Source organism: Malaya genurostris, chromosome 2 (genome assembly GCF_030247185.1).
Source record: "Malaya genurostris strain Urasoe2022 chromosome 2, Malgen_1.1, whole genome shotgun sequence".
In the NCBI taxonomy this organism is placed as follows: Eukaryota; Metazoa; Arthropoda; class Insecta; order Diptera; family Culicidae; genus Malaya; species Malaya genurostris.
In genome coordinates, this window is record NC_080571.1 from 156,494,740 (window position 1) to 156,620,869 (window position 126,130).

General features: G+C 36.7%; 4 protein-coding genes, 3 long non-coding RNA genes and 1 pseudogene across 8 annotated transcripts; 7 read left to right on the top strand and 1 right to left on the bottom strand.

The window, feature by feature from the left end:
• Positions 1-15,591: 15,591 nt before the first annotated feature.
• LOC131428920 (uncharacterized) lies at positions 15,592-17,371 on the top strand. Its single transcript, XM_058592979.1, has 3 exons — positions 15,592-16,519; positions 16,699-17,203; positions 17,263-17,371. Exons 1-3 carry the CDS (start codon positions 15,592-15,594, stop codon positions 17,369-17,371), a joined length of 1,542 nt encoding a protein of 513 aa, XP_058448962.1.
• Positions 17,372-50,582: 33,211 nt separating this feature from the next.
• LOC131428921 (uncharacterized) lies at positions 50,583-52,949 on the top strand. The gene has a single exon (XM_058592981.1). It carries the CDS (start codon positions 50,583-50,585, stop codon positions 52,947-52,949), a length of 2,367 nt encoding a protein of 788 aa, XP_058448964.1.
• Positions 52,950-53,474: 525 nt separating this feature from the next.
• Positions 53,475-55,988, top strand: LOC131428922 (uncharacterized). The gene has a single exon (XM_058592982.1). It carries the CDS (start codon positions 53,475-53,477, stop codon positions 55,986-55,988), a length of 2,514 nt encoding a protein of 837 aa, XP_058448965.1.
• A 7,164-nt stretch (positions 55,989-63,152) lies between these two features.
• On the top strand, positions 63,153-63,860 carry LOC131430414 (uncharacterized). Its single transcript, XR_009229525.1, has 2 exons — positions 63,153-63,273; positions 63,322-63,860. It is a non-coding gene; the product is annotated as an uncharacterized LOC131430414 (long non-coding RNA).
• Positions 63,861-67,572: 3,712 nt separating this feature from the next.
• LOC131431642 (uncharacterized) lies at positions 67,573-72,523 on the top strand. Its single transcript, XR_009229705.1, has 3 exons — positions 67,573-67,805; positions 67,939-68,084; positions 71,992-72,523. It is a non-coding gene; the product is annotated as an uncharacterized LOC131431642 (long non-coding RNA).
• Positions 72,524-75,998: 3,475 nt separating this feature from the next.
• LOC131430218 (uncharacterized) lies at positions 75,999-77,095 on the bottom strand. Of its 2 annotated transcripts, none has more exons than XR_009229500.1 (3): positions 76,933-77,095; positions 76,515-76,872; positions 75,999-76,462 (listed from the first exon to the last, which is right to left on the bottom strand). It is a non-coding gene; the product is annotated as an uncharacterized LOC131430218 (long non-coding RNA). The 2 variants fall into 2 exon arrangements; XR_009229499.1 differs by having other exon boundaries at positions 76,515-76,881; positions 76,933-77,094.
• A 13,494-nt stretch (positions 77,096-90,589) lies between these two features.
• On the top strand, positions 90,590-91,764 carry LOC131428923 (putative nuclease HARBI1; annotated as a pseudogene).
• Positions 91,765-107,413: 15,649 nt separating this feature from the next.
• On the top strand, positions 107,414-109,365 carry LOC131428924 (zinc finger BED domain-containing protein 4-like). The gene is made up of 4 exons (XM_058592983.1): positions 107,414-107,611; positions 107,697-107,844; positions 107,905-108,788; positions 108,931-109,365. The coding sequence occupies exons 1-4, from the start codon at positions 107,414-107,416 to the stop codon at positions 109,363-109,365; spliced, it is 1,665 nt and encodes a 554-aa protein (XP_058448966.1).
• The last annotated feature ends 16,765 nt before the right edge of the window (positions 109,366-126,130 follow it).

Here is a 126,130-nt window from a genome sequence, read left to right on the forward strand (position 1 = left end):
TACCCAAAATTGTGAGAAAACGGTAAAGAAAACGGAAATTCCAAGAACATACGATTCTAGATAATTAATTTTTCTATCGATTCGTATATAAACTGTACCTGATAAACGTTTTTATTGAAAGATTTCGTGCGAGTTTTAAAAATAAATGAGTTTTTCCTTATTCTTTCGCACGCACACAATGTCAACGCATGCATTGGGGTGTGAAAAATGCCACATGCGGTAGACGCTAACAACATTTCTTTTGTTTTCGTTGTCCGTTCTCTCTGTGTAAACGTTGAATAAAGATGAGTAGAAAATGTAAGTAAGTGTTACTACTTTGTAAAATAATTTCTATTCATGTTTCAGTAGAACCAGAAATCAGTAATGATTTTCATCGCTACTAGCTTTGAAGCTTTGTTGAAAACGTAGCACATCCCTACATATGCGAGTTGTTTATAGCGAGAAATGGAAAAAAGAAAACAAAAGGTTTAACAAAACTCGCACGAAATCTCGCGAAAGAAAAGCTTTCTAACTAATATTTTTCGCCAAATGCATAGTAAAATCATTTACCTACAATCGTATGTTTTTGATTTTTCGTGAATCGGGTTAGTATTGGAGAAATTTGCAATTTAGAGTGAAATTTCGGCGACAAAGCAAGAGGAAGCAGTGAGTTGTCTCGCTTCGACTTGACCACCGCGAAGCGCTACCTTAATGCGACCACAGTGTGGAACACAACAGTTCATTCTTCTCGTGAAACTATACACAGTTTCGAGTTTACACCAATTTAAAAAATCTTTTTTGGTTACACTTTAATTTACTAAAAATAAAAACGGCTTGATGCCTATTTTGATTACACAGTTCTGCCACTATCAACATTTATTACCAATGAGATTAAAAAAAAAGTGAAACTTTCTCCGAAAATTTTCATTATCATTGGTGAGCTAAAATTATACATTTTAATAAATTTGTTTTCTGATTTTCTTTATACTTGGCATCATTGCTCGCGTACCCTGCAAAAGTTTTTCCTTTTCACAATGTGCAGGTGGCAACATCAAAATCAGCCAATCAGAAACTGGTCCATTTTGGAACAAAAGCAGCCCCCCAGATGTCAGGTCTTGTCTTACACTGAAATGAAAATCTTATTTATATTCATTAGATTTGTCATATGAATCATATGCAGAATATACTTCATAGAAATTATATGGAAACTTATAATCTTTATTTAATGTGTACGTCAAATCTATATGGACGTTATCATAATGAACGTTATAAAAATATCCCATATAATTTATATGGAAATCCGATGAAAGTCGTGAATCGTACTGCTTGAAGCTGAAGAAATAGTTGTGTTTTCGATATTCATCAACTGCTCCAGACCATTTTTTTTCAGAAAGTTCCGCATCTCAATGTAATTTTAAATCGCTGACAAGACAGCTTATTCAACTTCGTTCAAGGATATGCGTTAACGGACCATGAAATATATATCGGGTACATTTCATTACTCTATCTGTTTAGTAAGATTCATTTTTATTTTCAGTCTCGGGATCTCACTTCACTTTCGCAAATATCATGAGGTGCTCCCTTACCGAACGGAATACTAGTAAAGCTTGAATCCTCAAAGAAAAGTAGTAGTTGGCGATTATCTACTATTCGTATGAGCTCCATTGAAAGTTATATATATATATATATATATATATATATATATATATATATATATATATATATATATATATATATATATATATATATATATATATATATATATATATATATATATAAATTTTATAAAACTAGTCATATGGTATATATGAACCTATCTAAATAAAATCGAAGTGAATATAATATGCGCTTCATAAATTGTTCCAATGTATGTTGTGCGGATATCTAGTAATGGTTATAAGACGCGCCAATAAATTTGACTCAGACTGGAAATTTCATTCGTTATATGGAAATCCTGTAAAAATAACGTTAAGAAGAGTTTTATGTTTCATATATTTGACATGATGTTGAACACATCTTGTAACTATTATTGGAAATACTAATAGTGCAAAATCATTAGAACATCATATAATGTGAAAAAGAAAATTTAGCTCAGTGTAGCTCTAATCCCATTCTAATCCAGCGAGATCCCTGCTAAACTTTTTTACTCCCGGTAAAACTTGTTTGAGTTCAGACAAAGTTTAGAGTTATTTGCCCCTTGTATAAAACCATACTTAAGAGTCTGAAGAGCTACAGGCAGATATTGTTTGATCGATTAGGGACTGTAAAACCAAGATGTATTCATTATCGGTTAACCGATTGGCGCATTGGCGCAAAGCTGATTTACCGGTAGCGACACCTGCCAATGAAAAATGGAACCAAGATAAGGAGGATTCTTTCGAAAATTTTCATATCGGAAATAGTGATTTTCAACATTTTTATCGTTTATTTAAGAGTACAAATAGATATTAGCAATAAAAGTACACTCGGAGTAGAAAAAAACTATTTCAAAATGATTACTACTACATTTTTTAGTGTAAAATATGATTAAACATGGAAAATCTACAGAAATGTGTGAAATTGGGTAAGGCTAGGTTTTTTCGGATCAATATTTTTTAAACAGATTTCTCGAGTACTAGAATGTATAGCGATCTAGTGCTATTTATTTTGGATACTTTATTTGTTATTTCCAGTCATTCGAAAAATGGTATCAAACCAAGTTTAATGCTCTATTCTGAATAAATGGTAGATTTCGCACAATGAACTAAGATCAACATTACCACCTCAGAGTAAAAACTTTTTCTTCAACTTCTACTATGGTTTTTCAAATGAATTTGCCCGTTTTCATAAGAAATCGTTGTTTTCTTACTGATTTGACAGCTCTTGCTGAAAGTATCATCTCTAAACAAGCAGCGCCTCTAAATTTAAGTTTTGCGACAATCTGTATTTCGACAACATTTCATTAGGCGCTAAGAACAATTATACACATTTGAGAAAATCAATTATGAATAATGAATTAGCGTTTTCAATTCCTATTTTACTATATATAAACAATTTGTGTTTTGTCGTGAATACGACTTACTTTACTATGGGGCGCCTTTTCAAAATTAGCCATATGGAAGAATGGGCAGAACTTAATCGTGAATATATCGACTTGTATTAATGGCAGCAACATAATTCTTTCACTACTTCATCATAAATATGATCAGGAATTTAGGATAAGATTTTGAACAGTGTGAGATAACCACAAACAACTCAAAAATTAAATTTTCTGAAAATTTGAAAACAACGCGGAAAACTCTTTACTTTCGCTTGGGTTTTTCACACAAGGACGACGATTTTGAGGTAGTCAGGCACATATCTTCAACTGACTGCGTATAAAAGGTGAACCGTGGTAAAAAATCGATCATTTCTTCTTGTGTGTTGAAAGGAAGCGGACGTCGTGGGAATGATTTAGTCAACCAGAAGCTTCGGAGAGTGCACTTTCTGCGTGATTAAAAACCTCAAACGCCCAAGTCGCAACTCTCATTTGGACTTCAGTCGTCCGGTGGAGCAGTTGGCAATGAAAGCAGGCCTTTTGCGTGTTATAAGGCCTCAAACGCTTAGGTCGTGCTTTCATTTGGACTTCAATCGTCGGGAGCAGCAGTCGTCAATGCTCTAATTTGGACTTCGGTCGTCAGGTGGAGCAGTCGCTAGTAATAAGAACAGACCTTTAGCGTTGTACAAAACCTCAAACGCTCAGGTCGCAGAGTCACCTGTTGGTGGTCGTTTGCATTGGAGCAAAATACAACGGAAAATGGACAACAATGTGGAATATTCTGCAAAATCAGCCCTTCTAATGGCTCTAACTGTTACCTAAAGAACTATAAAGATTGCTTCTTTGTAAATCGTAAATTAAAATTATCAGTGTAGTGCAAATCTAAGATAATTGACCAGTTTTTTGCAATTTTCACAGTTCTAAAACAGTGTTTAAAATTGTTTATATCGAATCAATGTTCAATATCTTAGAAAATTATACAATTTGCTCTTCTGGGATGCCGAAAATTAATCCCGTACAGCATTTTGATAGTAACTTTTACTAAAATATTGAAATCCGAAATGTAATAATCGACATCAAAATTCTCTAAGGTGCCATTTAGAACCATAAGTTTATACCCAAAGAATTATGCGAAATTTTACTGCACTATATTGTATACGGCCCATTTTTCAATCAGTTGTAGTTTGTAGTAAACTTTTTGCAGATTTGCTATATAAAATGCGTAGCACCGACTCAGAAGCCATTCATTTCGAATTTGGCTGTCGTTTTCATCGTGTTAATTATGGTGCGATCGAGGAATCTCCAAGCAAAATACAAAGATTTTTACCGCAAGCGGAAGAAGCATTCGTGATCTTTGTGTGTCAGAATGTTTAATGTAACTAATCTGTACTGTAGTTTAGGTGTATCGTTACAAATTCTAGTAGTGTAAAAGAGCAAAACTTGCACAATTCACACTATCGATCAACTAATTTATATTCGGAAGTATAAAGTAAGAGTGTCAGTTTTATTCGTATTCACGACATCCAGTTATGTCTCTGACATTACACACCTGTACTTTTTTCTCATTGGAAACTGTTGTAATAATAAACTAAGTACCCAAAGACTCATTGTTTTAATTTATGTATAATGTTATGCAAGCAATTTTAACAATATATGTTTTGCTCCCTTCCAAAAAGTTATCTTGTTCTTGTGTCATTCACTAAAACACCTTTTCGTCAAAATATTGTTTATACACCCATCGATTAGGCCTTTTCCTTACATCAAAACAACTTGTGACGTTTGTTTTTGTAACCATTTCATTTTATTACTTGTTTTTAGTCCCTTTTTATTTCAACATTGGTATGGATTCATGTATTGTTGTTATTTTTTTGATTGCAAGTAATTGTAGTGATATCCGAAAATGTATGGGCATGGTGAAACTCATCTCATCAAAAGTTGACACGAATGTAGAAAAGCAATGAATATAATAATTATTATTTGCCATCCGCCGTGGTCAGTGGGTGAGGATCCATTGATCCGGTGTTGGGATATTCTGGCAATTCCAAAAAAAACGAACTAAGTTGCTATCGTGATTTATTATGACTCATTCGGTAGTGTGAATATTTTTATATAAATAATTGCTAGAACAACATGAAAGAATATATGATAAGCAGAAATAAATGTAGGCGTAGAAAATGATATAAAATGTTAGTTATAAAACACTTCTATAGACCAATCAGCAGAAATGTAATAAAATCGCTAAAGGAAAAAAAAAACTTATGAAACGTATATAGGTATTTTATTCATACATTGTTGAAACATAGTTAATTTATGATGTTTATTATAAAAAGTGTGAATTCATATTTTCTTATTAATTTATTTCCTGCCTATGTACCAATTCAAAGCAACGCTGTTTGTTACTGATGGAAATAAATTTTGCTTTTAGTTTTTGCGATGTCCTTCCGTTTCATCTTATACATGTTATTTGATACCTCTTGATGTTTTTCTTGAGCCCGCTGAATATCCTGTATTACGTTAGGATCTGATGCTACCTTTATTGCATTTTTGAATTTATCACAGTCGTTACAGCAGTCCTTCTGCTCAAATTGAACGAACAAAATATTATGCGATAAGTATTATTATGCACGATTTCCTTATCTTCAGCTTTACATTTTTCTACGTATAAATTAAACATTTTACTGATATTCAACTCTGAAGATAAATACAATCGAGAGCTCGATTCCCGACAGTAGCGGGATCGATACGAAGGAAACGACTTAATGTGATTCTCAATATACGTTCGAGTTTCCTGAGTAATTGATATTCGGCTTGGAAACATCATTCTTTTATCCTCGCTGCAAATGCCTGAACAACGCAGGAGCTTTTCAGAAAGAACTCTAGCTTTTTTGTTTCCAATGTCGAATGTGGCTAGGAACATTTTTTACATACTTCTATTTTTCCCCCTACACCGGGTAAAAAATACTGAAACGTGAACTGCCTCTTGGAATTCTAAACCTAGTAAACGAACGAAAAGTGATATTATACTACATGAATGCAAAATTTCCAAAAACCTACTCGATGCGTGGCTGCATATTTTACATGAATATGCGAACTCAGGAACTGATTTTGTCCGGAAGATTTGAGTCGTAGTAAATTGTATAATAGTTTTTCTTGTATTTCCTTTGTGTACTTAGAACTACAATTCAATCTAGCACATCTGCATGACTCTTTGGTTGTTCGAGCAGGTACTTTTCTGCCGCTGCAATTTGTGTATTCCATTCCCCGTTCCCTCAGTTCTTTCCTGGTTAAATTGTCGTCTTTTGGTTCCCGGTTTGTCGAAGCTATCAACATCCGATTCGTCTGGAAATTATAAAAAAAAACATATTAATATATATATATATATATATATATATATATATATATATATATATATATATATATATATATATATATATATATATATATATATATATATATATATATATATATATATATATATATATATATATATATATATATATATATATATATATGTATATATAGGTTCGAAATATTCAAAAATAGAAAAATTATTTAACATTTCAGCATTTCCCGTATCGACACCGCCTTCACTACCATCAGAATCAGAGTGAGAACTATGATTGCAGCATTGAAATTGGTCTTCTTCAATGATTGAAGCACATGACGAATGACCTGATGATTATAGATTAATTAAATAATTGACCTAACAAATAATTTAATGATTACCGTTATATATCACCGGTGTTTTTCTATTGGATGTGTGTGATGTTTTCATAACGGTAGAACGTATTTTTTCATTACTACGTTGTTTAAAAAAATGGCGCTCACAAGAATTTCTCAATGCCCGATGTTTCAAAATACGGTTTGATGGATCATCAAGAGTGCGATCGTTTCTTGCCGTACGTACTGAATCGTTCCGAAAAACGCGGTGTTTCCTTAATCCAGTACGGTTGCCACATGATGATGATCTTAAGCTATCGTAGAAATGTGATGCATTCTGTTTTTGTTTTGTTGTGGATTGAGTAGAAAAATTTGTACTATTCCAAATATCACGGGAAAAATGCTGGAATGTGGGTGTCGTCTTCGCTCTGATAGTACGAATGTATTCCTCGTCGGCAGTCCGAACAAGTAGACTAGAGCAACATTCGCTGCGAGAAGTACGAAGTAATATATTATCTGTGGTTTGAACCATCAGTGACATATTGTTAGGTTTACTACTTTCAAGCTTCGGTTGAATTATAGATCTGTTATGTAACGGGGTAGCGAAATAATATCCATTAAAGATGGATTCTCCGTTACAGAGCAATTTTCGATCTCCTCATATAGCGCCACTGACGGATTACTGAAATCCGCGACTACTTGCTCTCCCTTAAGCATTTCTGCCGCTTCTGAAAAAAACCTGATTAGTTATATTTTATGTCTGTTTTGAATATACGTACCAAGCAGTAAATGGAACCCATTGGTGGTATCCATCGTAGCAATATACGATAGCCAAAGCGCTTCATCAATGTACAGAAAAAAATTGTCTAGGTCGCTAGTACACACGAAAACGAAAAAATGTTTTAAAACCCTTTTCCAATAGCATAACATAAAACCTTTTCTACACTGAAAAGTTTATAGCACCATTCGATTTTTTTGACAAGCAGAAAATAATTATTTTTTTATATTTATATAAATTTGGCTTCGAAAGTTTATTGTTTGATATAAAACAGTCAACACTAATTACAACGAGCTGTATTATATAAATTATAATCAATGTTAGAAATAAACTTGAATTGAAACGGCTTATGTACATTGCACGTTTGCATTGATTTTTGATGTTCATATTCCCTTTTTTATCATATGCATTTGAAAGGTAACATAAACAAAATTGTTTTGTTGATGTGTCATTTTAAAAATGTCAATTTCAGAGGAACTTCTCAAACAAACATTAGCTCATATTTGGTGTATTAATATTTCATTTAATGATATGAAAATGCACACTGAAATGAAAATCTTATTTATATTCATTAGATTTGTCATATGAATCATATGCCGAATATAATTCATAGAAATTATATAGAAACTTATAATTTTTATTTAATGTGTACGTCAAATCTAAATGGACGTTATCATAATGAAAGTTATAAAAATATCCCATATAATTTATATGGAAATCCGATGAAAGTCGTGAATCGTACTGCTTGAAGCTGAAGGAATAGTTTTGTCCTCGATATTCGTCAACTTCTTCAGACCATTTTTTTTCAGGAAGTTCCGCATCTCAATGTAATTTAAAATCGCTGAAAAAACAGCTCATCCAACTTCGTTCAAGGATATGCGTTAACGGACCATGAAATATATATCCGGTACGTTTCATTACTCTATCTGTATAGTAAGATTCATTTTTTTATTTTCAGTCTCGGGATCTCATTTCTCTTTCGCAAATATCATGAGGTGCTCCCTTACCGAACGTATAGCGTATACAAGTATAGCTTGAATCCTCAAAGAAAAGTAGTAGTTTGCAATTATCTACTATTTGTATGACCTCCATTGAAAGTTATATATATATATATATATATATATATATATATATATATATATATATATATATTTATATATATTATACTTAACTAGTCATATGGTATATATAAATAAATTCGAAGTGAATATAATATGCGCTTCATAAATTGTTCCAATGTATGTTGTGCGGATATCTAGTAATGGTTATAAGACGCGCCAATAAATTTGACTCAGACTGGAAATTTCATTCGTTATATGGAAATCCTGTAAAAATAATGTTAAGAAGAGTTTTATGTTTCATAAGATTATCTCATATATTTGACACGATGTTGAACACATCTTGTAACTATTATTGGAAATGCTAATAGTGCAAAATCATTAGAATATCATATAATGTGAAAATGAAAATTTAGCTCAGTGTATGCATTAATTCGATTTGTTTACATTTGGTATATGTGCCCTTATGAAAAATGATCGTCGATTTTACAATAAATCTGTATAAATGGCATCACTGCTCAACAGCGGCTCTTACACGATCATTAAAAGTGTCATTACTAAAATGTAATGGCACTTTTAATGATCGTGTAAGGGCCGCTGACGAGTTGCAGTGTAATCAGCGTTGCCAGGTTTCCAGATTTATCTGACGAATACAGAGTTGCCAGGTTATTTTTTCAAAAATCTGCTTCTGACTCAAAAATTTATTTGGGTCTATTACATATAGGAAATTTAGATTACATCAAGGAAATTTAGACCGGGCGTCATTTTCAGTCAGCAAAAATAAAAGATCTCACCACCTATCGCATAGAGGCCGAAACCCGTAAAGAACTGGGAAATCTGACGAAATCTGGGAAAATTCGTAAAAAATTTATCTGGATTTGTCTGGGTTTTTCAAGGAAATTTTTGACGGGCTTCATTTTCAGTGAGCAAAATAGGTCTCCATACTAATCGTTTATAGGCCAAAACTGTAAAGATCTAGCAAGATCTGTCAAAATCTAGGAAAATTTGGAAAATCTGAGAAAATTTGGAAAATCGGGCAAAAGATCTGGTTAGTTTTTGTGTCGCGAGAAAAATCTAGCATTTGCCAGACAAATCTGGCAACTTGGCAAAGCTGCGTGTAACCAAATCACAGTTCCAAGGATGCACGTTTGCACGTTTCCGATTATTATGTATAATTGCCACAATGACGCCAAAATGAAATGTCGAGGCGCTGCTTGTTAATCATGGCAAAGATGAGACCAAGATGACAGACTCACTTCCCGGGTTATACAGTGTGTACCGAAAGACCGAATACCGGTGGACAATTCGGATAAACGTGATCGCGGAACGTGAACGAAAATGTGAGAATATATACTTGTACAAACACGTCTGTATTTAACCGATATCGTTACAGGAATAATCAAAAGGAAATAGAATCTTTTTTGTTTTATCTCTACCTTACACAGTGCAGTGCTGACAACCGATGTGGGTTGTCATTCTTGTCCAGTGGCGCAGGGGAAAAATTGTTCATGCCCACATCACAGACTAACAGACAGGACACTCAAATTTGATTCTTCAATCATTTTAACGGTCATTTCGAATATTCCATTATTTGGGACAGTACTCACATGTGTCATGATGGCGCCACGTTACCCTATCAAAAACATCATGTCTGTCATCTAGACTGTCTTTATTTTTTTCATTTACCAACAGAGTTGCCATTCATACAGAATTACCTGTAATGTATTGATTTGTATACGTCCATGCGAATTTCATGCAGGATACAGATTTAATACATATTGCCAAAGATAAACTGAAGATTACAATGTTCCATACGTTTCATTGAAAAATGTTGGGTCAGTAATCGTGAACCAGTTGGTTCAGTAATAATGTAATTTTATTGACCCTCCGTTAACAAGCGTCGACTAGTTCCGACAAAATGCATGGAAACAATACAAGTTAGAAAGGAAGCACACATATGTTTACATTCAGCATATAATGATTTCTTGCCACAACTGATGCTTCATGGGATGAGGCTATAACAAACTAAATAAATTCTAGACAATGGTTCTAAGAAGTTTTCACTTTCTTATTCTAAGAATCACTGATATAAAGCGAAATTTCTCAATATCGTTCATACTGTAACTTGATATTTTTACAAACATAAACAATCATTGTCATAGTTACGACGCATCTAGTGATCAGACACTTGTTTTTTTGCTTCAAAATACTCAAATTGACAGTGAACCGAGCTCATCGAGGGGTCCTATTCAAATGATACCTAAGAAATCGCAGACTACTCTATCACAGACTAACAGACAGGACACTCAAATTAGATTCTTCAATCATTTTAACGGTCATTTCGAATATTCCTTTATTTGGGACAGTACTCACATGTGTCATGATGGCGCCACGTTACCCTATCAAAAACATCCTGTCTGTCGTCTAGACTGTGTTTATTTTTTTCATTTACCAACAAAGTTGCCAATTATACAGAATTACCTGTAATGTATTGTTTTGTATACGTCCATGCGAATTTCATGCAGGATACAGATTGAATACATATTGCCAAAACTACACTCAGAAAAATATTATGGTAACAGTTACTATATAGAGGGCCAACCTGACCATGCGAGTATAGTGGTTTTCAGCCGACTATTAAATCAGATGATTTCAACAATAGTCAAGTTCATGTTTACTATAAATGGTATCGGCTCTAGAATAGTAATATTGAACAGTATATTGTATGAATAACTAATACGATTGAGATGGGTATGCTAACCATGACCGAATCTTTATTTACATGGTAGTTTTCGCTATAACCAGAGCCATGGTATTTTTAACATTTCACTTCTAGTTATTTCGAAACTAAAGGCAGTGGTTGATTCAACAATGCTGAAGATCAGCAAAACATGAGCTAATGTTAAAAAGTTTTATGAATTTGATTTCTAGAACAAGAACAACAAAATAGTTTCATGGAATTTTATTTTATTTTCACATCATATTAAATGATGACATGCCTAGTGAAATGTTGAATAGCAACGTAGACACTGAGGAGCATTGTTTGGTAGCAGCAGTTGATCAAAGGCTCTGATGTCCGGTGGAGTTTTCCTGAAGCAGGAATGAGCAGCATGAAAGAAATTAATAGCCAAGTCCAGATGTAAACCTCGTTACCCACCTGCGATATGTTGGATGTTGTTTCTACAGCGACCGATAATGAATAATAAATCGTATACGAGACGTTAATTTCACTGGAAAACGTAGCCGGTGCCAGAAAAATGGTTGAAAAACTGAATTTCAATGACGGAAACTAGTAAGGCTACAAACTTTACTCACCTGCAAGACCTACCAAATTACACAAAGTCATCATATAAAATAATTTTTTTCATATCAATCACTGATGTGTTACCCCCGTACGAAATTTGCTCTTATATTGTAACTTTATGTGACAATAACATAGAACATTCGTTTATTGACAATTTGTATAGTCAGTACAAATGAAATACATAGTCGGTTAAAAAACAAAAAATACATGATAATGTGATTACTACATAAATTCTGTTGATATGGACTACATGAATAGTGTTTTAAAACTTCATAATCGTCTATCAAACCATGTATCTATTTATGGTAACATTATTATACTGTCAACATATTCACATGGTAGCAATAACTAATTCGCTTCTTATATATCAAGGCTCAAGAGCAATTTCACCTTACTAGGAATTGTGAGTTTAACTATTTGTTCTTATATTTGAGATGACTACCATTGTCAGTATGACCAGGCCAGAAAAGTCATAAATACAAATAGTTTAGTCAAGTCGTAGTCTTTGTTGTCTAGTAATTTATACAATACAGATGGTGAATAGTCATATATCATGATTGTTGCTACTATTTAAGCGTATAGTTGAAATGACAATGGAAAACAGGTTACTATGGTATTTTGCTCAGTGTATATACAAATTGTGCCTATTTCTCATCCTCCAACGCAATACAAAATCGAACACGTTTTGTTACAATATTTACTCGCTTCTGGTCTGCCGCCACTTAATTTCGGGTGAAAACTACCAACACAATAAAAAAATAGTCTAGATGAACAACGCTGAATCAAATAAATGGTTACCTTCCAACATCGCGAAAAAGTTGAATATATTATCAACGTAATCCAATAATTTATTGTGACTATTCATTTTCAAATATTTGGATGAAATCAGGCATCCCTGCAAGCAGCTGATCGGAGTTGACAAACGAGGGGAAACCAACTAGTAAAAAAAAATTACATAACACAAGGGGTGTACCGATAGGAAATAGTTCGCGCAGTACAATATAGGTGGAACTAGTGCATCACGAAAAATTATTTTTATAGGAATTTACTCATACTGTCATGTCTGTTAGTCTGTGACTCTATCTTGAGTTTATCTTTGATATTGCCTAAACTATATACATAATTGCGCCTACTTCTCATCCTCCAACTCAATAAAAAATCAAACCCGTTTTGTTACAATATTTACTTGCTTCTGGTCTGCCGCCACTTAATTTCGGGTGAAAACTACCAACACAATAAAAAATAGTCTAGATGAACAAATTTGAGTCTAATAAATGGTTACCCTCCAACATCAAGAAAAAGTTAAATATATTATCAACGTAATCCAATAAATCATTGTGACGATTCATTTTCAAATATTTTGATGAAATCAGGCATCCCTGCAAGCAGCTGATCGGTGTTGACAAACGAGGGGAAACCAACTAGTAAAAAAACTTTTACATAACACAAGGGGTGTACAGATAGTAAATAGTTCGCGCAGTACAATATAGGTGGAACTAGTGCATCACGAAAAATAATTTTTATTAGAATTTACTCATACTGTCATGTCTGTTAGTCTGTGCCCACATCACCGACACTCCTCCTCAATAATTTTACTGCGGTTCTGCTACCTTGCCGACTAAACCCATTGCGCCGACAATCTTTTCTGCTTGATGCTTCCCACTGGCTTCGTCAACAAATCCGCTGTCATATCTTCCGATGAACAATATTACAAGATAACTGTCCCGTTTTCAACCAGATCAGGCGCAAAGTGCATTCGTGTGTCAATGTGTTTTGAGCGACGTGACTGACGCTGCACTTCTACGAAATTTATGCAGCTGATGTTATCTTCAACCATTACTGTCGCTCCTACTTGTGTGCATTTCAAATCGTTCAGTAGACGACATATCCAGATCAACTCTTTGCACGCTCCAGATAGTGCAGTATATTCTGCCTCCATACTTGAAAGTGAGACACACGCCTGCTTTCGACTTGCCCAAGATATAGCGGCTTCTCCCAGTTTGAAAATGTACCCAGTGTTTGACTTTCTGTCGGAGACATCACCGCTCCAATCAGCATCGCTGAATCTGTGCAGTACTAACGAGCTTTTCCGGTCAGTTCGCAACACCAACTTGTACTTAATTGTTTTCAACAGGTATCTGACCACTCTCTTTAGTTCCAACCAATGTACTTCAGAAGGATTGATTACATTTCTGCTCAGAATTGATACACTCGAAATCACGTCCGGACGTGTATTCACTCCCACGTACAGAAGTGCTCCAATTAGACTGTGGTAATCTTTATTATCCGGTAATTTGTTACTACCTATACGGTTTTTGTAGTAGCCAGGATCTAAAGGAATATTTGATCCTTTAGCACTCGCAAGACCAAATCTGTTGGCGATCTTCCGAATAAAGATTTCTTGGTCCAATGCAAAGTATCCTTTTCTGTCTTTCGTTACTCGAATTCCCTGGAACTGATTTACCGCTCCTAATGATGATAATTTGATCTTCTTCAGTAGTTCCTGTTCTATCTTGATGATAGCCGTTTCGTTAAGACTCGCGATGATCATTGTGGTGAATAGGACGATACAAAAATGTATAAATAATAATTAAAAAAAACTGAACTAAGCATGGGGAATTAAAATATTTTATAAATGTTTTGCAACAACTAAAGTGACTGTTTATGTTGATGAAACTAGTAACACTGATAATCAAACGGAGCGTAATCGTGGAAACTGATAAATAATTGCGCTTCGTTGATATGGTTATGAACATGTTGAGGATTTGTTGATACGATGAAAATAATAATTCTATTTATTCTACGAACAAAGCTTACTTCGAACAGACGTGTCTTCTCTAGAATGTCATGTCACCCACATATATTAGAAGAAATATCTCTTCGCCTTTCGCAACAGTCTTTATATACAGACAAGGATCGGCTTCCGCTTGGATGAATCCCATCTCCGACAAAACATCATTAATCGTGTCATGCCAGACTTTGGCCACCTGTTTCAGGCCGTATAAGCTGCGTTGCAACTTGCAGAATAACCTCTCATTTCCACGAGCTACAGATCCTTTAGGCTGTTGCATGAATATCTCTTCGTTTGACTTTCCGTGCAGGTACGCACACTTCACGTCAATGTGACGCACATTCATTTGCTTTTGTACAGCTATCGTTAGTAAAGTCCTCAATGTTGTCTGCGTAGCCACAGGTGCAAATACAGCATCATAATCAACACCGTACCGTTGCGAAAAACCCTGAGCAACTAAACGTGCTTTAAAACGAGCTACGTTGCCATCCGCATCCTCCTTTCGTTTGTAAACCCATTTACATCCGATGGGCGAACGAACAGCAGGCAACTCTACCAACGACCATGTATTGTTCTTCATCAATGAGTCGTACTCATCTTGCATGGCGGATTGCCACAACGATCGCTCCGGGCTGTTCAATGCTTCGGTGTAACTAGTCGGATCAAGTCGTGCAATCATTGCCACGTCCACTTCGTAATCTCTCAAGCGTTGCCGAAGAACACCTCTAGTACTCCGATTCGGTAAACTACCGCCGTCTGAATGACCAACATTTACACCATCTTCGTTACAACCGAAAAATTCTTCTTCTGAATCAGTAGACTCCTCCTGAATCCGCCGCTGTTCTCTAGGTGGCTTTCGTTGTGTCGCGCCGTTTTGCGCTCTTGTGGTCGGTAGAACACTGGACGACTCGTTTGGACATTCAGTTCTACTCTTAGATGAAACATCAATCAGCAATCATTGCTTACTGCTTATCAGCATTACTTAAAGAAGGAATCACCGGCAACATGGGTGCATTTCTCAGCAACTATCTTCAAAATCGTCAATTCCAGGTTACCATAGGAGGAAACCGATCATCAACCTTCACCGAAACCAACGGGGTACCCCAAGGCTCCGCACTAGCCGTCACACTCTTTTTAATTGCAATGAACCCTGTATTCCGAAACATAACAAGCAAACTCCACATACTGGTCTATGCCGACGACATAATCCTCGTCTCAACAGGAAAAAACCTCAAATTCATTCGCAGGAAGATCCAAACCGCGGTTAAGAAAATCGGCCAATGGGCGAACGCTGTCAGATTTTTCATAGCACCCCACAAATGCGCCATTGCACATTGTTGCAACTCTCACCATGTCGTTGCAGGAAATCCAATTAAACTGGATAACATTAACATACCCTTTCAACGCCTGCCCAAGATACTCGGCATCACGATCGACCGAAAGCTCACTTTCAACAACCACTTCAAGAACATTAAAAAAGACTGCGAAAGTCGGCTGCGATTTATCAAAACAATAAGCTCCTGCCACCCCCGATGGAACCGACGAACAGCTCTCAACATCAGCAAGGCCTTAAACAACAGCCGGATCTTCTATGGAATTGAAATCACTTGCCTAAACCGGGAAGGCATGCAGAAGACATTAGCTCCTCTCTACAACCGCTCAATCCGTCTGGCAAGCAACCTTTTACCTAGCACCCCGGTGTTCGCTGCCTGCGTTCAATCCGGAGTCTTACCCTTCCAATGGTACGCCAATATCACCATTTTCAAAAGGACTCTCGGCTTCCTACAAAGAACAAGAGGCAACAATCGAATATTACTCAGTATTGCCAAAAACCTGTACCTAATGTACAATAATACCAGAATGCCCAAACTTGCCAGGATACAGCAGATCCGCCGGCGGAATTGGTTTACAAAAATTCCACGCATCGACACCAGTTTAACCCACACTCTCCGGGCAGGAACACAATCAAACGTAGTCCGAACCCACTTGCACCGACTAATAGAAGAGAACTACCCCTATCATCATCAAATTTTTACCGACGGATCCAAACTGAACGAACAAGTATCTACAGCACATAAAATCACAACTTTCGGCTACACTCAACATGCTCAGTATTCTCGGCTGAAGCCTCAGCAATCCTCTACGCAATCAAATCCAAACCTCCCAACACTCCAACGATAATTCCATCCGACTCCTTGGCAGTCCTCGCCGCCCTCGAAGCAGGCAACTCCCTACACCCCTTCATCCAAGCAATAGAAGAACAGTTCAACAACCAGACGGTCTTCTGTTGGATACCCGGACACTCTGGCATCCCCGGCAACGAAGAAGCAGACGCACTCGCAGCTTTAGGCAGGTCCAACAACCACTACTTTACCAGAACGGTCCCAGCTATGGACCTCATCATTTCGTCAATACAAAAGCCCTACACCACTTCATCAGAACCTGGAGAGCATCCTCTGGGCACACCCAAAAAGTTAAAGGTGAACCCGATAAATGGATCGATAGAAGCAGCCGGATGGAGCAACGGGCCCTATCCAGACTGCGAACCGGCCACACCAGAAGCACCCATGCACACATCATTTCAAATTGTCAACCACCATCCTGCCCCATATGCAACGTCAGGCTCTCAGTTGAACACATTCTCATCAACTGCCCCAAATTTCACGGTCTTCGCAGACATCACAGTCTGCCCAGCTCTATCCGTGAGGTACTCAACAACAACCCGGACAACGAACATGCACTCCTTAAACTACTCCGAGATGCCAACCTACTCGAATGTCTTTGAGTGCCCAAACCAAAATACTAAACACCAAGGGGCAAATCACTCTAAACTTTGTCTGAACTCAAACAAGTTTTACCGGGAGTAAAAAAGTTTAGCAGGGATCTCGTTGGATTAGAATGGGATTAGAGAAGTTTTGCCGAGATCTGGAAAAGCATTATTTTGACATAAGAAGCTGGAAACGTGGGAGCAGAGATGCCAGATATTTTTATAGAAAATCAGTATTGCTTTGTATAAAAATCTGAATTTATCTGTATTCACTAATGAATGGAAATTTCGGAAATAAAATTATGTTTAAAGATGTTATTCCATTAGATTATTGTTATAAAATGGCAGATGTAAGGAGCATTCCTTTATATCGTAAGTCCTTGCCACACTGACAAGAACATTCAACGTCGAAATTTAATTGTTTTTGTCATACAACTTTTCAGTCTGACAATAAAGTTTCATGACGCCATGACTTCCTTGAACATCAGTTTAAATTGGTTTCAAATTATGATATAAATGTATTTCAGCGTTCATCATTAAACAGCTGCACGAAAAAAATTTCATTTTAATATGGGCAATCAAACACGCTCAGATGGAAAAGTTTCATTATTTCTTTCTTACTTTTTGTGGTATCTGTATAAATCTGTATTTAATTTGAAAAATCTGTATAAAATCTGTACTCCGTATTAAATCTGTATGCGCATGTAAAAATCTGTATAAATGGCATCACTGCGTGGGAGTTCGAATGACAGATACACTTCAAACAAGATTAGGCAAAATTAGGTTGGATTAGTTTTAAATTACCCAAACTTATCTAGACTAGTTGGAATTAAATGAGATTAGAGAAAATTATTTTGGAATGACATGAGTTTATTAGTATGAGATTGTCTAGAGTTTAGAGTGATTTGCCCCTTGCTAAACACCGTGGAAGTTACGACCGAAAGTCTTCAAAAACGCAAGAGGAACCTAAAACAAAATCGAAATTAACTTCATTTGCCAACTAGATAAAAAATTATACCTACCGGCAGCGTAAACAAACAGCTAAGCGTTTATCCAATAGCACCGATAGCAGCTGACAATCACTCGGACACCTAAAATAAAGACCCACGTACCGCAAACCGATCAATTTCCGATACCGAATGGCAAAGCATCCAGTTCAACATCGCCAAGAGTATAAGTCAGCCAAATTCAGCTGAAAAATACTGATACCACCAAACATAAAACTGCTGATCACGCGAATCGAGTCAACGACCAACATGAAGCAGCCCGAAGTTAAAAAGAAAACACACAGCATAGTCCAATCCACGTGCGAATGTGTTGGTGTGGCTATTCTCAGCAGTTGAAAGCTTAATGCAAGTGTGAGTGTGTCGAAATAACCCAGTGAATTTTGTCGAGCCGCATCGTGCCAATTATTGAAGACATATATGCAATAAAAAACACTGCAATGCCAAGAGAACAGTTGAGAAAGACACAAAATCGTTCATGAAACTCTATATCACGTAATGGAACTGTCTTCTACTTGGTTCATGAGTACATAGCTTTCGAAATTCTGTATGCATTTTTCGCAGTGTATGATTATGAGTCAAAAATGTTTTACCTCAGTGTAAAATTGAACCCACAACAAACTTTGACTTCGGCTCGCACACATTCTAATTTCGTATATGAATAGATCTGCGCACTCTGCATCGGTGTGAGTAAATGAGACGTCAAATTGCTCAATTGCAACCAAGCAAATCGCACACAACTAGGTCGACACCGCCCAGCTCGAAGCAAAACTAAGCAGCTATAGTGAAAAAATTCTCTCCCTAAAGAGGTGCTGGACAACGGCACCTATGAGTCAGAATAACAACCAAGCAGCATGGGGGAACCCTATCTCCACAGCGAACGGTCCTAGGACAACGACACCTGCAGGTCACTTACTTAACAGAGTCGACCCCCGGACGTAAAATTTTGAGGATCATCCACAGGAAATACAATGAAAGGCAAACGAAACTAAAATATTTTCCAAAACAATGTAACTATGTCAAATGAAATGTAATTATAAATCCCACCCACCCCACTTATCCCCAAACTCCCCTCCCAACACTATATCACCTCGGCGAATGACCAAACGGTTAAAGCCGAGGTCCTAAATAAACGAACAATAATAATAATAATCAATCAGCAACTCTTCATTCTGTATACACCTTCGATCGAACATCAGCGAACCATTCTGCAATTCGAGGAACCGTGCATCCCGACTGATAGTAATTCTGTTAGATGCCGGATCCAGGAATCTATAACCTTTACGATCTTCACAATAGCCTACAAAAACTAGCTTTTGTGCTTTACTGTTTAGTTTCACCCGCTTCACATCAGGAATGTGTACATAAGCGGCGATCCCGAAAATCCGAAAATGTTTAAATGAAGGTTTCTTCATATGTCATTTTCATAGGATGTCGTATTCACTGACCGCGAGGCAATCTATTTTGAACGTATGATGCAGTTATAACCGCCTCGCCCCAATACTTTTTCGGAAGCCCTGCATTCAGCAGCATACGTGTGGCCATCTCCTGCAGGGTACGGTTTTTACGCTCAGCCACGCCATTCTGCTGAGGTGAATATGCAGTAGTGAACTGAGACTTGATTCCTTCCAACTCATAAAATTCCTTCAGCTCTTGATTCGTGTACTCGTCATCCCCATCAGATCAAATGATGCATGGCGCTCTACCGAATAGATTCTTTACGTGAGCCACATACCTCTTGATGCACCGTGCTGCATCGGATTTCTGCCGCAAAAGACAAACAACAGTATACCGACTAAAATCGTCAATAAGAGTCATCAGGAAACGACATCCACCTGGAGTAACGTCAGCTATCGGACCACATACGTCCGTATGGATCAAATCCAAAACCCACTTGGTTCTACTTTGAGTCACTTTTGGAAAGGGAATTCTTGATTGCTTACCTTGAAGACAATGTTCGCATACCATCTTTATTCCGCAATCTTGGATGGTAAATTCATCGCCGAGATTCTCTTTGACGATCCGCTTTAGTACCGCTGGGTCGCGATGCCCGAAGCGCCGGTGCCAGGTGTTTTGGCAATTTTGCAGATGCTGCTTCTCGCTACAAATATTTGCTTCTTCGGCCAATCGTAAAACATACAGGTTGCCGCACAAGTCCGCTACAGCCGCTAGCTTGCCATCACCATTAACGATTTCACATTTCGAGGCACCAAACTTCACAGCAAACCCTTTTTGAGTCAACTTCCGTACAGAAAGCAAGCCGCTGTCAAGATCCGAAATATACAAAACCTCCTTCATTAGGATTTGTCGTGCCTTACCGTCGACACCAAGACACTTCACAAAACCTTCACCGATTCCAGCGGATTTGGTTGTAGATCCATTCGTCAGCACAACCTCTATCTTGACACTGTCATTAAATTTGTCGAAGAACGACCTATCGTTGGTCACATGGCTGTAGCATCCACTATCCACATACCAATAACCATTTCGCCGAATGCTACTGGAGACAAAACACATCGGGTTGTCTGTTTCAGCAATTTGTTTTGCTTTAGTTCCGTTCTGCTTACATCCGCTTGACTCACCGTTCTTTTGCTGCTGCTTTAGCAGCCGACAGTCGCGCCGGAAGTGTCCGGTTTTCCGACAATGAAAACTGACTTTCTCCTTTTTTGAATTGCTTTACCCTTTACTTTGCGATTTCATTGCTTTCTCGCTTTTATCACCAAAACGTTCGACGCGACTTTTGAGCACTTTCAGCCATGTTCAGGCTACAAATTTTTCGTAATAAGGACACTCGCGATGTCATTGTCGTCTTCTCGTGATATGTTTTCAACTGATTCCACGCTTCGCGAGACGTTTTCGCTGTTTTAACCAGATTTAATTGTCCATCTTCCACAAATAGCACAATCGTCGCCAAAGCCTTTTCATCGCATTTTGTCCAAGCTAATTTCTGCGCTTCAGTTGCATCTGCCGCTGGTTGGTCAACTGTACTCCACAACTCCTCGCATTTGAGCACCATCTCCATTATCCATCCCGGGTTATACAGTGTATACCGAAAGACCGAATACCGGTGGACAATTCGGATAAACGTGATCGCGGAACGTACCTTAGTCAGCATCATCCATTCCTCTAGCTGGAGTGTAATGAAATGGCTTAAGTCGCCTAAATTTTACACTAACACATTCATAAAATGAGCGAATATTCAATGACATTTATAATGTCACTGTCAATCAGGTTGATCGAGCAGCCAACTCAGGCGAAAATTCTAGCACTGAACCGATCGAGCACTGAAAAATCATGCAGTCGAGTAAGAATTCATTACGCATTCCGTCATTTCGATAATGTGGGTACCACCTCAGAGTAAAAACTTTTTCTTCAACTTCTACTATGGTTTTTTAAATGAATTTGCCCGTTTTCATAAGAAATCGTTGTTTTCTTACCGATTTGACAGCTCATGCGCCTCTAAATTTAAGTTTTGCGACAATTTTTATTCTACAGATAAATCTGTATAAATGGCATCTCTGCTCGACGAGTTGCAGTGTAACCAGCGTTGCCAGGTTTCCAGATTTATCTGACGAATACAGAGTTGCCAGGTTATTTTTTCAAAAATCTGCCTCTGACTCAAAAATTTATTTGGGTCTACTATATATAGGAAATTTGGATTACATCAAGGAAATTTAGACCGGGCGTCATTTTCAGTCAGCAAAAATAAAAGATCTCACCACCTATCGCATAGAGGCCGAAACTCGTAAAGAACTGGGAAATCTGACGAAATCTGGGAAAATTCGTAAAAAATTTATCTGGATTTGTCTGGGTTTACTATATACAAGGAAATTTTTGACGGGCTCCATTTTCAGTGAGCAAAAAAGGTCTCCATACCAATCGTTTAGAGGCCAAAACTGTGAAGATCTAGCAAGATCTGTCAAAATTTAGGAAAATTTGGAAAATCTCATAAAATTTGGAAAATCGGGCAAAAGATCTGGTTCGTTTGGGTGTCGCGAGTAAAATCTAGCATTTGCCAGACAAATCTGTCAATTTGGCAATGCTGCGTGTAACCAAACCACAGTTCCAAGGATGCCAGGCATTATTTTTCATAAATCTGAAAAAACAATCTGTGCAAAATTTTTGCACGTTTCCCATTATTATGTATAATTGTCACAATGACGCCAAAATGAAATGTCGAGGCGCTGCTTGTTAAGAGATGATACTTTCACTAAAAGCTCTCAAATCGCTAGGAAATATTTTAATTACTTTACAATTTTAATGATTTTTCTTATAAAAATGGGTAAATTCATTTGAAAAATCATATGTTAACTCTGCGATGGTAACGTTTATCTTAATTTTTTTGTGCGAAAACTAACAAAAGCTAATGAATGGAGCATTCAACTTAGTTCAATACCATTTTTCGAATGCCGGAAATAACAAATAAAGTACAAAAAATAAACGGTACTCGATCGCTATATACTAGTACTCAAGAAATCAAGATTACACTGGCCTCTGATTACATAAAATGTTGATCCGATAAAATCTAACCTTACTCAATTTCACACATTTCTGAAGATTTTTCATATTTAATCGTAGTTTACGCTAAAAAATTACTTTTTTAGTATAAAATTTGAAATTGAGTTTCTCCTACTCCGAGTTTAATTTTATTGCTGATATCTATTTGCACTATTGAATGAACAAAAAAAAAGTTGCAAATCATTGCAGCCGATATAAACATGTTTAGAATAATCCTCCATTTCTTGTTTCCATTTTTTGTTTGCAGGTGTCGCTACCGCGCAATACCGCCGTGAAACGGCCCACATGCTGGTTGAACCACCAGTCCGAGACAAGAACCTTTTCAGAAGAATACCTGCTAAACAGCTACCGAAGCGCCACCTACCTCTGATAAATAAATGCTGGGATTTATTTATCGTTGTCAATTCGCCACCTAACTTTGAAAATTAAAAGCTGGGAATTCCCTCACCAGAAAGAAGTGGATGACGCGAATTTGACGGAACAAATTTAAATAAATTACTTCCACGAAGAAATGGTCCTTTTAATAAATTTTATCAGTATGTTGTACAATTATGAAAACCAGAAAATAAATTCTCGAATAAATAAACATAACTACAAGCGTGTTTATATTTAATAACTTTATAAATCTACCATATGTACGAACATACTTCGATTCGCAGTTTGACTGTGCCGTATAATAGAAAGATCAATCACATTTAATCAATATTGTATGACACCTACTCGTTATTTTCATTTCGCATATGTTGCAAATTTATCGGTAAGTATGCAAACAAATATATTAATCCTAACAAAAAGAGGTTAATGTGACAAAATACGCCCGCTATCATTAAAAAATTATTTTCTACACAAAAATATTCCTATTCTATAATACTTAATCAACATTATGACCAATTCTGAGCTCCCAGAAATGAGTCAGACGGGAGATATTCAATGATCAATATGAAATCAGTGGAGGTGGTCATGGGAGAGTATAAGTGGATGGAAAAAAGTTGTTCGGGACTACAAAAAAACACATTCTCCATACATCAAAATTCTTATTTTGTAATACTTGATCTACATTCTGTCCAATTTTGAGCTCCCAGATATGGGTCAGACGGAGGATATTCAATGATCAATATGAAATCAGTGGAGGTGGTATAAGTGGATGGAAAAAAGTTGTTCGGGACTACAAAAAACACATTCTCCACATATCAAAATTCTTATTCTGTAATACATGATCTACATTCTGTCCAATTTTGAGCTCCCATATATGGGTCAGACGGAAGATATTCAATGATCAATATGAAATCAGTGGAGGTGGTAATGGGAAAGTATAAGTGGATGGAAAAAAGTTGCTCGGGACTACAAAAAACACATTTTCCACATATCAAAATTCTTATTCTGTAATACTTGATCTACATTCTGCCCAATTTTGAGTTTCCAGATATGGGTCAGACAGAAGATATTCAATGATCAATATGAAATCAGTGAAGGTGGTCATGGGAAAGTATAAGTGGATGGAAAAAAGTTGTTCGTGACTACAAAAAACACATTCTCCACATATCAAAATCCTTATTCTGTTATACTTGATCTACATTCTGTCCAATTTTGAGTTTCCAGATATGGGTCAGACAGAAGATATTCGATGATCAATATGAAATCAGTGGAGGTGGTCATGGGAAAGTATAAGTGGATGGAAAAAAGTTGCTCGGAACTACAAAAAACACATTCTCCACATATCGAAATTCTTATTCTGTAATACTTGATCTACATTCTGTCCAATTTTGAGCTTCTAGATATGGGTCAGACGGAAGATATTCAATGAACTATATGAAATCAGTGAAGGTGGTCATGGGAAAGTATAAGTGGATGGAAAAAAGTTGTTTGGGACTACAAAAAACACACTCTCCACCTATCGAAATTCTTATTCTGTAATACTTGATCTACATTCTGTCCAATTTTGAGCTTCCAGATATGGGTCAGACGGAAGATATTCATTGAACAATATGAAATCAGTGAAGGTGGTCATGGGAAAGAATAAGTGGATGGAAAAAAGTTGCTCGGAACTACAAAAAACACATTCTCCACATATCGAAATTCTTATTCTGTAATACTTGATCTACATTCTGTCCAATTTTGAGCTTCCAGATATGGATCAGACGGAAGATATTCGATGATCAATATGAAATCAGTGGAGGTGGTAATGGGAAAGTATAAGTGGATGGAAAAAAGTTGCTCGGAACTACAAAAAACACATTCTCCACATATCGAAATTCTTATTCTGTAATACTTGATCTACATTCTGTCCAATTTTGAGCTTCCAGATATGGATCAGACGGAAGATATTCGATGATCAATATGAAATCAGTGGAGGTGGTCATGGGAAAGTATAAGTGGATGGAAAAAAGTTGTTCGGGACTACAAAAAACACATTCTCCACATATCGAAATTCTTATTCTGTAATACTTGATCTACATTCTGTCCAATTGTGAGGTCGCAGATATGGGTCAGACGGAAGATATTCGATGATCAGTATGAAATCAGTGGAGGTGGTCATGGGAAAGTATAAGTGGATGGAAAATAGTTGTTTGGGACTACAAAAAACTCATTCTCCACATATCGAAATTCTTATTCTGTAATACTTGAGTTACAGTCTGTCCAATTTTGAGCTCCCAGATATGGGTCAGACGGAAGATATTCGATGATCAATATGAAATCAGTGGAGGTGGTCATTGGAAAGTATAAGTGAATGGAAAAAAGTTGTTCGGGACTACAAAAAACACATTCTCCATATATCGAAATTCTTATTCTGTAAAATTCTTATTGTGCATATCAAAATTCATATTCTGTAATACTTGATTTACATTCTGTCCAATTTTGAGCTCCCAGATATGGGTCAGACGGAAGATATTCGATGATCAATATGAAATCAGTGGAGGTGGTCATGGGAAAGTATAAGTGGATGGAAAAAAGTTGCTCGGGACTACAAAAAACACATTTTCCACATACCGAAATTCTTATTCTGTAATACTTGATCTACATTCTGTCCAATTTTGAGCTCCCAAATATGGGTCAGACGGAAGATATTCGATGATCAATATGAAATCAGTGGAGGTGGTCATGGGAAAGTATAAGTGGATGGAAAAAAGTTGTTCGGGACTACAAAAAACACATTCTCCACATATCAAAATTCTTATTCTGTAATACTTGATCTACATTCTCTCCAATTTTGAGCTTCCAGATATGGGTCAGACGGAAGATATTCGTTGAACAATATGAAATCAGTGGAGGTGGTCATGGGAAAGAATAAGTGGATGGAAAAAAGTTGCTCGAGACTACAAAAAACACATTTTCCACATACCGAAATTCTTATTTTGTAATACTTGATCTACATTCTCTCCAATTTTGAGCTTCCAGATATGGGTCAGACGGAAGATATTCATTGAACAATATGAAATCAGTGAAGGTGGTCATGGGAAAGAATAAGTGGATGGAAAAAAGTTGTTTGGGACTACAAAAAACACATTCTCCACATATCAAAATTCTTATTCTGTAATACTTCATCTACATTTTGTCCAATTTTGAGCTCCCAGACATGGGTCAGACGGAAGATATTCGATGATCAATATGAAATCAGAGAAGGTGGTCATGGGAAAGAATAAGTGGGTGGAAAAAAGTTATTCGGGACTACAAAAAACACATTCTTCACATATCAAAATTCTTATTGTGTAATACTTGATCTACATTCCGTCCATTTTTGAGCTCCCAGATATGGATCAGACGGAAGATATTCAATGATCAATATGAAATCAGTGAAGGTGGTCATGGGAAAGTATAAGTAGATGGAAAAACGTTTTTTGGGACTACAAAAAACACACTCTCCACATATCGAAATTCTTATTCTGTAATACTTGATCTACATTCTCTCCAATTTTGAGCTTCCAGATATGGGTCAGACGGAAGATATTCATTGAACAATATGAAATCAGTGAAGGTGGTCATGGGAAAGAATAAGTGGATGGAACAAAGTTGTGAGGGACTACAAAAAACACATTCTCCACATATCGAAATTCTTATTCTGTAATACTTGATCTATATTCTGTCCAATTTTGAGCTCCCAGACATGGGTCAGACGGAAGATATTCGATTATCAATATGAAATCAGTGGAGGTGGTCATGGGAAAGTATAAGTGGATGGAAAATAGTTGTTCGGGACTACAAAAAACACATTCTCCACATATCGAAATTCTTATTCTGTAATACTTGAGTTACAGTCTTTACAATTTTGAGCTCCCAGATATTGGTCAGACGGAAGATATTCCATGATCAATATGAAATCAGTGGAGGTGGTCATTGGAAAGTATAAGTGGATGGAAAAAAGTTGTTCGGGACTACAAAAAACACATTTTCCACATATCGAAATTCTTATTCTGTAAAATTCTTATTATGCATATCAAAATTCATATTCTGTAATACTTGATTTACATTCTGTCCAATTTTGAGCTCCCAGATATGGGTCAGACGGAAGATATTCGATGATCAATATGAAATCAGTGGAGGTGGTCATGGGAAAGTATAAGTGGATGGAAAAAAGTTGCTCGGGACTACAAAAAACACATTTTCCACATACCGAAATTCTTATTCTGTAATACTTGATCTACATTCTGTCCAATTTTGAGCTCCCAGATATGGGTCAGACGGAAGATATTCGATGATCAATATGAAATCAGTGGAGGTGGTCATGAGAAAGTATAAGTGGATGGAAAAAAGTTGTTCGGGACTACAAAAAACACATTCTCCACATATCGAAATTCTTATTCTGTAATACTTGATCTACATTCTGTCCAATTTTGAGCTCCCATATATGGGTCAGACGGAAGATATTCATTGAACAATATGAAATCAGTGAAGGTGGTCATGGGAAAGAATAAGTGGATGGAAAAAAGTTGCTCGGAACTACAAAAAACACATTCTCCACATATCGAAATTCTTATTCTGTAATACTTGATCTACATTCTGTCCAATTTTGAGCTTCCAGATATGGATCAGACGGAAGATATTCGATGATCAATATGAAATCAGTGGAGGTGGTAATGGGAAAGTATAAGTGGATGGAAAAAAGTTGCTCGGAACTACAAAAAACACATTCTCCACATATCGAAATTCTTATTCTGTAATACTTGATCTACATTCTGTCCAATTTTGAGCTTCCAGATATGGATCAGACGGAAGATATTCGATGATCAATATGAAATCAGTGGAGGTGGTCATGGGAAAGTATAAGTGGATGGAAAAAAGTTGTTCGGGACTACAAAAAACACATTCTCCACATATCGAAATTCTTATTCTGTAATACTTGATCTACATTCTGTCCAATTGTGAGGTCGCAGATATGGGTCAGACGGAAGATATTCGATGATCAGTATGAAATCAGTGGAGGTGGTCATGGGAAAGTATAAGTGGATGGAAAATAGTTGTTTGGGACTACAAAAAACTCATTCTCCACATATCGAAATTCTTATTCTGTAATACTTGAGTTACAGTCTGTCCAATTTTGAGCTCCCAGATATGGGTCAGACGGAAGATATTCGATGATCAATATGAAATCAGTGGAGGTGGTCATTGGAAAGTATAAGTGAATGGAAAAAAGTTGTTCGGGACTACAAAAAACACATTCTCCATATATCGAAATTCTTATTCTGTAAAATTCTTATTGTGCATATCAAAATTCATATTCTGTAATACTTGATTTACATTCTGTCCAATTTTGAGCTCCCAGATATGGGTCAGACGGAAGATATTCGATGATCAATATGAAATCAGTGGAGGTGGTCATGGGAAAGTATAAGTGGATGGAAAAAAGTTGCTCGGGACTACAAAAAACACATTTTCCACATACCGAAATTCTTATTCTGTAATACTTGATCTACATTCTGTCCAATTTTGAGCTCCCAAATATGGGTCAGACGGAAGATATTCGATGATCAATATGAAATCAGTGGAGGTGGTCATGGGAAAGTATAAGTGGATGGAAAAAAGTTGTTCGGGACTACAAAAAACACATTCTCCACATATCAAAATTCTTATTCTGTAATACTTGATCTACATTCTCTCCAATTTTGAGCTTCCAGATATGGGTCAGACGGAAGATATTCGTTGAACAATATGAAATCAGTGGAGGTGGTCATGGGAAAGAATAAGTGGATGGAAAAAAGTTGCTCGGGACTACAAAAAACACATTTTCCACATACCGAAATTCTTATTTTGTAATACTTGATCTACATTCTCTCCAATTTTGAGCTTCCAGATATGGGTCAGACGGAAGATATTCATTGAACAATATGAAATCAGTGAAGGTGGTCATGGGAAAGAATAAGTGGATGGAAAAAAGTTGTTTGGGACTACAAAAAACACATTCTCCACATATCAAAATTCTTATTCTGTAATACTTCATCTACATTTTGTCCAATTTTGAGCTCCCAGACATGGGTCAGACGGAAGATATTCGATGATCAATATGAAATCAGAGAAGGTGGTCATGGGAAAGAATAAGTGGGTGGAAAAAAGTTATTCGGGACTACAAAAAACACATTCTTCACATATCAAAATTCTTATTGTGTAATACTTGATCTACATTCCGTCCATTTTTGAGCTCCCAGATATGGATCAGACGGAAGATATTCAATGATCAATATGAAATCAGTGAAGGTGGTCATGGGAAAGTATAAGTAGATGGAAAAACGTTTTTTGGGACTACAAAAAACACACTCTCCACATATCGAAATTCTTATTCTGTAATACTTGATCTACATTCTCTCCAATTTTGAGCTTCCAGATATGGGTCAGACGGAAGATATTCATTGAACAATATGAAATCAGTGAAGGTGGTCATGGGAAAGAATAAGTGGATGGAACAAAGTTGTGAGGGACTACAAAAAACACATTCTCCACATATCGAAATTCTTATTCTGTAATACTTGATCTATATTCTGTCCAATTTTGAGCTCCCAGACATGGGTCAGACGGAAGATATTCGATTATCAATATGAAATCAGTGGAGGTGGTCATGGGAAAGTATAAGTGGATGGAAAATAGTTGTTCGGGACTACAAAAAACACATTCTCCACATATCGAAATTCTTATTCTGTAATACTTGAGTTACAGTCTTTACAATTTTGAGCTCCCAGATATTGGTCAGACGGAAGATATTCCATGATCAATATGAAATCAGTGGAGGTGGTCATTGGAAAGTATAAGTGGATGGAAAAAAGTTGTTCGGGACTACAAAAAACACATTTTCCACATATCGAAATTCTTATTCTGTAAAATTCTTATTATGCATATCAAAATTCATATTCTGTAATACTTGATTTACATTCTGTCCAATTTTGAGCTCCCAGATATGGGTCAGACGGAAGATATTCGATGATCAATATGAAATCAGTGGAGGTGGTCATGGGAAAGTATAAGTGGATGGAAAAAAGTTGCTCGGGACTACAAAAAACACATTTTCCACATACCGAAATTCTTATTCTGTAATACTTGATCTACATTCTGTCCAATTTTGAGCTCCCAGATATGGGTCAGACGGAAGATATTCGATGATCAATATGAAATCAGTGGAGGTGGTCATGGGAAAGTATAAGTGGATGGAAAAAAGTTGTTCGGGACTACAAAAAACACATTCTCCACATATCGAAATTCTTATTCTGTAATACTTGATCTACATTCTGTCCAATTTTGAGCTCCCATATATGGGTCAGACGGAAGATATTCATTGAACAATATGAAATCAGTGAAGGTGGTCATGGGAAAGAATAAGTGGATGGAAAAAAGTTGTTTGGGACTACAAAAAAACACATTCTCCACATATCAAAATTCTTATTCTGTAATACTTGATCTACATTCTGTCCAATTTTGAGCTCCCAGACATGGGTCAGACGGAAGATATTCGATGATCAATATGAAATCAGGGAAGGTGGTCATGGGAAAGAATAAGTGGGTGGAAAAAAGTTATTCGGGACTACAAAAAACACATTCTTCACATATCAAAATTCTTATTGTGTAATACTTGATCTACATTCCGTCCATTTTTGAGCTCCCAGATATGGATCAGACGGAAGATATTCAATGATCAATATGAAATCAGTGAAGGTGGTCATGGGAAAGTATAAGTAGATGGAAAAAAGTTGTTTGGGACTACAAAAAACACCAATCCAATTTTGTGCTTCCAAATATGGGTCAGATGGAAGATATTCATTGAACAATATGAAATCAGTGAAGGTGGTCATGGGAATGAATAAGTGGATGGAACAAAGTTGTTAGGGACTACAAAAAACACATTCTCCACATATCGAAATTCTTATTCTGTAATACTTGATCTACATTCTGTCCAATTTTGAGCTTCCAGATATGGGTCAGTCGGAAGATATTCGATGATCAATATGAAATCAGTGGAGGTGGTCATGGGAAAGTATAAGTGGATGGAAAAATGTTGCTCGGAACTACAAAAAACACATTCTCCACATATCAAAATTCTTATTCTGTAATACTTGATCTACATTCTGTCCAATTCTGAGCTCCCAGATATGGGTCAGACGGAAGATATTCGATTATCAATATGAAATCAGTGGAGGTGGTCATGGGAAAGTATAAGTGGATGGAAAAATTACAGGTGTGTAATGTCAGAGGCATAACTGGATGTCGTGAATACGAATAAAATTGACACGATTTCTTTACACTTTCGAATTCGAATTGTTAGTTGATCGATTGTGTGAATTACGAAAGTTTCCTTCTTTTTACTACAAAAATTTTAAACGATTTTTAACGTCGATTATCTCATTTCGGATTTGCATATTTCATTGAAAGAAACTATCAAGATGCTGTACAGGATTCATTTCTGCCTTTTAGAAGGACCAAATTGTGGAATTCTCTACGATATTTAGCACAGTTCGGAACATTTATCTCGAACGATTTTCGCACAGCGAAAAGTAAACGAAGCAAATCAAATTATTTTGGATTTTCACTAAACTGATTATTTCTACCTTCGATTTGCAAAAAGGTAATCTTAATAGTTCTTTAGATAACATTTAGAGCCATTAGAACGGCTGATTTTATATAATGCTGGCAACTTTTCGTTTCTTGTTTTCTTTCTCTTCAATGCAAACCATCTGCAGCTGACGCAATCGTTCTTGCTTGAATTGAAACTAGCTTTGCGAACAAACCGACACGTTCGCTCGCAGTGCCAAATGATGCGAAACTGATTTAATGCGTCTTCTCGCCTTGACGACCGGAAGGCAAATGAGAACTACGACCTGAGCGTTTGAGGTTTTTAACCACGCAGAAGGTGCATTTTCCATCGCTGCTGTTTGAATGCGTCCTCTCGGCTTGAAAACCGGAAAGAGAATGAGAGTTGCTACCTGAGCGTTTGAGGTTTTTAACCACGCACAAGGTGCGCTCTCCGATGCCGCTGTTTGAATGCGTCTTCTCGCCCCGACGTCTGCTGTCATCCAGCGCACAAGAAGAAATGATCGATTTTCGACCACGGTACCCATTTTATAACGTTCAGTTGAAGATATGTGCCTGACTACATCAAAATCGTCGTCCTTGCGCGAAAAACCCAAGCAAAAGTAAAGAATTTTCCCCGTTGTTTTAGAATTTTCAGAAAACTTAACATTTGAGTTTCTTGTGGTTATCTCACACTGTTCAAAATATTATCCTAAATTCCTGATAATATTTTTGATGAAATAGTGAAAGAATTATGTTGCTGCCATTAATACAAGTCGAGATATTCACGATTAAGTTCTGCCCATTCTTCCATATGGCTAATTTTGAAAAGGCGCCCCATAGTAAAGTAAGTCGTATTCACGACAAAAAACACAATCTGCACATATCAAAATTCTTATTCTGTAATACTTAAACTACATTCTGTCCAATTTTGAGCTCCCAGGTATGGGTCAAACGGAAGATATTCAATGATCAATATGAAATCAGTGAAGGTGGTCATGGGAAAGAATAAGTGGGAGGAAAAAAGTTGTTCGGGACTACAAAAAACACATTCTCTGTTGAAATATACATTTCATCCGTGGTAGCGGTCAATTTGTCATTCTTGGCAATATGTGCTTGTGAATCGCTATCAGCACAAACAAAATACGGCGAGAGGATATCTCACCACAAGAAGTAAGAAGTGACGCAGAAAGCAAGCGGGGAACGCAAGCTTTCTGCGCACAATAAACGACAAGACAATAGTAGCTATCTCTCTTTGTGTGGATACGATACGCACTGCTGCTGAACAATACCATATGATCGACAGTGGCCGATCATTGTAGTATAGTTAAACATCGCTTGAGTAATATGTATTATATTAAGAACTAGGCTAAGCTTGTAAATAAAGTTACCTCAATTTAACCTGAAGTGAAGTACTCTGCTTTATATTGTTCTATTCACTTCAACAAGGTTATGGGCCCAGGATTATAAGGTTCGAAGGTTATTCGGTTCCTTACATCTTGACAACCAAAATCGAAAGTTATTCGATTATTCGATCAAAGGTTATTTGATCATTTCTAGTAGGTGGTTAACCTACGGGACAGTACAATCGTAGAGATCGATTGAAGCAAACGGACAGTTTGTTTTGCAAACGGACAGTTTGCATAATCCAGCGCGGAGGCTACACTGGTGGCAAGGACAACCTGATTCGTCAACCATGACTGACAACCGCAGCGAAGCAGGAGAAGGTGGATCGCGAAGAACTGGTGCCTACGAGAGGGGAACTCTCGAGCGCACTATACCATTCCATGCAGTATTCTCCTCGCAGAGGCATTTAAACGTCTTTGATGGTGACGAAGCCAATTTCACAGCCTGGAAATGGCGTGTAGAGCATCATCTGGCAAAGATGAAGCTCTCACACACACTTCTTCGTACACCGGAGGAGGAAGATTACGCGAAGGAAGTCCCTGGGGAAACTGCAGCCGAAGCCGAACAACGAAAATTGAAGCTAAAGCACAGAATAGATGAAGACGTCGACGCCATCGATGCCATTGTAATGATGGTAGACAACACTGTGCTGAACAAACTGATCGGACTGCAATACGCGAAGGAGGCGATGGACACACTAGTGAGGACGTACCAAAAAGTACCGGCTGTCCGCGATGGTGAACATGCGGGATCGTTTGTATTCCATCAAACAGCGAAATCTTGGCAGCTTGTCAAGAATATTTGATGAATACGATCTCATCATTCGTGAACTAGAACGCATGGGATCGACACTAACAGTGGCAGAAAAGGTTCATGCATTGCTGATTGCCATACCGGAAAGGTATAGGCATGTGAAAGGTGCTCTGATGGTGTTATCCAATGAGGAGTTATGTGCGAAGCCGATATTGGAAATTAAACGGATGTTCTATGATGCTGCTGCTGGGGAAGCTGAAAGGAAAGAGATTAAAAATGTAGCATTAGCTAGCAGGAAAAAGGACGTTAGATGTTTCGAGTGTAACGAAACCGGTCACTATAAAAACAAGTGTCCGTTAATGAAGAAGTTCATTGCTGCAGAGAAGGAGAAATCAATGATACCGCAGAAGAAAAGAGTACACGCTATGATGGCTGGGTTTCCGAAAAACAAGAAGGTGAGATTCGTGGTTGATTCCGGCGCTTCTGATCACATGGTGAATGATGAATCCTTGCTGGAGGATGTGGAAACATTAAATGTAACCGTTACCACCGCAAAGTCTGGCCAAACTCTTCGGGCTACGAAGAAAGAAAACATGAAACTCTGTTCAGTTATTGGTAAAAATAAAGTAAATTATTTAGAATTGTACAACGTTCTTTTCGTTCCAAATTTGGAAGAAAACTTATTTTCGGTTAGAAAAGCAAGTCATTGTGGAAAAAGGGTTACTTTTATGGATAAAGAGGTCATCTTTGAATCTAATGAAGAAATCATTGCAGTCGGAAGTCTCATTGAGAACTTATACTACCTTGATTTGATTGGCGATGAGTCGTCATTGGTGGATAAGAATCCAGCAGCGTATGTCGGGAAACAAGTCAGTCTTAAAACATGGCATGAAAGACTTGGACATTTGAGTTGGTCAAGAATCGAAATGCTTTTTAAAAAGCAAATGGTTGAGGGTATCAATGTGAGCCCTAGAGATTTTCACGAACGGGAAGTTTGTGATGGATGTTTAGCTGGGAAACAGCAAACGATAAAGTTTATTAACATGGAACTACCAAGGTCTAGAAGACCGTTAGAGATAGTTCATACGGATGTTTGTGGAAGTATGGAAAAGGATACATATGATGGTTTTCGCTACTTTGTAACATTTACCGATGATTTCACGCATTTTTCGGTAGTTTACCTCATGAAAAATAAATCAGAAGTCCTCGAGAAAATGAAAGAATATGAAGCAATGGCAACGGCATATTTTGATCAAAAAATGACGATGCTACGTTGTGATAATGGCGGCGAATATACGAGTACTGAGTTTCAGAATTTCTGTAAAGAAAAGGGAATTCGAATAATGTACACAGTACCATACACGCCACAGCAAAACGGTGTAAGCGAAAGATTAAACAGATCTTTGATGGAAAAGGTTAGAGCAATGTTGTATGCTAGTGGTTTATCTAAAGATATGTGGGGTGAAGCATTGTATGCTGCAACATATCTATTAAATCGTTCACCTACGAGTGCTCTAACAGAAGCTAAGACACCATTTCAAATGTGGTTTGGAAAGAAGCCAAAAGTTAACCACCTTAAAATATTTGGTTGTAAAGCTTACAGACAAATATTCAAAGAAAAACGTCATAAACTGGACTCAAGAACACAACCGTTAATTTTTGTGGGATACGCAAATAATGGTTATAGATTGTGGAGCATAGAAACACGTTCAATTGTAATTGCCAGAAACGTCACATTTGATGAGAAATTGATGGGTAATCATAAAGAAACATCAAATGACGAAGGACAGGTTACAATGTGCCCCATTGATGTTGTAATCCAATTCGAGGGAAGCCAGACAGGGGTATCTACGAAGAACTGGAATCGGAAAATGGAAATGATACAACTATAGTAGAAAATCTACACAATGATGATTCGACAGATGAAACTGACTACGAAAGTACGTATGAGGACAATATAGATTATGAAACAACAGAAGAAGGCACTGCTGGGGAACAGCAGGAATTGCGAAGAAGCGCTAGAAACAGAAGAAAGCCTGAAAGATTTTCAGAATACGTTGCTAAATTGACATTAGCCTATGATGATGAAATTCCACAAAACATTGAACATTTGAAAAAGCGGGATGATTGGCTAAATTGGAAAGCAGCAATCAAAGAAGAGCTCAAATCTTTGCATCAAAACAAGGCATGGACAGTGGTTAACTGTGTGCCAGAAGGTTTTAGAGCAATTCATTCAAAGTGGATTTTCTCAATTAAGGAAGACGGCAGATATAAAGCACGATTAGTCGCCAAAGGGTGTTCGCAACGTCCAGGATTTGATTTCAGTGAAACATTTGCACCTGTGGCCAAATTGGAAAGTGTTCGTGTAATCCTAGCACTTGCCAACGAACATAAAATGCATGTTCATCAGATGGATGTAAAAACAGCATTTCTCAATGGAGAATTGGAAGAGGAAATTTACATGAAATTACCTGCGAATGAAATCGAAAAATTATTCCTGTCCGTCTACACAGAAGTATATATGGATTGAAGCAAGCAAGCAGATCATGGAATAAACGGTTTGACGATGAAATTAAGCAACTTTGATTCATCACATTAAAAAGTGACTGCTGCATCTACATGGAAAAATCAAAAGAAATATTTCTGATTTTATATGTAGATGACATACTGTTGATTTCCAAGGATATTGGTAAAATTGACTGGATAAAAATCGAGCTTGGAAGGATATTCCAAATGAAAGATTTAAAAGAAGTGAAACATTTCCTTGGTATGGAAATAATTCGCGATATTGAAAAACAAACGTTGAAAATTTCACAAGCAGAATATGTGAAAAAGGTCCTGAAAAAGTTTGGAATGATTGACTGTAAACCAGTGGGGACACCGCTGGATGCAAATGCAAAATGGTCAAATAATGGTGGCAAGCCAACTGAGCATCCTTACAGAGAACTAGTAGGGTGTTTACAATATCTCTCTTTAACTTCAAGGCCGGATATATGCACTGCAGTTAGCAAACTTAGCAGGTATAACAACTGTGCAACAGACGAGCACTGGTCAGGATTGAAACGTATATTAAGATACTTGCACGGAACCATGCATACCAAAATAGTGTATACACATGGAAATGATCAATCACCGTTAGTAGGATATGCTGACGCTGATTTTGCAAATGATACTGATGATAGAAAATCTGTATCAGGTTTTGTTTTCCTGTTATATGGAAACTTGGTTTCGTGGTCAACGAAACGGCAAGCAACGATTAGCTTATCAACGACAAAAGCTGAATTAATTGCATTATGCTCAGCGGCAACAGAAGGAATGTGGTTAACAAAGCTTCTGAACGAATTGAGCATAGTGGTAACATTTGTCATCATGGACGACATGGTAACATTTGTCATCATGGACATGCATATTGCAACGGAACCAAGGTCACATCAGAGAATGAAACATTTAGACATCAAATATCTTTTCATCAGGGAGCTGATCAATGAAGGAAGAGTTCATCTTCAATACATCCCAAGCGCTGATCAACCAGCCGATGCATTCACCAAGGGGTTACCAAAAAGTACGCACAGAAGGTTATTCAAAGTGCTGAATGTACAAATTGTGGGGAATTGTTGAAATATACATTTCATCCGTGGTAGTATTCAATGATCAATATGAAATCAGTGAAGGTGGTCAAGGGAAAGAATGAATGGATGGAACAAAGTTGTTAGGGACTACAAAAAACACATTATTCTCATATCAAAATTCTTATTCTGTAATACTTGATCTACGTTCTGTCCAATTTTGAGCTCCCAGATATGGGTCAGACGGAAGATATTTAATGATCAATATGAAATCAGTGAAGGTGGTCAAGGGAAAGAATAAGGGGATGGAAAAAAGTTGTTCGGGACTACAAAAAAACACATTCTTCACATATCAAAATTCTTATTCTGTAGTACTTGATCTACATTCTGTCCAATTTTGAGCTCCCAGATATGGGTCAGACGGAAGATATTCAATGATCAATATGAAATCAGTGAAGGTGGTCAAGTGAAAGAATAAGTGGATGGAAAAAAGTTGTTCGGGACTACAAAAAACACATTCTCCACATATCAAAATTCTTATTCTGTAATACCTGATCTACATTCTGTCCAATTATGAGCTCCCAGATATGGGTCAGACGAAAGATATTCGATGATCAATATGAAATCAGTGGAGGTGGTCATGGGAGAGTATAAGTGGATGGAAAAAAGTTGTTCGGGACTACAAAAAACACATTCTCCACATATCAAAATTCTTATTCTGTAATACTTGATCTACATTCTGTCCAATTTTGAGCTTCCAGGTATGGGTCATGTCGTGAATCGCCGTGCCCTCGCTGTCCAGATGCTGCTGTTGGATGGTTTGGTCCCTCTTTGTTTCCGTCGGCCGTTTCCTTTTTGGTTGCTTTCCCGTATCGTCGCATTTCCGTGAATCACAACCGCTGTCTTCGTAGCTCGCCATAATGCTGCCGTGTAGCTGATCCCAAGTGTTGCTGATGTCCTCTCAGGTCCAATAGATGGTTTCCAGTTAGATGCTGCTGCTTCAAAATTATCCGCAAGAATGCCCGTTCCAGTTGAAACACACATTTTTTTATAGGCAAGCTGCCCTATCGGCATAATAGTTGTTCCTCGTTCAATTCAGGTAGAAACTAGTTCACTGCTACAAGGAAGAGAGAGAAACTAGATCTCGCTCTGTCAATTTAGTGCACGGAAAAGATTTGTATCGTTTTGTTTTCGGATGAGGATAAGACATTGTTTTGTTTTAGTTATTTTATTTCTTTAACCGGTCTACTCTTCTACATCTCATTCCTCCCCTACTCTACTCAAAAATATGATATAATAACATGTTATCGAATTTTTTTGGTTTTCGGTGCTGTCTTTGTGGTCTCAGTTCTTGGACATCATTTCGTTCACAAACTGTTTGTGCATTACTCATCATAACACTATTTTCGGAAGAACTGCTACCTGTTTCATCAAGAGTCATTGTGTTGTTTGACTCCGTAATTTTTTTTGCATCTGACACATTCCGTGAGTATAGAACGCCGCGATCGCTACGAACTACCAGTTTAGCTCCATCCCGAGCTACAACAGTGTATTTTTCAGAACCGTATGTGGGGTCTGACTTAAACCGTTTCGACTGCGTCAAGAATACTCTGTCTCCAACTTTCAAATCTGAATATTTTGCTCCTCGTCTTGTATCCGCGTATTGTTTGCTTTCAAGTTTGGAAAATGCGTCTCTTTCTTTTACATCTTCATGATCGATATTTGAATTGGCCGTCCAGAGACAAGGGAAGGTTCCTCTAAATTTCCATCCCACTAATAACTCGAAAGGCGTAACTCCAAGTCTCGACAGAGGCCTAACTTTGTTGTGAATGTGAACGTATTGCTCCAGGGCATACTTCCAATTGACTTTATCCAATTTAGATGCTGCGAGAGCTTTTTTGATACCTTCGTTTTGTCTTTCCACTGCCCCATTTGATTGCGGGCTTAATGGAATCGATTTCCGGATTTTTATACCCTTATCCTCCCAAAATTGCACAAAGCTGTTGCTTTGAAAAGGTGGACCATTGTCGGTTTGAATGATCATGGGGTTGCCCCACAAGGAAAACACTCTACCTAGGGCTTTATTTGTTGCTTCTGAATCCATACTATGCATTTCGACAACATGTAGAAAACGAGAGTATACATCAACGATAACCAAGAATTCTCCATGACCAAATGTATTGTCTGTAAAAAAATCAACTTGAAGAATTTCCCATGGTCCGTTGGGTAATTCACGGCTGCTTAGTGGAATTGGTGGATTTTTTCTAGATAGCCGTATACAAGTTTCGCAATTATTTATAAGGGTTTCAACATCTTTCGACATTCCTGGCCACCAAAAATATTCTCGCAAAATTTTTTTTGTGGATGCTATTCCCACATGACCTTGATGAGCTGAACTAATAGCCTTCTGGCGCAAAGAGACAGGGAGAATAATTTGATTATTTTTTAATACTAGCTCTCCAAATACGTAGAGCTCTTTCGCTAAACATTCATAACGTCGTAATCCACTATCCCATTTACCAGTTTCAACTGATAACCTTACTTTGTTTAATTCCCCGTCGCCCTGAGAATGTTCTTCAATATCATTTAATGAGATTTGCAATGCGCCTCCATCCAAAAAATATAGCAAATGCTTTTCGTTTGTTTCATCATACGATTCTGCTGATTGAGATTGTTTCATAAGTCTAGAAAGCGCATCCGCAATATTAGTTTCGCTGGATACCCGCTTTATGTCGAACCGGTAGGGTTGCAAACGGAGTGCCCAAGCCTCTGCTCTAGACACCGCTCTCTTTCCAATCCTGTGAAGTCCTCCGAAGATGAATTCATTCGACTCAGCATCGGTGCGTATCGTAAAATCTAAGCTCATTAAATACATCGTGAAGCGTTCGACTCCCCATACCATTGCTAAAGCCTCTCTTTGGGTTTGTGGGTACTTTTGTTCCGTAAGCGAAAGAGTTTTTGAAGCACAACCGATTACTCTAGGTTTCATATTAGTGTCATATTGTACTAATACCGCACCCAATCCATAAGGTGAAGCATCAACGTACAATTCTGTTTTATCTTCTCTGTTGAAATATCCCAATGTTGTGATCACTCTCCATCCTTCGTTCTTGAGATACTCAAATTCTTCTTCTAAATCATTGCTCCAATAAAATCGTTCCGCTTTGGCTAATTCTCGAAGTCTACGCGTTCTATCCGCACGATGATGAATGAAACGCTCCACAAAGTTGATCAATCCCAAAAAACTTTTCACTTCAGCGATTGTTTCTGGGCTTCTAAAATTCTTAATTGCTGTAATCTTATCATCTGCAATTTTCCATCCTTCTGAAGATATAGTGAACCCTAAGAAAACAGCAGATTGTTTCCCGAACGAACATTTTTCCATATTGATTTTAACATTGTGATTTTCCAAACAGCTCATAACTTTGGCCAGATTTTCATCGTGTTCAATTTTAGTTCTACCTGTGACTAAAATATCGTCTAGATAATTCACAGCGCCTTCACATCCAGTAAGAACTACTGTTTGTAATATCTCTTGGAAAATATCTGGGGCATTACACAGACCAAATGGAAGTCGTGTATACCGATAAATTGCGTCTCCAGCAAAAAAGTTTGTTAAGTGTCGAGAACTTTCACTCAACTCTACATGGAAGAATGCATTGGATAGATCGATGGTAGAAAACCACTGTGCCCCATGAAGTTCCATTAATATGGACTCAAACGTCGGCATTTTAAATGGATTTCGATATATACAACGATTCGGACCTCTTAGATCTATAACAAGGCGTATGTCATTCTTCCCCTTAGGAACGACGAGCAAGGAAGAACAAAACGACCTGTCCATGTCGATTGTCACACTTTCGATTATACCGGCTGATTTCAATTCATCTAACTTCTGCTTTGTAAGTTCCTTGAACGCTGTTGGAATGTGTGTATATACATTGCGTGATGGAGGCATATTCTCATCGTATCTTAATAGTACTGGTGGCACATTGAATTTCGGAAACTCATGCGTCATGGTGAGCTTGCTTTGAGAAAAACGGGCAATACTCAATTCACATGGCCATGATGGGTTCGGGTACGTTTGACTTATTGGAACATCGAGCCCCACTGCTAAAATACTATATCTTATAGCCGTACTGAATCCCAATAGTGCACATGATTCGTTAACTACATAGAATTCTTCGATCATTACCGGTCTGTCGTCTGTTATAAACAACTCTGCCGAAAAGTTTGAGATTATTTCTATTTCGCCGTCAGAGGCATAAGCCTTCAGTTGCTTGTCAGACGTGTATCGTAGAGTATGAATGCCTTTACCTTCTGATAAAAGCTTCTCGAATGAATTCTTGGTTATTGTATTTACTTGAGCTCCAGAATCTACAAGAAATTTTATTTGTATACCGGCGACCCAAGCTATAACAAAAGCACTATTTTGATAAATGGCTGTCTTTTGATTTATGTTAGTATGTTCAAAGCTTGCTACATCAAAACTTCCAACTTCATCTGGACACGACATTTGTACCTGTAATCAATACAACGATTTTTTTAAATATCTCTATATGTGTATTTATTTCAAATTCAGTGTAACAATCAAATTAAATGAAACTTTAACGAAACTTGAATTAATTTGTTCAAATAATAATTTTAAAGGAAACAAATTTATGTAGAAGAAACATTTTGTTCTTGTACCTCAATTGAAGGTTCGAGGTTGTCTTGTTGTTCAATTTTGTTGTCAGTCGTTTCATCATCGAAGTCATATTTCCGTTTCAATGACGCTACGTGTGACGGCTGATTTTTCATAGAAGAACAAACACGAGCGATGTGGCCTACTTTGCCACAGATTCTACATACTTTCTGCATCACAGGACACTGATTCGGATAATGGTATACACTTCCGCACCGCCAACAATTATTAGCCGAAGCTAATCCATGACTGCGTGAGAATGGTCGGCCTATTTTACCTCGAGCTCTTCCTGCCCCTCGAGCACCTCTGATTCCACCTGAATTCCAGTGTCCCGCGGTTTTTGAACGAAAACTATCATACCCCTGCGAAATTGCTGCCACATGCTTTACTTCCTGATGCCCGTTATTTCGTCGGAATTCTTCCTCATTTGCCTTTTCTAATTCTCGATCTTGAACTAAGTCGATAAGATCTTTCATGGATCCTTGTTTTACCCAATTGCGATGAGCCAGGACTCGTACTCGACTATCAAGTGCTCCTTTCGTTACAACTCTCACTACCGCCTCCATTTCCTCATCGTTAGTGTAATTACATAATTTTGCTGCACTACCAACTCGTCGAACAAACTGGATACTGTTTTCTGATGATGTCTGACACATGTTCATCAATTTGCCTCTTTGAGCGAGAATATACGATCGAGATCCGAAATACTCATTAAGCCGATCCATTGCATTAGAAAATGGTGCTGTTGCCTCATCCGACATTAGCGGTGTTGAAGAGGTTGTATTATAAATTTCTCTCAGCTTCGTTCCCGCTTTAATTTTAAACAGACCGTATTTAGTATGTTCATCGGGAGCATTTATAAGTTGCAAGGATGACACGAAAATATCTTTCCAGTATTCGAAAGCACGTTTGTCAACCTCTGTCTCTCCTTCCGACGGTACACACTCTGGTATATTTAATGTTCCCAAAGTCCAACTACTCATTGTAGAGAGTAATAGAGAATCATCTCTTGTGTTATGCATATCTTCGCGAACCGTACTGGAACCGGAGGATTCAATATTGTCATTCAAAATCGGGTCTGTAGATAGCTGTTCAAGCCTCTCCCGGAGAGAGTTATTTTTATCAAGAGCTGACTTCAGTTCTCGTAGTAATCGCTTTTTCGAGTGTTGTCTAGAAAAAAATAAAAATAACTCATCAGATTCCAATATTTTGGGACGCATACCCGATAAATTTTTTTTTAAATTTATATTGTATTTTCTCAAGAGCTGAAAATTACATGCGGAACTTCGTCTTTTCCACCGAAGCACTTGCATTTCATCTTTTCATCCAGAATTGCCAAAAGTGCAAACTGAGATCCTAATATTTCAAACCACAAATGCTCACAATCTGATCAATATATTCCTATTGCATCATAAGCAAGAAAATATTGGAACTTCGTCTATTTCCACCGAAGCCAATGCATTCCTACTCTTCATTAGGAAATTTCGAAACATTTTTAATTGCATCTTATGTCGATACTTCGCCTTTATCCATCGAAGTTCGATAAGATTTTTTTTTCATCACAATATTTTAAGCAAATTTCAAGCTTCGTCTGTAGCCACCGAAGCTCCATATAAGCAAATTCCAATAGTTCTTTTTTTTTTTAATAGTTCCGATACACGAAAAGCATTGTTTCATCCATTACTTACTTTCTGGGAATCACTACTGCGCCATTGTCGTGAATCGCCGTGCCCTCTCTGTCCAGATGCTGCTGTTGGATGGTTTGGTCCCTCTTTGTTTCCGTCGGCCGTTTCCTTTTTGGTTGCTTTCCCGTATCGTCGCATTTCCGTGAATCACAACCGCTGTCTTCGTAGCTCGCCATAATGCTGCCGTGTAGCTGATCCCAAGTGTTGCTGATGTCCTCTCAGGTCCAATAGATGGTTTCCAGTTAGATGCTGCTGCTTCAAAATTATCCGCAAGAATGCCCGTTCCAGTTGAAACACACATTTTTTTATAGGCAAGCTGCCCTATCGGCATAATAGTTGTTCCTCGTTCAATTCAGGTAGAAACTAGTTCACTGCTACAAGGAAGAGAGAGAAACTAGATCTCGCTCTGTCAATTTAGTGCACGGAAAAGATTTGTATCGTTTTGTTTTCGGATGAGGATAAGACATTGTTTTGTTTTAGTTATTTTATTTCTTTAACCGGTCTACTCTTCTACAGGTCAGACGAAAGATATTCGATGATCAATATGAAATCAGTGGAGGTGGTCATGGGAAAGAATAAGTGGATGGAAAAAAGTTGTTCGGGACTACAAAAAACACATTCACCACATATCAAAATTCTTATTCTGTAGTACTTGATCTACATTCTGTCCAATTTTGAGGTCCCAGATATGGGTCAGACGGAAGATATTCGATGATCAATATGAAATCAGTGGAGGTGGTCATGGGAAAAAATAAGTGGATGGAAAAAAGTTGTTCGGGACTACAAAAAACACATTCTCCACGTATCAAAATTCTTATTCTGTAATACTTGATCTACATTCTGTCCAATTTCAAGCTCCCAGATATGGGTCAGACGAAAGATATTCGATGATCAATATGAAATCAGTGGAGGTGGTCATGGGAAAGAATAAGTGGATGGAAAAAAGTTGTTCGGGACTACAAAAAACACATTCTCCACATAAGGGCGCACTAGGAATGATTCTAGGGCGCAAAATCACGGTAAGAGAATTGAAAAAGGCGCCCATATAGGTAATTCCAGGGCGCAGGATGAAAGTAGTTTAAATACATTAAATAATCGTAAGAGGGGCACAAATTATTACTTATTTTCCAGCTAAAAAATAACATATCGAAGGATAATTTGGAAGATTGCCTTAGTAATAGTTCCAGGGCGCAGGAAATGGGAAAAGGGCGACCTATACAATAGAATACAGGGCGCAGAATGAAAGTATTTTTGAAAACATTAATTGATCCAACTGAGGGCGCAACTTATTACTTATTTTCAAGCTTAATACATAACATCTTGTAAAGATAATTTGGAAGGGCACCGCAGGAATTATTCCAAGGCGCAGAATCACGATAGGGAAATGAAGAAGTGAAGGATGAAAGTATTTTTAAATATATTAAATAATCCTAGTGAGGGCGCAAGTTTTTATTTGTTTCACGCTAAATAAATAACATCTTGTAAAGATAATTTGGAAGGACGCTTTAGGAATGATTCCAGGGTGCAGGGTGGAAGTATTTTAAAATACATCAAATGATCCAACTGAGGGCGCAAATCACTATATATTTTCAAGCAAAAAAAAATCTTGTGCGCCTAATTTGGAAGGATGCCTTAGGAATGTTTTAAGGGCGCAGAATCACGGTAGGAGAATTAAAAAGGGTGCTCTTAAAACTTATTCCGGGCGTATGGTGGAAATCCTTTTAAATACTGTATATAATTCTACTGAGGCGCAAATCATTATATATTTTCAAGCTAAATATATAGCATAAGTAAGGAGTGCCTCAGGATTGACATCAGGGTGCAGAACGAATTTTTTTTACCTAATACTACAAAGCTTTCGAAAGCATAAATGGAGCGCAAATTATTTCTTTGTTTGTGAGTTCTATAAATAGAATCTCGGGAGGAAGCAATGCACAAGTCAGCTTTGAGCAGTGCGGCCTTAACAACAATTTTTCTAACAGTTATTATATTCAAACATAAAACATACTAGCATTTATAACTGTTTGTAATCTTCATTAACAGCTTTTAATAGTTTTAAGTTGACTTTATTGAAAAATTTGACAATAATGAAGTTTTGAATAAGAAATGATGAATTTCAATAATTTCGAGATGAATTAATATAAATACTGGCATCTTTTCTTAAAACTCAGCCTTGTATAGTGGAAGGTCGGTATAGTAACATTAATTACCACATGAATTCAACTGATGGGGGTTTCATTAGTATTTTCCAATTTCTTATATGCTTCTGAGATGAGACTTTATGAAATTTTATCATTTTGATTAAAGACCTACTCAATAAATAGTGAGGTAGTTCACCATTCGATAACATGAACAAAAACATTAAATTCAGCAAATAATAGCAGACTTCTTAGACATTTTCATCATGAGGAAGACGGAAAACTTATTCTTTTTGATATATAGAAAGCTAACTAATACGGAAAGTATTATACGTTATACTTCTAATTTTTCTCATCAGCATAAAATGGCAGCTTTTCACCATGATTCATTGAATGCATAACCTAGATCATGGAGCAAATGCGGTAAGAAACGAAAAAAAAATACATTCTCGATATTGGAAAGCTCAATTAATATTCGAAGCAATTAATTCAAAAAAAATTTGATAAAAAGAAATACTGTTGAAAAACAATCACTTCCTACTTCAACCCAACCATCAGAAAAATTAAAAATAGTTTTAATAGATTTCAGCCATGATATTACACATCTGCCCAAAACAAAACTAAAAAGTTTTGGTCTGGATTTGGTATTCCGTAAGAATAATACTAGGATCTACATAAGACCATAGAGATACTTTGAAAAAATCCGGATCATATAAACAAAGTGCACTTCGGCGAAATTAGATAAAGTTATCATTCCATTAAAATTATATGTTAAACATCTAACCGATGGAAACTAAACGTAGCTGAAAGTTTAAGAATATATGTAAATATAAACATTCCAATCTACCATTTATTTAAATGTAACTTATCAAAATGAGTTATCTGTAAGATGTAAAATGATACACCTGTACTAATACAACAGAGATAGCACCGCACTTTCCTCCCACTATTAGTATCTGTGTCTGTTACTATTTCGTGACATTAGTAGGAAATAGTTAGGAAATTTTTAATATTGTAGAAATAAATCAATAAAATACAATCATCTCATCCGGGAATTTACATTTTAGTGATTTTATTCGCAACAACGTAAAAGAATTCCGTGATGGATTCATAACTGGTTTCGAACTTCGGATCTCCCGATTTCAGAATATCTAACTCATTTAACGCTATAGACTATGATAGCCACTTGAAGACATCATGATTTTTTTCAATGATATGACAAGCTGTATTAATTCGAAAAGCTGCTCGTATTTTCTGTCAATGTATACTCGTTTGTGTACAAGACGCGTAGTACTAAATTGCATACATTTAGGCAATTTGACTAAAATGGAAAATAATCAATCGCCAAAATATTGATAATCAACTAGAGTAGACTGGATTATAATATTGTGCCGCGTATACGTTAGCCACAGACTAACAGACAGGACACTCAAATTAGATTCTTCAATCATTTTAACGGTCATTCCGAATATTCCTTTATTTGGGACAGTACTCACATGTGTCATGATGGCGCCACGTTACCCTATCAAAAACATCCTGTCTGTCATCTAGACTGTGTTTATTTTTTTCATTTACCGACAGAGTTGCCATTCATACAGAATTACCTATAATGTATTGATTTGTATACGTCCATGCGAATTTCATGCAGGATACAGATTTAATACATATTGCCAAAACTATATACATAATTGTGCCTACTTCTCATCCTCCAACGCAAGACAAAATCGAACCTGTTTTGTTACACTATTTACTTGCTTCTGGTCTGCCGCCACTTAATTTCGGGTGATAACTACCAACACAATAAACAATAGTCTGGATGAACAACGTTGAGTCAAATAAATGGTTACCTTCCAACATCGCGAAAAAGTTAAATATATTATCAACGTAATCCAATAATTTATTGTGACGATTCATTTTCAAATATTTTGATGATATCAGGCATCTCTGCAAGCAGCTGATCGGTGTTGACAAACGAGGGGAAACCAACTAGTAAAAAAACTTTTACATAACACAAGGGGTGTACAAATAGTAAATAGTTCGCGCAGTACAATATAGGTGGAGCTAGTGCATAACGAAAATTTTTTTCATAAGAATTTACTCATACTGTCATGTCTGTTAGTCTGTGCGTTAGCTGTACCCAGCAATCAAATAAACATAGATTCCCCAGTGTAATACTAATGTAGTTGAGCAACCCGTGACAGCAAAAGCACCGTCTGGTGAAGAATGGGTGCGTAAATGCTCCTAAAATGCATGCATAAAGTTGTCTGAGCATTTAACAAAACCACAGCAGCTAATGGAAAAAAGTACACCCGTTTCTCACTAGAGGTGCTGTTAGTGTCACCGTACAGTCGGAAATCTATGTTTATTTGATTTATGCCAGCATGTATTAAATGACATTTTTATGAATAAAGTTGTCAGTAGATAGATTCTACCGGCATGAGCTCCATTCGTCGTTGCCATTAGGGTATGAATAGATACTGTATTTCATGGATAGTGAGACGTGCTTTTTGTTTTTCTCATTTTGAAAACTATGCAATAATTGCATCAACCATCTTTTAAAACGAGGTTGAGTTTCATAGGGTATCTGTACCCTAAATCATCTCAGGTTTTCACTAATTTAACATTTTAGGATCATTACTAATAATGATATCTGCTGTCTTTGATTAATACATTGCACTGTGGGGAAAAAGGATGAAAAACGCGACTTTACTCAATAATTTCATAGAAATCTTTGAAAATATTTTCAAAGTAGGTTTATCTTATGTAGAATTGACCGTAGAATCGATTGATGACAATTAGAATAGCCACAAAATTCACTATCATGGCCGTTTTGCCCCAATTTTTTCTTTTTTCCTACCTCACTAACTGTAAAACCCTGAAAAATGTAATCATTTTTATTAGTTTTATAAATAGATTGCTGTTTGTCAGAACGATTGCAAAAAACTGTTTTCTGTCTTACTCCAAATCATTTTCTTCAATCAATTATGTTAAACCAAGATAGTTCGATGTTACGCACATAGCCCTACAAATTAATTAACAGGTAGTTTCCATGATCCCATGAATCGTGCAACATCGCTCTACCCCAATTTTAATATATAAATATAGGGTAAAGTGGGTTAAAAATTTTATACCATCACTGAAAAAAGGGCGAAAATTTTCTAATTCCACCTCAAATTTTCTCCAATTGATAGTTTTTATCAGTAGACGGTTAAACAAACCGATTTCGGTTATTCTTTCAAGAATCGAAGAAAATTATTTTGAAGAATACTACAGTATTTTATATGATAGTATGATTGATATAAGAAAGGCATAATTACACCAGTAGGTGGATTAAAACAGGTTTTTGGTATCGCCATCACCGCAATCACTTTTTCAGAGATGGCCGAACCGATTTTCACTAACTTAGATTCAAATGAAAGGTCTTATGGTCCCATAGCTTGTTATTTAATTTCATCAGGAACCGAATTTCGGAGTTACAAGGTGTTACGGCGCAACGATCCAACAGATTAATAGCTGCCGCGCTGCAAGTGAGTTAGACATTGCCAGCCATCAGCTGCGCATGTGCGAAGCGGCTCAGTGATCAGCTGGGCACGTGGAAGAAAAAGAGATAGTAGCGCAAGCACGTGCTGGTCGATAGCGACGCACGCGCAAGAATACTTGAAATAACGCGCATGCGCGTGCAGCATATTTTAGAAAGATCTCTGCGAGAGGTCCAGATTTTGTAGACTAGGAATTAGTATATAAGACCTAAAATTTGTAAATAAAATCAGAAGTTTTCGGAAAGTCAAATCGAATAGATGTTTCAGGCCGAAATTTCTCATCTCCTTGTCAAAAGTCTTTTCGCTAACACAATCGGTAATCCTCCGATTTAGAAGCATAGGTCTCCGCACAGAAGAGACAACTAGCCTTTTTCCGAGATTTAAGGTTGTGCTTAGTGCTAAAAAGACTGCTTTCAGCTGGTCAAAAACTATTCCACCACAGAAGCATAGGCTCTCATTACGCAAGAGCAACTAGCCTGCGGTTTTGAAGACGTTATTTCCCAGCTGAGAGCTTGTACGCTCGAAAGAAATCAAGGTCCCTGAACACAAGTTCTGAATCTCGTTTTCGTTTCCTTCGCACGAAAACATTGGTGGCTCCAGAGAGGAAATTGACCTCTCTTGGAATAAATATCGGTGTGCTCGGCGCCTTTGAGATCGAGCGTAAAGATCTAGTGTACTCGCACCATTAAGAAAGAATTGGAAAAGTTTGGTGTACTCGGCACCGTTAAGATCGAGTAAGTGAAGTTCGGTGTGCTCGGCACCATTAAGATCGAGTAAGCTAATAAAGTAATTCTGAAGAACGGTGCGGACGGCATCGAAGTATTAACTCCAAAGAGAGTTTCGATAAGTGAATTATAAACGGTGCGGACGGCATCGAAGTGTTAACTCCAAAGAGAGTTTTGATAAGTGAATTATAAACGGTGCGAACGGCATCACGACATATAAGTAAAATGTCTCATTTCGTGAAAAATAAGAATGGACATTGTCGTCTGTGCACAGAACCAGATGACAAGCAGGACATGGTCGCATGTGACGAATGTGACCGATGGTTCCACCACGGATGCGCAGGGTTGGGAAGATTACCAACCAAAGGAGAGCGATGGATTTGTATCAAATGTGCTGCCACAGAAGAACAAATCCATTCATTGGAGAAGGCCATGAAGGTCAAAAGAGACTCCAGTCAAAAGGAATCCAAAATGGAGGCAGTATTCGGCGAAATGCTAGAAGCACTAAGAAGCCTCAATGAAAATAACACAGCCGGTACAAGTCGGCAAGTTAATGATGATTGGACTGTATATTTAAAGCGTCAAGCTTTAATACAGCTTCCTAAATTCAATGGATCGCCACGAGAATGGCCTACCTTTAAAAAAATATATGCAGATACCTCGAAAGAGGGCAGGTTTTCACCGTTGGAAAACTTGAATAGACTGCAGGTAGTGCTAGGAGGATATGCTGCAAAATGTGTGCAGCCACTGATGATGGATCCCGAGAATGTTCCTAAAATCATAGAAAGATTGGAACAGAATTTCGGTAGACCTGAGACGGTCTACAAAGAATTGTTGCATGAGCTGACAAAAATAAGAAAAGAAAATAAAAACTCCGTAGCCGAAATTGCTGACGCGTTAGAAAATTTGATCAGTAACATGATTGTCCTGGACAGAGAAGATTACCTGCAGGATATGAGATTAGTGGAGGAAACGGTAAATAAATTACCCTTCAACCTACAAATAAAATGGGCAGAGAAGCTACAACTAAATAATATAGCGCCCACACTGATAGAACTAAGTGAATGGTTGAAACCTCACGCACGCACTTGTAGGTTAATGACCTCAATGTCCCAAAATAAAGAAAAAAGGGACAGAATAAACCTACACGATGAAAAACGACCGTCTTGCCCAGCCTGTAAGGAGTCACACAAGCTGATACAGTGCAATAAATTTAGGGCAATGAACCTAGAAAGACGGTGGGAAGTTGTAACAAAAAATAAGTTATGCATGAACTGTTTGGCAAGCAGCAAACATAGAGCCATAGATTGTTGGACCAAAAGGAAGTGCAACGAAAATGGATGTAAAGGAAACCACAATAGATTGCTGCACAAACCCACAGTACAGATAAAACCTAAAAAGGTCGAGGACCCGGTGGCTGGAGAAGACACATCTAACGTGCATCAGACTAAACGGACAAGTGTTTTTTACCAGATCATTCCGGTAACATTGTGGAACGGGAATCGCAAGACCCAGACGTTTGCCTTTTTAGATCCAGGCTCATCACTTACTTTACTTGATGAGCAAGTAGCAGAAGAACTACAACTAAAGGGTAAGGTCGACCCTTTAAAATTAAAGTGGACTCAAAATTTCTCAAGAGAAGAAACAGAAAGCAAAAGAGTTAATCTACAAATAAGTGGCAAAACCACTACGAAGTACGCCTTGAAGGACGTAAGAACCGTTAAGGACATAAATTTACCTTTGCAGTCAATAGATTATGAGCAGTTGGCCGCAAAATATAAACATTTAAATGGATTGCCAATCTCCAGTTATTGTTACGCAAGGCCAAAGGTTCTGATCGGATTAAATTATAGTCATTTGTTACTTCCACTGGATAGAAGAACAGGAGGACATGAAAAACCAATTGCTATAAAAACCAAACTCGGGTGGATGATATTTGGAACTATATCTGGATCTGTAACCGGTGAACATTTGATGATAATTCAGGAGGAAGACCGGCTAATGAGAGATATGATGAAAAGGTATTTTTCTATTGAAGATTTTGGTGTAAAGATTTCGGCAAATCCATTGGAATCAAAGCAACTTACTAGAGCCAGAGAAATTATCGATAAAACACTAAAGTACACCGGCAAACGATATGAAATTGGACTGCTTTGGAGAGAGGAAAATTTTAAATTTCCGGACAGCTACAACATGGCACTAAAAAGGTTAATCGCACTGGAACAAAAGGTTCAGAAGAATGAAACATTGAAGACATGGGCAACTGAAACTATAAATGACTATGTGTCGAAAGGATATGCCAAAAAGTTAACACCTGAAGAGGTTTGTGAGTGGTCTGGCGATATGTTTTACTTGCCTCAGTTCATCGTCATCAATAAAAACAAAAATCCACCGAAACCTCGCTTAGTTTTTGATGCCGCAGCCAAAGTGAAAGGTGTTTCACTTAACTCAGCACTATTATCCGGACCGGATGCAACCACCTCGTCATTTGGAGTTATAATAAGATTTAGAGAGGGCCCAGTCGCTGTAGCTGGAGATATTAAGGAAATGTTTAGTCAAGTGGGTATAAATAAGAATGATCAAAGAAAATAATGCTTCTTATGGCGGAATTTCGATGGAAAACGACAACCTGATGTGTATGTTATGCAAGTGATGATATTCGGATCCACTTGTTCGCCAGCGTGCGCTCAAATAGTTTAAAATCACAATGCTGAGCTGTTCAAAAGGGAAAAACCAAAGGCAGTTGAAGCTATAGTGAAACAACATTACGTCGACGACTACGTAGACAGCTTCTACACTGTAGATGAGGCCAATAAGACAGTAAAGGATATTATGGAAATACATAATAATGCAGGATTCTTCATTAGAAACTTTGTTTCAAATAACAAGACGTTATTGACATCCTTACCAAAAGACAGGATCCAAGAAGCAAGGATTAAGGTGTTGGAGGACAAGGATTCCCAAATTGAAAAAATACTTGGACTTTATTGGAATACTCTGTTTGATTTCTTCAGCTACAAGATAAACTTCAATAAATGGAAAACAGAGGTAACAAACACAACGAGGAAACCAACGATGAGAGAAATATTATCTTTCATCATGAGTATTTACGACCCAATGGGGCTAATATCCCATTTGACGATCCATGGCAAAATTATCATGCAAGAGCTACACAAGGAACTAACTGATTGGGACGAGGAAATACCTCGTCATCTCGAAGATAGATGGAAGCAGTGGTTGCAATTAATGGAGGGAGCTGAAAAATTGAAAATTCCTAGATGGATCATCAACAAACAAACTAAGCAAATTGAATTACACACATTTGTTGACGCATCAGAAGACGCATATGCTGCGGCCAGTTATATTCGAGGAATAGATGATTTCGGGCAAACAACATGTGTTAGGCTGATAGCTGGAAAGGCACGAGTTGCTCCAATACGGAAACTATCGATACCAAAATTGGAGCTGCAAGCAGCGTTGTTGGGTACCAGACTAATGGAAACAATACTCAAGGAATTGCGCATCAAGCCGACCAAAAGTTTAATGTGGTGTGATTCACAAGTCGTATTATCATGGATAAATTCTGACCATAGAAAATATAACACATTTGTGGCAAACAGAGTTGGAGAAATTTTAGAGATCACCTCCATGGACCAATGGCGTCACGTTCCAACAAAGATGAACCCTGCGGACGCAGGCACAAAACTTAGTCCAAATATTTCAATTTGGATAAGTGGCCCTGAATTTCTGAAGCAACCTGAAGGTCAGTGGCCAAAAACCAACCTTCCACATGGTACCACGGAAGAAATAAAAAACACGGTACTTGTTCATTATTACGAAGATGCAGAACTCGACTTCATACAAGAAAATCGATATTCTAATTGGGAAGCCCTTCTTTACCACACCTGCATACTTAAAAAATTTGCGGATTGGACAAGAGACAGAAAGGGATTTGTGAGAAATGTTTCGCTAAAAGATCGACAAGTGGCAGAAAGCGCCATCATACGAAAGGCGCAATGGGATATATTTACCAGTGAAATGGAAGAACTCTCAAGATACGGAGTTCTAAATAAGCCCAGCAAATTGACAAGTCTAAATCCCTATTTAGACGAGTATGGAGTAATGAGAGCAAACGGACGACTTGACAAGGCAAACTTTCTCCCAATCTATACTAGACGCCCGATAGTACTACCACCAAAGCATCATGTAACCCGGTTAATTATAAAAATGTACCACGAAAAATATCTGCATCAAGCAGATAATACAGTAGTAGCAGCCATTCACCAAAAATATTTTATACAGTTTGGTAGAGCTATGCTAAAGAGAATTAAAATCAACTGCCAAAAATGTAAAAACATAAGGGCAAAACCGACACCACCTCAGATGGCCAACCTACCAAAGGGGCGGTTAGACATCTATGCACATCCTTTCACACACACTGGAGTAGACTACTTCGGACCATTTGAAGTAGCAGTAAAACGTTCAATCGAGAAAAGGTGGGGAGTAATTTTCACATGTTTATCAACTCGAGCCTCTCATATTGAGTTAGCAGAGAAACTAGATACGGATGCTTTCTTAGTATGTCTAAGAAACTTCCAACATAGACGCGGCAAAATTAAACACTTATACAGCGATAATGGAACAAATTTTGTCGGAGCAGAGAAGGAAATGCATTCTTTATTGAAGGAAATAAATATCACAATGGATAAAAAGGAAGCTGCAAAATTGGAAATTGGGTGGTCATTCAATCCACCTTCAGCGCCACACTTTGGAGGTGTTTGGGAAAGATTAATACGAATAATTAAAAATTGCATCTACGAAGTTTTAAATACATGTGGCGAACGACGACCTCAAGTGGAAACCTTACGCTCTGCCTTAATACAGGCTGAATTTATGCTTAATTCCAGACCTCTCACGGATATCGCCATCGACGGAATAGATGATGAAGTATTAACACCTTTCCACTTCCTAATCGGTCGTGCAGGCGAATACGTTCCACCATTTGACCCAGCTCAACAGGAGTTGACAACAAAGCAATGGAAAATGGTACAACACTACTCTCGACACTTTTGGAATAAGTGGAAAAAGGAGTACATCCCAACGCTGTTAAAAAGGAACAAATGGACAGGGAAAATAGTACCGATTAAGGTAAATGACATCGTAGTAATCGCCGATGATAACATTCCCCATGGGAAATGGCTGAAGGGCAGAGTGATTGAAACTCATGTAGCAGCAGACGGTCAAGTACGTTCAGTTATGATACAAACCGTAAAGGGAATATATAAAAGACCAGCAGTAAATGTAGCTATTTTAGATGTACGTAGAGACGAAGAAGAACAGAATAATGAAACCAGCACAGTTATTATGAATTATCACCAAGAAATACTGCCTGAAACCAACAAAAGAAAATTTGAAAAGATAAGACAATTTGATCCCCACGCCATCGAACCAATACAGGCGCCAGGAAAGATCTTGATAGATGAATCAGACCCGTCGATAATGGAAAAGGCTGCAATTAATTTCGCATCGTGGGGAAAACGCCAAAAAATTGATATAGATGCCGTCAAGGGTATGAGAGACAAAGCTATGAAACATAAAAACGGCCATCTTAAGAAAAAGAGTCTGGTTTGACCACCTTTCTGGTGCGCAACCGTGTTAATGTTTTTATATTTTCTGGCATCAGCTTTCGGGGAAACAATGCAAGGATTGATAGCTTACGACTGTGCAAACCCGGAAGTCAATATGACAAGCTACTCATTAATGGACGTTTCATCATGTCTTCCGTCAATCAAAAATTTAACTATCACTGAAGTACCGATTCAAGTACTTCAACGCAGTACAAAAGGATTTGTTATGGTTTATCAATGCAAGGTGATCATAAAACGATCTATAAGACACTGTGGGATGCATTCTCACACATCAGATTACGAAAGAGGCTATTCATACATCGTAAAGGAATTTACAGCAGAAGAATGTAGGAACACTCACCTGATAGGGGCGGTAACATTAACCCACAACAGTAGAATTCGAGAAATTAGGAGAAACAGCACAACCAGAGGGGAAACATTGATAGTGGGCCATGTTTCCGGAAGTAATTGCAATGGAGGCGTTTATAGAACCCCTGAGTATACATGGACCAGCGCATTAGTTTACTATGAATACGAGATTTCATTATACAACTATCTCGCTGCAGTTGACAATGAAAATGATCAAATCATATTACGACATGGAGTGATCTGTCCGTATTCACACGGAAAATGTTTAGATTCAGAGGATGGTTACACAACTTGGGATATTAGCCTCAATCAACGATGTGAAGATTCAGAGTTCGAAGTATTATACGAAGGATTTGTAAACAAAACCATGAACTTGGATGGCAGCCAAACCCAACAAATTCAGCAAGCAGTATACACATCTATATCAGATACACATCTATTTTCAATAAGAACCAAAGGCACATCGAAAATTTGCGGTTATAATGGATACAGAACCGACCATCCAAGAATATTTATTTTGGAAGCGGCAGAATTTAAATCACCATTTCATCGAAAGCCTGATAGTGCTAAGAACCACGACATATTTACTTATTTCAACTCAAAGATAACCATGGTTGAGAACTATATCGGCCAAAGACTGGACGAAGTTTATAATGCAGTAATGACAGAGATGTGTAAAATAGATAAAGCTCTACTTGAGACAAAGTTGACACTTGCACGTTTAAACCCAACGGAATTCGTTACCAGTATAATGAAGAGATCAGGATTTTCTGCTGTCGTAACTGGAGAAGTTCTACACGTTTTGGAATGTAAGGCTGTATACGTAAAGCCATTTGCAACAGAGCGGTGTTATCAAGAATTACCTGTAAAATATGGCAATGAAACAATGTTTTTAACTCCTGTAACAAGAACATTGCAGCTGAGAGGAACTGAAATCGAATGCACTCCGCTTATGCCGGCTAAATTCCAATTTGGAGGCCGGTGGTACACAATAGATGGAAAAATGAGGGAAACTATTGCACCTCAAACGTTAACAACGGATATAGTAACAAAATGGAAATACACACCCTTACCAAATTTGATGGAAAGCGGAGTCTATGATACCGACAGTCTTCAGAAAATGCGAAATTTAATATATAATCAAGGTGATCGCCGTATAGCATCAAACGTTCTTCACAAAATTCTGTCAGGGCAAATACCTAACAGACAAGGATTTCATTTCGACGCTTTGATATCAGAGAATATAATTGACAACGCGATTAATCGATACTGGAGCAAAATAAAATCATGGTCAAACTGGATAGGAAATTTTACGTCAACTATCATTGGATTGTATGCAATCGGACGAGCCATCAAATTTATCGTAGACACGGTAATGCATGGAAGAATTTTATATGACATTTATGGTCTTGGATGGCAATTACTAGCTGCCTTTTGGGACTCTCTAACATCATTCTTAACACATCGGAATACGATTACAAACCTAAGAGCGGCCAAAACTACAGCTACAGCACCAAACGACAGGGAATCATCAGATGATAGATCACCGTCACCAGCACTTTATAGAGGACAACTTTATCCTAATATTTCAACAGTGTAAACATAGCCAATAGATTTTATTGATTATTATGAGTGAAGTTATGAATTATGAATTGAAAATTATGTGTGAATTATCATTATAACATTATAAGAAATAGGAAGATCGTTGCTTGTTTTCAATATTTTGTAAATTATATCAATTTACGGAGGCCGGGATGTTACGGCGCAACGATCCAACAGATTAATAGCTGCCGCGCTGCAAGTGAGTTAGACATTGCCAGCCATCAGCTGCGCATGTGCGAAGCGACTCAGTGATCAGCTGGGCACGTGGAAGAAAAAGAGATAGTAGCGCAAGCACGTGCTGGTCGATAGCGACGCACGCGCAAGAATACTTGAAATAACGCGCATGCGCGTGCAGCATATTTTAGAAAGATCTCTGCGAGAGGTCCAGATTTTGTAGACTAGGAATTAGTATATAAGACCTAAAATTTGTAAATAAAATCAGAAGTTTTCGGAAAGTCAAATCGAATAGATGTTTGAGGCCGAAATTTCTCATCTCCTTGTCAAAAGTCTTTTCGCTAACACAATCGGTAATCCTCCGATTTAGAAGCATAGGTCTCCGCACAGAAGAGACAACTAGCCTTTTTCCGAGATTTAAGGTTGTGCTTAGTGCTAAAAAGACTGCTTTCAGCTGGTCAAAAACTATTCCACCACAGAAGCATAGGCTCTCATTACGCAAGAGCAACTAGCCTGCGGTTTTGAAGACGTTATTTCCCAGCTGAGAGCTTGTACGCTCGAAAGAAATCAAGGTCCCTGAACACAAGTTCTGAATCTCGTTTTCGTTTCCTTCGCACGAAAACACAAGGTAATATGTGAAAATGAAAAACCTAGTGCTGTAATGATGCCTTTTTCATATTACTAATATTTTCAAAAACATGACTAGAAGATTCTGTCAAATTTCTTTTTTTCAAACTTGAATAAAATCAAAAAATTTCTTCGGTATAAACTACCATCACCTTTTCAATTTGTAAACAGTTATATCAGATTAACCAAGATCATCTTATTTAAATTAGAAATTAATCTTATGCACGCAAGATTTATCTGGGGTAGTAGCAGATATCTTAGGCGAGAACGACATAGCAAAAAGTTTCATCGAGTTAATAACAATTGATCGCAGCCTCCACAGTTTCGCTTCTGCATTGATGAACCAATTCTTTCCAGCTTATATATCCCCCATTCTTTCAAAACCATCGTCTCCGTTAGGGGAAAGCCAGTAGGCCAGAATAGTGTCTTTTATTTTTAGCAGAAAAAACTGGTGAGTAATGTCAGACATAACTGGATGACGTAAATACGAATAAAACTGACATGCTTTTTCTACATATCTGAATATCGACAATCACACGTACTAGTTGATTTGCAAACTTTCAATGCGTCACTTGCACAATTGTAACAGTAAAATTTTACGGCAGACCACATGAGAATAATATGACATTAATTACAATAACTTACTTGTCAAACCTGTTTCGAAAACACTAATTGTATAGCGAGTTGATAGAATATCCACAAACCAAAAGCCGCCATCTTGGATTTTATGAATTTTAAAATATATATTATTAATAACAACTTGTCAAGCGCGGAAAAATGCCAGTTGTAATTCCTTATAAAAAGATTTTGGGCCATGAACCGTGGAATTGAAACATATGCTTGATACAGTGAAGAACAATCCGGGACAGCTGCTAGGAATGAATGCCGTCTTCAATCTACAATTTTAAACAAACTAAGTTTGAAATAAGTTTTCACAGAATTATCAAAACATGCACTATTTGATACTTCACGCAAACTTACGTGAAAAACATGTAATGTTGTGAGTGTTGACAATTATATGGCATGAAATTCAACGATATGAACAAAAAATAAAAACTCATAGAGCAAACAATGGTAACTTCAACCAAGAATCATTAAATGGCAAAGTATGTCCGTTAGTTGACTGAGTCACCCAAGCCGCTGATGAGTAAATGGTTCATACAAATTTATATAGTCCCACTTGCTAACCAAGTTCAAATTACGTCAATTTTTACGTCATTTGACAATTTATACAGTAAAAATATCTGAAAATTTCTCAGTTCAAAAAAATCTTGTGATTTTACATCTTATAAGATGCACATAAATGGAGCGTCATGTTTTAAACTAATTTATATGCAAGAACATGTAGAATTGTGTGGTATGAAAATTACATGGCTTGAAAACGAATGAAATAAAATACAAAATATCGATAGCAACTGCGCGAGACTTGAACAAAAGAAGCATCAGATCTCAAAGCGCTCCAGTTAATCGACTAGGCCACAGAAGCACATATCTGCTTAGTGAATAATTTATACCTCTAAACGCATACAGCGTCACTTGGTAGCAAAGTGCAAATTACATTAGGAGCTAGTAAAATTCTGCTCGAGTGGAATTTTGCGTCAATTGACATATTAAGTTGTTATGAATCGTATCGTTTGTAGAATTGTGTCACCTGTAAAATTTACAATTTTTTTCTGTGTTAATAAAATGGAATCTTAATGCTTACAAAAACAGTGAAAACGGAAATCTGCATTAGACACAATTTTCCATTAAATGTAACATAAATTTCAAAAAATCTGTTACATATTAATATTAAATTTGTTGCCGTTAAATTTTTTATGCAGAGTAAACTTTAAAATAGATAATTCTCCATTTTCTTTCTATCAGTTGTATTTTCTATCATGATTGATTGAAATTAACATGTTTAGCGCGTAAATTTCACTTACTTACACTTATTTACTTTTTGTTACATCTGATTCAATTCAATTTTACAGGTTTCTTCCAAACTGCGAAGTGGTATCGGTGCAAAAAGTGTAGCACAGGTTTAGTGCAATTGGAAATTGGTTTCAGTACATCCTCCACTACACACGGGGTCTTTTACGTTATCGATGAGTTCTACATCAGTTTAGGTTGCACGTTAGGCATGATCTAATATTCTCAAGTATCATGCATATGGTGCAATATGCAATTTCAAATGGTTTTTGATGATAGACGGAAACATTAGGTCACAAAGCACACCAGATAGTCGACTGAGCCACAGAAACACATAACTGCTTGGCTGTAAATTAGTAAGAATTATGTCACCTGTAAAATTCATAATTTCTTTCTGTGCAGTTTTGAAGAAGTAGATTTTGAACTCTATTTCAAAATCACACAATCGGAACTATTATTTGAACGAATAATAAATACAGAAAGTGGAAATCTCAACACCTGGGTACTTGGAAACATTAACATTCAGATTATGATAACACTTATGTCTGTTGCAAATGAGTCTTCATGGTTGATTTGTGTGACAATTGTAGAGCTTCAGGAAACTTACAAAAGAGTTGAAAATGAGTTGTTAAGGAAAATACGGCGCCTCGCTCGCAACAAATAAGTCTGATAATAGAACTATATAACTGTTGTATACAAAAATACGAAGATGAAGAAACAGCAAACCCCGTTAAAAATCTAATTTCAGTCAATTGCAATGCGCCAAATCCAGGCGCCCCATCAACAAAGTCAACGACTAACCAATTAAATTTGAACAACTACGGCACTGTCTACCTATAGGGAGTTTGGTGGTCAGGTGTGTCAAATGTTAACTGTTGACTGTTGTCATATATGCAGTGGCGCGAACACACCTAACTCACTCGGGAGGCGGAATTTTTTTTTCCACCCACTTATTCTTTCCCATGACCATATCCACTGATTTCATATTGTTCATTGAATATCTTCCGTCTGACCCATACCTGAGAGCTCAAAATTGGACAGAATGTGGATCAAGTATTACAGAATACGAATTTTGATATGTGGAGAATGTGTTTTTTGTAGTCCCGAACATAATTTTTCATTTTTGATTTGGTGGGGGAAATCCGGCTTAGTTAAAGAAATCACAAGAAGATGGCGTTTCGATAGAGCCGTTGCATGGGATTATCGTACAATAATTTTGGAATATCTTCCGTCTGACCCATATCTGGGAGCTCAAAATTGGACAGTATGTAGATCGAGTATTACAGAATAAGAATTTTGGTATGTGGAGAATGTGTTTTTTGTAGTCCCGTACAACTTTTTTCCATCCACTTATTCTTTCCCATGACCACCTCCACTGATTTAATATTGATCATCGAATATCTTCCGTCTGACCCATATCTGGAGGCTCAAAATTGGACAGAATGTAAATCAAGTATTACAGAATAAGAATTTTGGTATGTGGAGAATGTGTTTTCTGTAGTCCCGAACAACTTTTTTCCATCCACTTATACTTTCCCATGACCACCTTCACTGATTTCATATAGTTCATTGAATATCTTCCGTCTGACCCATATCTAGAAGCTCAAAATTGGACAGAATGTAGATCAAGTATTACAGAATAAGAATTTCGATATGTGGAGAATGTGTTTTTTGTAGTCCCGAACAATTTTTTTCAATCCACTTATACTCTCCCATGACCACCTCCACTGATTTCATATTGATCATTGAATATCTCCCGTCTGACTGATTTCTGGGAGCTCAGAATTGGTCATAATGTTGATTAAGTGTTATAGAATGGGAATAGTTTTGTGTAGAAAATAATTTTTTAATGATAGCGGGCGTATTTTCTCACATTAACCTTTTTTTGTTAGGATTAATATATTTGTTTGCATACTTACCGATAAATTTGCAACATATGCGAAATCAAAATAACGAGTAGGTGTCATACAATATTGATTAAATGTGATTGATCTTTCTATTATACGGCACAGTCAAACTGCGAATCGAAGTATGTTCGTACATATGGTAGATTTATAAAGTTATTAAATATAAACACGCTTGTAGTTATGTTTATTTATTCGAGAATTTATTTTCTGGTTTTCATAATTGTACAACATACTGATAAAATTTATTAAAAGGACCATTTCTTCGTGGAAGTAATTTATTAAAATTTGTTCCGTCAAATTCGCGTCATCCACTCCTTTCTGGTGGGGGAATCCCCAGCTTTTAATTTTCAAAGTTAGGTGGCGAATCGACAACGATTTTAATTAATTTTTACTGAATACCTCCCTTAGCTGGTGGGGGAAATCCCAGTATTTATTTATCAGAGGTAGGTGGCGCTTCAGTAGCTGTTTAGCAGGTATTCTTCTGAAAAGGTTCTTGTCTCGGACTGGTGGTTCAGCCACCCCCCACATTATCGAAATGTCGGAATGAGCAATGAATTCTTACTCGACTGCATGATTTTTCAGTGCTCGATCGGTTCAGTGCTAGAATTTTCGTCTGACAACACTGTATTAAACGTCATTAACTACATGTGAAAAACGTGAAAAAAGTAAAAAAAAGTTTGTGTTCGTTCAGCTTCGAAGGTAAATTTTGATTTTTATTATTATTATGATTATAAAACTCTATATTAGTTATAAAAATGTCGAGAAGCACCCGATATAGAAGAGTGCAACGTGAAATCGATAGAGCCGTACGTTTACAGGAAAGTGGGGTTCCACTAATAAGACAACGTAATGACGAAAGATCTGTGCTAATGGACGACATTGTTGTCTACGATGAAAATTTCGGTGAGTCTATGGATTTTCGGAACGAAACAGTGGAATTGTACGAGACTGGACCGTTAGAAGATGATAATAATGTTATGGATCAATTATTGGATCGGGATGAAGAGAATGAATACGTAATGGACAGTGATTCGGATGATCAATCTGCTACTGTAGAAGTGTATGATGTAGCCAACAAACTCATATCGTGGTCTTCACATTACAATATATCAACAATAGCAGTAAATGATTTATTGAAATGGTTTCGCCAAGGTATTTTCCCTTCTTTACCTAACTCGATCAACGTAGAGCCGTGTCAAATAAAAATATAAATGGGAAGATGAACTCAACATGTTATTTTGCAGTTATTATGAATTTATGTATAAATAAATATCGTTGAAATACAACCTCTATTTGCTCGCTTTGTATTATATATATATATATATATATATATATATATATATATATATATATATATATATATATATATATATATATATATATATATATATATATATATATATATATATATATATATATATATATATATATATATATATATCAAAACAAAACAAAAAGAAAAGAAAGAAGAAGAATCTTAAACGTCAATTCATTTAGCTTTTCTTACTCGATTCTGAATGATTTCCAAACGAACCGGTTGTTGGAGATATTTCATTCGGAATCGGTTGTTGCACTGGAGTTGGAATTGATTCGGGATTCATTATGATTTCCACATGAAATTCCGAATGAAAATTTCTCGCCGATTCGAAATTGATTCGGAATCCATTCGGATCTGATAATGTGGGCCACATTATCAGATCCGAATGGATTCCGAATCAATTCCGAATCGGCGAGAAATTTTCATTCGGAATTTCATGTGAAAATCATAATGGATTCCGAATCAATTCCAACTCCAGTGCAACAACCGATTCCGAATGAACCGGTTCGCCTACAATCGGTTGATTCGGAAATCATTCGGAATTGAGTGAGAAGATGCGGACTGAATTGTCAATTCGTCTTCTTCTTCTTTTTTCCTGATTTTGCACGTTTTCGTGCTGATTTTCAGTTTATAAACGAAAACATTATATAACTGAATATACAAGTTTAAATCTTCATGTTTTTCGGATATACAGAACTAGTAAATAACCAGTTCTTCTTAGAATCCCAACATAAACTATTGAAATTCGCTGGAAATTAACAAAACGGCCTACCTTAGTCAGCATCATCCATTCCTCTAGCTGGAGTGTAGTGAAATGGTTTAAGTCGCATAAATTTCACACTAACACATTCATAAAATGAGCGAATATTCAATGACATTTAAAATGTCACTGTCAATCAGGTTGATCGAGCAGTCAACTCAGGCGAAAATTATTGAGCAATTTGACGTCTCAGTTACTCACACCGATGCAGAGTGCGCAGATCTATTCATATACGAAATTAGAATGTGTGCGAGCCGAAGTCAAAGTTTGTTGTGGGTTCAATTTTACACTGAGGTAAAACATTTTTGACTCATATTCATACACTGCGAAAAATGCATATAGAATTTCGTAAGCTATGAACTAATGAACCAAGCAGAAGTCAGTCCCATTGCGTGATATAGAGTTTCATGAACGATTTTATGTCTTTCTCAACTGTTCTCTTGGCATTGCAGTGTTTTTTATTGCATATATGTCTTCGATAATTGGCACGATGCGGCTCGACAAAATTCACTGGGTTATTTCGACATACTCACACTAGCATTAACCTTTCAACTGCTGAAAATAGCCTCACCAACACATTCGCACGTGGATTAGACTATAGCACTGAACCGATCGAGCACTAAAAAATCATGCAGTCGAGTAAGATTTCATTGCTCATTCCGTCATTTCGATAATGTGGGCAGCAGGTGGGCCGTTTCACGGCGGTAAACGGCAGTACTTGGTTGGAACTAGTTCAAAAACTGAGATTGATCTTGTTTTTTTTGCTAATATATACATATTTGATATACATCTCTCGCCAGGGGCCAATGGAGAACTTTTCAGATTCGCATCGTTGACTCCATACACTCTACCGATAGAAATAAGACTCCATACACTCGATAGAAATAATAAATAAGAAGCATTTTTTATTTATTCTCGATCCAATAAGACTTTACGGATCTTTTTTTTTTCAAATTGTTTGTTTATTTATTCTGGGGTCATGGTCACTAGCTCGAAGCCACTTAAACAGTGTTGCTCGATAAGATTATTTTTATCGTTATCAAGTGGTCGCTGAATTTATGGTAACTGGTGGTAAATCGTCAACGGACAATTTTAATGCTTATTTTTCTTCGGAGTGCCTGGTCGTGTCGTCGTTACAACCGTATGTTTCTGGCGTGTTTACTTCGTATTCACTATCCCGAAATTCCGATACGTTGTTTTCACTGCCGTTGCAAATAGAAAGTGCGAGAAGTATTTAGGCCAAGAGAACCTACGTGGTATTTGGGGCCAGTGATTGTCCACTCTATACAAACATTGTATTGTGAGAGTGGGGTTAAGTAATCGTGAAAAAATGAACAAAGTGAACGTTGAATTGTTAAAAACAATGAGTGATACCAAGTTTATGATCCCGAAATTTATTGGGACAAATTGGCAAACATGGTGCGTACGAGTGGAAATGCTGCTCAGCCGATAGGATTTCATTAGAATGAGCTCCCCGATGGAACTGCATCCTGATACTTTCACCGAGTGGAAAGCTGCCGACCGAAAAACTGGTGCTACGTTAGTGTTGCTGTTGAAGGACAGTCAATTAACACTGGTAAAAGGAAACCCCTACGCATGGGAAGTATTTCGTGCACTCAGAGATGGCATTTCACCAGAGTTATACACGCTAGAGTCAGATTTTTGCCACACCGAGGATGCAAAAAACGAATCACCGCACAAAGAGGAAAGTGCACTTCTTCTCAGTGTCGAATAGACAGCATTTGAGTGTGTGCTTGTGGTTAAAGCAGCTGGCGCGAGTGAAACACATTCTCTTCGCATGAATCGCTCACACGCGCTCTCGTCTAAATACACCCAAGTGACCACTGGCGCGTGATGGTGAGCGAACACTTCTGTGAACTTCAATTAAAAGAGAGTAGATCTGGCCTTGCTATGAAATATTTGCAAGGAAAATTTTACGATAAATTGTTTTATTTTGCTGATTTTGCGTATCCACGCTTCATCTACGAAAACCATACAGCAGAGTGCTCACCGGCGTGTACACCTCTGTGAAAGTATCTGCATCCACCTCAGAGAATTTATTAGCTAATGCTCTAGCACTTTGGTGCGATTCAGTGGAAGAGGTAAAAGGAAATAAACAAACGCACTCATGATGCGTGCACACTTACACAAAAGTGGTGTATAAATGTGAAAGAGAAGAGCTCTCGTTGAAGTTGTCAGTGCGAGGGGAAAAATTTTGCTTGCTCTTCGTCACACAGAGGAGATAGACATCTCTGCGTGCACTCCGATGCTACCATCAGAAAACTCCCAGATTAGTACGTGTGAGCTTGCTGAGGAAACTTTGCGCATTCAACTTGCTAGAAAACAGTGATCTAGAACAGCATTTGATGATTATAGATGAAACATTCGATCGCATCAGTGCTGCTGGTATGGATTTGGACAAAAATACAAAAATTTGCATGCTGCTTCGTAGTTTACCACCGTCATTTGATACTATCGTTTCTGCTCTCGACTCAAGATTAGACGATGACATATTTCTAGATTTTGTAAAGGAAAAGCAAATGGACGAATTTCAACGTCGAATCGAGCAATCAAATGCGAAGATAAAATTCAAGAAGGCGATGCGAACAGCGAAATATAAAACAAAAAACGTGATTAATCCACCTAGCAGTGAGATGATACCTTTTTTTATCAATACGCATGTGTTTTTGCATGGATATTTTTCGGTGTTTTAGTTCTCATGACATTATTTTAATTATCGTCGTTTTAAACGGCAAATTGAGATTTTAATCACTCATTACCCTGTAATGCCGAAACTGCAAAACATATCGAATTTCAATCTTAGCGTGTGACAATCGATTGAACATTCCATGAGATGTCGAAGTTGTATTGAACTAATGTTTATCTTTATAACACACAGTATAGTTTTGTGTGTAATCGATTAAACCTGAAATCGATTTAGGTTAGACCTGTCAAAAGTATCGATTAAGTAGATATGCTGAATTGAAATAAAATGATGAGTCTCTTATAATTGGACCATCGACGTGAAAGGTTGTATTCTTTTAACTAGAACATTAAAGTGGCGACGAGTTGATAAAATTGGACGGACACAATCAGAGAAGGAGTCTGGATTGCTGGAGTGGGGTAAAACGGACAATCGCTGTAATTAAAGAAGTAAGTTACCCAACAAAAAGTAATAAAACAGTCCATTATCAATTCATATTTTATAAAAAAGTTCATTGTTTTTGCTGTTGTATTAAACGCATTGTTTTAATTGAAATCCTTTGTTCGTTATTGTTCTGTACAGCTGGTCGAAAGCGACGCTGATTTCACGTGCTGGCGCATTTAGGTGTCACGTATGCTATAGAGGAGAAGTTTAACGTTATACGGAAAATATAGATTGAAGATATAAAAAAGACAGAATTGAAACTGGGATCAAAATTGTTCTTAAAGGTACGTTATTTTTTCTACTTACTTATATTATCAGATAATAGTGAAAATTGTACACATAGCGATTGAGAATTTAAGCAGAAGAATGGCTCTGATTGGTACCATTGATCCATATGTTCCGGGAACATCTTTTTCCAATTACATAGAAAGATTGGATTATTTTTTTTCTTGCAATAATGTGGAAGATGGTCGCAAGAAAGACATTTTCATGAGTTTTTGCGGCATGACGGTATTCGACGAGTTAAAACTTTTGTACCCAGCGACAGACTTAAAAACGTTAACTTTCGCAGACGTTACGAAAAAATTAAGAGAGCGGTATGATAAAATTGAATCTGACATCATTTTGAGATTAAAATTCAGACGTCGGGTACAAGGACCAAGTGAATCGGGTGAAAATTTTATTTTAGGAGTAAAATTATTGGCGGAACAATGTGATTTTGGTGAGTTTAGGGACTCAGCTATTAGAGATCAATTAGTTTTTGGAGTGCATGACTCAAATGTATTGGAACGTTTAGTGCAGGAGGATGATTTGACTTTGAGGAAAGCGGAAAAGATCATAAAAAATAAAGAAATGGCTTCCTCTACAGTGCAAGTAATCAATCAGGGAACTAATGTAAACTCAGTCCGCTATCGTTTAGGTCGTCGGGATGAAAGAAATGGTCAGTATATGGAAAATAGAGATAATAGGTCAAGAAGCAGAAGTAGAAATGAAGATGATTATAGGAGGAAATTCAACAGAGAGAAATCGAGTTCATATCGTAGGTCAACTAGTAGGGGAAGATATGCTAATTTTGTGTGCCACTTTTGCGATATGAAAGGGCATATTCAAAAAAATTGTTATCGTTTTAAAAACAGCCAGAGAAATTCGGTGAAATTTGTAGAGGACATTCCGAAGACTGATAAAGTCCACGACTACTTCAAAAGACTAAAACTTGATTACGACACAACTAGTGAGGAGGAATCAGGTGATTATCATACCAATATGATTCGATCTGTTAACAGAGTTAGCGAACCTTGTCTCCTTAATGTGAATATTGAAAATCAAATATTTAAGATGGAAATTGACAGTGGGTCGGCTGTGTCAGTGATAAGCAAAATTGATTATCTCAAGAAATTGAGTCATATTCCAATAGAAAAAAGTAGTAAAAAGTTGGTAGTGATTAACGGTTCAACTTTGGATGTTTTTGGTAAAGTTTTGGTTGCAGTTTTACTTGATAATGAAAAGAGACAATTAGAGTTGATAATTTTGAATAGCGAGCACCATTTCTTCCCTCTGTTGGGAAGAAATTGGTTGGATATTTTATTCTATGATTGGAGGAATCAACTTTGTGGTGTTTTTTCCATTAAGAATAAATGTACGAGTATTGCTGAAGACGAAATTATACGCTCTTTGCAATATAAATATGGCGGTATATTTGACGATGATTTTTCTTCTCCTATTAAGGGCTATGAAGCCGATTTAGTTCTAAGGGAAAATGAACCGATTTTCAGAAAAGCGTACGAAGTGCCGTACAGATTACGGGAAAAATTACTAGAGGAGTTAGAAGCATTGCAAAAAAATGGGATTATAACACCCATTAAGACAAGTTTATGGGCTTCTCCCGTAATAGCTGTTATGAAAAAAGACGGCAATATTCGTTTAGTAATCGACTGTAAGGTCTCCTTAAACAAAGTTTTAATCCCAAACACATATCCTTTGCCTACAGCACAAGATGTGTTTGCTTCCTTGGCCGGTTGTAGTGTGTTTTGTTCTCTGGATTTAACTGCAGCCTATACACAAATCAAATTGTCCAAGAAATCTAGGCAATTTGTTGTCATTAATACTTTGAAAGGACTTTTTACTTACAATCGACTCCCTCAGGGAGCTTCTTCAAGCGCTGCCATTTTTCAGCAATTTATGGACAGTATTTTGAAAGGGCTTGATTATGTATATGGCTATTTAGACGATGTGTTAATAGCAGGGAAAAATTTAGAGGATTGCAAAAATAGATTAGAAATTGTTTTGGACAGATTAGCGCAAGCTAACGTAAAAGTAAATTTCAAAAAATGTAAATTTTTCTTTAATAGGCTTCCATATCTTGGGCATGTTATCTCAGGTGAAGGACTTTCACCGGATCCTCAGAAAGTTGATACAATCAGGAATGCTAAAACGCCAAGTTGTGTTACAGAACTGAAATCCTTCCTGGGGCTAATAAATTATTACAGTAAGTTTTTGCCAAATCTTTCATCAATACTGAATCCGTTATATGGGTTATTAAAAAAAGGTTCAAAATTTGTGTGGGATTCAATCTGTGATAAAGCGTTTGAGTGTTGCAAAAGGCATTTGCTTAATGCAAATATTTTAACCTTCTATGACCCACATAAACCGATTATAGTATCGGCAGATGCCTCTTCATACGGGCTAGGAGGGGTCATAGCTCACATAATCAATGGAGAAGAAAAACCAATATCATTCACATCATTTTCTCTTAATCCGGCTCAAAGATCATATCCCATTTTGCATTTAGAAGCGTTGGCAATAGTATCAACGGTGAAGAAGTTTCATAAATTCTTGTTCGGCAAAAAGTTCACAATCTTCACGGATCATAAACCACTTTTAGGAATTTTTGGGAAGGCCGGTAAGAACTCAATATTTGTAACAAGGTTACAAAGGTTCATTATGGATTTAGCAATATATGACTTTGACATTTTATATAGAACATCAAAGGAAAACGCAAATGCTGACTTTTGTTCAAGGTTTCCCTTGTCACCTGAAGTACCTTATAATGATGATAGTGGTATTAATAGTATAAATTTCTCATCCAATCTCCCTCTAGATTTTTCAATACTTGCTGAAGAGACAAGCAAAGATAAATTTTTGAGGCAAGTCTCGGATTATTTACAAAACGGTTGGCCTGAACGGCTAGATAAAAGTTTCAGAAATATTTATTCGCAAGCAGATAACTTAGAGAGGGTTGACGGTTGCTTACTTTTTCAAAGTCGTGTTGTTATTCCAATATCTTTAAAAGATAGGATATTAAAGCTTTTACATTCAAATCATATTGGCATTATCAAAATGAAACAACAAGCTCGGAGGAGTGTATACTGGGTTGGTATTAACAAAGATATCGAACAATATGTAAAACATTGCGATATTTGTGCAAAGATGGAAGTCGTTTCTCACCAAGATAAAACTAATAACTGGGTGCCCACTTTAAGACCATTTAGTAGAGTACATGCGGATTTTTTTTATTTCGAAAGAAAGGTTTATTTATTATTAGTGGATAGCTACTCTAAATGGCTGGAGGTCGACGTAATGCCTTACGGAACGGATTCAAAGAAAGTGTTAAAAAAGTTTACTAGTTTTTTCGCAAGATTTGGATTACCAGACGTAGTGGTAACGGATAACGGCCCACCTTTCAACTCACAACAGTTCATAAATTTCTTAGAGAGACAAGGTGTTCATGTATTGAAAAGTCCTCCTTATCACCCACAAAGCAATGGTCAAGCCGAACGTTTAGTAAGGGTAGTGAAAGATGTGCTGAAAAAGTTTCTCATAGACCCAGACATGCGCCAGCTGGATTTAGAAGACAGACTAAATTATTTTTTGTTTAATTATCGTAATAATGTGTTGACGGTGGAAACAAAATCACCATCAGAAAAAGTGTTTTGCTATAAACCTAAAATGTTATTAGACTTGATTAATCCAACAAAAAGGTATAAGAATCAATTAGACAATACTAAACGAAACATAACTTTAATGACAAAAGCAAACAAAACGAAAATTTCAGATTCAATTGACTACAAAGCAGATATTTTTGCGAATCTAAAGCAAGGGGACAAGGTTTACTACAGAAATCCCAATAAACTAGAAATGATTAGATGGTTGGAAGCAATTTTCATTAAAAGAATTTCAACCAATATCTTTCAGATTGCACTCGGCGCTCACATAGTCTCGGCCCACAGGGGGCAGATGAAGTTGCCAATCTATGATGGACAGAAACGCAATGTGGCGATTCGTGTTACGAGTCAGGAAGAACGATGAGGAACTAAGAGAACTAGATGCATATCTGAAGAGGAAGAAGATTTCAAAGGATTCGAGTCAACTGGGGAGGCACCTACTCCAGCTAAACGTGAGAGACATCCAGTAAAATTGAAAGCAGCAATAACAAGAAAACGTCATACTTCGAACGATGCATATGATAACAATCGTGCTAATACACAAAGACTCAGAAGGTCTAATCGAGTAAAAAAGAGAAATTTAGAAAACGATTTCGTTTATACATAATAAGTTAGATATTTTGCTTTCGAAATTAAGTGTAATTTCATATTGTCAAAATAGTTTCATATGTTGTAAAAATATTGTACATAGATTCTTAAGAGAGAAGGTATTGTATTGAACTAATGTTTATCTTTATAACACACAGTATAGTTTTGTGTGTAATCGATTAAACCTGAAATCGATTTAGGTTAGACCTGTCAAAAGTATCGATTAAGTAGATATGCTGAATTGAAATAAAATGATGAGTCTCTTATAATTGGACCATCGACGTGAAAGGTTGTATTCTTTTAACTAGAACATTAAAGAAGTAAGTTCCACTTTAGAGTTTTTCGTCATTATTTATGGTACTTCCAGAGCCGGTATTCAGGAATTAGCATAGCCCAAAATGATTCGAATGGCCATAAATTATTACGCCAAACAATTGACATGAAACTCATCATCTGTAATTCCAGAATCGGACAAAATTCACCGATTTTGTATGGGACCTTAAGTTCTGTAATATTTGTTTTTGAAGTTCGATTTGGTCTTTTTTGAGAAAATGATTGAGCTTTGAGAATCGATTCGATACTGGAACCGGAATTCTAAAATCGGTGTAGCCGAAATCAGTTAAATTCACCTGAGCAGTGTGTAGACATCTTTGAGAAATTGTAGTGCGAATTAAAATTTGGGGGTACATTCCGAATCCAAAAACGAATACCGCTCAAACTGAAATAAATTTATTTGGTAATCGACTATCCAAATCTGCAAACCCGATAAACCTCATTAATTTATGTAAAATGGACATTTTTATACTATCACCCTGCATTTTCTAAACCAGAAGTCGGGTCTGACTAAAAAGTAAGAGGTTTTATAGAATTTTAAGACCTCTCATTTGAATCATAGATGATTCTTAGATTTCATTTGAATCTTAGATCGGTTCAGCCATCTACGAGAAAAATTAATTGCATTATTTTAATTTCGTTTCACATATCATCCTGTGGTTCCGCAATCAGAAGTCGGATCCAAACGTAATTCAGGAACCTTGTTTGGGAGTATACGACTTTTCATATGAATCTGAGTTTGTAGAAAACGGTTTAACCATTTCCGAGAAAAATGAGTGAAATTATTTGTCACACACGCATTTGCTGATCTCGACGAACTGAGTCGTATGGTATATGGGAGTCATGTTCTTCCAGCATTTATTGCTGTAAATAGTTTAAATCAATATAATGATGGAATTACTTCCAACTCGATAATGCTGGTATCATCTGGTTTACATATGCCATATTCGAAAGATTATGTTGCCAAAAATGAACCGTGCTAAAATTGGTCCGAGGCAAATTGTCATAAAAAAGGATGCTGTACACAGTCTTTTTGGTACTTAGAAACAATGTAACAGTATAAAAAATCGTGTTTCATGTTGCTCCCAAGCATTGCTTTTTCATACAGCGCTCAAAATTCCTTCTACTGGAATAAGGCTTACACAAAAATATCGATATCTCCGTTAAAAATGGACGGATTTTAACAATCTATGGCTTGTTGGATAGGTATTACCGAGCGCAATCTAAGTCTGGAAACATATTCTGTTTTCAAGGTCAAATGTGACAGATGCTGTCAAAAAAATTTGACATAAAACTTCGCATAACTCAAAAAGTAAACATCCGATCTCAAAACCATTCAATAGCGTTTTGGGTGACGGGGAGACCTTTCATTTGCGACTAGTTTGATCAAAATCGGTCCAGCCATCTCTGAGATCTCGACCTCTTAGTTGACAACACACATACAGACACACACACACATACACACACACACAGACATTTGCTCAGTTCGTCGAGCTGAATCGATTGGTATATGACATTCGGCCCTCCGGGCCTCGGAAAATTTTTCGAAAGTTTGAGCGAATTCTATACCTATTTTTTATATATATAAAAAAAGGTAAAATGGTAAAGAGACCAGAGTTTGCCATCACTGCAAGAAGTCATTCCCACATTAGGTTTTTTACCGTCACTGCTAACCTCAATCGGATGAACACTTTTTGACAGTCCAGCAGTACTGTTTGTAAACAGAAATTTCTTTTGTTTGTTTATTGACAAATTGGATCAGACCATTTACGGTCCGTATCGCCTAAATAAAGTTTTAAAACATTTGTTCACGATTGAATACGGTTCGTTTTTGATATTTATTAATTAAAAGTGACCAGTTCAAAGTGTAAAGATGATTGTTTTAGATGTGCTCTTCGATTTTTGTTTAAACTTGTTTGTAAACAGTACCGCTGAACTGTCAAGGATGAATACTTGTTCATTTGTGTCGTCACGATAAAAAACCTAATTATCGAAATGACGGAATGCGTAATGAATTCTTACTCGACTGCATGATTTTTCAGTGCTCGATCGGTTCAGTGCTAGAATTTTCGCCTGAGTTGGCAGCTCGATCAACCTGATTGACAGTGACATTATAAATGTCATTGAATATTGGCTCATATTATGAATGTGTTAGTGTGAAATTTAAGCGACTTAAGCCATTTCACTACACTCCAGCTAGAGGAATGGATGATGCTGACTAAGGTAGGCCGTTTTGTTAATTTCCAGCTAATTTCAATAGTTTATATTGGGATTCTAAGAAGAACTGGTTATTTACTAGTTCTGTATATCCGAAAAACATGAAGTTTTAAATTTGTATATTCAGTAATATGTTTTCGTTTAAAAATAAACTGAAAATCAGCACGAAAACGTGCAAAATCAGGAAAGAAGAAGAAGAAGACGAATTGACAATTCAGTCCGCATCTTCTCACTCAATTCCGAATGATTTCCGAATCAACCGGTTGTAGGCGAACCGGTTCATTCGGAATCGGTTGTTGCACTGGAGTTGGAATTGATTCGGAATCCATTATGATTTCCACATGAAATTCCGAATGAAAATTTCTCGCCGATTCGGAATTGATTCGGAATCCATTCGGATCTAATAATGTGGGTTTGAGCCACAACTGTAGGAAATTGCTTGCAGCTAAAACGGATGATGTCTGTAATTCGAAAAAAGAAACGAAAAACGAAGGGGCCATAGCTGCCCACAGCGACAGTCGTAGCGACGACACGACCTGCCACTCGTCTATCAAAACTGTATCGTAAATTTAACTACCCCTCAGTAACTGGTAATGTCAAAACGTAATCCCTTGAAAAAATGTTGAAGCTGGCAACTCAGATTGATAAATTATTGATTTTGATTAACAGTTACCATCAAGGGGCAAATCACTCTAAACTTTGTCTGAACTCGAACAACTTTTACCGGGAGTAAAAAAGTTTGACAGGGATCTCGCTGGATTAAAATGGGATTAGAAAAGTTTAGCCGAGATCATTATTTTGACATAAGAAGCTGTCAACGTAGTATTTGTTTTTTTTCTGTTTTTTTTTCTTTATGCAACTGCTCAACGCAGGTCAATTTATTTAAAATTGTTGTCTTGTTTTAAGTAAAAGTTATTGTATTTCATTACACGAACTCCCAATAGACAGAATAAGTTAGTTTACCTTACATCATAATTATAATTGCGCTAAATTTCCAATAAAATTTGTAAACGTAGAAAATTGATGTTATTACAGAAGAGAAAATAAACACAAGAAATCTACCTTTGGTTCTTTTGACCCATTGGGAATGATTATATCGATTTCATTATAAATGGTCTTTGCATTTCCGATGTAGTAATACACAATCTAAATAAAAAATTTATTGTATCCAACACAGTAACAATAGAACACCGTTAGTAGGAGGATTAGTTGTACAACTCTCCACACTCAGCGAGAATGCCTCAACGGGTCTATGTATATTTACTAAACCTCATTTGTACATTTACTAAACCTCAGGAATCTTATTATTATTATTACTGTAACATATGTATGTTGCTGCTTCTAAATATGTTGATTGCTGTTGAACTGCAATCCTCATAGAACTTCGGCTGTGGAATTGCATTGTTACCATCCATGTTTTAAACAGGGACACCGTTTCCTTAACCAAATCGGCGGGTAATTCTGTAGGAATATCGAGTACATCTGTGTGAGAGATGAAGCTTGTCCAGCTACTTACTTTTGTGTTTGGTACATCTGCTATGATCCGCTTGGTTATTCGGGTACGAAATGCTGGCTGATTGTATCTGCAAATAGTTTATAGTTTAGATCAAAGTTGAGTCAAAGTCAAAGTCTTACTATTGAAATCCGAGACAGTTGTCGTATTCGTAATATTTCTGAACATGATTGAAATCACTACTACAGGGAAACACTAGACCGTCAACTGCGTCTCGTCTCGTTGTCCCACTGAGCTTGATGATTGAATTGCATCAGCAGTGATAGAAAATTATACCACGATGTCCAATTTGTTCCAAGTTGTTGCCGTTGTATATTTATTCTCCTTCCGCGATGACGATTGATTCCAGCATCGTTATTAGAATGATTCTACCGGATCAGATGTCGGTGGGAGTCGCTTGATATGGCTTCACGAACTGTTCCAGGAATTGCTACCTTTTATTCAAAACACAGTCGATATTTCGAAATCGGGTTTTTTTTTCTTCAAGAGCTCGAATGACAGATGTACTTTTTTACCATATTACCATATTTATATATTTACCTGAGAAAGCATCTTAAAAACGTTCTTTGTTTACTTGCCATACACTTTATTTTGCGAGCTCGAATGACAGATACACTTCAAACAAGATTAGGCAAAACTAGGTTGGATTAGTTTAAAATTACCCAAACTTATCTAGACTAGTTGGGATTAATTGAGATTAGAGAAGATTATTTTGGAATGAAATGAGTTTATTAGTATGAGATTGTCTAGAGTTTAGAGTGATTTGCCCCTTGGTTACCATAACATTGGTTACTGCATTTTGAGAAATGTAAGCAAAACAAATTGCAGATCGAATATTTTAAAAGCGAATAATTAAAATGTACTTTCCGACTGGAAAATCCTTTTTCCGTGGAAAGTTGCAACTGCTCCAGCATCAGGACAGTGGATTGACTAGTCATTCGGGATGGGTAAAAAAAATCTTCTGTCGTGAAAACTGAGAAGGATCCACTTGCGATTGAACGAAAACAGTTTACTACGGATTTAAAATCCTACATTCAAGTCTGAATTATGGAAATATTTTTGATAATTTTCATTGATACATAAAAATTTACAGTCAGCCCATCGAAAAAATAATTGGTATAAAAATAATGTGAGCTGTGAGTGTACTTTTTATTTACAAGCGATAATCAGTGATCGTAAGACGACGCAAAGAACTTTAGGAAGCTTGAATGTCGAACAATTGCTGATGGAGAAGCGAAAAGAATTTTAAAATCATACTTTTAAAACTTGTAAGAATAATTTAATATTATTATAAAATCCGTGTATTGCACTTATTGTCAGAAGAAACCAAGTGCGGGAGAAATATTTTCTTCAAGCAAAAATATGCATAAAACAAAAAAAAAATATCTGGTAACTTGAAAAAACTTTCTTTTTCTTTTGTGCATCCGCATCAATATTATGCTTCTAGAATTTTGTTGAATATTTTTGTCTTGAATACGACTTACTTTACTATGGGCGCCTTTTCAAAATTTACCCTCTGAGAGAGTGATAAGTTTTTGATCGTGAATATCTCCTGTTGTATCTAATGAATCAACATAATTCTTGATACATGCCATCGGAAATATGATCACAATTTTATGATAAAATTTTCAGTTGTGTGACATGATCTCAAATAGTTCAAAATTAAACTTTTCTGAAATGTTTGGTATAAACGAGTATCAAAGAGGATAATTCATAAGGCGCGTTTGCCTTTCTCGTATTTTGAAAGCTCATAGCTCAGTGATCTGTGGAAGGATTTATATAATCTAACTACCAATAGAATCGAAAATTTTCAACTTGAACGTGTATTGGAACAACATTGAAGTTTTTCAATAGTACACTATTGAAAACCCTATTTGATTTAACCCATGACAGCACCAGCCAATCAGAACGCGAGATGTCTGCTTCTGTACAAGAGCATCCATATAAAAGTTGTGTGGTCCATTTTTCCTACCATCTGCTGAGCAACTGTTCCCGAAACAAGACACACACGAGAGCAACATCGAGGACCTGTCGTCTCACTGTTTCCCGTTCTGCGAACAGGAAAAGAAATTTTGGCAAAGGGGCTGTCCGCAGCTACTACGAGACACCGTCAGCACGATGGAATCGAAAACCGGTAGAAAGGCAGCCAAAAAGTCCAGCAAGGCAAATTCAAAGCATTTTTCAGTGCTTTTCAGACAATTCAAAGCACTTTTCAGTGCTAAAAATTATCATAAAGAACTAGTTGAATTATGTCGCTTTCTTACCATTTTCTGAGCAACTGTAGCCGAAACAAGACACGCGCGAGAAGTTAAAATAATTTGCACCGCCACACATTCAATTACGAACGGCAATGCGAAAGTGGAAGTGATGATGTTGAACACATCTTTATACTAGTATACAAAAATGCCATGCGAAACCGTGTTGCCGTATAACGTATACAGATCAATATATAGTTTTGTCGAGAATCCTTTAGTATGCGGCCGAAAACAAAAATAAACAAATTGTTAGAACAAAGGTTTCCACTTGATTTGCGCATTCTACTTTCCAGGCATCAGATCTGGCTAAACTGAAAGCAATCTTAAATATTTCTTCATCACAGTGATGTGGCCGTCCTGATGGGGTTTTTATTCAACTCCTCGTCGTTGGATGGACAGCTGCAGATGGCGAGGGATGATTTTCGTTTTCTTTTTGTCACAGGCAGCGTTACGGGCCAATTCCAACACTTCGGCAGCCAAGTACTCCATCACTGCCGCAAGTAGACCGGTGCACCAGCACCGACACGCTCGGCGTAGTTTCCCTTCCGAAGCAAACGATGGATTCTGCCAAATGGAAACTGCAGACCAGCACGGTTCGAGCGGGACTTTGCCTTGCTCTTAACTGTTCCTCCTGTGTGCGTGTTTCTGCGTAAAATTTCCATGAGATGCTGTTTACAGCTAGACAATCAATTCAGTATTACTGGCTGCTGCTCTACTAACTCTCTCTTTTATGTCGTCTCAATGTTTCCCATTCTGTGAACAGGAAAAGGAATTTTGGCAAAGGGGCTGTCCGTACACCGCTGCCAGTAGCAGGTATAAAATGAAATGTGATGTGAGAAATAGCGTCATTTAAGTTAAAGCAGCTACTCTGAACGTACGAGACACCGTCAGCACGATGGCACCGAAAACCGGTAGAAAGGCAGCCAAAAAGTCCAGCAAGGCACATTTCAAAGCCCTGCTTTTCAGACAATTCAAAGCACTTTTCAGTGCTAAAGATAATCATGAAGAACTAGTTAGATTTTGTCGCTTCACTACCATTTTCTGAGCAACTGTTGCCGAAACAAGACACACACGAGAACCATCTCAGATCTAAATGCAGATCTTGTTGATTGTGACAATTCAAGGCACTTTTTAGTGCCACAGATAATCATAAAGAGTTAATTAAACTTTCAGTATTTCCTACCAAAAGATTCATCAAGATGGAAACACGTTCAATTACGAACGGCAATGCGAAAGCGAAAGTGATGATGTTGAACACATCTTTATACTAGTATAGGGTCGTGTGAAAATATGCCATGCGAAACAGGGTTGCCATGTATACAGATTAATCTGTATTATTATTATTATTATTATTATTATTATCATTATTATTATTATTATTATTATTATTATTTTTATTATTATTATTATTATTATTATTATTATTATTATTATTATTATTATTATTATTATTATTATTATTATTATTATTATTATTATCGTTATTATTATTATTATTATCATTATTATTATTATTATCATTATTATTATTATTATCATTATTATTATTATTATCATTATTATTATTATTATCATTATTATTATTATTATTATCATTATTATTATTACTATCATTAATATTATTAAAATGACTTTTGCATACCGAAAATTGTGGATACATTTCAGACCAGGCCATTGTAATTGTCTCGTACTGAAATTTCGGGAAGAATCTTCGAACTTCATAGCTTCAATAAAAATAAATTTGTCGTACCTAGCCTCCTATATTAGCAAATTGAAAAGGAATTGTTTCAAGTTTGGAATATATAGTTGTAGAATAGTAGCTGTTTAATGTAACTAATCTGTACTTTAATGTAGGTGCGTCGCTTCGAACTCTAATAGTGAAAAAGGGGAAAGCTTGCACAATTCATACAATCAATCAACTGATATTCGGAAAAGTGATGGGAGCGTGCCAGTTTTTTCGTATTCACGACATCCAGTTATGTCTCTGACATTACCCACCCGCCTTTTTCTTCTTGCGTAACTCTCATCTTGTGATTAAAAGTGTTATCAAAAAACGTACGGGTGTGTAATGTCAGAGTCATAACTGGATGTCGTGAATACGAATAAAACTGACACGATTTCTGTATACTTCCGAATTCGAATTGATAGTTGATCGATTGTGTGAATTCACTTTTCACTACTAGAATTTTTTTGTCGATTATCCCATTTCGGATTTGCATATTTCAAGATAAAGATCAGCTATAAAGATACTGTACAGGAACAACTATCAAGATGCTGTACAGGATTCATTTCTGTATTTTAGAAGGACCAAATTGTGGAATTCTCTACGTTATTTAGCACAGTTCGGAACATTTTTCTCGAACGATTTTCGCACAGCGGAAAGTGCACGAAGCAAATCAAATTAATTTGGATTTTCATAAAACTGATGATTTTTACCTTCGATTTGCAAAGAAGTAATCATAATAGTTCTTTAGATCACAATTAGAGCTATTAGAACGGCTGATTTTATATAATGTTGTCCACCTTTCGTTTTTCGTATTCTTTCTCTCCAAAGCAAACGACTAGCAGCTCTGTTATATGATGTAATCGCTCTTGTTTGAGTTGAAACTAGCTTTGCGTACAAACCGCAACACATACGCGCGCTCCCCGATGACGCTGTTTGAATGCATCTTCTCGCCCCGACGTCTGCTTCCATCCAACGCACAAGAAGAAATGATCGACTTTCGACCACGGTTCCCCTTTTATAACGTTCAGTTGAAGATATGTGCCTGACTACGACAAAATTGTCGTCGCTGCGCGAAAAAAACCCAAGCAAAAGTAAACAGTTTTCCGCGTTGGTTTCAAATTTTGAGAAAACGTAATATTTGAGTTTTTTGCGGTTATCACACACTGTTCAAAATATTATCCTAAATTCCTGATCATATTTTTGATGAAATAGTTAATGAATTATGTTGCTGCCATTAATACAAGTCGAGATATTCACGATTTAGTTCTGCCCATTCTTCCATATGCCTAATTTTGAAAAGGACCCCCATAGTAAAGTAAGTCGTATTACCGACAATATAATGTTGAATAGGCGCCCATAGTAAAGTAAGTCGTATTCACGACAATATTGTTTTTTTAACCATGCATCGATTGTGGCACAATGAATTAGATGATGATTAGTACAGTTGCCTTGAATAAGAAATATGTGCAATTTTTGTAGAAAGTAACGGTGGTTCAGGAGAATGTTTGGAGCGTTATGATAGTATGCTTACATACAAAAGAATTAATGCTCTCAAAACACAGAAATTAAATTTAAGCACCCCCTTTAATACGTACTGGATGTAGCATTTCGTTGATCTACATCCTCGAATTGTTCTCAAGAATGCACTGAACTGGCGCATAGGGAACCAAATTAAAAACCTATGGAACGATTCCACAACTTTCTCAAAATGTTTGTTGTTTTATTCTGGTGATCCTTGGTAACTAGTTCATAGCAACTTAAGCAGTGTTGCTCGAGAAGATTATTTTGTCTTTATCAGGGGGTTGCTATATTTGTGGTAACTGGCGGTAAATCGTTTACGGACAATTTTAATGCAAATTTTTATTCGGAGTGCCTGGTCGTGTCGTCGGTCGTAGTGTAGCATTTACTGTCGGAGAAAAGTGTTCGTCTTGGGTAATCGATAGTGGAGCAAGTGCTCACATGACCAACAAGTCGTTTTTTGAGCAATTACGTGAATTTCTCGATGGCTGAATCACAGTGGCTGATTGCAAGAAAGAACAGATTCAAAGAGAAGGAAATGGAGGTTGATTGGTGTTACTGCTGATAATAAAACTGTCCGGATTACTATGACAGATGTGAAATATTAACCAGGACTTTCTACTAGTTTGATTTCTGTTGGCAAACTGGTGCAGAAGCAACTGTTGGTCTGCTTTGATGATACGAGTTGTCGAATAGTTGATGCGGCAAACAATATCAATAAAGAGCAATTGGCAAGCGGCATCAAGGTGAGTGATTGCAATTTGAAATTGATATGTGAGTGTTGTTTGGAGAGTAGAATTCCCTCCGAAGAACGATCGGAAATCTTCTGCTGTGCTAGACATTGTGCACACAGACCTGTGTGCCCCAATGAAGCACACAAATCCGAGTGGAAATCGGTATGAATCGGTATAATGAAAAATAAAAGCGATGCCGCACTGAATCTGAATGATTATGTACGCTGGACAGAGAATATTTTTGGTCACGAACCGAAGGTTTCGCTCGGTCGGTGGTGATGAATACGACAACGGAAAACTACGTAAATTTTATAAGAAGGAAGCATTGAACCTCAAAAGTTAAATGACATTTTGATGAAATACAGATTCAAAGCAGCAGGCTCTGATACCTGTTTGTACACAGAGCAAAATGATGAAACTACCATTTTCTTAATCGTTTATGTGGAGCTGGAGTTGCAAATAACTAGTACGTCTTTTTCTTGGCTTGGAAATAACATGATACGGCGATAATTTCATAGTATGTTTGAAAACATATATTGGCAATCTAATCAAAAGGTATGGTATGGAGGACGCTAAGTCTGCGAAATCTCCAGTGGATGTTGGTTATCTGAAAATGAATGATGAAAGCAATACTTTGCACGTTCTTTGAACATAACTCATGTTTCGATTACTCAAATTCATAAACTGGAACAATATGTCAAAATTTGAGTATGGATTTGAGTAAAATAAACTCGTTGCCATGAGTTCTCTCGCATTTATTCATTCATTAGAGTAAGCGTTGAGTTTTTAAACATTCGAGTGAAAAAATACTTCTTGCAGTTCAGTACGTTTTCATTCTCGGAATATTCTTATCGAAATAAAGAATGCAAGAATACGTCGTTTTTCATTGCCGTTTCTAGATTTGGTTTTGAAAACATAAATCAATGTCAATTATAGATGTTTTGTGGTTTCAATTATGCTTAGTGAAAAGCGCAACATAAGGATATCAAAATAATTAAATTTTTACTTCAAACCGTTCAAAAGGAAACGGTTTTGAATCACTATTTTGCGCATTCAAAAGAAAGAAGAATAACTTTGTATATGAAAATTAACGAAGAAAAATTTCTTCATTTTGAGAGCAAGGAACTCAAATTTTGAGTTGAACTTACTCAAATTTTGAACAAAATATTTTTTTCTTATTTTGAATAAAAATTACTCAAGTTTTGACAATTTCGTCCCTTAACGCAAGAATGAGTAGATAGATGGTAACTCAAGTTTAGAGTACGTGCACTTTTTATGAATTTGAGTGATGTGTCACTCAATTTAGAGTTATGTTCAATGAGAGTGTGAATGACTCAACAAAATCCCACATTATCAGATCCGAATGGATTCCGAATCAATTCCGAATCGGCGAGAAATTTTCATTCGGAATTTCATGTGGAAATCATAATGAATTCCGAATCAATTCCAACTCCAGTGCAACAACCGATTCCGAATGAATTTCGCCTACAACCGGTTGATTCGGAAATCAGTCGGAATTGAGTAAGAAGATGCGGACTGAATTGTCAATTTGTCTTCTTCTTCTTCTTTCCCGATTTTGCACGTTTTCGTGCTGACTTTCAGTTTATTTTTAAATGAAAACATTACATAACTGATTATACACATTGAAATCTTCATGTTTTTCGGATATACAGAACTAGTAAATAACCAGTTCTTCTTAGAATTCCAACATAAACTGTTGAAATTCGCTGGAAATTAACAAAACAGCCTACCTTAGTCAGCATCATCCATTCCTCTAGCTGAAGTGTAATGAAATGGCTTAAGTCGCCTAAATTTTACATTAACACATTCATAGAATGAGCTAATATTCATTGACATTTATAATGTCACTGTCAATCAGGTTGATCGAGCAGCCAACTCAGGCGAAAATTCTAGCACTGAACCGATCGAGCACTAAAAAATCATGCAGTCGAGTAAGAATTCTTTACGCATTCCGTCATTTCGATAATGTGGGTTGTGGAACCAGAGAAGCAAAACTTTTACTTATATTCTCGATGTATGGGAACTGTCAAGTTGTCCATGGGTTGATGGCGGCAGACCAGAAGCAAGTAAATATTAATCTGTATGAATAAAAACTAGCATTTGCTCAAGCTTTGCTTATTTCGAGCTGTCGAGCAGTCGTTTTAAGCATTTGCTCAGGTTTGTATGAATAAAGACTTTGCTTTGACAGTTGTTTTCTCGATTTGAGAGTTTGCTCTTCGAACATCTGATTCCGTATGAATAAAGTTGAAATTATTAACAGTGTAGTCTTTCCAACCGAGCACCCATCACATATATAATACTTGGTATCATTATCTGTCAAGGAACAGTTCCCACCTTTTTCTTTTATTTCATTCTAACTATAACCTGAATAAACTCACTTGTTATTGGATTTCCAACCTGAACGCTAGTCTTTTTGGTTGTCTGTCTGAAAGCCCTCGGATCGTGTTCGTCCTCGTGCTGCCTTTTCAGGTTATGGGCCCAGACATGGAGGAGAGAATAAAAGTCGCTGTTTTCAACGGCAATGGATTCCATAATTGGAAGTTCCGTATGGAAACCGTCCTTGATATGCACGATCTGCTGGATTGCTTGTGTCGAGAAGTTGAAGATATTCCGGAGCTGCAGATAATTGCAACAGACGAAGCAGCAGTGAAAACTGAAAAGCAAAGAAATATTGATGAACGTAAAGTGCGTGAGAAAAAGTGCAAGTCATTAATTGTACAAGCCATCGATGACAACCAACTGGAATTGATTAAAGATTGCCAGACACCAAAGCAAATTTGGGACACACTGAAAAACGTTTTCGAACGTTGTGGTGTCGCCGGTCAATTATATCTCCGAAAGCAACTCCTCACATTGAAATATGTGGAGGGAGCTTGCAAGCTATCAGAGCATTTGCTTAAATTTGATAAACTGATACGTGAGCTAAAGAGTAGTGGTGCGACGATTGAGGAGTCAGACGCAGTATGCCACTTGTTGCTAACGTTACCTTCGTCATTTGATTCTGTGGTAACCGCAATAGAAACGTTACCAGAAGGAGTTAAAATGGATTTTGTGAAAAAACGATTATTGGACGTTGATTTAAAACGGCGTAGCTTAGATGTCATAGATGAGGCAAACGACAGAGATGGTTTAGCGATGGCTATTAAGCGCGGTCGAAACAAATGGAAATGTTTCCAATGTGGAAAAATCGGACACAAGAAAGCCGAGTGTCGTGAAAATACTACGGAAAAGGTAAGCTTTCAGAACAAACCGAAACCAAGAAGAAACTGGAATTCTCAGAACGCACACGTTGGTGCCGAAGAGGATAACTCTGAAATTGCTTTTATGGTGGCTGATAAAAATTTAGTACGTGTCGGTTGGTATCTTGATTCAGGAGCAACAGATCATATGATCTGCGATTCAAGTTATTTTTCTACAATGAGGAAACTGGAACGACCGATCGAGATTATTGTTGCAAACGGACAAAAGGTTTTGGCGGAATATAGTGGCGATGTTGTGATGTATTCAGCTGTTGATGGAGATATGAAAAAGTGTGTAGCAAAAGACGTACTGTACATACCGTCATTGAGTTGTAACCTATTTTCCGTTAAAAGAATCACCAACGCAGGACTCAAGGTGTGTTTTTATGATAGCAAAGCAGAAATAGCAAACGGCAATGTAGTGGTTGCTATTGGTCGACTAAAAGGTAAACTGTACGAGTTAGATATTTTCAGTAAACGCAATAATAAAGATGTAGCTATGATATCGGGAAAAGTGTCTTGCAATGCCGTATTATGGCATCAAAGATTTGGCCACGTTAGCTGTGAACATTTACGTGAACTGGTAAAGTACAAAATGGTTCATGGTTTATCTCTGAAAGATTTTGATTCGGAAACCGTAGTGTGTGAGCCATGTTTGGCTGGGAAGATCGTTAAGTTGCCATTCCCTCCCTTAGAAGAAAGGCGTTCGATGCGACCATACTTATACATACTTATACATAGTGATGTATGTGGACCAATTACACCACTGACGTGGGACGGTAGGAAGTATTTTGTTTTGTTTATTGACGATTTCTCGCATTTTGTGGTCGTATATTTACTAACATCCAAGGATGAAGTACTAAATCGTTTTCGTGAATATGAAGCTCTTGTCACGGCGCATTTCGGTACCAAAATTGCAAGATTTCGCACGGATAACGGAGGTGAATACATTAGTGAAGACATGCGCAGGTTCTGTCGTAATAAAGGGATTTGTATGGAACTAACTGTACCGTATACGCCACAACAGAATGGCGTGTCGGAAAGAATGAACCGTACGCTAATGGAAAGGGCTAGAGCTTTGTTGGCAGAGAGTGGTTTTGGAAAACAGATGTGGGGCGAAGCGATATACACTTCCGCGTATTTGTTGAATCGGTGTCCTACATCATCGCTGGAACAACGAAAAACTCCATTCGAGCTATGGAACAACCGAAAACCAGATGTGACAAAACTGAAGATATTCGGTAGTACTGCGTATTTACACGTACCAAAAGAATTGCGCTCCAAGCTGGACCCGAAGTGTCGTAAATTATTCCTAGTAGGATACACTGTAAATGGTTTTAGACTATGGGATAATGAAATGAACAAGATAGTGATTGGAAGAGATATCGTTTTCGATGAATCATCTCTGTTCGATAAGAAATCGGTGGAAAAAGTAAGTCCACCGAAGACTGTTGAACTGATTGGCGATTGTAAGAGCAATCATGTAAGTGAATCTCTATCAGAGGAATATACGTCAGATGAAGAAGCTCAACAACAAACTGATGTTCGAAAAAGTAATCGAGTTAGGCGTCAACCTGTCTGGTTTGACTGCTACGAGCTAAGTGAAATCGCGATGTGTGCTGAAAGCTACGTAAATAATATTCCAAATACAGTGAGTGAATTGAAGAAACGAGACGATTGGCCGAAATGGCAAGCAGCTATTGCAGATGAGATGAATTCACTAAAATGCAACGAAACGTGGGTTTTGACATCGCTCCCACCAGGTAAAAATTTGATCGATAGTAAATGGATTTTCAAAGTTAAATATAATGATACAACTGGTACGGAGCGTTATAAAGCTAGGTTAGTAGCGAGAGGTTTTTCTCAACGAAAGGGTTTTGATTTTGAGAATACCTATGCTCCAGTAGCCAACTTAACAACATTGAGAATGTTGTTGGTTATTGCAAATCAAGATGAAATGTATGCACATCAACTCGATGTTAAAACTGCGTTTTTAAACGGCACTCTGGAACAGGAAATTTACATGCGCCTACCTGAAGAGTTCGCTAAGGGTAATCTTGTAGCCAAATTACAAAAATCTATTTACGGACTAAAGCAAGCCCCGCGTGCGTGGAATTCTAGATTTCACCAGTTTATAGTGAATATGGGATTTAGTCAAAGTGCGATTGATAACTGTCTTTATACTGCAAAAATATCAAACGAGTTAATTTATCTGATTATTTATGTGGATGACATATTGATTGCCTGCCATTCCTTGGATATGATTTCGAAGCTGAAGAATAAATTACAACAGGAATTCGACATGACCGATTTAGGCGAAGTTGGAACATTCTTCGGTTTGACGATCGAAAGGTGTAAAGATGAAGGAACTCTTGCTATTTGTCAGAAGAAATACTTGAAAAATCTATTAAACCGATTCGAGATGAACAACTGTAAACCCAAAAGTACACCTTTAGCAGCAGGAATCAAACTTGACAAATGTAATGACCCGTCCAAATACACAATGAAACCATATCGTGAATTGATCGGCTGTTTAACCTACATCACTGTGACTTCAAGACCAGATTTGTGTGCCGCAGTTAACTTCTTCAGTGCATTTCAAAGCTGCGCCAGTGACGAGCACTGGAATCATGCTAAACGTATTTTGCGATACATTCAAGGTTCACTAGATATGAAATTAATATACAGACGTACGGAAAATCACAAATTGATTGAGGGGTATGCCGATTCAGACTGGGCTGGAAATATATCTGACCGTAAATCTACGTCAGGTTATGTTTTCCAACTATATGATGCTACTATATCCTGGACAACGCAAAAGCAAAAGTCTGTGGCGCTATCGTCTACTGAGGCGGAATATATTTCGCTGAGTGTAGCGGCGAAAGAAGCCATATGGTTAAGGATGCTATTAAAGGACTTCAACAAGAACTTCAATGAGCCCATTGTTATTTATGAAGACAATCAATCGTGTATTAGTATTGCTACGGAGGAGAAACCATCGAAACGGTTAAAGCATGTCGATGTACGTTTTAATTTCGTCCGTGATGAAATCCAGAACGGAACAATTCGTTTGGAATACGTCGCTTCTGAATATCAAAAGGCAGACATTATGACCAAAGGTCTTCCAAAAGTGCAATTCGAGAAATTACGAAACTTACTAGGGTTGTCGGCTTGAGGGAGAGTATTAACAGTGTAGTCTTTCCAACCGAGCACCCATCACATATATAATACTTGGTATCATTATCTGTCAAGGAACAGTTCCCACCTTTTTCTTTTATTTCATTCTAACTATAACCTGAATAAACTCACTTGTTATTTGATTTCCAACCTGAACGCTAGTCTTTTTGGTTGTCTGTCTGAAAGCCCTCGGATCGTGTTCGTCCTCGTGCTGCCTTTTCAGAAATTTAAGAGCAAATACTCAACAAGTGATAAGCAAATGCTTTGATTTCTGGAGCATGCTCAGTCCCACATTATCAGATCCGAATGGATTCTGAATGGATTCCGAATCAATTCCGAATCGGCGAGAAATTTTCATTCGGAATTTCATGTGGAAATCATAATGAATTCCGAATCAATTCCAACTCCAGTGCAACAACCGATTCCGAATGAACCGGTTCGCCTACAACCGGTTGATTCGGAAATCATTCGGAATTGAGTGAGAAGATGCGGACTGAATTGTCAATTCGTCTTCTTCTTCTTCTTTCCTGATTTTGCACGTTTTCGTGCTGATTTTCAGTTTATTTTTAAACGAAAACATTATATAACTGAATATACAAATTTAAAACTTCATGTTTTTCGGATATACAGAACTAGTAAATAACCAGTTCTTCTTAGAATCCCAATATAAACTATTGAAATTCGCTGGAAATCAACAAAACGGCCTACCTTAGTCAGCATCATCCATTCCTCTAGCTGGAGTGTAGTGAAATGGCTTAAGTCGCTTAAATTTTACACTAACACATTCATAAAATGAGCGAATATTCAATGACATTTATAATGTCACTGTCAATCAGGTTGATCGAGCTGCCAACTCAGGTGAAAATTCTAGCACTGAACCGATCGAGCACTGAAAAATCATGCAGTCGAGTAAGAATTCATTACGCATTCCGTCATTTCGATAATGTGGGGTAGCTTGCTCAACTTATTTCTTTTAAAGAATCCAATAAATAATGAATATTTTTATGTTAAGGGTAGTGACCAATAATTTTTATGTAATACATATAAGATATGCTAAAATTACATTTGTAGATCTGGATTAGTAGTTTTAAAGAGTTTTATGTATATATATATATATATATATATATATATATATATATATATATATATATATATATATATATATATATATATATATATATATATATATATATATATATATATATATATATATATATATATATATATATATATATATATAATTTTTTTTATATATAATTTTTTTTTCTTCTAACTTTTTTTTCGGTGGTCCGGTCGATGTAGTAAAAATTGTAATTAAATAACTTTTCTCACAAATATTTACACTACTTACACTTTGAGGGCGACTGTTCGCCATTTTCAGAATCGAGCTTTCTACGCAGGAAATTCACGTAAATTGTTTGACGTTTGGTCATTCATTTTCGTCATGGAAAATATTCAATTTGACATTTGAAACCATTTTACGTGATTTTTCAAATGAATCGAACGTGATTTTTAATTTGAGTGTAGGTGTTAGATTTTAACCTTGTTGAACGAAAAACATTGTGGAAAAGTTTGTGACATCAAGAAGTTCAATGGATCCCGTAAAATCTTTGTTTCTTCCATTTGGTCTAGTAGCTGGGTTTGAGGATTACTCAAGAAATAGTTTCCGTGATATTAAAAAATACTTAAGCCGTAGAGAAGGCATCGATGAAAACTTCAAGAGTCTGTACCGTTTCTCGCGAGAAAACGTTGATTATTTATCTAACACTTTTCTCAATGGATACGAAGAAACTCGATGAGGTGCTTTAAAAAATGTTGAAAAAATGAAATGTTTTTTGCGGTATGTTGGAGACCCGGGTTTTAAGGTACGATTTTTTATAATTGGGAAGTTCATTATTGTGCAACACGGGTACTTTTTAATAGGTCGGAGTAGGAGAAGATTTGGGACTACACCAAACAACTATATGCAAAACAATTTGGTTTTTTGCTGACAAAATTACTTCAAGAGCTGATGAATGGATAACATTTCCACGAAAATAGGAAGATTTTGAAAAAGAAAAGTTACTTTGGCGCAAAAAATATAATTTTCCGTCGGTTATCGGCAATAGATTGCACTCACATCGCAATAAAACGACCAAGTGAATACATAGACGAATACGTTAATCGGAAAGGTAACACTACATTCAATGTTCAAGCTACATGCAATGCATTGGAAATGTTTACTAGTGTAGATTGTCGTTGGGTTGGTTCTGTGCATGACGCCAGAGTTTGGCGAAATTCAGAAATTCAAAGCATCCTTCTTGAAAACCAAACAGGATCTATCCTTCTCGATGATGAAGCCGTGGTTAATGATTCCATACAAGAACCCTTCAAATGCTGAGCAAAAATCTTACAACATTCTGCACACGAGAGAAAGAGTTGTAATAGAAAGAGTTTTTGGACAAGTAAAACAAAGATTTCCCATTCTTCAATCAAAAATCCGTGTTATGACAAACCGAGTGCCAACTATAATTATTGCATGCTTCACCCTGCGTAACATTGCAAAACTGCTCAAAGACGAAGATTTTTTATTGACAGAAGAAGTATTAAATGAGCCTACACACATTTTTCCTGTACCCGAAATAGATGAAACTACCACTACGATGCTCCAACGTGGGAAACGTCGAAGAGATGCAATTGCATCATTCATCCATAAATTATGAGTTTAATTTTATTTTAATTCTACTCCAAGAACAATACAATTAAAAAAAATTGAATGTTTTGCCTTTCTCTTTGGAAAAGTAACTAAATAGGTGGAGAAACTTACTTTGTTTGGAGCTCCGGAGACCCCCAGCGTTATATACCATTCGACTCAGCTCGACGAGATCGGAAAATGTCTGTGTGTGCACCTTTAAAGAAGTTTCTCTCCGCACAAATTTCTCGGAAATGGCTGAACCGATTTAAACAAACTTAGTCTAGTATGAAAGCTACTATTGGGTTGTAAATAAAGTTTAAAGATCAAGTGGCTGACATTTCGGGTTCCGGAGATATACTGGTATAAGTGACGTAACCGACAAAACGCGCATTCTTCTATTTTCTTTTTTCTGAAAGTAACTAATGATCAATTTCAAATATATTATTAGTGATACTTTTAGTTTGAAGAATGTTTTCAATTATGCGACGTAAGCGTTTAGAATTTATGTTAAAAATCAGCCCAAATTCTTGTCAGTGATTATTCTAACGATAAAAGTAGGTTTTAATGAGACTGTCTGTGGATTAAGAGTTTTTTTCAATAATTTCAAAAACTGCATATACCTCAAATATTTATTCATTATTATTTTTAAGCAATAATAACTTCAATGAAGCTATTTCTTGCTTGATTTTTAGTAGCTTCAGTTCCTCGCTATGTCTTTCATTTTGTTGCTCAAGGGTCAACTCCTGTTGGAACTTAATCAAACGATCTTGAGTACGTATAAGATTTAACTGTTCTTGTAGAACAGTTCTCTGCAATTCAACCAAGTCATTGGCTGAAGTCTGTAATAAAAAAAAACAAGTTAAACAGTCACTTACCCGGTTACTCTATTGATTGAATTTACCTTTGATGTATTCGTTCTTGTACGCTTAACGTGAGATGTGCTAGGAATAGCCTCCGGTGTTGCATCTAGTACAGTGTCGAGTGGTGATGCGATACTGGAGCTTTCACCGTCATTGGGTTTTGGTGTAGTACAGCAAGTAATACCGTCTGGAAATTGAATCTAGCATTGAACATAAAAATTCAAGTATATTTAAAGTTAAACTTACAAGATCTTTCTGTAATGCACGGATTATCTATATCCAATCAGTTCAAAAAACTTTTTTTCGGTTTCGTTCAGCAGTATTTTCCTGTTTCCGGTTTGCTTCAAATCAGTCTTTGATTTAACGCGGGTTTTTAGGTTATGAATTTTTTTAGATATTTGTTTATCTGTATATTCAAGACCGTATTTAAGTAACAGCTCCTTTGAAAGCTTTTTCATAGCAACACTTTTTTTCGCTCTCATGACTGGAGTCTGTGACTTTTGCAGTAATATGGACGTACATTCACTCAAAAAAGACACAAAAGCATCGTCTGAGACAATCACCTTATCAGAACAGCGTCGTTTTTTAGTAATCTGCTGAATCACTTCGGATTCATCTTCGATGTCTGAAAATGTGGAAACAAAACAAAATTCTGTTGATTCTATTTTGAAACATTTTTCAAACCGCTGAAAACGCTCACCTGTAGAATTCAGGTACTCTATCTCCTGAAAGCTTTCTTCACGATTATCAGTTAAATATCCGGAATTAGAAAAATCCATATTAGCACAAATATAAAATTAATCCGGTAATTAAAAAAATTGAAACAAAGAGAAACTGACAGAAGAACGACGTAGCAAAATCTATGTTCGAAATTCGAGCTTGCTAGGTTGCGAGCTACGCAAAGTAAACTTTTATTCATACGGATTGTAGCAAATGCTTTGAGAGTTTGCTTTGCTCAGATTCGAGCAGAGCAAACTCATCCTGAGTAAATGCTAGTTTTTATTCATACGGCTTATTGTAACACAATGGGTTCGATTTTGTATTGCGGATGAGAGCTAGGCACAATTATGTATATATTTTTGTCAACATGTATTAAATCTGTATCCTGCGAGGGGGACGACTCTCCGTGATTGTATGTAAGAATAGTTTTAGAATTGGAATGTTTTGAAAAAAGCAGAAGAATGATTTGGAATAGTGTTGAATAAGTGCGATTGAAAAATTGAAACTGCTCGAAATTCATACGACTGATTTGCTATCAATATTTCAAGCAGTGTTTGACAACCAAAATTAAGAAATAATTTGAACATGTTTGGATGACCTTAGGTTGTTCGCAACTCTGTGATGGATATCTGTTCTAAAATGACAGTCTGTCGTATAATTTTAAACTGTCAAAAATAAAAATCGAGTTTTACGATCTCAATGCGAAGATTTAAAATCTGTTCTATATTTTTCTTGAAATGTATTAGTGTTGTGCCAACTCATGTTTGTTCTGTCAAATCAGAGTCAAACAAGATGAATGATTTTCAAAACAAAAGGGATTTTTGTCACGAAATTTTAGAAGAATTTCTGGATGATAGTGAGCTAGAGTGCTTTTTATTGGAAGGTAAAAAACAAGATGAATCTGTCAAAATATAAAATTTGATTTAACTTTGCAGATGACATTGTTGTGAGTAGTGTTCCGAGATCTAGAACATACATACGGCGGAATTTATGTGATGCACATAAACATATCATGGATGACTATTTTGGAGATCAACCCGTATACAACGAAAAAATGTTTTTAAGAAGATTTAGAATGTCGAAAGAAATGTTTCTTCGAGTTGTTGAGGCTTTGGAAGGAAAAAATGATTATTTCCGACTAAAGGTAGATGCTGTTGGCAAACCAGGACTAACTTCAAAAGTGTTTTGCCGCGGTTAGAATACTTGCTTATGGAATAGCGGGTGATTCATTGGATGAATACACTAGAATGGGTGATTCTACAGCTATGCAGAGCCTCAAACAATTTTGCCAGACATTAATTTCAGTGTTCGGTGATTATTATTTACGCTTACCAAACAAAAATGATATAAAAGATTGATCACAGAAAATGGAAAACGAGAATTTCCTGGTATGGTAGGGAGCATAGACTGTTGGCATTGGGATTGGAAAGCTTGTCCAGTTGCATACAAAGGTTGGTATTAAACCAGACAATCCAAATGATACCAAATTCGATTGCGCTGAAGGAATATTTTGATACCATTCGTCGTGTGCATATTGCTTATGAGTTAATGCATGATAGCATCGTTTGTCTGTATGCTAATATATTGCTTGTTTCAGGACAGTTCAGTGGGAAAGAAGGAAAAGCAACAGTTGTGTTGGAAGCTATTGCGTCCTACGACACGCACATATGGCATAGTTTTATTGAATAACATCATCAATGTTAGTTTGCACAGAATTCAACTTGATACATTATTCAAATATCATTATTTTTTAGGAAGGAATATTCAACATAAACTACGAGCTAAATGGAAAAATGAGAGAGCAGGCGTATCTTCTTGCTGATGGCATTTATCCAGATTGGAGTATTTTTGTAAAGACGATTTTGCACCCCAAAACTGTAAAAGAAAAATTGTTCTGCAACTGCAAGAATCTTGTAAAAAGGATATTGAACGTGCTTTCAGTATAATCCAAAAATGCTGGCATATATTGGCTAATCCAGAACGATTATGGAATTTGAATGATCTTCACTGCATATGTGCAACCAGTACATATGCCAGATGTCCAACATCCATTTAAGGTGAAATGTAGCGGAATGCGAAAATCGCGTTTTTGATCAATTATTCAAAAACTAGACCGATTTTCGAAAAACCAAAAACACTTAAGTTTTCGAAATCAAATTTATCATAACTAAGTATTCTTAGAATTTTGAAATTTTGCTTTGCCGAGCCATAATTGGTTTTTGAAATGTATAAACGGTCACTGTTCCGTCCCACGGGGATGATTTTAGAACTGAAAAGTAGTATTTGTAGCAGAATTTCACAAAGAATCTGAAAATGCAACTCAAAATTATAAAATTTTAGCGAAAACAACCGAAAATTTAAAAAGTTTTCATAAACTTTTCCGCATTTTTTTTATTGCTTGCGCGCTGCTGTTTCGTATTGAGGTGGTGTGAGAAATGCACGGTGGGCACGGTGGCATTATATCGTGAGCAAAAATTACATATAAAATAATGACGCGAATTTCTGCAGCATTGGGTTTTGTGTTGAAATAAAAACTAGTTGAATACAATAAAATGGGTAATGTAAGAAATCGTTTATTTTATAAGTAACTGTCATTTATAATGCTTATAATGTCCAATTCTGTTGAGTTCAATGCATTGCAAGGTCTTGGTATTACATTTATTGTTGAATATGACCATTTGTTTCAACAAACTTCGCAGACAAGGAGTGGCGGAACCGTATTGGGAGAATACTGAATCCACACCAGGAAAATGTCTGGGTGTGGAAGTCTTGGAATTACATTCCTTTTGAGAAATTTGACCTTTCTGTTTTAACAGACTTCCCAGCCGACTCATAGCATAGCTTCGATTACATGGCTAGTGCTACGATTCTATTGACACAACAGAAATAATACTTTTTACTTATTCTAAGATGATAATGGAAGTCAATTACAATGTAATATATTGACATTGAATGTATTCGATAAGTAAATTCGACCGCGCTCTATCATGCGAGTCAAGTAAATACTTTTACGTAAATTCTATCTCATCGGCGGGAAAGGCCTGGTGAACGACTGGCAAAGATATCGAAAATACTTGAATGTTATCTCGTCTTCAATCGTTCTTTTGAAGGAGAATCCATGCTTGCTACTAAACTCAGGCATATACATGGTTAGCAAGTTGGTCAATACATATACATATAGCCTCATGTTAGTCATTCATAATTACTCAAGATTTATAGCTCTAGTGTAAGAATAATCACTAACAATAACGATTGATTTAGCATATATTCAAAGTGTGAAGGATTCAAAAATCCATTACGTCCAGTGTCTTTTTTACAAGCCAATATAACGAGAGGTAAACCCACTGCGCTCAATCATTGAAAAAAGTTATTGTTTCTATGTGTCCGTTTTTCTTGGTATGCTTTGTGCGACGGTTCGTTCAACTGAAGCGGATAAAGTTTTGCGCGCATTTTATGACGCTACATTTCACCTTAAGGTAGCGCTTCGCCGTGGTCACGGGAGTTCGCTGCCTATCCCGGGGTTTCACGCACTTTACCCAAAATTGTGAGAAAACGGGGAAGGAAACGAAAATTCCAAAACATACGATTCTAGATAATCAATTTTTCTATCGATCCGTATATAATTTGTGCCTGATAAACGTTTTTATCGAAAGATTTCGTTCAAGTTATAAGAATAAATGAGTTTCTCCTTCTTCTTTCGCACGCACACAATGTCAACGCATGCATTGGGGTGTGCAAAATGTCACATGCGGTAGACGCTAACAACGTTTCTTTTGTTTTCGTTTTCCGTTCTCTCTGCGTAAACGCTGAATATAGATGAGTAGAAAATGTAAGTAATTATTACTACTTTGTAAAATGATTTCTATCCATGTTTTAGTAGAATTAGGGATTAGTAATGATTTTTATCGGTACAAATGATGTTTGCATCGGTACAAATGATGAGAAAATGAAGTATCTTTTTATTAGCCAATTCGTAAGTTCAACTCGATTCTATCAAACTGTCATGATGTGATTATTGATATGTGTGCTATGGTTGAATTTTCATGGAAACTAAAAATATTGCTCTAACCAAGAGGTTTATTATGAGACCGGCAGATATTTTCCCTAACCACGAGTGTTTGAATCACGACATAATGTTTTTTTGGCGTCAATAAGCTTGTAGTACTAGCCATTGTATGACTGTAGGGGAAAGCAAGTAATCATAACTTTTCTAAACAAATATTTTATCACTAACACTATCATTTCTTAGGATTTTTCTGCTATGCAAGTTTGGGAGTTGTCGTTTGCTGAAAAATAACTAAACTGAAAATATCAATAGGCAGCTTTTCGATGTAAGGTTCTGCTTCGACTAAATAAGCATTTCATCGACCATTTCTTCGACATACTAATTTTCTCAAAACAGTCACTTTTCGGACATTTCGAAGGGAACATTGTTGAGATACCATTGATTTGTTGTGAGACATATTATACGGCTGCTGGGGTATTATGTCTAAGGCAAGTAAAAAAATGAAAATGTGATCGTTTTGGAAAATGTGTTTATATCAATCAATTTGCATCACTTTTACCGGAATCATTGAAAATTATGTTCTTCAGCTGTATTGCAATGAAATACTCAAAAAGGAAACTCACTCTAGGACATTTTTTGAAACGGAGAGGTAAAAATTCACGAACGAAATGTAGTATCAATATTTTGTTTTGCTTGAGTTCGATCAACTAAGAAATTTACATTTTAGTCACAATGCGAAAAGAGTAAAATAAAAAAACAATGTGCTTCAAGATGCATACAGTCCATCTTACATGTCAGTTCATAATAGTTGATGCAGCCAAAAAAAATGTAAAGCAAGTTTGATTTATTTGAAAATATTCACAGCATCATAGAATGAATTAAAATATATAACTATGGTCATTGAATACAAAAAGTTTCCATGACCATAGTTATATATTTGAGAATTATGAATATATAACTATAATTATAGATTATTAAAAAAAAATAGTTGTAAATAATCTGTTTTATTTTTCTTAGAGTGGGCGAATTTTTATATAACCAATATATTTTTCGGTGCATTCGAGCTAGACTTTTATAAAAGACAACAAACAACTTCTGAAAAATTTGGCATTATCAAGATGATCCTTGTTTGCAAGTACGAAAATCAATTTGATTTCTCAGAGGGAAAACGATTGAATCGATGACCAATGAAATTTAGATCGATCAAAAATCAGCTTCCACAGATGAACGTCAACAACTGCCAAAGGGAATATTGAACTATTCATTTGATTGTAGGTTTGTGAAAATTGTTGTTTTATCATCTTCGCGAAAATCTTCCTATTTTCACACAATGTTTTGAATCATGATCAACTGAATCGAACGAAATGTGCGATTGAGTTTCTTTTTAGATTCTTTGGTTACTAGTTCCAGGGTCTCCGGAACCGTATATGGATAACTAATGTGACCCATGAAATCGTATTACATCGTCACAAAAATATTTAATGAACCGCAAGCAGCAAATATGGTGGATGCTAAATGTCATCTTCCCTTTCCAAACAGCCTAAATAGCCGTGTAAGGTCGGTATCGGTTCCCAATTGGCTAGGAATCCAACAAAACGATCCACTTGTCCCGATAATAATAAAGCTGACTACATCATTTGGGGCTTTTCAGATATAAATTTGAGACCCTGAACTGATTAAGCTTGTGAACAGCACAAGTCGTGAAAATATTTTATTATTTTAATTTTGTTAGACTCATTTACTATTTATTATTAATATTTTCAGTATTAATTGTAATTTATCATTAATATTCTCGACTTCCTTTGGACAATTGAAACATGTGCATTTTTCAAATTATTATAATAATTTTATTTGCCTTAGTAGCTTCGTAAATAGGTGTGGAATAGAACTTCGATGTCACAAACATGGAAACCTTTTTAATCTGCGATCTATTACTAATTTTAAATACAGAATATTGGTAGTGAATCAGAAATCAAGGTTATTAATAACCGGAACCGAGAGCTCTGCTGTGTTGTCGTGTGTGGTTCGTTCCAGTTCATTATTAACTGTATCAAAAATGAATTTTCCCCGTCTTTCGAAAATATTCTTCTTTCCTTTTTTTCTGTGAAATGCCAAAATAAAAAAAAAATTCCCTCAAGTACATGTTTTATTTCAAGTTTGAATTATCAGTAGATAACAAATTATTTCGAGTGGGCGCATTCCTTGTTTAGAGCGAATCTTATTACTTTATAACCGTTCAACTTATGAGCTCCGCGACACCCATTGAAAAGTCTGATGAGTCGTTGGACTTCCGTTAAATTCTGTATGCTTTCAACCATACAGAAAGCATTCAGTTATGTGTAATATTTAATATGTTTAATTAATATAATAATATCAATGTCAACTTCCCTTCTCGAGATAGCCGTGTAGTGTCGGTAGCGGTTTGCCGTATAACCGGTATTCGCCGAGCGATGAATTTATTATTATATGAATTCCAGTGAAGCTAAAACCATTACTAGTAAATTCATTTCTATTGATTTGCTCTCATAAAAAACTGTTAAAGTGTTAGTTCATTACATCGCAAACCGTAGTATGTTACCAAAAATAATGTTTTTTTTATTTTTCACATAACTACTATTTATTGTGCTGAATACTATTCGTGTGATTTGTGTGAATGCGGTACTTCATATCATCTGGCAATGTCCGAATTGATGCAACTACATACCCAGGTTTTGGTTCTTCATAAATGGTTGAATCTATGTATGGAGAGCTAAAATTTAAGGATATTCTATCGCTTCTCACCCAATGTGGTAAGAAGCTAAAGTCTTAGGGGTTCATCGTTCTTCCTGAAGTGAATGAGTCCTTGCTGTATTGATCTTAAAATTTTCTAGTAAATTGTATGGCATCCTTTATGAGGTACCGGATTTACTCCTGCCTATACACATTTCGAATCGGTCTGCATTCTTCCGGGAACGCAGTATAGTGTCGCTTTAATAAAATCCCTTACTCTTTTCGGGGGTTGGAGTAGGTGCTTTTTGGAACCTACTGATCGTTCAGTATCTTTTCGAATGAAGACGATTTGTTTCTGTCTGTTGCTGTTTTTCAATTTCATCCATGATCCTCTTAAGTTTCCCTTTTCATCAGAAAAAATGATGAGAAAGCGCGAATCTATGAGCCATATGAGCCAATTTGTTCTGATTCCTGAAGAAGTTTGCTTAAAAAAATGAACTTTTTTCGGGAGGTGATAAAAAAAATTCAGACAGATAATTGCTGTTGATAAATTTCGCATGGAAGGTTTATCTAAGCATTTAACCGAAACATTCGCCATGGCGGACGAAAAAAAATTCGTGTATGTATGTTTTTGAGTTCTTTCTTCGTTTTATTTATTAATTCTACCTCAGTTTTCGCGACAAAATTATTAGAATCATCGTCATCCGGCATCCATTTCGTACTATAAATTTCCCCTCTCACGGCCAGTCAGAAGCGAAAGAAGGACGGCTTTGACATTCGACGGCTTGGGGAACTTGGTGTGTTAAATGAACTTCACATCGGAGCTCACTTACTTCGTGGGGGAAGTAGATCCCAGATTTTTTCCGGGGGGTGTTTAGGAACATGTTGATCAATTTCCATACGAATGGTCGTTTATAAAGTCATTTGTTGAAACCTACTCATTTTATAATTTAATTAAATATTATATATTTATAAATGGGTTTAAATATTTAAAGAGAAAAGTTTTTATAATATAATATTTTTTTATTTTTGGAGGTAGTTTGAATCCCTAAAACCCTCTCCTGTATACGCGCCTGATCGTATAGATTGTCACAAATGTAGTGTTCCGATTTTCACATAAGTGAAATCATGTATTTATTTGCAAATTTCGACATATTCAATTTTTTAACGTATTCTGGGATATCAAACTTATGATGGAAAGTCCAGAGTCCAGAAAGTTACCGGAAATCTGCTTGAAAGCAAGTTTCGTCATCCATAATGAGACAATGTAGTTTTGTGAACATCCTTGTGTTGAATTTTCGTGTATGTCTACCGTATTCTGCTGTTCATTGCGAAACGGTGCCTTTCGAAATTTGTACGTATGTAGTTCTTCGAAGTACAAAAGTCTTACTCAAATGCAGTTTTTTCACCACATCACTTACATAACTGTTTGGATTCCTCTTGAAAGCTTGAACTACCCGTATATTGATATCACCATCATTATCATGATTATTATCATAATCTCAAACATACAGTACAGACGAACTTCCGAAGAATCATGAGGACTGAAATCCAGATACATTCATTGGATCTATAAAACTATTATTAAATCAATTTTAGCGTATGAATGCTTTGTAAGGTGACAGAATGAAGATGTTGCAACAGTTTAGTCAAAACTAAATCATCTTCAAAGGACGGTGGTCCTAATGGCGATGAAAGGAGCGTTCAGGAGTTGTTCCTACTGCTGCTGTAAAAAAAGAACACTTAACGACCGACACAACATGATCGAAAACTTAGAGTGACAATCAAATCTTCAAAATAACCATTATGATCGTCAATCGGATGCAGCTGTTTCAAAAATCCACAGCGAGCACAAACAAACATTTCGATATCTCTTCTAGATAATCAAAGTAATAATCTTTTGTATCGCTTCGGACATAGAAGATTATGTAGGAATGCAGGGAATTCTCCGAAGTTTTACTAACTAAGACATTAAAATCAATGCAACAGTTGGTAGGATGACAAAATACACTGAAGTCTTTTTATGCGAGTTTACGTACCGCATAAAAAAAACCGCATAACTCTGAAACTTCGCATAAAAAAACGCAGAAAGCAACCGCATAAAAAAGACCTCAGTGTACCGATACGATACAGACGCTGGAACCAATGAGCCTCAAATTCTTTGGAGAACTTGCAATAGATGATACTCGTATCTTTCGTTGCAAATTGGTGACCGTAAAGGAATCTGTCACTTGGTTTACAATCTATCCTCGATAGATCATCTCGATAGAAGGGAATCTATCATTTCGATGATGACCTCGGTTTTTTAACGTTACTAGTGCAAATTTCGGCACCATGGCGTAGTCGCTTGATATAGAAAATATGGAACCAGCAAACCCGTACACTCGGCCAGAGTAGCCCATAAAGGGAAAATAAAACTATTGACAACACTTGTACATCCGAAAAGTATGAACCACAAAACTGTTTTAGCTGGTACTTAAAACGTACACGGCACACGGTGTATGAAACCAAAAATCAGGTCGTATGCTGACAGGGAAGAGAGTCCTCTTAGGTGGATGTCGGAGTGCCTGTGACCCATTTTAGGAGAGGCTTCAAACAGCTTCTGGTATCCAGTGGCTGAATAAGAAATGCTGTATCCCGTCCAGCTAAATCCAACGTGGCAGCCCCACCAACTGGATCGTCCTAGTGGTAGCTGGGATATTAAACAGAGCAAGTACGATGATCCTCCGGCGAAACAGGGAGTTGGCGTATGGGCAAATAAACCTCTCGTAAAATATTAATATTGCTAATAATACAGGTGATAATACGATCTAGAACAATCGGCGTATGGGACGAAATAAGGACTATGACAGGAAACTGCAACAGAAAGATATACTTCTCGAAATTTCGACGTCGCAGCGCTGCAAAAACTTTGTTGGACGGAACAGAAGGTGTGGAAAAGCGGACACCGAGCGGCTAACTTCTTCCAAAGCTGAGGTACAACGGACGAGCTCGGAACTGGTTTCGTAGTTCTGAGCAAGATGCATCAGCGAGTGATTGGGTGGTTGCCGATCAACGCTAGGATGTGCAAATTGAGAATTTAAGCCCTTTTTGTCAACTACAGCTTCATTAACGTACACTACCCACACGAAGGAAGACCTGACAACGAGAAAGAAATGCTCTACGTTCAGCTGGAACAAGCTTTTGACGGCAGCCCACGTAGAGACGTAAAAATTGTAATCGGCGACAAGAATACCCAGGTTGGAAGGGAGGTAAAGTACCGACCGGTTATCGAACCGAACAGCCTGCATGCCGCATCGAACAATTACGACCAACGATGTGTTAATTTTGCGACCTCCCAAGGAATGGTAATCATAAGCACCTTCTTCGTCCGCAAGTACACAAAAAAGCTACCAGAAGATCCCTACTAACACACAGAAAATCATATCGAACACGTTTTGATTTTTCTCGGACATCAACAATGTTCGCAACTACAGAAGCGCAAACGTAGATTCGGACCATTACTTGGTTGCTATATACATGCGCTGAAATTTTTCCACGATGAGTACCACACGTCGAAACCAAACGTCGCGGCTCAACATCGAGCGGCTCCGGGATGTTGGAGTAGCTCAGGATTACGTGCAGCAGTTGGCAGTGGCACTACCAACGGAAGAGCAGGTTGGCGCAGCTACTCTTGAAGAGGGCTGGAGAGACATCCGTTCTGCATCAGAAACACTATGTATGGCGACTCCGAACGTAAGAAACTACTAGTTCGACAACGAATGTGGACTGTTAGTGACTAAGAGAATACAAGAACAAAAACAAACGAGGAGCGATAAAGATATGCGCGGAATAGATTAAACTTAGTATCTTGTTGAAAGAAGCGTGAGCAGAAGTCGCGAAGCGAAGAGCTGTTCCGTGCTAATGACACAGGATGGTTCTACGAGAATGTGAGCCGTCTGTGCAGAGGCCATGTGCCAGAGGCCGATATGTGCAAGGACACCAACGGGAATCTTCTCACGAACGACTGTAAGGTGATCGAGAGGTGACGGCAGTATTTCGACAAGCACCTCAACGGCAATGTAACGAGAAACGAAAGTGGCGACGCGATAACGAACTTAGGAACACGTGCGGAGGATGATAGATTATCGGTCCCAGACCTCCAAGAAATCAAGGACGAAGTAGGCCGGTTGAAAAATAATAAGGCCGCTGGCGTTGACCAACTACCAAGCGAGCTACTAAAACACGGTGGTAATGCACTAGTGAAAGCACTGCACTAGGTCGTTACCAAGATATGGAAGAACGAGATTTTACCGGAGGAATGGATGGAAGGAATCGTGTGTCCCATCTACAAAAAGGGCGATAAGCAGGATTGCTGCAATTACCGCGCGATAACTCTGCTGAACGCCGCCTACAAGGTACTCTCCCAAATCTTATGCCGTCGACTTTCACCGATTGCAAACGAATTCGTGGGACAATATCAGGCAGGATTTATGAGTGAACGCGCTACCACTGACCAAGTGTTCGCCATCCGCCAGGTGTTGCAAAAGTGCCGCGAATACAATGCACAGTGGTCCGGATCCACAATTTAGGGGAACAAAAACATTTGTGGCTTAGCCTTATACTTAAGAGATATGATGTCTTCAGAACAAATGATCAGTGAAAAATAAGCCATATTTTGAAGCATATTGTATTAGGGTGGTTCTTATTATTATGGTGATCCAAAATTTTTTTCCGTATGTGTTGAGATAGACGACTGCACCCTTCGGCAAAATTGTAGGAAAACTTATATCAAGCAACTTTGTCGAAGACACTATAGTAGTATCTCTAACGGTTTTAGTGTTACAGCTATTTTAATATAGCAACTTAGGGTGTTCCTAAAAAAATCAGATTTTTTGCTCTGGCTTTCTTATTTTTCACTTCTCGTTTTTGGTGTCTTTGAATATCTTTTAGAGTTTATTGAAACCAATTTTTTGATGACTAGCGAATTCGGGTAGCGTTTTCTGAACCGAAGTTATGAGCAAAACTAGTTCAAAAACAGATCATTTTTAAACTGCTATATCTGACATTGGAGCAAATGAAAAAAAATTCTGTTTCTTTCATTTGATAGAAAATACTTTCGAGAGTGTTTATAAAAAAAATGGCGGAGGAGATATTTTTTAAATTTTTTAAATTGTGTTCAAACATTGGGTTTTTTCATTGAAAAATGCTCTTTCATGTAAGACATTTATTAGCTATATATATATTAAAATAAGGTATTACTGTCTTCTAGCGTGTTAAAACTAATTCAGCTGCATAATCGGGAAGAAGAAGGAGAAAGAAGGAGTACACTGACGTTAAAAGAAATCGTTTGAATATATCCTCTAGATTCACTAAACGATTGAATTTCTGCGAATTTAACTGCCTATACTTGCGAATTGATTTATTTCGACTCTCTTGCGTTTCCTTACTGTACATTATTTGCTATCTGTTTGGTTCCCTTGCGATTAATTGTTGAGCAAGAAGGCTGGATGATCTGGAACAACAGTTATTCTTCATCTGTTTCCCTTTTCCGCCCAAAATAATCATCTTCCGAAAGGAAAACACAGAACTAACAAAGCAGGAAGTGGACAAAGTAAATACAGAAATTGCAGAGCTTTCTCCCACAGCACTTGGTAAAGTACACTAAGGTCTTTTTTATGCAGTCTTTTTTTATGTGGTTTTCTATGCGAAGTTTCCGAGTTATGCGATTTTTTCTTGCGAATTTTCAGAGTTATTCGTTTTTTATACGTTTTTTTAATGCGGTACGTAAACTCGCATAAAAAAAGACTTCAGTGTATTTGTATCAACGAAGCTAGTGTTCTGCATGAGCGATACGAAAGTATTAAATGAAATAACAGACACACACTCCCAAGCTTGGTACATAAGCGCTCAGGAAATGCATATGTACCAAGCTTAGGAGTGTGTGCCTGTTATGTCGTTTGATACTTTCGTATCTTTCATGCAGAACACTAGCTTCGTTGATACGTTGATACACTGAAGTCTTTTTTTATGCGAGTTTAAGTACCACATAAAAAACGTATAAAAAAACGCATAACTCTGAAAATTTGCATAAAAAACCGCATAACTCTGAAACTTCGCATTAAAAAACCGCATAACTCTGAAACTTCACATAAAAAGTCGCATAGAAACCCACATAAAAAAGACCGCATAAAATAAGACCTTAGTGTACTTTCCCAAGTACTGTGGGAGAAAGCTCTGCAATTTCTGTATTTACTTTGTCCACTTCCTGCTTTGTTAGTTCCGTGTTTCCTTTTGGAAGATGATTATTTTGGGTGGAAAAGGGAAACAGATGAAGAATAACTGTTGTTCCAGATCAACCAGCCTTCTTGCTCAACAATTAATCGCAAGGGAACCAAACACTCAAAATAATAATCATATTATAGTTACGTGAAAAGTTATGTGAATATTTTCCACCCTACTTTTCACGTAGGTTTTAATGGACTGGCATTTAAAAGCTGTTTAATGCATAATCCAGTGAAAGTTACGTGTTTCATAGGTAAAATGTAGGGATGTCCGATACCGAGTCGATACTTTGCGGTATCGATACTTTCTTTCAAGAATCGGGTATTTTTGGTATCGATACCACCTCAGAGCGATCCCGTTAGTATCGATACTTTTTGTTACGATACTTACAGTATCGCAACAGATTGAAGTCAATTCCCATTACGACGGAACATTTTTTTCTTTGGTTTCGACGAAGCGCCAGGCTTGTGCATGTATTGGTATAACGTGGACTAGCCGTCGCGTCGTTGAAATTCGTTCTTGACAATCTCGCTTCGTTCCACAGGTGCACTAAAAGAGAGTGCAATGAGAGAGACCCATTAACAAAACACGCACATAAAGGCCATACTATCAGAGGATTGAGTAATTTCAATTTTTCACACTCGTTGCACTCTCTTTCGCACTGCCTGTGATGTGACGCGAGCTTGTCAAGAAACGGATTTCAACGACGGCTAGTCAGAGATGTCAGATCTACGGAAATCTCTGTAGATCTGTGGATTCGAAAATGTTCTACGGATGTACGTCTCCGTAGATAAAATCAACGGAAATTGGAATATTCCTACATAAATTATTATTTTCATACAGAAAACTACGGAAATTGTTTACCTGATGACCTGAAAATAAGTTATTACCTGCTTTGCCCCCTGGAATTTCCGAAGGGAATATCAATCTACGGAAATGACACTACAACTATCTGGCATCGCTGCGTATAGTCCACGTCATACCAATACATACGTCAGCCTGGTGCTTCATCAAATCAGAAAAGTAAAAAATAACGTTCCGTTCCGTCCGTCCTCGGCCACGTCAATAATACGAATTAGCTTTTAGTGAATTTTTTTGAGAAAATAAGTGAAATCATCATGGCTCCAACACAAAGTGGCGTGCGAAAATTCTTCGACGTGGACCAAAAGACGCGAAAGGCTAAGTGCAATCTATGTGGCAAGCAATACACGTACACTGGTGGCACAACAAATTTATGGAAACATCTTTCTGTACACCATAAAATAACACAACAGTCGACAAAAATAACATCGTCCACACTGGCGACTGATTTCAATGTAAGTCACTTGCGTTAATATTTTACATCGTAATATTTTCAATCCTCGCCGCATAGTTTTGATTTTAATGACTTGATCGTTGTAGAAAACTTCTACGGATATTTTAAATCCGTCTTCAGATAACAGTGATACTTCAAAGCTGACGTCAAGATGTACTTCCGCTGTACCGAATACGAATACATTCACGCAACCAACTTTGGATATACTCTTAGCAAAAGGCAAAGCATTTAAAGGTACATTTGAATACTTTGAAACTTTTAGCCATAAAGAGAATGATTCACATTATATTGCAGAAGGAGGTCAGCGAGCAGCGCAGTTGGAGAGTGCTCTACTTTTCATGATCTGCAAGGATAATTTAAGTCTTTCTACTCCCGAAAAAGAGGGATTCAACAAATTCTGCCATCTTTTAAATGCGTTTTGGGTGCCTCCGAGTAGAAAAGTTGTCACAACTCGCCTAGAAACAATTTACGGGATTCTCTCAGATACAGTGAAAACGACTTTTGCAGGCCTACAATCACTTTGCCTCACCATGGATTGTTGGACGGACTCTCAATCGACCAATGCTTTCCTTGGAGTCACAGCTCATTTCCGTATTGGAGTTGAAATGCGTTCTGCAACTTTAGGTGTCTGTCATCTCACGCAGTCACATACGGCCATTTATTTGCAGCAGAAGATACAGGAATTTCTTACATTCTGGCAAATTGAACTTTCTAAAGTTACATCGGTTGTCACGGATAACGGGGCCAATATTGTTTTGGCAGTTAAGAATGTTTTTGGGTCATCTAAACACATCGCCTGCTTTGACCACACCCTGAATCTTATTCCCTCAAAGACCTTGAGCACAAAACTTCAAAACGGTACTCCTAACGTTCCAGGTCTCCCTGAACTGATTAGCAAAGTGAAAGCTATCGCGACTCTTAGCCATACGAGTGGAAATTTTTCGGATGAGATCAAAAGAATTCAACGAGAAAAAGGCTTAGCTGAAGGTTCATTACTGCGGCTTATACAAGACGTTACCACGAGGTGGGGATCCACATTTGCCATGTGCGACCGATTTTTGGAGATGCAAGACATTATATCTGTCGCTGCACTCAAGTTTCCAAAAGTAGTAATGCTGAGTGGTTCGGAAATCGCAACTTTGAAATTCATCAGAAATCTTCTAAGGCCATTTCATCAGGTGACGACTGAAATGGGCGCCGAAAAATGTACAACAATTAGTAAAATCATCCCAATCACAAACTTGTTGTTGAAGGCCAGTTGTTCTTTTAATTGTACAACATCACTTCTGGATAAATAACGTGCAGTATATTTTTTTATAGAAATTAGCAGCAATGGAATCACCAAAAGACGATGAGCTTGCTGACCGAGCTAAAAATTTCATAATTCAGGAAATGCACAAAAAAATCGATAACATTGAGGGAAGCACATTCCTGGCCAAGGCTACTCTTTTGGATCCGAGATTCAAAAAAATAGATTTCAATATGAAGAGTGTGCATGTTTATAATGCCGTTGAAAGTTTGAAGCGAGAGATGACGAGGTTACCGATAATAGCGTACAAGTACCCGCAGTTGTACAAAATAGCTCAAGTGTATGTTCCAGCTGTTGCAACTTCGGTCCCAGCCGAGCGTTTATTTTCCCTGGCTGGTCGAATTTTAGGCGATGAAACGAACCGACTTACACCTGAGCATTTCCAACAAAGAATTTTCCTTGCCGGACTAGGGACGGAAGTTTGGGAGACAACGCTTAATATATAGATATATTTCATATTTGCAATTTGGAATTTTGATTCTAGGTCGACGGAAAAGATCTTAATAAATTTGGAATTTTTTTCCACTCACAATTTGAGTGAAAAGAATTTGAGAAAAATTTATTTATTTTCTAAGAGTAAAATTGTTCAGGTTTAGAGGTTAACGATTTTATTTTGAAATGATTGCTGTGCAAGTATCAATTGATACTTACAGGTATCGATACTTTATTGCCTTTTGATACCTTGTGTCGATACCCAAAACATCGGTATCGCGATACCCTAGGTATCGATACTTTGCCTTCCGAGTACCATCCCTAGTAAAATGTAATGTACTGTTCATATCACATTTATGTATCAGTTCATATCAAATTTAGATACCAGAGAATTACTATTTTATATATTGGTTGAAGTCGAAAGGGAGATTCCAGATTTTGATATAAATCTATTAAATGAAAAACGCCATGAAATATAAAACATTTATTTCAGAAAATTGTCATATAATTCCAATGGCTTATAAAGCAACTAATAATGTCGTGGTATCTCAAATCGACAAACCTCCAGAAATCGTTTATGTTGTCACTGCCATCCAACCGAAGCCGAAACCGAGATCCAAGAACTCCCACAACACTACCGATGCAGGTTGAAGTCGCATTACATAGTTCCAGTGTCTCTAGCTTCATACCGACGGCCTGTTTGAAGCATTCGGCAGGAGCGGGTAAACTTCCGGACTCACGCAGGCACTCGGTCCAGTTGAACTTATGGAAACTTTCATACTGGAATGGTCCGGTCGATGGAGTAAAAAATTGTAATTAAATAACTTTTCTCGCAAACAGGGCCGGTGAAAGAGGTGGGTACGGTGGGTAGTACTACCCACCCGAAAATTCCAAAGGTGGGTAATTACCCACCTGAAATTTCTAACGAAAAGTAATAGTAATATTAGTATCATTTATAACAATAAAAGTAGTTGTATTGTAACTGAGAATAATAAATAAAATCAGAATTATAAAATGCTACTACTCAAGGTAGAGCAAGAATATGAAGAGGCGTGAAAATGGTTATTTGAGCATGCAGAAATCTTTTAGTGACTTAACTTTTATCTTCAACCAAAGGGGTCTAGTTTAAGCATCTCATTCATGCAAATCACTCGAGTCTCTGGTATTCCGGAAAGTACCGAAAAAGGCCTTTTACCATTTACTATACGACCGGTAAAAGAAAAGTTCCCAGAAGTTGTCAGTTTCTACTTGCGACAGCATTCTTATACACATTGAGTTCTTCACTGTATGGACATTTCTTTCAATCTCTATACAGCTAGTTGAACATCAGAATGAAAGGTTTGTTCGAACTATTGCGTCACTATTGAGTCACAGCGTGCTGGCTGTTTAGCCTAGGTTGTAAACGGTATTCAGTAGCGCTGATGGAAACCCATCATGCTATTTTTACTTTTTCACTATTAGAGATAGTAAAGAATTAATTAGGTACAAGAATGCAGCCGCAAGTAGAAAGTAACAACTTCTGATAACTATTCTTTTGTCGGTTCGGATAGTAAGTGGTGAAAGACCTTTATCGGTACTTTCCGGCATACCAGAGACTCGAGTGATTTGCATTGATGAGATGCTTAAGTTCAACTCCTCTTGTGAATGTTAAGTTAGTAAAAGATTTCAGCTTGCTGAAATCAACCTTGTCACATCTCGGGGTATAAATTAAAAATAGACAGTAGTTAGGTTTTGAACATCTACAACTCAACCACGAACAATGTCTAATTCTCCCTGTTTCTTAAACCATTGTCATTCCTCTAATTGATATGACGGTTTCGTATACATAATTTCATGGTATTCATATGATTTCTGCTCTTCAATGAGTGCGTTCGCATTTGAGAAAATTACTCACAGAAAACCAAATTCAGTTTCGAATCGACTTGCACTCTGTGCGGTTCGATACTGCCGTAGAGAAGGTTGCTTCCACATCGTCCAAAAAGTTTAGGAACTAACTAGGAAAACAACAATTCTTGAGCAAAATTTCTTTATTTATTATCTAAATTTTTTATATCATACTTATAGAATGATTTGTCCATGGCATTAAAATAGGCTTCAGTTGCGGCGATGACTCTCTCAGATCATCAAATGACAAGTAATCGCTGGGGGCTAGGTTGTTGAGAATATGGTGGGTGAAAAAACAGATCGGTGCCCAATACGTTCAATTTGGCCATTATTTTCATTGACTTGTGGCACGGTGCATTGTCTTGGTTGAAGATAATTTTTTCTGCTTCATATGAGGCCGATTTTTACGATTCCATACTTCAAACGCATTAATAACTAAAAACTTTTGTTGGTACTTCCTTTTCAAGATAGTCGACGTTAATTATACCTCGAGCATCTAAAAACTGACGCTATACTTGTTGCAGCTATCTGTTGCGTTTTCCCCGTCTAAATGTTAAAACAACTCCGGAGAAAAAAGATAGATCCATGTTTCGTCCACTGTTTCATACCAACGAAAGAAATTCTTTTTATTGCGACTAAACTGTATCGACCAGCTCTCTGGATTGTTGATGCGTTGTTGCTTTTGATAGATTGTGAGCGAACGAGGCACCTATTTGGAAAAGGTCTTTCCATGCCCAGATTTTCGCATACGATAATAAAAGCACTTCCAGTTCAATCGGACTTTGATTTTGTGTTCATCCATAACGATTATCAAAACTTGCTCACACTTTTTCCGGATGACTGCTTAATTTGGTCACGTTAAAATCAGAATACCACAAATCTTTGTTTTTAATCTGAGTGCGGGTAACACTTCTTAAACCATTGCTGGATTTGCCCGGTTTTTCCTTATAGGAAGCAATGTTTTATCAATAAACGGAATTCGTTATTTTTAAGTTTGCACATCAGTTAGTTTTTGCTATGCACATCAGCGGCTGGATTTGTTTTATACGAAACCTAAAACACTGCTGACTTAATATTCCAAACAAATATTGGCAGAAACTTTGTAGTTTGATATTGTATTTAACCCTTAAATGCGCAATTTTGTTTTACAACAAAATATCGAAAACGCTTCAAGCTTCAAGCGTCTCATGCAAAGTTATATCGGAACAAAATATTATTTAAAAATCGACTAAATAATACTTCAAAATAGTGAGTCGTTCTCCTCGGTACGAATAATTACCCACCTGGGCTTAATATGTTTCACCGGTTCTGCTCGCAAATATTTACACTACTTACACTTCGAGGGCCACTGCTCCCCATTTTCAAAATCGAGTTTTTCACACACGTAGATTGTTTGACGTTTGGTCAATTCACGTAAACCTTATGTGATGACTATATTCATTTTAGGGGATGTTCGTATAACATTCATTTTCGTCACGTAAAATATTCAATTTGACATTTGAAACCATTCTACGTGATTTTTCAAGTCCAACGTGAATTTTTATTTGAGTGAACAGATAGCAAATAATGTACAGTAAGGAAGCGCAAGAGAGTCGAAATAAATCAATTCGCAAGTATAGGCAGCTAAATTCGCAGAAATTAAATCGTAGAGTGAATCTAGAGGATGTATTCAAACGATTTCTGTTAACGTCTAATCCTGTAATAGCATTATCGAATAGAGTAACAACCAACGTAAGTGTACTCCTTCTTCCCGATTATTCAGCTGAATTAGTTTTAACACGCTAGAAGACAGTAATACCTTATTTTAATATATATATATATATATGTTGAAAGGGGGGTTATGTGGATGGTATTTCAAAGGAATTATTGTTAGGGGACATAGACCGAGCGGAGAGACAGAATTGCTTAAGGAAAATCTCCTTCAAGCAATTCTTCTCGAAGCGGACAGTCTTCCCGTGAAATACTTCACCTGGAAGACTATTACCTCTTTCGGATAACCTGCTGGAGAAAACCTCCACAGCAGACCAAAAATGGGCTAGTTCGGAGTCAAAGTAAGATTACTACTGACACCCGATATCATATGGTGTATTCATATATTGAATTCATAATGGAAAGAATGTGATAACATTGTAGGCTTAACTGCTACCCTACTACCTATCGCGTACATACTACTCTAGCGATTGATATTCTATGTGTGTTTCGTTGTCACTTCTAAGCTGCGCGGTGTACCTAAGTATCATATCTGTTATGAAGTAACACGCTGCGACGGTGACTGACTACCTGCTATTTCTGTTCTCTCCCGCCTTCTAGAAATATCTCTGCGTGAGAGAGGCGTGTGGCAGTGCGCCCAGTTAGACGGAAAATTGCTAATATTAACACTTCCCCTCAATTTTCAAGTTCAACAGTCTAACAAATTCTTCGAATTTATAACGTCCTAGTGGTTTTGTAAAAATGTCTGCTCTTTGCATTTCGCTAACTATATATTTCAAAGCTACTTTCTTCTCTCTTATTAATTCTCTAATGAACATATATTTTATATCAATGTGTTTTGTACGTTGATGACTTCTGGGTTCTTCGGCGATTCGGATACAAGGTATATTATCTTCATTTATGGTGAATGGAGCTGATTCAATTCCAACCTCACGCAATAAATTAGATAACCATATACCTTCCTTTGCTGCTCCACAAAGCGAGATCAGTTCAGCTTCTGTCGAGGATAGTGATACCATTGTCTGCTTCCTTGTTGACCAAGATACTGTATTTCCATATACGGTGAACATAGATCCAGATATTGATCGTCGTTCATCATCGTCGTTTGCGAAGTCTGCATCCGCGTATCCTTCGAGTGGAATGGCATTTATCTGCTTGGTATATATTAGCTGGAGGCCCTTGGTGCCTTGTAGGTACCTTAGAATGCGCTTGAGACCAACCCAATGAATGTCCTGAGCTGAACTCTGAAATTTAGCAAAAACATTAACTGCATAACAGATGTCTGGTCTTGACATCAATGCCAGATATTGAAGACAACCCAATAGAGCTTTGTATGGCTCGTTGGTCAATTGTCCGTCGGTTTTTAACCATTTAACATGTGGGTCAATTGGTGTGCTGATAGGTTTGCAATCTTGCATACCATACTTATTTAGGATTTTCTCAACGTATGATTCTTGAGATATTTTCAAGCTATGTTCATGAAATTTGATATCTAGGCCTAGGAAATTTCTCACTTCGCCTGAATCTTTCATTTTGAAATTGTTGAAAAATTCATTTTTAATCCAATTTATATCTCCCATGTCACTTCCTAAAATCAAAATATCGTCTACGTACAATATAATGTATAGACGTCTATTTTTGCAGATGTATAGGCACGTATCTGATTCTGTATTCTTGAAACCAAGATCGTTCATAATGTCGTTGAACCTTAAATTCCAACTACGGCCTGCCTGTTTAAGACCGTAAAGACTTTTATTCAGTTTACAAACTTTCGAAATTCCATCATCACTTCCATTCATCACTGATCCCAATCAACTACGGCCTGCCTGTTTAAGACCGTAAAGACTTTTATTCAGTTTACAAACTTTCGAAATTCCATCATAGTCGGAAGGTAGTTTCATATAAATTTCTTCTTGAAGGGTTCCATTGAGAAAAGCTGTTTTAACGTCCATTTGGTGTATAGAAGTTTTCTTGAAGGCCAATGGACAGTAATGACCTTATAGTTGTCATTTTTGCTACTGGTGCAAAGGTTTCACCATAGTCCAGTCCTGGACGTTGCTAACAACCTTTTGCAACAAGACGAGCTTTATAGCGCGGTTCGTCATCTTCCATTTTGATGGCGAAAGTCCACATCGAATTTATAGGTTTTCTGCCTCTAGGTGGATCGCTAACTAAAGTCCATGTCTTGTTTTCGTGTAATGCTTTCATTTCCTCTTCTATAGCATGCTTCCACTGATCCCAATCATGACGTTTCTTTAAATCGTCGATTTGTTGCGGAACTTCCCCTGAATAGTATGATAGTACGAAACTTGTTTCATAATCACGGAACCAATTTGGACGTTGAGTTATTCTCTGACTACGGCGTTGAATTTCTTGTTCAACATCACCATTGTCAAGAAGATTTTCGTCCTCAATATCATCCGCTTCTACAAACTCATCTTCGTCACTATTTTCATCATTCTCTGGGACTCCTGTAAGATTGATTGGATCATGAGCATCTAGTATAGGAACGTCTGCAATACATCTGTCGTGGGCTTCGTCTTGTTTCACTTCAATGTGAGACAAACGGAATGGGAAGCTATATTCATCAAAAACTACATCTCTAGACACAACAATCTTTTTCTTTTCAATATCCCACAGTCGATAACCCATTGGTGCATATCCAACCATCGTTAATGGTTTACTTTTTGCATCCAATTTTGATCGATCATTTTTATTGATATGTGTGTATGCAACACATCCAAACACTCTAAGTGATGACAGATTAGGCTTTGCACCGAACCACATCTCAAACGGAGTCTTAGTGGTGGTTAAAGCATTTGTTGGGCTTCGATTAGTTAAATATGCGGCTGTATATAACGCTTCACCCCATAGATACATAGGAACTTTTCCTTCATGCATCATAGTTCTCATCTTATCCATCAATGTTCTGTTCATTCTTTCACTCACCCCGTTCTGTTGTGGCGTGTATGGAACAGTAGGTAACATTTGGATACCATTACCTTCGCAAAATTGTATAAATTCCCTTCCAAAATATTCCCCACCATTGTCGGTGTGTAACTTAGAAATTTTTACTGAGAAATGAGAAGTTACCATTGCCTCATACTCTCGGAATTTTTGAAGGACATCGCTTTTGCGTCTTATTAAATACACCAGGGTAAAATGTGTATAATCATCAATGAATGTTACGAAATACTCGTACCCATCATAAGTAATTTCTCCAATCCGACCACAAACATCCGAATGAACTAGTTCGAGTGGCCTGCTAGATTTGACCTTGAACGATTTATCAAACGGTCGTCTAGACTGCTTTCCAATTATGCATGGTTCGCAAACAATCGGTTCTCTGTTAACAGGTGATAGCTCAACGTTTAGCCTCTCCACCATATTTTCCTTTACCATCTTCTGTATACTTAGCCTATTTAAATGTCCCAATCTACGATGCCATAAGTGTTCCATCTGAACTACCTTACCAGCATATACATTTTCTTTTATTGGGAAAAGGTCCAGGTGATAGAGTCCATTGACTCTCCTCCCTGTTACCAATACATTACCTTCAGGGGTTACTATTTTCACAAGACCATTGGCGAAAACGACATACTTGCCTGATTCTTCGATTTGAGAAACGGAAAGGATATTTATATCTAATTCAGGTATGAAAAGTACGTTGTAGATTTCGAAACGACGGCGTTTATTATTAATTAAGCTGATGTTTCCTACACGCTTACATGCAAGTGTAGAACCTTCTTTGGCTGTACCAATTTGGAGTTCCGGAGCGTTCCAGAGACGGTTGAATAGTTCGATGTCGTGTGCCATGTGTCGAGTGGCACCGGAGTCCAAGATGATCGGAAATGGTACTGGCATACAGCCAAGATCCATGTTGCGAACGCGTTCATCCCGGGTTGAATCGTCCTTCATGCTTGCCGGCAGTAATGGTACCTTCACCATGAATGCACCTTCTTGCCTTGCAACCAGCGCAACGGCGTTATTGGCTCTCCCCCTAGCTTGTCCATCGAAGCCAGTACGTTGTGAATTGCTGTTGAGATCGACTGTCGCCATCTGTCGCTCTAGGTTCTGTTTTCTTCTTAGCAGGAAACAGTTCCTCCGTTTATGGCCCGTTTTACCGCATTCGAAGCATACTGTCGTCTTTTGCTTCTTCTTCTTGATGTTGCTCGAATGGGTACCCAACATGGCTACTGGTTGGTTCCCAGCCCGACTGGTTGACTGGACGGATGACTCTTCTGCGTCCAAAAATATACGTTGTATCTGCTCCTTGGACATTTTATAGAGGTCGTCCTTACGGATCACAGACAGTGCGCCTAAAACGTGCTTATAGGAGTCTGGAATGGCAACGAGCAAAGAATTTATAATTTCTGTGTGCGGTATAGCCTCTTCCATGCTGTCCAATTGTCTAATAATCTCTTGGTGAACCGTGAAAAGTTCTTTCAGCGACGCAAATCTTTCCGTGCGAAGAGTATATAGCCGTGCACGCAGCCCTAGCATAGCTGTGCAACCTTGACTTTGATACAACTCGACCAGTCGATTCATAATTTCTTTCGCATAAGTGCATTGAAGGACATGCCCCATAGCATCGTCATCTAATGCCATCCAAAATTCATTTACTGCAGCATCGTCTTCTTTCAAACGCCTCTCAATTTTGCCCTTTCGAACGACTTCCTGTTCCGGAGTCTCGTTCTCAGTTGGCAGAAAAAAATCTTCCTCTGGGGGGGTCTTTTGCAAAGTATGTAACAGACCCTCTTGTTTGAGGTGCTGTTCCATCCTTTTCTTCCAGAACGGGAATGATTTTTCATCGCCTTTAAAAAGCGGAACTATTACTCTTTTAATTCGATTTTCCATATTCGAAACTGTAGAGAGGAAAAAAAAACACAAAAATAATCTCTTAAAATACCGTAGTTACTGGGCCCATAACCTGTTGAAAGGGGGGTTATGTGGATGGTATTTCAAAGGAATTATTGTTAGGGGACGTAGACCGAGCGGAGAGACAGAATTGCTTAAGGAAAATCTCCTTCAAGCAATTCTTCTCGAAGCGGACAGTCTTCCCGTGAAATACTTCACCTGGAAGACTATTACCTCTTTCGGATAACCTGCTGGAGAAAACCTGGAGATTGGGCTAGTTCGGAGTCAAAGTAAGATTACTACTGACACCCGATATCATATGGTGTATTCATATATTGAATTCATAATGGAAAGAATGTGATAACATTGTAGGCTTAACTGCTACCCTACTACCTATCGCGTACATACTACTCTAGCGATTGATATTCTATGTGTGTTTCGTTGTCACTTCTAAGCTGCGCGGTGTACCTAAGTATCATATCTGTTATGAAGTAACACGCTGCGACGGTGACTGACTACCTGCTATTTCTGTTCTCTCCCGCCTTCTAGAAATATCTCTGCGTGAGAGAGGCGTGTGGCAGTGCGCCCAGTTAGACGGAAAATTGCTAATATTAACAATATATATATATATATATATATATATATATATATATATATATATATATATATATATATATATATATATATATATATATATATATATATATATATATATATATATATATATATATATATATACATATATATATATATATATATATATATATATATATATATATATATATATATATATATATATATATATATATATATATATATATATATATATATATATATATATATATATATATATATATATATATATATATATATATATATATATATATAGCTAATAAATGTCTTACATGAAAGAGCATTTTTCAATGAAAAAACCCAATGTTTGAACACAATTTAAAAAATTTAAAAAAAATATCTCCGACATTTTTTTATAAACATGCTCGAAAGTATTTTCTATCAAATGAAAGAAACAGAATTTTTTTTCATTTGCTCCAATGTCAGATATAGCAGTTTAAAAATGATCTGTTTTTGAACTAGTTTTGCTCATAACTTCGGTTCAGAAAACGCTACCCGAATTCGCTAGTCATCAAAAAATTGGTTTCAATAAACTCTAAAAGATATTCAAAGACACCAAAAACGAGAAGTGAAAAATAAGAAAGCTAGAGCAAAAAATCTGATTTTTTTAGGAACACCCTAAGTTGCTATATTAAAATAGCTGTAACACTAAAACCGTTAGAGATACTACTATAGTGTCTTCGACAAAGTTGCTTGATATAAGTTTTCCTACAATTTTGCCGAAGGGTGCAGTCGTCTATCTCAACACATACGGAAAAAAAATTTGGATCACCATAATAATAAGAACCACCCTAATACAATATGCTTCAAAATATGGCTTATTTTTCACTGATCATTTGTTCTGAAAACATCATAGCTCTTAAGTATAAGGCTAAGCCACAAATGTTTTTGTTCCCCTAAATTGTGGATCCGAACCATTGTGCAATGTGCCCACACATCACTTATTCATCGATTTCAAATCAGCCTACGACCAAATATATTATATATCAATATGGATCACTCTTGCGATTCACGAGGGACATCACAGTAAAGTGCGGTGGTAAAAAAGGTTACTAATACACTACAAATTTTTTAATGCACATATGACAGCCATGGATTCAGTACACTGAATCAAACAAACCCAAATATATGGAATATTTCTCGATATGCACTGCACGAAAAAATAAACTGTAAATACGGTTTAGAATAGCAATCTGATACTAACTCGGAAGAGAACACATTGTTATATAAAAAATCCCTATTTATATAAATGAGTGTGAAATGTAAACGCAGAACTAAACGAATTAATCTTAATGCTTATTCCAGAATTTTACCAACATTTCCGAATTAAGTATTGCAATTTCTTGATTTGAAAATATAATCCATTTGTATTCAGGTTTACTGTGATAATGATTCCCGATTCCAGTCCAGTTTGTTTAGAGCATTTCATTGAACTGCAGATATATAATACTACGGTATATTATTGTTTGTAATGCAGTTGGCACTACTGGTACAGCTCGATGTCTTTAATTTACTGTTTATCCGTGAGACAAACAGGTCGAAATCATAGTAAGTTTACAGTTAACAAATCTTTTTTGCTTACACATTAATTCACTAGAAAGAAGAACGGCTTGATGCTGATTTTAAATACACAGTGCGGCCACTATGAACATTTATTACAAATGAAATTGAAAAAAGTGAAACATCCTCCGAAAATTTTCATTTTCATTGGTGATTAAGACGATAGGTCTTAAAGAACGTAATTCTACATTATTTTTAGGCAATATTTACTTTCGTCAGAAAAAACACATGAAAATGTTCACACCTCTATTTGGGCATCATGCTCAATTAGTTGTGACATTTCACTTCTGGGTGCACGATAAACGCAAACTATTAAATTTGACTGAACTAATAGCCTTGAGCGTCACGAGATGGTGTTACTGTGATGTCCTTTTCGATTTGTATTGAATTCGTTAAAGTGATCCATATTGATATATAATATATTTGCTACGACACAATCGATCAAGAACAGCTATGGAAAATCATGCACGACTACGGATTCCCGGACAAACTGATACGATTGGTCAAGGCTACGATGGATCGAGTAATGTGCGTTGTTCGAGTGTCCAGGATGAACTCGAGTCTTTTCGAAACTCGCAAAGGGTTACGGCAAGGTGATGGTTTTCCGTATCTGCTATCCAACATTGTTTTCGAGAGTGTAATAAGAAGAACGGAAATAGACACGAGTGGCATGATTTTCAGCAAGTCCATCCAGCTGCTAGGTTTTGCTGGTGGCAAACAGGCATGACTCGAATTGAATGAAAACGCCTCCTGTATACGAAGGATCAATAACATTACACTATCACTGAGTTTACTGGTTCCAAGACTGGTTCACGACTACTGATTCAACATGTTTCGATCGAACTATAGAAAATCTTCTCTTGAATCGATTCACTGTTTATAAAATTAATAAGTTTGTACGTTATTTTTCTGGAAAATTATTATAATACAAAATCGTTTCTTTTGTCCAGGCTTATATCTTTAGGTAGTTCGTAACTAAAATTGATCTTTCCAATAATTTTCAAGTTAAAGAATATTTTTCAAAACCTTCACAATGTAAAAATATGTGCGAAGGGACCAAAATAGAATCAATTATCACGAAAGAATCTAATTGTCAATTTTATCATTTGCAAACAATCTAAGCACTTAAACTAGATCAAGTTTCTATTTTTTCACTTGTATTTATTCTGGGAATCTTATATTTGCTTTATTTTTATTATAATTGTGCTCGGTGGTTTCTTGCAATTTTTTTTAATGTGATAATGCTTTCCTTTGCCATTTAAATTAGTTCATTAAAACATTTATACGAAGATTTTCGGAACAAAATGTGTTAGTCATGAACTTTGTGAGTTTATCAACTTACCTAAAGTAATTTCGACCTCGTCTGGGAATTTCGAAGTCGATTCAGGCATCTTCGTTAAATTTTGACGTATTGAAAAACATTGTGATTTATCTGTTTCGTCATTTATTACATTTTCCAAACCGTAAATGTACTTCATAATCCTACCAAAAAGGCTCTCAAATAGGGCTAGGTAAATGGAAATTGGCAGAGCCGTGGAAAATAGAACAGTTGATTCAAAGTTTAGCTAACCAGCTACGTCATTTGTATCATCATATCTCCTGAGCCGAAAATGCCAGCCATTTATTCTTAGAACTTGATGAATGAGCCAATAGTAAAAAAATAACGTACAAAATAAACAAATTTTCATGCACTTAGTAGTGTAATAATGACTTCCTCATATTATTTATTATCTCATATATACTACAACGCAATTCATCAAACACAATAAATTAGAAATGCGCATTCACCAATTTTGAAAATTTCTTCGTTATAAGACCTTAAGAAATTTCATAAGAGTCTAAGTTTGTGATCATCTAGGAGAGTATGGAGTGAATTCGGTTAGTTTAACCATTAATTAATATAAACTGCAAATTAAACAGCTATGAGCAAAATTCAAAAGGTTTTAAGTTTTTCACACCATCGTTTCAAACAGTGGTATGAAATTTCAATCATTTACTACTCTAAAATGCGTGCTTTGGAAAATTCCATGAGAGTTGACAAATGTACGCTTCACAACACCAGGCGCAGCTGAAAACCCTTGTCATGAGTCTATTTTTCGTCATAAGTATTGAAATAAAGTCCCACGAATTTTTCAACGGATTTGGATAGTACGATATTTTATTCTATTATTATATTGTTTGCCCATATAGGGATTAGCCAAATTTTGTTGCTAGGGCACATAACCGTTTTTATTATTTTTACGTTTCGTCTTTGACTCATCAGTGCAGAGCAGTTCAAATTGAACTGCTTAGTGCTAAACTCGGCATTGTTTGCCGCTTTTTCAAAGGTCCAGAACATTGAAAAAATTCAATTGTTTAAAAAAAAATGCATGAAATCGATGGCAATTTTTTTTCGAAAATTGTATACATTTAAATGTACAAACAGAACCCATTTATCAATAATTGAACACAAAATAAAAACAGTATTTTTTTCTGAGCGATTTTACCCATATCGAAGATGGCGGCTTTCGGTAAATCGATATTTGTAACAAAACATCGCAATATGTTTTTTTTTGGAACGTGTTTTGAAAGTAGGTGTCGGAAAACGATGGGTGAAGTTTTTTCAAAATCCAAGATGACAACTTGCGGTTGATCGATAATTCACGAAACCAGTAACCAAATCGATATTTTAGAAATGGGTTACTGGTAAACGATGTTTGAGTATTATGAATTGCCGTTTGAATCATTTACAATACCAGTATTTTTTTAATGAGCTTTAAGAGTCAGCTCTAAAAAGGATGTTTGAAGTTATTTCAATTCAACGTCGGCGACTTCCGGTTTATTAGTCACGAGGGTGTGCAAATACCTCGTGATATCAAATAAAATAAATAAGTAGAGAAAAAATATATACATTGGCAATCATTTCTATTCATCCATTCATATGCTTCTTTTATGCTTTTATGAACAAGCACCTGGGAATGACGCTCATCAAATACACATATTGTTGAGTTTTGTTACACATTGTTACACATTCATAAACCACGTTGGGGAGGGGGGTTTTGTTCAAAGTCCACGTAGTCTCATAATTTATTTATTTACCAATTCAGTCAGATTCAATTTTTGTTGGTATGACATGCAACCATCAGCTCAGCGAAAAACAGATTCGGGAAATTAAATGATTGGAAAGTTAAATGATTATCGAAAGTAAAAATTCGCGAAAAAAAAACATTGAGGCTAAACTCAATGGTGCAAGTTCTTAGCTTGTTCATTTTAACCATTCTTCTAAAAAAACATATTTTGTTTCCTATCGTTCACACTATAAAGATGTTAGACGAATTTTGTATCCCCAACACAAATGATCTATTGTTCCATTTGCTGTATTTCCAGGACTAAAAAGTACCAAATTTTAATCTACGTGGTTTATAAACGGTTCCTTAGGTGGATTGAAACGAGGTTTTTACCTTTTTCTATAGAAAGGTAATAGAATTGCTTTCAAACTGAGTCTGGGATACCCAGTCGACTCAGTTCGACAAGATCGGATAATGTCTATGTGAATGTGTTCATTTTCAACGATTTTTTGCACCGCTAAATTTCCTCGAAGATAGCTGAACGGATTTTAACAAACTTAGGTTCGTTTTAAAGCTAGTATTATTAGCCCACTGATCAAGTTTGAAGATCAAATGGCTGTTACTTCTGATTCCGGAGATGTAATAGGTGATGTAAACCAACAAAACGCGCTTTTCACAATTTTATCGTATCTCTCTGCACAATTTTATCGAAGATGTCTGAGCCGATTTCAACAAAGTTAAGCTGGTTTGGAAACTACTATTGGTTCATTAAACAGGTTTGAATTTCAAATAGCTATCACTTACGGTTCGGATGATATATTGATATTAGTGACGTGAATGTCAAAACTCATTACCGCTTAATTTTTTCGGATATGGATTAACCGATATCAATAATTTTATACTCCTTCAATACCAAAATTGGGCACTTCAAGTCTCGGAGATAAAATCGTACAAGTTTCGTAATCAACAAAATATTTTGTTTTATCCACATAACTATTTCAGATATTGATGATCTCGTTCAAATGTACTATTACTAATACGCTTGGTTTGAGCAATGTTACTGAATATGTGGCATAAGCACTGACGCATGCTTCTGTGAACTATCAGAATCAATCTGAATAAATTGGTCTCAGAAATGAGCCCAAATGAGTGTCAGAAGTAATCTTAATAAAAGAATAAAAATGTTATACTGAGACTGAGAAAGGCATTATCCAGTTGTATGTTCGAGCCTTAACTTAAAAGGATTCTTAGTGTCAATAGGACTAGTCATAGTACTAGCCATGCAACGATTCTGTGCGCTAAGAATCGGCTGAGAAGGCTGTTGGAACAGAACTGACAAATTCCACGGAAGGAATGTAATACCGATACTTTGATTTACTTCGAGAGAATTAAGATCAATATTGAGCATTTTTCGAAAGGTTATCGTTTGTAGGTCGCTATTTGTGTTCAAAAATAATTTCAAGCAATTTTTTTTGTTATATTTCTATAGATATCAGCTAATTCTATAAACTAACTCCAATATAAATTCGTAAATCTAGGTTATAATATAAACAAAATCGCTTTCTATTTTCGACATGTAGATATAAATTTTCAGATTGATTTGACCGTCGAATTTCAAGCACGTCATCAACACTACGAATACAAATGGGAATGAAAGGTGGTAGTCCATCTAGGGTATCATGAAAAATACTCAAATACATTTTTACCGAATTCTGAAGTACTGTAGTCATTAGATTAGCTGGGCAATGGGAAGAAAAATATGTGAAGAATGTTAAAGATTTATCAATTTATCGAAGCTTCTGATTATATGTTTTATCAAGGTACATAATACATTTTGGACATCTATATTTTTCTCTTCCAAAAATATAAGCATGAATCAAGTGAATCGTTCGCTTTTTACAAAGGATCACATGCTTGTTCTGCTTTCATCGATAAGTTCCAAGTACTCAACAAATTTAAAAATTGCTGTGCAAATGAATTATACACTGCCTTGCAAAAGTTTGGACTCGCTTGAGAAAATCGTTTAGTTTTCTAATCGTTAATTAATCATCAGTCTACATTTCTATGTACGTATTTGTACGGCAACACATTTATGAATGCTTTCTGCATTATTTCTTTGAATTATCATTTTTTATTGTATCGAAATATTATAATGTGAACATTATGACAAGTAATACTATTGAAGTGCAACAGATATTTTTTATCTCAGATTCGATGCATCGACACTTTGAAATATGCTACAATGACTTCGAAGCTTACCTGCATTAAGCTTTGAAAGTGCCAAGAGCAAAGCAAATATTGAAAGAAAACCGAGCTCAGAATTGATTTTGAATAAAATCAATAAGTAACGCAACAACAAATATCCCAAATAGTTTATATGTTTGCACTCATTTCATAAATGGTATTCTCAAATTTCTAACAACTGTCTGAGGATGTCGATTACAAATTCTGTCTATGTGATGGATTTTCAATATTTCTTCATTTTTACACTTTTCACTAAGTCCCCAATGCATCCAATGATCCATTCCAAAATTTCTAACACTCAAATATTTCTAACATTGTAAACAAAAAAGTTCTAAGAAGCTTGCATTCATCACTTGTGCAAATTAATCCAAAATATAGAAAACTATGTGAAAACACTGTTATTTTGGATCTTGTAGTAAATAATGAAGTTTTTCATCATAAAAAATTAAGTAATATAAAATTCAATCGGTTGATAAGCAATAATGCAATAACTTAAAATATATTTTCTAATAACTGTAGCTATTACCCAATGTAGTTTCTTGGTACATATGTCATCGCTTTGAACATAAAGAAACATGTCAAGAAAATATTTAAAAGTTCCGACCAAGCTTGAACTTGTGAAAGAGAGTTTGATCAAAATTACTACTTGATACTTGCGATTGGAAAATCTTCCAATCTTTTTTTTTTTTGTGGGAGATTTATCTTTATAATAATTATAAACATCCAAAATAAAAATTCCAACCGTAGAGATATCGTTAGTCAAAGAGAGTTTATTTACTTGTTATGATAACTTTGAAATAACAACCCTATTTAGCATTATCCATAACAGATTTTATTCTAAAGG

Bases quoted from the DNA above. Each gene is read 5' to 3' on its own strand.
- LOC131428921 (XM_058592981.1), top strand. From the start codon at position 50,583: ATGTCTCATTTCGTGAAAAATAAGAATGGACATTGTCGTCTGTGCACA.
- LOC131428924 (XM_058592983.1), top strand. From the start codon at position 107,414: ATGGCTCCAACACAAAGTGGCGTGCGAAAATTCTTCGACGTGGACCAA. The intron at 107,845-107,904 runs GTACATTTGAAT...ATTATATTGCAG, and splicing joins AAAAGGCAAAGCATTTAAAG to AAGGAGGTCAGCGAGCAGCG. The intron at 108,789-108,930 runs GTGACGACTGAA...ATTTTTTTATAG, and splicing joins TTCTAAGGCCATTTCATCAG to AAATTAGCAGCAATGGAATC.
- LOC131428920 (XM_058592979.1), top strand. From the start codon at position 15,592: ATGGGTGCATTTCTCAGCAACTATCTTCAAAATCGTCAATTCCAGGTT. The intron at 16,520-16,698 runs GTTTAACCCACA...CAACATGCTCAG, and splicing joins AATTCCACGCATCGACACCA to TATTCTCGGCTGAAGCCTCA. The intron at 17,204-17,262 runs GTCAGGCTCTCA...CGGTCTTCGCAG, and splicing joins CATCCTGCCCCATATGCAAC to ACATCACAGTCTGCCCAGCT.
- LOC131428922 (XM_058592982.1), top strand. From the start codon at position 53,475: ATGGGGCTAATATCCCATTTGACGATCCATGGCAAAATTATCATGCAA.